Consider the following 113533-nt stretch of genomic DNA (forward strand, 5'->3'; position numbering starts at 1 on the left):
GAGGGGCAGGAAGGGGAGGAGCCGCAGCTGCACTCTCTATTATTGTGTGTGATTTGTGTGTGACGGCGGAGACGAAGCGTGTTATTTGGGAATCACTGTGTCTGTACCTGGTGTTTAAGCGCCTGTCTGCCTGTGAATTGCGTAACACTTTGCTAATAATGCAGATGCGTGCTTGAGAACAGGTGCAGAGGGCTCCAGGGCATGGCCCGGGATAAGTCATGATTTAATCAGGGTACCTGATGGGCCAACACAGCATAAGGCCTGGTAAAATTTGCCTTTCAGTGGGTGTTATTGTAAATAGTTTCTCCTGTGTATTAGTTTATTCATAGGGCCAGCGCAATACACAGCGCTCTATAATTCATAAGCAAGCAGTATAATTCCATTTATATAGCGCCTACAGATGGTGTAGCGCTGTTAGAATAGGGGCAGTGAAAATAACATTAGGACACGCTGGTACAGAAGGAGAAGAAGGCCCTGTTCATGCAACTGTATAATATAGTTGGTTGGCAGGGCTAACAGACTCAATTCTATATAATTGACCAGGCCGGATCTGGCACGCCAGGAGAAAGCCCATCGGGCCGCTGCCTGACATCGCACCGGCAATAATCTGCCGATACAGACACCGGTACATGAGCATAGAAACGTAGTGCGCAGCCGCGCATGTCCAGGCGCTATTGGCTATAATGTAGCACAAGTTAATTAAAGTTGTGAGAATGTAAAATCTATGTACCGTAATACGGCCAGAGGACTTCTCTTGTTGACCCGATTGTATTGCTTATTTTACTTCTTATGCTGGCACTTTGATCTGTGTAATATCCCAGGACGAGTGCTATTATTAAGATTTACCGATTTATATAGCACCATCATATTCCACAGCTCTGTACTAATGGCAGGGGCTTATCCACTAAATGGTGAGCTGATGTTACATCAAAGATTCTGTCTCGTCATCTCAACTATGTCTTATGAAGAGCCAATAGCAACGAGTTATAACTGCATGAAGGACCGTGGCGCCTCCTTATAACACACAGTTAAGCGTAATAAGATTTTTTTTATGGCCAAAGGAAGAGGTGGCTTAAAGTGAACTAAGGAGACTTTACCAAGAGATCTTATGTGAGATTGGGATCTATTGGTAGCTATTATTAATACATATACAGAATAATCCTTTTTATTTTCCCAAATATATAAAAATATTGATCTTTATATACACAATAGCTGCTGAATACAGCTTTATAACATACGCTAATACCCACCAAACATTTCCAGCTCCAGGAAAAGGGACAGTTGGAAGGTACGGTTGGGTCAGTGAAATGAATGTTTTAAGATTGATCCCTGCTGTAGGCAGGGTTGGGGCTTCATGATGTATAACTGGCTCAGTGAGCCAACATGATCTTACCTTCTGTTTAATAAATAACCCCCCAGGCTGTTTATGCGGCTGATCTATATATGCCATGCATTAAAATGTACTCGGAACTCGGACTCCCCTAACCGGGCTCCCCTGCGCCCTCTGTCAGTGTCCGATCACCCAGGCTGCAAGCTCTCGTGATTTTCCATCGTGATTTTAATTGTGGCAGCAGGTCCCCAATTATCTTTTCCTTAACCATACGCATAAGGAAGTTTTATGTGACAGGGTGGAACAGCCACTCAGCAAGAGCAGAGGCTGAGGAATAAGGTCTGAGTCTTTATATTAGGGATCTGGGCTACTTCTTTTCTGCCATCAAATTCCATGTTTCCATGTTAATAAATGCTGCTGTCGCCTATAACTCAAAATGCTGAGCAAATAAAATGAGTACTTAGAACTTGCATTTAAAAAACAAGAACTTTCACCTATATGTACAATAGCTATTCGGTGCCCTTTGTGCCTGGTAAATGATTGGTTTTTCTTAATGTATACAGGGAGCTTATTCGTGACTCCCAACTGTCCAGTCCTGATTTTGACCCCCTGCTTTTTCGGGACAGGGGTAGAGCTTGCTAGGATTCAGGTCCGCAGTCCGATGGTCCCGATTGGGACAAAGGAGAATGAATACTGTGCATTGGTACAAGTCGGGAGGTATGGTTCCGTTATTGAATAGGAAAGCCAGGCACATATGTGCAGAGAAACACGGTTTTCCTAAGAACCTGATCTCTGATTGCAATTGTCAGTGGTACAGAAGCCCTCGGGCCTTTTGGTTGGTTATATTCGGAACTCATCATCATTTCAGTATCAGGTCTGACAGGTTTTGCTGATCATAACACATTTGAAAAACAATGTGCCTTGCGTTTGCCTTGCGAGACTGTGTAAGAAAAGAACTGTGAGAAAAAGGGTACCCTGAATCTAAGACCAAGGACCGAGTTAGACCTGAGTCTCTACATCAGGAAAAATGGGCAGACTAGACGGGCCGAATGGTTCTTATCAGCTATCAAAATGTTTCTACGCGATCCAGGTTAATTTGAAGTATTTATTAACATGTAACAGGGTTTCTCCATGGATGTACATATAATGGGATGTCGATCCTACTTGATCCTTGACTCTGATATATTACACAGTTGTGTAATATACAACGTAACAGACATTGAAAAAATATGGTTTTCTACCGATTGACTTTCATGTTCAGGAAACAGTTGGACACCATTTAATTTATTGTTGGTGCTAGCTTTATATAGTGTTTATATAAAAATGATAAAGTAAGCCTTGCTTGTTCCAAGTATCTAGAATTAGATAGAAATTAGATTGGAAATTCAAACACATTTCTTTTGAATTCATCATGGGGGTTATCCTAGTGCAGCGTTTGGGGGGGGGGTGACCTTGTCACCATAGCAATATAGTGATAGGACAAATGATGAAAGTTGTAGGGCTGGCTTTATATAGGTGACCTCTGTGACAGCCCTGAGCGAGAGGGGGACCCCACTGCCATGTCTCATCCAGCGTTGTAATTACAGAGCGATTTCACTCATGACCTCATCAGCAGCACTTTACATTTTTAACCGTATTAACTCATGATGATGGCATTCTCAGACTGTTAGTCCCTGATTGGTTTGGCATGTTCCTCCTGCATGTCCATACTTGGAAATTAGAACAATTAATTCTGTCACCAGCCTTTCTGTGAATACAAATACCTAGGTATCTAGACTTTTTGTGCTTCTAATAGTTTAAGTATCAGGATATTTTTGCTTTTTGTTGTATGTTATTGTTGGCATTCCACCTAAAAATCCCACCATACCTGGGAACTTGGTAGGTTTCACCCAGTGTCTTTTGGTGATAATCTGCATTGTTGGAGCTCCGGGTTCATATCTGCAATCTTTTGTTGAGAGGTTCCTTGGTATGACTATTGTTGCCCATGAACCTGGCACATGCATTCTGTGACCTTGACTCTTTATGACTGATGATGTTAGGTTGTGACAGAGTTGCAGTTTAAATTATTTTACCTTTAAAACTCTTAACCATATAAAAAAAAGTACATATAACAGTAATGGAAAACCCAAACTATCACCAAAAATACTTAATCTCTCCGGCAGGGTTTTTGGTTCCTTTCTAAATCTAGAAAATATTGTTATAAGATATTTATAGAATAAAGTGTTGAAGAGTAGGTTGGAAAACATGGTCATCATCATCATCCCGCCAGTCTTTGTCCATCTCTTATGTATGTGTTGTGTCTGTCTGAACCTGTCTGAAACTATATGGTAAAACTCACGTGTACAACACTTGGGAGAGGCCCAGTTGAACAGACGGAGTCTTAATTATAGAGATAGAAGAAAAAAATAAATATGGTTTCCCTATAATGTGACCAGATGGATGAATACAGGAAGGAGCTTATTCACTCCAAAACAGGATAATGTTATCAAGCATGGCGAGCATATAGATAGCTTAGTGTGAAATTGAGTATAAAAATACAATATATCGAACAAATTGTTCTCAAAAGAAAGGAAATCAGCCAATTCAATGGTCATCCCTCATCCTTGTGTCATTTGCTTGGCTTTCAATATTCATAACTGATTTTGTGCTGACCTCTCACTCAAGACAAATGGATACAATGAGGACTGATACAATAACCACAATATTCTATATGATATAAAATGTAGTATATGAAAACAATAAATATCAGGATGAAAAAAAATTATAAAATTCAAAACAATGATAAAAAGGACCAATAAACTAGAAAAACAAACCTCTTTCGCTGGTGTTGTCAACCTGGCTGAGATAAACGGACATAAATAAGGGACGTCTCACAGTTATATATATATATATATATATAATATATATATCAAATATTATTTAATTGAACTTCACCTTACCCACAACTGAATGTCACCTAGTTCAGTGTCCGCTTGACATTATCCATTTTTCTACTTCTGTGTAGCATGACGTTCTTCTCAACAGGCATCCTACCCTTAGAACTGCTCTGACGGAGCGCCATCTGCTGACTAGTTGAATGTCCAAGTTCTGGAGCGATTTTTGATTCATATATTTCATACTTCATAAATATTCATATCTCATCCATTTGTGCCCAAATCTGTCTTCTATTCCTCCGATTCTAAACAATGGCTGTGCCATTTCATGAAAACATAGAATTTGACAACTAATAAGAACCATTCGGCCCATCTAGTCTACCAAATATAAAGACTCAAATTAGTCTTTGGTCTCATCTTAGATTCAGAATAGCTGTATGTCGATCACAATCATGTCCTTCTTCCCATCAACAGTAGTGGGCTCAGTTGTGGTGAAATTATGATGGGGTAACTCTTTTGAGCTGAGATCCCACTGGACACACTCATTTGCCACCAACGAAAAAAATCCAATTGAAAGTCTATATTAAGACTAGGGTTAATAATAACTGAAATACATAAACTAGAATAAATAGTTTTACCATTTTTATTGTTTAATTTTAAAAATAATTACCTCATCAATATACTCTACAAGGCTTTTCTCTAATACCATCACACCTACCTGGCATCTATGCAAGTGGCACATACTGGGTGCCGTTGGTCCTCGGCCTGAAGTAATGCGGTATGCATTAGGAGCGTGAGCATGCGCAGCGACCCACCACTGCTGACTACGAAATACTGCTTATATTTCAGTGGTATTGCTTCACTGATCCATTAAAAACTGTAGCTACACATACTTCCATTCATTTATCTTTTCTATAGACACGAGGAAGGTAATGTACAGAATTAAATCATGCTAAACCAAACACTTCAGGTTTTAAATGTTTCTCAATGTTCTGATTTTGTGAAAGTCAAATCAAAACGCTTTATATTGGTGAAAATATTGCATTTTAATCATCGTTACATACAAAATATACATATATTGCATGTACATAAATTGTTTTAAATTTGCATGAAATGCGTTATTTGTAGGTTACAGTATCTGACATATGTTGTAAAAATATATATACAATGAACGTAATCGACACTAATATTAAATGTGCAAAGGAAAACTTTTAAGTAGTTATAGTTACAGATAGTAGTAGTGATTTCTATTAAAAAAGTTACCAGGTCATCTTCTTCAGCATTTTTACAGTTAACTATGAAAACTAGACCAAAAGTCTAGGTCATCAACCTGCTATGATCCCACTGAAAATCGCCACTAGTCCTATACTGTGTCTACACTGTATTCAGTGTCTCATCTAGAGACTGTATCCATCCGAACCATAGATTGAATGAATCTGATCAATCATAATGTGTGTATATATATATATATATATATATATATATATATATATATATATATACACACACACACACGCATGCCTCTTCATTTAAGTATATCCCTGGTAGCTGAATTCAAGAACTGTCAGGGAATAAATCAAAACTAAACCATAAGTTTTCAATTTCTTTAAGGATGGCTTTTATTGGGTCAAAATAATAAAAAAAAAGATGTAAAGTCAATAAGCTTGAAAGTTTATATGACTACAACTTTTCTACATTGGCCCAATTAAAGAGTTCCATTTTCTCTTTGGTATCAAATCTTTTTTCCGCACTGCTATTTATTGAGAATGATTTACATTCTAGCGTGTACATGTAAGTTCTAGCTCTCTTTATGATGGCTGCAGGCTGTTCGCCAAAAGCCCCTGTTTAATTTTCTATATACTATTTGTATTATATATTTTAAAGGGGGGACATGATGTGACTGGGCTACAATAAATAGCCTGATTAAAAAAAAGTTTTGCATATTATTGCATATTACTTTATTCTGTCCCTTATTTGATATCACTGATGAGCCAGGTAGCTTGCAGAATGGTGCCACTCTGCTACCACCCGTCAGAGAGACAAGTATGATCTATGCCAGGGGAAAGGAGGGTATATATATATATATATATATATATATATACAGATAATGGTAATTTCAGCAAAACCCCGAAATATGTATTTCCATGCTTGGATAACTGCTCTATGGGCCAGTTGGGGAGATTGGAGGTCTCCATTATAACTGGCCCATATAAATTATGGAGAACTGTATCTAGTCGGAACAGCCTCTATAGTGAACTGCCTGTATATGAAATTATATCCTGGTGCTTAGCATAGAGGACGGTGGACGCAGAGGTAAGTGGTGAGGGTAGGTTGTGCTTCCCTTTGTATTTTTTTTATTATATTAGTCTGTTCTAACGCTACTAACCCTTTTAATGAAATTAAATAAGAAAAACCATAGAAGATATAAAATCAGGGATAAAATGCTTAATTTTATAATTTTACCTAAATAGATTTAATACTAGGTTTCAAAGCTACTTTTCGGTAATTGTAAGTAGCTCTTTTAAAGGACATGTTGGAGACCAGTTCTATATGATATGAGAATCACTTAAGTTTCATAAAATAAAATGCCATTTGCCTGTTTTCGTCATACAATGTGGACCACTTGTAATTGAAAATCAACCTTTCAACAAAAAAAATGTTCTTTAATTCCAGATGAACTGCAGATAACTCATGTATAACAAGGATCTTGTATGTGTAAAAATAATAATAACGCTAAGTAGAAAATGAGTACATGTAATATTTTGCATTATTTGTATTGGGCAATCACATGTCCTATAGGTAATTCTGAAATATTTGTCATGTTATTAGAGCTCGCTTAGGTTTTACTTTCCTTATGAATAGTGAAGGAGCTGAAGCTTGAAAAGCCCTTGAAAAGTATTCAATCGACTTATAAAAATGACCAATATGCCCCTTACAAGGGCAGAAAAAACTATAGCCCTTTACATACTGCTCTAAAGAAGATAATCAGTTCCAGCAGCTCAAGCTTTTGACGGGTCCAGTATATGGAGATGTTTTTTTGCTATCCTTTGTACTGGCACCACTGCCATCATTGTCCTTTTTTATTCTTTGACTATTAAACTTGGCAACACATTACTGAAGAGCAGTGTTAGGGATTTTTTCAGTAATAAATATGTAAGAATCACTTTAGAAGGAAGCTTAATGTTTAATCTGTAGAGCATCAACATATTTTTCTGTTTCAAAAAAGTCTCAGCCATGTTTGATTGTGACTTTAGTAATAACACGACATCATGTTTTGTAAAATTACTTTTTTAACAGTACCCCTGTTTTGGATTCTGCCATAGATGATATGGGAATAACCCTTAGGAATAAAAAAATATTTCTGACAGTTCTACCAGTCCCTGTAGCTCATCCTAAAATCATTTCCCCCATGCCCTTTATTTCTCTCCTCCACCAGTATGCCACCAACTGGTTATTACTGGAATTACTATCTATCAATTGCTAATGTCTCTTGAGTCATGGAACATTGAAGGACCAATCGTCTATATTTTTTTTACATGGCCCATAAATTGTGCCCCAGCCTGTAGCCATGCACCTTGCATGGACGGGTCACAGCAGGGTTCAACCTGCACTCTGCTACAAGAAGAGAATGCAGCAAGGCTGCGTTAAATAAGGGGCAGACTCCAAGAGCTGGTTGTGGATCCGCAACCTAAATATTAATACTAAAATTCTTCCACTAGATTAAATTGTCTACTGTTGTCATGTTCAACACACGTTCCACAGGCTTGGGTATGACTGCATTTCGGCATACTGTTCCATTTAACTAAACAGACAGGTGCCAAGAGTGTCATGTCTTCCAAGAGGCAGAAGGGGAGGTGTTTCGAGTTCCATGCCCCTTCCTACATATGCTTCGCCCACTTCAACTACCTCACCTTTTTGGCCCTTTTGTCCAGCCTATGTCACATCTTTGCCCTTCCAAAGTCTCTGATAGGTTGTCAGTGATATTTGAGCCAGAGACACCATCCTCCACGAGTACAAACATTGACTTATATATATATATAAATGTCCTCTTTAACACAGGTTACACATTTCTTTAAAGTGGATATTTAATATTTGTAGATGATAATGATGCTCCTAATGTTTAAAATGTATGTGGAATAAGCTAAAGGCATTGGTGATTCAATATTTACTCACTGTGAAGAAAATGGACATTGATGGATGGATTTAACTGTAATACCTTTTATAACAATATTGAATTGGCCATTATTTGGAGTATGCATTCAACCTCTCTTTATTTCACAAGGCCCTACGAGCATCTGGCATTTACCAACCAACTAGCTTAGTTATATATTTATCCAAAATACATTCGGCAGACAACTCAGTGATCGTCTACTATCCACTCTGGTCCATCACACATTCACCATAAATGAAACCATAGAAAACCCAAGTAGGAACCAGCCATTCTGTAAACACTGTCCGGAGCCCTTGCTTCACACCTTGGTGGCTTCATGTGGAATCAAAAGTAAAAACACACAAAAACAAAATCGAAAACAGTCTAGAAGGACGCTACCCCCTGCCTCTCTTGCCAGTCTACTCCTGATCTTTAAGAGGTCAGGTTACATGGATATAACGATATTAAGTGTATACTGGGATTCATCTATAGCACCGAACAGAACTAGAATTCAAACTAAAAACACTTATTGTTGAGGTAGTTGAATTTTTTGGTCAGTTTTATGTTTTGTTATGAAAGAAGTGAAAATAACTAGAAACCCACTTGTGATTCTTTTTAAATTGTTCATTTTTACAATATAGAACACAATTTTTTTAACGCTCGTACAGCAGGATTGCATCTACATAGCAGCGCTTCATAGATCCATATTGATGCATATTTCCTGGTGATTTATCCATGGCTTTAAAACATCAGCTAAGCAGTAGGACATCTGCTTAAGCTGATAGCACCGTGAAGCTCAGAGATTTTACTGAAGGAGATCACTTTCTTATTCATTTTCAAGTTCTTCAGACAGCCCACGAAAGAAGTCCTCACAGGGATCCATTGTGTTTTCAAGGACGCTGCAAGAAATAACCAACTGGTGTTAAATCTATGGTTGACAATTATTAACATGCGATTATCATGAAACACAGGGTTTCTAGTTATTTTCACTTCCTTCATAACAAAAAATTCAACTACCTCAGCAATAATTGTTTTTAGTTTGAATTCAAACTATAAACTTAGTGCTAGCTCCATTGCTAGCAAAGCTACCCAGAATGCATTGTATGATGGCCACTAATGGATTATAGGTAAGGGTAATTTACAGCCAATCACAGGACAGCAAAAAAATATGAAATAGGAATATTTCTTAATGTTTTCCAGAAATTAAACAGAATTAGGAATTTTTCTGCTAATTTGTAAATGGCAGGTACCCTCTAGCAATAATTATGTATAAAATGTGCATAATTATTTTAACTATATTTTTGCTATGCATGCTCTCGAAAATGGTAAACTGACCTATTTATTTATGATTCAAATAGTTTTACTTTTTTACATGTCCCTACAGAAGGAGGTGGAAACTGAGTTAAAAAAATATGTATTGAGTGCAATATTGCCAAAAACTGGCTTATGGTACACAGACATGGGTCTGCTTACTCACGGTTAAATATTATGTACTTATGTCTACGCTATATGAACTAATCCTAATGATCTACTGTTGTATACCTGGCTGTTAGCTTTTGTACTGTTGTGAATCTATGTATGCACTGATCTATGTTTTTACTTGTGTTAAAAATGGCATTGTCTGCACACACCAGACTAAAGGTGTACATTTTAAATGGGGGGTAGTTCACCTATCCTTTTTGTGACACTTTGAGACCTATTGCTAGTTGAGTGTATTTTTTTTATACTAGGGACTGTCTCTCCTGAAGAGGGACATGTAAGTGGTATGGCATAGCAATAAACCCTAGGGTTACCTGGGACTCCTCCAAGATATAACGGTGCCTTGGTGCTGGTAAACAGAGCAGAATTTGACCCAGTTGCTTGTTCCGACACCTCGTCTATGTCCAACGCCACTATATTTCTCTTTGTGGTTACTGCAAACAGATTAATTTTGCATATAAGACATATTATCATATCGCTTGTTTTTATGGAAACACATGCTATAATGTGTGTGTAAACATATAAAAAAGCATTAACACACATGAACATGTGACGTTTTAGGAATTTCCATTAAACAGGTTAATCTCAAAATTATTAAAAAACATTTTATACCCAAGATTAAATTAATAAAAAATATGCAGATTCAAAGCAGATGATGCATCTAAGCTTCCTTGACCTCCAAAACTGCTTCCTTTGACCTCCAAAACTGACAATCACTGTTCCTATTACCTGTTACTGTATGCCACTCTCCATCACACAATGATTTTTGAGACGTCACAGAAACCCAGGATTCTCCGGGACCTTCGTTCACTGAAAGAGTCAGCTGCAAAACAACAACACAGATTTACACATGAGCAGATCGTGTCCTATATAAGATGACAATTAATTTCCTTACTTAAACACTTTTTATAACTTAATCAGAAGCATCCCATGACAGAAACGCGTCGACAGTAAAACACACTCTATCCAGAGAAAAAAATGCACAAATCATCTATTTAGATGGGTTTGTATTTCTGAGAATGTAAATAAAAAAAATCAAAAGAATATTTAAAAATAATGCTTCCAGCTGTTTATTTTCCAATTAGAATGTGTATATTGATTGTCACAAATGTTCTCCTTTTGGGATGTTTTATCATTTTATTATAACCTTTACCGTATTTAGCCATCAGAATCTTACCTTTCCAGAATCCATATACAGAATGAATCTATTTGCAATATGTAGTAAGACACCTGTCGGGGTTTGTGGTCGGATGTCTAAAACCATTTCAAATTCTGGTCCCAAAACAAAAGCTTTTTCTAAAATGTAAAGAAATCGTAGGTGATTACTTCAAAATAGGCATACCCCAATAATCGTTGCCAGGTAGTTAACGAGAACACTACATACCTACAATAATGTGTCCTCCGTCATGAGCAAAGTATACCCCTGTTTCAAAGGCTCCCTCGTAACATGGGACAACTCCCGAGGACAGAGAAAGTCTTTCCAAAGGAATACCGTTCACTTGCACATTTCTCAAACATCCTGTGAAGCTCTTCCTTGAAATGCCCTTTAAAAGATATATGTTAAGTAGCATAAATATTAAGATTTAAGAGTTAGGGGTAATGTGAGAAATGTATACAAAAAGGGTAAACGTTATTCAAAAAGTGAAAACTAGATTAGCTAGTTGGTTCTTTTTTTGCCATCATTATCACTTGCCATTTTCTACTGTAAAAAATAAGCATGTGAATGGTTTGGCAAGAGGGGGCGATGTTTTTGAAATGCACAGTTTCATAACCAGTAGGCCTCACGTTTCGTGTGTAACACCTGCCCAAACTGTCCAAACTTTTCTTCTCTGTGTAACTGTGTAGATGAGTACCTGTAATTTTAGTGATAGGAGGCCCCCAAGATGGACGGAGGACATTCCTTCCAGACTGACTCGTCTTGTCAGGCTACCCTTGCGGGATTTCAGACCATCAACCACAAGACGGCCATTGAACCCATCCCAGCTAAACACAACCTGCAGAAAACAAAAAAAACTTCAGTAAAGGCTACGGAGACATTTTTTATGAACGTAGTTGGGATTTATTTCTCCATCAATGATATGACCTCTGGGTAGCTCATGCCCCCGTGCACAAACTAAGGAGCACAATACTCATATATATGTAACAGTGATGCTACATCACCACAGATCTGTTTCAGGCTTCTATTTTCTTTTTCTGTTAAAGATTATAGCAATGAGGGCCATAAGAAGCCCTTTAAGACCAAAACTAATTTTAAATAGAATTAAATGAACTGGTGAACATAATAGATATTGCATACAGATAGACTGTAAACATATTGTGGACCTTTAACAAACATGTGTAAAGTATCATACACAAGACATTAATACGTACCGTATGCCACTTTCCATCATTGTATTTGTCTTGGCTTCTAATTTTGATTTTGTTTCCTTTGGTGGCCAAAGAAAACACAAAACGCCCTTTAGAAATATGAAGAGTCAGGTGACTTGTCTCGTAGGAGTCACTCATCATGAAAACCAAGCCAGATGGTTCATCTGTGCGCACTTCCAATGAGAAATGGGACCTGGAACGCACAAAGACCACATCACTTATGGGTAAAAAAATATGTCACTGATAGAATTGAACATATCTACTGTTACTTCAAAGTAGGATTAAAGACCTAATCGTATTAATGATGCTAGAGTTTAAGTTCCATACCTGTCCTGCGAAAGTGGTTTATTCAGATCATAGGTAATGTGACTCGCAGGAGACTCTCCAAACCGATAGGCTCCACTAGGTATTGTGAAGTTGGAAGAACCGCCACAGTTTTGCGGTACCTTCTGTACATTTTTATTCATTGCATTTGTCATCACATCTACATAACTCTGTCAAAGGAAGGTTTTAAACAGTGAACAACAGTAAACGGTTACCATTATACACACAAATAGCACAATGTGCTTAACACGGTTAACAGACACCAGAAACAGAATTGATCTATACACAGTTAACAGAAGTATGCAGAGGGAATTTACGCCACTACTCATGAAAATTATGACAGATAGTCTACTACTTTCAGAAACAGACAAATACATGCTTGATAAGTAATTACCAGCTCATTATCGTTTAGGATGAAAGGATAAGGACTTCGAAGTTCATTCAGAATTAAAGACAAAGGAGGTTCCTCAACCATACAAGTTCCAAGCGAGACCTTTTGCTTTTCTTTATTATCAAAAAGGTTTTCCACTCTAGGGTCTTGTGCTGACCTGTTGAAAACAAACAAATAGAAGCTCATGGCTTGTATACTTTGCCAATTGTATTGATAACATAACGTGGACAGCCACCTGGTCCTGTAGGTGGGTTATGGGTTTTATGAACACAAGTCTATCTAGCTCATCATATGGGCCCTCATTCTTTCGATGACTCAATAATTTCTTATGATCAAAAACACCATATCCTTCTTTCGTTGGTTCTATAGTTTTGGTTTTGGTTGTGCAGGAATATGCAATGTGTCCATGCAATGCTTTTGCACCTATGAAGCATTTACTGAAATGTCAGCCATGATGTTTTCTGGCATATTGCCGACTACTTGCCTTAGCTTGAAGCTATGGACTTAGACTATTGCTGTGTTCCAATCTTCAGAAACAAACATACCTCTGGATGAAAACATTAGTGACACAACCCTCAAAATTATTTCCACCGAGGTATATGTTTCTTGGCGAATCTCTCGAGGATACTGAAGACCCAATGTTTTTGGTCACCTGCTCATCATCGATTAAGAGTTTGAGTCTGAAACAAAACACATTTTTTTTTATATAAACATTTCTCTTCCTATGCTCCTTTAAAACAGAAAGCATGAAATGTAAACATTCAAAAAGTAGGGCCCATCTTGTTAAATAGCATGTTTTCTTGACATTAAAACTGTGTAAATCTTATATATGTCTTGGTTAATGGCTAGGTGCGCCCTATTATCCAGTAAAATACGGCCGCATGGCAACCTAGAGGCAACTGCCTAGGGCCTCTAGCAATCTTTGGATTATGTCACAGGCCAAAGAACTTCATAGCACACTTACTGGGGTTTCCCTTGGGCACAGATTACATGGATGAGGAGTCTTACCAAATGGCCTTCTAATGTATCTCTGCGTGCGTGTTTTATGTTGGACTTTAGGTGATGTGGATACTGTTCCAACATGGCAATCAGCGGCATATAGAGATTCCGTGCACACTCCAGTTCTTGGACTGGGTGCACTTATATCAGTTAAGAGTTCTTGAGTGCTTAGAAGAGTGTCATTAGCGAATGTTAGACTACAACTAATAGTACAATGGTTAACGTGTATGCCTTTTCACACACTACAGCACACCACTTTGGAATATGAATTTAGAGAAAAGCTGTTAATCATTCTACAAATAAGCACAATTTTGACATAATATAATTACTTTATTCAGGTACAAATCCATGCCCAGTTTGCTTTTTTTCAGTACAAGCTAACGCGGTATACTGCACACATACTGTACCTGGTTGACACTCCCTGACACTTAAAGAAACATAGCACTCCATACAATCACTCAGTATTTAGTGTATACTCACTGGTCATCTTGTCTTATCACAGACACATAATGGTTCTTTCCATCTGCGTATCTCTCCATTGACTGCAGTTCATCAGTTTTTGTTTTAACTGTTACTGTTCCATCTTTTAAAGCAATGTGTAATTCTTCAGACTGTTGGCAAATAATGTGAAATCACTTAGGGATTCTCAGTAAGATCTCTCTATCTTAGCATATTAAAATTTCATTGTCAGAATGCCTTTTACATTTTTGTCTTTTCAGCAACCCTGTACATGTTGAAATTGCCAAAATTGTATTAGATTGTACAGTGGGGTATAGAAAATGCAGTAATAATTATGGTGGGGAGACTACAAATTTCTCATACACACACATATTTATATACACAGCAACTTACTAACAGACTTACATACGAACACACATCAAATGACATCATATCCCAATAATACAAACACACATCAAATGACATCATATCCCAATACATACAAACACACATCAAATGACATCATATCCCAATACATACAAACACACATCAAATGACATCATATCCCAATACATACAAACACACATCAAATGACATCATATCCCAATGCACACGGAGTGTGGCTCTCCGGCACAGCGGTATACACAGCCCGTGTGAGTGGAGGGGTTTGGTGGGGATGCACTGGCATTGGGGGGCCCACTGGACAGGTCCCCCTGCAATGTGGGAGTTGCGCTGGTCCCCATTATGACAGTGAGCTTCTGTTTCTGTAAATTCAAACTGTTTAGGTGATGCACTGCTTGTTATGTTGTACCTATTATACAGCAGTGTGGTATATGGTGGTATTAATGTATACTTGTTAATTAATATTTTTAAAATGTCCGGTAGAGAAGATGCGCAAGCATTACAACTCCAAAAATGAGTGAGGCGAGCAGAACTGAATATATACTACAAGTTTTAACTATTCTATAAGGTGGATGGCGTTACAAGTATGACCATACAACGCTTTACCTCCGTGTAATGATTAAACAACATGGCACTAGTCTGTGAAGTCTGAAATCCAAAAGATGCCTGGAAGTCACTAGGGAACCGGAATCCGTCTGGTTTCAGTCCAAGAGTCCCACCACGGGAAAACTCTGCTGTGCGGATAGTCTACAAAAAGCAAGAGAACTGCAGCATGTAATAATTCTATTTGGAAAATAAAACATTTGCATTTGGTAAAATCATAAAAATGGACACTTATCCTAAAGAGTTAAGTGAGTTAATAAAGTAAAGCTCTACAAGGTAAGTAAAGTCAAAGAGGCTGCTGGAAGTTCCTCCCCGCCATTGGCGCTGGACTACTGACCACCATAGCTGCCCTCCTTATTTTCTTTTCTGGAGGGGGCCTTGGAAAGAGTGGCACTGGACGGGGTGGTATTTTTGTTTGTGGAGGTGTTTGGGGAAAGGGTATGCCCGGATCATGGGGTATATATTTCTTTTTATGAACAGCCTTTTACTGAATTGATAGCCTTTTACATTACATTTTTGTATTATTTTCTTGTTTGTCATTTGATTTGACGTTTTATTTGGTCCCAAATGACAGGTTCACAGGGTTTTAGGGGTTCATGAGTGTGTGTAGGTCATAGCATTCAAAAAAACATTTTTAGGGAAAACATTTTGGGCATAGTCTTGTGCCATAGAATTTCTAAAACATTACAAGAAAATCATTTGGGGAAACTCTCGCTCTCTAAGGTTTTAGTGTATCAGTAGTGAAGAAGTCCGACCTATCCCTCCATCTCTACCATATCTTTGAGAGGATATAAAATACCAAAAGCATTCTCAAAAGCAAAAATATAGTAACTACAAGGAATAATCTCCCATGAAGTGACAGAATGCAGGTACTTAGAGCATATTGTGCCATCAGCCTCCATCTAGTTATTCCGTTATTGCATAGACTGAAGTGCAAAGGCCCTGAACACCCAGAGCCATGGACCTAGTGCTCACAGCAGAGGACCGGCAACTTAGAAATGTATTTTTTGTAATATAATTTTAAACACACACACACTCATGAAACTATATACATTTACTTACACTCCAACCATCAAAGCATCTCCGACTGACACCATAGGTTTCCTGAAATGATGCAGAACTGACCGGGTTCTTCACATTTTTAACACAACCACGGAAAGAAGGGGTTTTGATATCGAATCTGGTGGCAAATAAAAGTAATATTAAATATTTCCATACAGATTTTTTTTCGTTCATCAATAATTAAACAATAATAGACTCCCAGTCGCAGTAACATTTCTGTTTTAATGTCCTATCGTCCAATCTGGTCACATGTGAGGGATTCACTCAACAATATCTTGACTGGTTCACATGCACACGGCCCTTTTTTTCTATTCTCTAACGACTTTTTCCACTTTTATTGCCTGGTCTGTCTCTCCTGACTTATTTTACCAGGTATACATCCTACTTCCCTTTTACATTTTACACTCAACTTAATTATCATGTATATAATTTGATAAAGTCCCATACACTAGTGCACATACAGAATGTGAGTGACCCATGTGGACAATATGATTATCTGATTCAGATCTGATTTGGATCATTTGATAGTTTGTGATTAACTCACTTTTCTCTAATTGATGTTGGGACTCCACCCAAGTAGTATGTGTCAAAACTAAAGATGTCCACTTCACTGAGTAATATTGCAACTTGAGAATGAGAAATACGGATCATTCTGTCCCTGGCTGAAATCCTCATTACGATCTGCGGGAGGGAAGATATCATAATGTTTGCAAGTAATAACGTTGCTTGGTAGTGGAACACTGAAGGCAAGAGGTCTGACATCTCTCAAGGGCTTTTGTTTTTCCAGAAGCAGAAATGATTCACTCTGGGTTATATGGCTCCCCTCGCTGACCATCTAGTCACCCGAGATAACCTTCTCCGTTTGAGATACAGAGAAAGAGAATGCCCGATGAGACTAGGCGCTCACTAAACGCAAACTAAAATGGAAACAAAGTGAAACCTTGCAGAGATGGAATACATGGAAGACACAATTTGATAATATATTGAATTTTAGATTACATTTTAGAAGGCATACCACATGTGTAATAACCACAAACTCACCAAAATTATTACTCCATACATTGATGTTTTTATGTGCTGTGCACAATACCCTATAATACTCATTAACTATTTAATGAGTTTGATTCTGAAATTCCAAAATACTTAGCTTCCATTATTGTGGGTATAGTATTACACATACAGTAGAGTATATTATTTACCAGATATTCGTTCCCATCATTGATACGGCCAAGAGTACTTTTTGCTTCTTTCACCGTGTCTGAGTTTAGTTTGTACCTAAGCATCAGGAAGCCATCTTCAATATTAAGACTTATGTAATTGTCCTGAAAGAAAAGTAAAAAGTTTGCACTAGTTATCCAAGAGGTCACCAACTGAGGAGAGATTGAATTGTTTTAGCTCATCGTCAATCTCTTGCTTTGTGGCAAGTAAACTAGACAGAATAGCTCAAGAATATCATTCTTTTAAATGTCATATTTAATGGATGGCAGTGGTGTACACCCTAGGTCCCGTGGATCACACGCTGGGTTTTCAGCATAATACCACGCTGCTTTTTAACACACAATGTCACATATGCTATTTGGGTGGAGAAAACCTAAAACTCAAGTTAGGGCTCCAAATGTGTTTCATACTGCTCCCATTGGTCTCCGTAAGTGTAAAAAACTCTTAAATATATATATATATATATATATATATATATATATATTCTTTTTCTTGGAGATGTATATAGGGATTTTCCAGGGAAACTAGACACATAATCTGCGTTGCTCCAGAGTGAATTAAATGAGTTATATTTTGGGGATTTGCAGATCACAACCAATAAAGGTTCTACTAATTGCCAAGGTTCTAAGTAATTTTATTTGGAATATTCTTGACTAGCCTGCGTACGTATTCACAAGGCTAGGTTATATTACATGTGATACATCCGGCCTCAATGCCGTAGGGTCGTGGAATAACATCCTGAAAATCTACTGTAGGTTTGAAATAGAGAAATACAAAGATAAGATACCTCCTTTTCTGCAAAGAACAACAAGCCAAGATCTGCTGTGGTCTGGATAGTTTGTTCATAGGTCAAAATTCTGATACTGGGTAGTCTGTACTTTATGATTGCATATCCAAAGCCTTCAAAGTAACTTCTCTCCGACTCCTCTTTGTATCTGAAATGATAAAGTATACAGCATAACATTGGAAACATGACTTACTTACTTAAAAGGCTACCTGAAACAACTTACTCCTTATCAAGACTCAAAATGTAACTGATCTTATCTTAGCTTCAGGATAACCATATGCCTATCCCATGCATATTCAGGTGATCCCACCATATTAACTTCCTCTGCTGGAAGAGTCAAAAGCTATTTTCTTAAAAAGGCCACTATTTTCTAGGAGCTCAGAAAATCAGCCATTTCCAGCGAAATAATCGGAAATGCCTACACTGTATTTCGGATATATTTGATGTTTTTTTTTAACGGACAAACTTTGGTTTCTTTAAAAAACAAGAACATTTCTAAATGAGCCCAAACCTTTTAAACGGTAGTGTATATACTGTAATGACATTAGCGGGAGAGTACCTGCTGCATGGTTCCACTTCGGTAGTGTTAAGGTTGAATGTTCTCTTGAAATTATATAGGCTGACTCCAATCTGGTTGAGAAACTCAAATTCGATGCATCCCCTGAAGTTGCCATAGTTCAAACTTTGTGGTGGCTTAAAAATAATAAAATTTTGTATAAATCTTAATCATCAATTCATAAAGTAGTGGCACACAAATGGGCTTAGAGAACTAGCACTATTCACATTAAACTTTTGCAGCAAATTAAACAAAAAAAAAAGTTTCCTGGTGGGTATATATATATATATATATATATATATATATATATATATTTAAATGCCTTTTTGTGTTTCTGAACTAACCCTTAAGTTTTCTTTTACCAGTCTGGCACATACCCATCCCTGATTATTCAGTTTCAGTATTGTTTATAGGAAGAGGATGCCGATAACAGAGATCATCTCAAGCATTGACCCTTTATGTTTTAATCCTAAGCATCGGTTGATAATTGTTCTTGTAGTTGTAGAACCACACACATTGTAAATGACTTACTCTGAAGTCTGCAGGGTAGCCTCCAACATAAAAGACAACATCGTTGGGATCGAGGTTCAGAAGGGTGTACCCGTCCGCTTCGGTTTTGTAATTATCAACAGGATCTGGTTTAGTAGATGTATATGATTTTGTATATTGCAGGGTTGCATACTGATATATTCTGTCAATTAAAAAACACAGACATGATCATGACAAACGTTATTTAAGAGGTCTGCAGCATAGTTTCTCAACCTGCTGTATATTTATGCCTCAGAGTAGGTCTAATAGGTCCAGCAGATAATCCCACACTTTTTGGTTTAGTTTTATAAATTTATTGTATTAGGAAGTATGTAGGTTCTGTTACAGGTAAATATATAGAATATAGGAAGCCTGTAAAAATTGTTTGACCCACCTGGTCATAGGTACTGGATGAACCAATATTGGGGGGATAGAAAATCCTGATACTTGGAAAAAGGTTGGGAAACTGTGATCTAGTACACCACTTTGAAAGTGATCTTCCTAGAGGCAAATGGATGGGGGTAGTCTGAGCTTACATAGTTCTAACCAAGCTCTTAGTGTGGTACCTAAAATACAGTGTCTACTCGCGATATAATCACAGAGGTACAGTATATGTTTGTACCAATGTTAAAAATGAGTGTTTTACCTTTCCAAAACGACTCGATCCATAATAGCTTCTTGTGGGTTATTGTCTGATACATAAGGGGCCACGTGTATTTTTGCTTCATTGCCTCCCAAATTAAGAACATAAATAAGTCTGTCGTCATCAATAGCAAATCCCATGTAATCCCTGGTGGCCTACAGAGAACATAGAAGCAATGATTAGTATTCCAGTGAATTACCTACAATACCCTAGGTAATGTATCCACACTCTAATAGTCAGTTACATATACATCTCAGATCAACGTAACAGAAATTACTGGACTTGTCTAAGATGTTTGGACAATCATAGTTTACGAGTCCTGCTGAATCTTTTGCTCATTTGCATGATGCAGACCCTGTTCCCTCTCTATGTATATATGACACCATGAGTCTGCTTTTAGCCTCCTAACAGTAACATGATCTGTCTATCCAAGTGCCTCCTCTACATCCAATCATTCTAACAAAATCTAAATAATCTAAAATAAGCATCTAAAATTTGTTATTAACATTTGTTTCTATTCAGTGAAGTATTAAAGTATTAATAAAAATAGTGAAATCAAAGATTGTATTTTCGTTTTAGTAATACATACATCCTTACTGCCCAGGTACATCACAAACATATTTGGTGGAAGTTGGCGCTTCCGGCGGTCTGTCCTGGATGCTGGTCTTTGAAGATAAAATGAAAGTGACGTGTAGGCTTTTAAATCTTCCAGGTTGCTTGGAGGATGAACTTCTACTCCAGAAGTACCATTAAACCGCATTGGAACAGCAACCTGATAACCAATATTGATAACAAATTAATATGATAAATGAATATGATTTGGGTAATATTTTTAAGCACAAAACTAATAAAATGTGTGCATATTTATGAACCAAAAGAGGGTTTTAGAGGTTTTTTTTACACAGAATCTTCACCAGAGAAACAAGGGATAAATTCTCTTTAACTTGAATCTTTAATTTCAATTTTGATTGACTTACATATGCGGAAAACATATATAATCCATATTTAAGATGGAATCTGCACTACCACTGGATGTATGAAGAACATGCGTAGTCAATCATTACTAATGGCTTAATGTGCCAATGGGGTGGACAGCACAATGCTTTTCAAAGCCCTCTGACACATCAAGAGGCAAATTACAGATTGTTTTGCTGTAATTTGTATTGCTAATACACAGGGATGATGTCAGAACAAGCCTTTGGCATTTTAAAATATATTTTTTTTATTTCAGTATCATAAAAGATTCCTAAGCCGTCTGTTGGTTGAAATAGGCAGAAACATTGCAGTATCCAAGGCACCAAGTTGAAAAGGTACCAAGATAAAGTTCATGAATTATTAATGCATTTACATATCCAGTATTTAGCTACTGGAGTATGGCTTGTGATGCGTATGCTATGATTCAGTGTTGGACTGGGAACATTAACAGAACAAATAATTATCTTATAAGGTTACAATCACAGATCAGCTAAATTAAACTATTCATCAATAATTACATGTCTGATCATTGAGTCATTCCTGGGTGCTTTCTACACAAAGCCAATAATTTGATGTCATTCTGTAGTAAATTGACCATCCTGTTTTTTTTTTTATGTTAAAGCAGAACCAACCTTGTTTGCAGCGTCACGCGCTTGCTGAATGAGCTCTCTTATGCGGCTCACGTCCTCAGAAATGTTTCCTAATGGCATCAGATCGTTAATACGATTCATAGCTTCAAAGAGGCCCGGAAGGCTTCCTGTTAGGTTCTTCACTGAGGTTTGAGGAAAGCAAAAGTAAATTGTTAAAAAGCGTGTACAGTAATTTATCATTAAATCTAGATAAAGGCATACTGAGTGGCACTTCTAAAGTCCTAAGAAGACTTTTTAAACCTACAAAATTCTTACATACTACTGAGTAGTGCATACACTGATCTTTCATGTTAAACCTTTAAAGGAACAATCAACCACACGCTTCTATGGTTTTACTAAACATTTCACATTAAATCATTGCCTTGCGCCCCCCCCCCAAAGTGTTTCCTATATGCCAACTGTAAATGTGTGTATGTTGTGTTAACTAGTGGTTCTAAGTGGCTGGGTTAGTTTACCGAATGCTTGACTTCAGGAGCCTGAATTGATGTACAACAACAAGCAGCATTTTACCATTAAATGGACTTATAAATTAAAGGCTAACATTTACAAGTACTTACCTGAATTGCTTGCCTCTGCCAAAGCCTCATTGAAAGTTGAGCTTTGTGTGTCTCCAATAGATCGATTTAAATTCTTCACATCAACATCAATGGGCTTTAATTCTTCTAGGACATTATTGGTAATTTGGTTGGCATTTGTAACTAAATCCTTGGCGTTGTTGATCATTTTATCAATGTCATCTAAAGACAAAGATATATGAATGCATTTGGTAAACTGTGGTTATCAGAAAATATTCATAAAATAAATTTCATGGGGACGTGAACCTCATCATTCAACATACATGTGTGTATGAATGAGCACCAAAGTTCTCACGCACATGCTCACAACTCAAGCACCACAAGGAACATACAAACACAATTGATGTGCTTACCAGGCATGGATGCTGAGCACAGAGACTAAAGAACAGCCAGGCAGTATATTGTGTTTTTCAAACTAAGTAGCCTAGTACCTGATGTCATTTGATTTAACCGATTTCCTCTTGGAAACAAGAAAACAATTTAGAAAGTATCTGAAGCACAGAAGCCTCTTACCTCTTTTGATTTCATTAATACTCGTTTGCAGAGCAGTCAAGTCACCAGACAATCGGTTCTTCTTATCCTTGGCCTCTACTAACCTGTCTTTTATATCTTCAAGTTCTGGATTGATATCTGATAATAAGAAGAAAATAATTCACAGGATGGACAATAAGGTCATAATAGATAAATAGTTTCCTTAAGTATATTCCAGGCCTCTTTAGACACAAATCATTCATTTCTCAGGACAGCACAACATTAGAACTTATTTATATATATTTTACTATTTCAACCATACCTCGCAATGATTTTTGGGTATTCTTGGCCTGATTCAACAATGCTTCTGAATCTTCCTTTGATTGCTTAGCCTTTCCTGGAAGGTCTTCGTTTTGTACTTTCTATAAGAAAAGCAGTATAGTCAAAAAAAGCCGTTAAAAAGGCAGATGTTGCACGGATAAGACTATATGACCAAAAGTGTGTGGACACCTGACCAACACACCTATATGAGCTTGTTGGACATCCCATTCCAAAACCATGGGCATTAATATGGAGTTGCAACAATATTGTGTGGCAACAATAGTCTCCACTCCTCTGGGATGGCTTTTCACAAGATTTTCCAGTCTGTGGGAATGTTTTGTCCATTCAACCAAAAGAGCATTTAAGTCAGTTACTGATTTTGAACAAGAAGGCCTGGCTTGCAATCGGTGTTTCAATTCATCCCAAAAGTGTTCAGTGGGGTTTAGGTCAGGGCTCTGTGCGGGCCACTTGAGTTCTTCAGGGCCAAACTCATCAAACCATGTCTTTATGGACCTACTTTGTGGTAATGGTGGACCCTATGACAGTGCCACATTTAAAGTCACTGAGCAATTAAGTACATCTGATTCTATTTCCAGTGTTTGTCTATGGAGAGGGTTGCCTATGTACTTGATTTTATACACCTGATAGCAATGTATGTGTCTGAAACACTTGATGTGCTCACATTTGTGCCACTTTTTTAGAGTGGCTTTGTCTTCTTTAATAAATTATGTTTACTTAATGTTGGAAATAGTAAGCCTGGACTAGATATAGTGCATATTGTGCTTGTTATCACATGGCTCATGACATTGTGAGCTTTATATGACAATATCAACTAGTGTATATTATAATCATGAAGACTGTAAGTCACCATATGTACCGAAATGTTTTGTGTCCTGCTTCTGATTCCATACCACAATCATTCACATAGTTCAAGTCAAGACAAGTCTGCATGTCAGTAGAAGTATACTACTAGTTTGATTTGAAGAGGTAACACAATAGTATGTACCAGTATTATATCAGCATAGTAACATGATAGTACTTACTTTTAGTGCAGAATCAGCTGCCCCATTTGCCTTCTTTGAGGCCTCATCTGCCTCCTTCACAGCTTTTATGATGTCTTCATAGGCATTTGCTGCATCCACGGCACACTGCACTAGCTCCTCACTACTAATGTTCCTCTTAATCCTGTACATGTACAAACATTCAGTTATTAGATGCACTTTTTTCTGCTTCCAGCACTTAACGTGTAGTAACTTAAATCAAACCGCAAACATCTGCTATTTGGAAACTTGGAAAATAAATTGGCCAGCTATCTGAAAAATCTTTCAACAGCTGGTTTCATAATGGGAGTGTCACACAAAAATATGTCTTTTGTTTTACAGATATTTATTCAAAGAAATAAAATCCCCAGAATTTGTAGGAAACACCAACAATGGAGTACTCACTCAGCCAACTGATTGGCTAGATCCTGTAATGACTGGGCATGCTTTTCTGCCATTATCACCAGAGGCTCCTTACTGGCTGCTTTAGAAAGAGTGGACACCTTTTCATTAAGCTCCTGCTTAGCACCGTCCAGTTGGGCAGCAAGCTTTTCATACTCCTGTTGTATGTGGAAGAAACGGACACATTAAAAATGCTATTTGCTTCAACTTAAGTTCATTTACAAGAAAGTACATATACAATTCTGGACCTTACAAAAATGTCAGGTTTACTACCCTGTGCAAAAGTTTACCCCAGGGCAAGTTATACATGCCTTATCAGGCAGGTACATTTAAAGAGATAAATGGTGCAATAAGTGACATATTTTTTTGTTTTTTTATATTAGTTTCTACGAGATCTTAGAATTCAGTCATCAATGTTGTGTTATTGACATGTTATCCTAATTATTAGTGGATTTGGGGTTAAGCATTTTGGAGGTCCCATATGTTGCAAATCCTACTGCTCCCTCTAACTATGAAAAAAACCCATTAAGCATAGACAATTCCCTCTGGTCAGTTGCAACCCATTCTTCCTTCTGCTCCTGTAGTTGTAACACAGCAGTTACTTTTGACACAGCGACATAAATTGATGAGATTTGTAGAATACCTCTTTGCTCTTCTGGAGCAACCGTAACATGCTGCTTGTCTGTCCCAGGCTAGTTTCTGCAGCATTGAGATGACTGGAAGCCTCTTTTTGTTGTCTGCTTAGATCTTTAACCCTTTTCTAGAGCCAACAGAAACAAAAATCACTTCAGAATACAGCATTAGACTGTTGACATGTTGCATTAAGTAGAAAGACATTAGGTTATCCGTTAGCATTCTAAGCGATCTGACCTTACAGATTTTTAAATATTAACACTTGGCTATGGTACATATCTAATTTCAATAATAATAGGACTGGGCTTTTATAAAAATGTAACTAGGTAATCTGTACTAATCTAAGGAGTGTTTAAAGTCTATAAACCTGAGAATGTGTATCTTTACCTTGAGATGGGAGCAAGCTGTTCCATGGTATACATATTAAAATCTGTACCTTCTCTAAAAGTGAGTCATTCACTAAATGTTTTAATGTCTCAAATAAAACAAGAGTTTTCATAATAAAACTGAAGCTCAAGATACAGTATGTAATCTACCCTAAACTAGCAACACTAATTTACATATTACACACACTTGTTGAGCTCAGTTGCCAAGTTGTATATTCACCTTAATTTCTTCTAGCATGATTTCATTATCTCTGTTTTGGCTATTAGCTTGCTTAGTTTGTCCAGACGCTTCATCCATTGCCTCCCGGAGGTCATTTAACTTAGCTTCATACTCGTTAATAGACCTAGTGATTTCTCTTATAAGGTCCTTGTGCTGGTCCTGGTGCTTCTGAAACTCATTCCTTACACGAGTAAGTACTAATGTAAAACACAAGACAGCGTTAGATGAGAATGGAATAGGCTACAGTCATTGTAGTACCTGAAAGGGAATTATGATGCAGAGAGGTTAATAGCTAGTGTGATGAAGATATACTAGGCTTTTGAATTTATATGCCTAAAAACATATGTATTTTTGTATGTGGTCAGACAATAAAAAGATATACCGTACTTATTACACTCTAGCTCTTGTATAAGTATGTATACAAACAGCCTAATACACGCTCTAATGGATCCCTAAAAGTATCACTGATGGAAGAGTATTTGTTCCTTGGGAGTTGCTTTGCAGCTGACTTGCATAACAAACGAAGGGACTAGACAGCTTTGGCAGATAGAAACACCTCCAATACAAATAAAATAGAAACATTTTAACATATAACATAAAAGTAATATAAATCATAGATGGACTTACAAGCTTTAGCTTCCTCTTTCTCATTTTCTGCTTCTCTTTTCTGTGTACCAAAGTTGCGTTTTCGCATTTCGTTTAACATGCGCTGAACCTCAGCCATATTCTTGGTGATGTCCCCAGAAGGTGAAGTGTTTCCCTGAATGCTAGTAAAATCCTTGACCAGGACTGAAAAGAAAGGGTTCTATTATGGACATTACAGAGGTGAAAACATGTCTGCATACTGAAGACAGAGTACTATGGTATTAGGCTGAAAGTTATACTGATCGTAGACCCACAAAGATACAACAAAATACATTTTTTGATGGATTAACCTACTGTTTATGTTCTTCAGGAGTAGATCTATGGTCAAAAGCAGGTGGCTGGCATTTCGAAAGGTGTCCTCTGCATTCATTGATAGCGTTTCATACTTCCTAACATTCAGTGCAGCCTAAAACAGAAAAGTGGTGTAAAACAAACATGTTTACCCTTGCTGATTTGTTATGTGAAGATTTTTTTTTTTTTTAGATTTTATGAGACTTACCTTTTCTAACAAAGCAGTTATCTCTTTCTTGAGGCCATTAGTATCTGTCTCCAGCTGGTCCACCCTTAATTTCTGATTTATAATCTTATTGTTGTAGCTTTCATACTGAGACTACAAAGAAAACCATACAAAGTGCCACGTTATCAGAAAGTATTATTCAATGCAAACTGCCCCTTTCCTTCAGCCTCAGTTTCCAAACGTGCATACAGGCACAGCAAGCATCTTATGAATAAAATAAACATATAGAACACAAAAAGAAGTTGTTCAGTCTCTGGTCATTGAGGGCATAGTCTTTTTACGTGGAATGCCCTTTCTGGCCACTGGATAAAAGTATCGGCATATCGTTTCTATTTCTATCTAATGTATAATAGCTATGGCTGACAGTACCAGAAAGATCTGGGAAAAATAATATGATTATCTGTAATGAGCAGAATTCATTATATGAATTGAGTTGCTACACTGATGTCGTTCTGGAGCTCATCCATATTCCCAAGTGCAATAAATCAAAGCTACGCATTGATATTTTACCTGTACTTCTCTGATGCGTGCCTCCAATGCTTTCATCTGATCTAATGCCTGGCTGCTTGCACCTATGTTCTGAAGCTTGGCCTTAATTAGATTGAGTTCATCTCTCATGGTGGACAGATCCAAGAGAAGCGTGTTTACACAGCTGTCACATGCTGGAATTAGAGATTTGTACAAGCAGACAGGTCATGACTAGTAGGCTTCGATCAACATTTCCCAAGCTCCCATTAAGGATTAAGAAATTCAATTATGCCATGTAACGCAATAAAGATTCACTGTAAACCCTCAAGTACAAAGTGCTTATAATTGTGCTACTTCAGTTTGTTGTTCGATAAAGACAACTGAGTGAATATCGCAGAACCTCCAGCAGAATCCGAGAAAGACAAAATGACTGCTTTATAATTCCACCCATATGTTATTTTTTAGATTAACATTTTCTTTAATTCTATAGTATTAATAACACCAGCCAGTTCCACAAATAAACAACTGGATGGTTGGGTTTTCATTAAACATTCCATTTGCTTTAAGCATAAAAAAAAATAATAGTATAATACTGTTTTCCCCGTCACAAGGCTAACCCACTGTGACTGCCCAATGGACGGGCAGCACCTTGTTAGCTTCTCTCAAGAGGCTGGTAGTTCTTTGCAGATTCTCCAAATACTTACACTCATCTTCACCATCTGTGTCTTTTGGATCCTCGTCAAGGCACTCTACAGAAATATGCAAATTAGAAGGTTTGTAACGCAGTGCCTATTTATTTGGGGGTTTCACATAGATACTGCAATATAATTGATTAATGCTGTGAATTTAATAGTACCTTTGTTAGCTGTAGTGACATGACTTATGCATGGACCTACATATGAAGTTTGTGAGTTGGTTATTTGGATTTTCTTCTGTGACTTTATACATCCCACATAATATAAGTAAACCAGAAAGGAGTCTTGTCTAGTGTTCTTCTATGACATTTGGTTTCGGTCTCCATCTTATTAAGCAATATTATGCTCCAATGTGTTTATTAATCATTATAAATAAATCCTCCTTTCTATTTTACTATTATTCTTTACTAAGTATACATTTGTACCTCAGTGATCCCAAAAACTCAACTTCCTATTGCTGACTGGCATATCTCACTATAAAGATATTATTTCTGATGTAAAAAATAAACATAACATTTATTCTTCAGCTCTGAAGAAGTGTATATATATATATATGTATATATATTATGCATAGAGTTGATAGTTTTATTAATCATTATTCATTTATTAACTACTTAGTAATACAATATTATTCAATTATCATTTCAGGTATTACCTCCTGTGAGAGGGTCACAACTGCCTAATCGCCCATTGTTTCCACAGTTACATGGTTTACAGCTACTGCCAAACTTTAATGGGTTTCCATAGTAGCCTGAAGCACATCTAAATAAAAAAAGAGATAAATTGGTGGAATTAAATCAATCCACTGTTTTATAAAGAAGATATTGTGATCAGATATTGTGATTTGCGTTTGTGCTTCCTTCAAGCTTTGATATTTCCAAGTACACAATTACCGTAAACTTAATTAAACACCTTATGAAAGTGCGAAATGTTTGTTCCAATATTTAAAAGCAAAAAGTATCAAATTAGACCAAAGTAATTAAAGTATCCTCACCAACAAAGTTCAGTATTGTAATACTCACTGTTCACAGCTTACTCCTGTGTAGCCGGGTTTACAGAAACACTGGACGTTCCTGCCAGCTCCAACACATCCGGTGGCAAAGCTATAGAGAAATCATAAGCTATAATCAATCTCACATTAGGAGTCGTGTGCAATGTACATATACACACAAAGATAGATGGATATATATCGCTATATATATATCTACATATACACTAGCAAGAGAAAGTTGCTGGAGCCTATGTGTAATGTTGGTTATATGTTCGAGAATATATCGCACTATAGATTTCACTTTAAAAATCACGGTTTTGGTACAATCGTCTCTAACATTTCGTATGTACCAGCTTACACGCCTTTAAAATCTCTAGTTTGGCCTTGAAATTAAAATAATGTGTAACAATAATGCTAGGCACAGTGAGGCATACATCTGTAGCTCTGTTACAGTAAAGTTTCAGATTACTGCACATGTGTCATGAGTACAATGTAACATTTTCAACTCATTCTTTTTATAAAATATATTGGAATAACCCTTCAAAAAACATTAACTGATACGATTATATTTAGATAAGAGACTAGTGTGTCTAAATAACTGGAATAACTGAAATCCAGTCCACACCCGCCCCAGAAGGTATGTATTGTCCTGGTGTTTAATATTAACAGACTTTATGCGTTCTTTAGAAATCAGAATGTTCCTCGGCTATACTCCCTTCTTTATGATGAATGTCTGGTTAAATAATACATAGTGTAGAAACATTAATGCCTTGGGCATAATATGATAAGCATGTTTAAGCCTGTTCTCTTATACTATAGTACTGATTATGTCTTTAAAAATACATTGGGAGACTAATTTTCACACGATTAGCATTCCTGCTCTGTTGAGTTACGAAAGAGATAGATGTTAATGTAGCTTCTTAATAGAACTGTATTTAAAATATAAAATAACAATGAAATAACAGACAATACCTGTTTGAAGGCACAGACAGAGGGCAAGGACATAACTGACATGTCCCAAGCGTAGCGTTTCCAGCGTAGCCTTCTTTACAGAATTCACAGTTGTCACCGGCAGTGTTATGCTGGCAGTTCTACACAAAGACAGATATAGCTCTGTTAAAGTGGAGCATGATGTCGACTGAATGCGAAAAGCAAATTTATTTGTGACGGAACTACATTGCTGGGCCAGACACATCTCATTAGCCAATATGTGCAGCAGGAAGGAAAGTACATTTCCATTATGAATGCTACAAAGACAACATAAAACACCTAACTCATTGGGTAAGATTGTCTAACTCGAGATAACAAATGTATATTTTCTTTTGAAATTCTAGTGGCTAGGATCCCATTATTCAAATGTATTTTTGCAGGTTTCATACAAGCCCCTACGTCACATTGGGCCCCTGCACCTCCATCTCGGTTTCCCTGCCATTTGTATACTTCATCCAGCTTATTTAGCATGGCAACCGGTAATTTAAACAAACATACAGAATGTTTTATGTGACATATCTGAACCACAGAACCACTGCATCTAATGTACCTGTGTCCGAAGTTGGGATATTTGAAAGTTACTCCAACTCATATAATTACAGAATTCTACAGGGATTTATAAAGTAACGTTTTATATGCAAGAAGAAACCCTTTCCATTGCAACTTCTCTTAAGAAAAATGTCACCTGCCAAAACATGTTACAGTTTATAAGGCCTCACTGCTCATCCCTGGAATTGTATGATGTCATGGAAATGGCAGTAATTAGAGGGAGTAGCCTAAAACGATGATGGGTGAAAATAGATTTTTATTGTTTTTGGTGTTTCCAAGGCTACAGTAGACGTGGCTAGAGGACACCACTGGCATTTATATAATAAAGCTAGTAGGAGAGTTATGGTTTTCTTTCAGTGTACTGATTATGCATAATAAAGAGCCATCGCTGGCAAACTTCTCAGTGAGAAGAATTGATCTGGCGCCGCATAATCCCTAATTCAATCAGTGAGCTGAATTTCAAGAAATCTCATCTTGATCTATTCTTGCAACAAAAGCCCATTGGGGTTGGTACTTCATAACATAAAGTTAAATCTGCCAGATCAAAGTGCAAACTCTCCTTCCAATTCCCTCATCAATGAATAAACCCCACTGTCTTTGCATCAGCTCCGTCCAACCTGGAATATATAGGACATCAATGACATCACAAAAATCAATGTGTAACCTTTTTACCCTCTCTTTTTTTTATAAAGGGATTATCAGACACTTACAATATATTAAGTACATTTATATTTTGCTTGGCAAGTTAGATTTCCTCTATAATTGCATGTTTTTGTAATTGCCTTAACATAAAGCTAATTGCAATGTGTCCAGACATGACAGTGATAGTGTAGACATGATGAAATAGAGTTTTTTTTTCTTTTATTGTAAGTGATATGACTATACTAGCAGTCTGATATAAAATATTCTGGCTCTGCACTTAGTCCTGTAATGGCTTGTCTTGTCTGTACAACGAACCACATTCTGAGACACTCCCTGAAAAGTGCTGAAAGGAGCGGTGTACTATACTGAAGAGTGTACCGGAGTTTAAGGTTTCTTAATGTTTGAAAGAAATGCGACACATTCAGTTTGCTTTCTACGTTTGGTTTCCCATACAATACTTTACTAAAGAATACCAACTTCCTATTAGCACTGTTGTTAAACACGGCACAAAACACAAAAGCATGCAAATTCTTTTCGCTGAGGAACAGTGATATATGTCATTTTGTAGGTTTGTTACTTAAGATATCATCAATTAAAAAAAAATGTTCATGCCATTTATTAAATGATAGGCACGTCTCTTTCTGTATGCCTTTATATTGTCCACCAAAAAAGAAATTTAGGTGAAAGGGCGAGTGTATGCACTCCTCAGCCAGCAGCAGGTGGAAGCACTTTATCACTAAACGTTATCTTTACAATCATAATCATACTGTACATCTAACTTTAAAACTAGATATATACAATGCTGTTGATTTCAATATGACCTTTTCCGTTTTCTAGTATTATAAACATCTCATAAAGCACTCTTGATGTAGAATATTCTACGTTCAAAATGATTCCTGACTTTATTGATATGAGTAGTTGCAGCAGCACATTGAAATGAAATCAGTAAAGTTGCTGGTGGCAAAATGCTCTTCTTTCTAGCCAGCGATACAGAAAAACATCTGAACATAAAAAGATTTAACAATAGCCCTTGTATCAAACGTTACAAAGTCTAGAAAATCAAAATGACTCTTTTCCGCCTCTGTACCTTGGTATTTTTTAAATAAAAAATAGCAACATTTAAAAAACCATAAAGTCACTATAATAGACTGCTTACACTAGTAACAAGTAACAATACTAACTATCCAATAATGACCCCTATTAAGTAACCTAATAATATCTGGAATTAGGAAGGATCTAAAACACCTCCGGAAACAGTGCTATTTTACTTAGATTAAAATATTTCTGTGAATTGAGAATCTCTGGCACAGCTTTCCATAAATCAAGTCAATTCTGGTCCTTTATTTTGGGGAAAAAAAATCTAGATTGAAAGAAAATATTAATACTTACAATGCATATTCCCGAACCATCCTGACATCTGGTCGAATGTCCATTACATCTGCATGGAACACACTTTCCCAAGGAAAGACCCTTGTTGTCCCTATAGTATCCCGGAGCACATTCCTGCACAAGACAATTCAATAAAGTTTTGAATGTTTTGAAAACGTGGCAGCAATATAGTCATTAGCCTCGGCAAACCCTAATGTTGTTGTTTCACTAATAAAGATAAAATGGTTAAACATTACCAAACTTTCAGTGCTAAAAGGTTGTTTTCCAGGAGCAAAACCCAACGTATACATTTAACAGGTCATTCTGGGATTTGTATCAAAAGTAACTCTAGTGGTCTTATCACTATAGCAACCAAGAGTGGCCCAATCAGCAAAGAGTTTTTGTCTTCGTATCAGAATCAATTATTATAAATAGCCCCAAATTAGGTTACCTAACAAAAAATAGTTCAAACATGTTAAAATGCGTGAGATATTTCACAAAATTGACATAAATACTAGAACGCCTCCTCCATCAGTAGAAAACCATTAATGCTGAAACTGTTAACAGTCCACTTATTTCTTAAAGACTACATTCATTGAACTTGCTGAAATCCATAATTTACAATTATTTTTGCCCTGAAGCACTTTGACTTATTCTTCAGACATAGGTACAAATGTTTAACTGGCTGTGGTAATGTTTTAACATGTCATGTTTCCAGAATAATTTTAGAAGTGCAAGAATGCAGAAAGACATAAATCTGGTTATATATAGCTATATATATATATATATATATATATATATATATATATATATATATAGAGAGAGAGAGAGAGAGAGAGAGAGAGAGTACAAGTACGTATGTATATATACAGTATATGTGTATATGTAATTATTGTGATTACACTGATCAATTCATTTCAGTTTTAAAAATTGACATATGCATTACATGATGTCAGCAGTTGACATTAAATGTGACATCTATACAATAGTGTAAAAGTTATATTAACTACTCAACAGGAACTCTGGAATGAATAAATAATAAATATATAGAATAGTGTGGATTTTGTGAAAGGATCCTAGTACAGCATTACCTTTAAGAAGGGTGACCAACAGGTGATTCTAAGACAGAATGTGGCCTGCTAACGGGCTACTTATGGATGCTTGGAGTTAAATTGTACTTTTAAGCTATCAGTGTATCAGTATCAGAAAGAGTATTTAGAAGACATAAGATAACAACTCAGCTAGACCTGCATAATGCATTGTCGATGTTGAAGTTATTGAATGTCATAGATTTAACAATTTATTATACAGAGCCAGACCAGCTTGCTCCTTGTTTCAGGAGAAGCTCACAGATGTTCTTGCTTCACAGAGGAACCCTGAAATGTTCAACTGACCAACAGACTCTGGGGTTTAGTAAATATACCCCAGTAAAACTGCCCAGGCCAGGCATTGCTATGTTACAAAATACCAAGTTTAAAACATATACTTGAATTACTGGAACCTGTAATGAAAATTATAATACTATTTTAAGTATTACCCAGAGGCACTTTAGATTCTTTAATTGTGATAAGCTTCCAACTGAATTCCAACTGAGAAAGCTGTTTCTGGGAATATCCAAAGAAGACTATTCAAGACCCATCTCGTGTGAGTTTGAAATTGTCATCTTTAGATATTATCCATAAATGACTTGGTCTCTTCTTTTCGGATAGATATTAGCAATAATAACTGGATTCATTCACATGCACTTACATGCTCTCCTGAGCTATAGTCGTAGCCGGCAGGCTAATTTACAGAATGTGAAGCTGGAATGAGGAATTTCATTGAACTATAACTGCAGATGTAACTGTGCCAAACAATGTATAAAAGGTAACAAAGTGTAAACTCTGAAACTGTAATTAAGCAAAAGTTTATCAGTGACCTGTTTACACTGTGATTTGCTGACAAAGCATTAAACCTCCTGTTATTATTGCACCTTCTTGTAACCGTAAACCAGATAATCTTAAGAAAGGGTGGTAGCGTAATTCCCTGATACGCCACGGGCACTTAAAGAGTTAATGCGGTTGCATGCAAACTGTACGAAGCTAAGAAAAATGTAGCTACTGTATTTTGATGTGCTATAAACACATTCTGATATCCCGCATGCTTACCCGATGAGATTGCCCATCAAGATCATGTTGCTGTTGATTGATTCTGCTGGGCATCTGTAGGAACTCTACCCTCTGCTGAGTGCCACGAGCCCCACATAGACCCCAAACCATCGAGAGGTATAGGAGACTTAACATTTTTTCCTTGTTTTGTGCTCGTAAATTGTTTCTTGACCCAAATGTGTGATAATTCCTGGATATTGTTTTTCTGTTCTTCTTAGTGAAGTTCCTCTTTTCACTCAGTTTTCACCCATTCTGACCTCTGTAAGCTTGCAAAACTGTCATTCACCGTGCAGCCCGTCCTTCTTATACTCGCAGTTCTCCTGACTCAGAGATGCAGGCTTGCCGCACGGTGCTGCACTACGCTCCACCTTCCTAGCCCAACGCATGAGTCATATTGTGTAATAAATGTATGTGGCCCTGAGGGGTGACAGACAGCTTAGTGGAAGGTAGCGTATCTAAGGTGTGTCTGATAACACATTGCCTCCACCCCATGAGAGTCAGATGTCTCTAAACCGTTGGGACTGTAAATCATAGCCTGAGTAATATTGCAGACAAATAAGAACGGTTTGGGATGGATCAGTCAGAGGTGCAAGAGCTTCCTCTGGGCTACATATTTTCAGCATAGCACAGCTTCTCATAGACAGGCTTTGGCATATTTAGCACAAGCCTTTACACGTGTGAAAGTAGGATATTTTTCATTGAATGTATTAGGGCTGGTAATTGCATTATTAACTAATAAACCAACGGAGGTAAGATAAGCACATAAATATTAGCATTCAAACCCTATTCCAGTTACATTGGAGGCATATTGAAGGGACAGTACAGCCATCATATGCACCTTAATACTTACGATGCATGGTCCCTTTAAATGCTCATGGTGTACATTGCAAATGCATGAGGTATTCTGCATAACCCCCCTATGTGAATTTGTCCCTTTGCCCCAAGCTATTTTACATGCAGGAGATATGTTCTGCTAGTCACATCTCCTTCCATGTGATAGACTTATCGCCAGTCAGTTCCAGAGCTGGCTCGCCAAACACGGTATATAGGGCTCTATTCAGACCCCTAGTTAGTAGGGCTGTCAGGGACTTTTCTGGAGAGTCAGAAGATACTTGGATAAAATTTTACCCCTAAGTTAGTAGGGCTGTCAGGGACTTTTCTGGAGAGTCAGAAGTTCCTTGGATAGAATTTGACAGCAGTTAAAAACCTACATCCGGCCCATGATTTTGCCTTTTGTTCAGGGTAGCAGTATGCATGTTTAATTCTCTTTACTATATTAGCCTCCTTCTGGTTTTCTTGGTAAGTTCTGGCATGTATTCACCACCCAGATAACAACTGAAATGTCTGTTTTAATATAAGCGACAATTCAATTTTGGTTGAATCACTACAATGGACTCTTTGTGATGAGCCACTAAATGGTTTAAAACACCACCTGGTCAGCTCATTTATGAAATTCGAAAGCACCGTGCATAACTATAACCCAGCATTTGCATGATTAATCAAACCTGGTAAATATAGGCAGGCTACTGTGCTAGAAGCTGAAGTTATCATATAAATCACTTAGAAAACTGCATATACAGACATAGAGAAGACAAGTGTCAAAATAAGTTGTTAAATAAGTCTGAGTGATATATTAAGCAGCACATTATAGAATGTTGTAAAATCCCATGGCTTTGTAAAGGTGTAATGATATAATAATAATAATAATAATAATAATAGTAAAATAATATCCAGTGGTATCAACTGCTGCCTTTGTTTAGATGCAGATCTAGACACAATAGTAAGGAAATGATATAATGAGACTGGCTAAATAAATCATACCTGGCATGAGTCACCTGTGTATTCAGGCGGGCAGGAACAGATCTCAACACTGTAGGCAACCTTCCCACCTCTTGAAGAAGTGATGTCTTCTAAGCCCACTTCTGCTAGGGTTAGGCGCTGGGTCTCTCTGAAGTACAGTGCTCGAATCTGCAGGCTGTCTAATTTGGACAGGACCGTCATCAACTCTTCTCGAGAAACCATGCTATTACTGTTCACATGCCTGAAATTTGACTACATCATAAGAACAAAACATTAACATGTCACCCTAAGATACACTCGATAACATCACAACACTTCCACTTCCTCGAAACATCACAACACTTCCATTTCCCAAGATACAGTTAGTGGCTGTAGAAGCGGGAATCCCTTGCAGTAATTCACTCATGCATGAAGTCTCGGGACACTAAATGTGTGCACTAACCTATTCTATCCCCTGCCTTTCATGAATAATTGGGCTTCATGTCCTGTCTACGGGTTAAGGATCTCCTACTATGTTTCATGTTCGCTGAGGTGAGCTCACAATAAAGAAGTGATAGCCAGTCTGTGGTAACATTAAGTTTGCAGTACCAAAGGGTTAAATTCAAGGTTACGCCAGGCTGTGATATCATATGTGGCCGGGAGAGATGCTAAGAGAGGAATCCAGACAAGCAACAGAGGAAAACTGCACACAAGAACAGAGGAAAGTGGCTCAAGCAACAGGCAATGTAGGACTGGAGAACGAGGCTTTTATGGGGTAGGCATCATCCAATATGGTGCATGCAGCATGTGAACTTAAATGCATATGTCATGTATGTTTGTGACCAATATAATGTAGGCATGATCAGTATAAAATAAATGTGTAAATATACGCTATTCTGCTTTAAAATTATCTGCTTAGTTATGTATAGTCTGCTTAGTCAGCTATCAATAGGTCACAAAATCATGCAAGTTTGCAAGTTAATAGTGCAATCAACACACTAAAGCGCATTGCAATGTGGACTCCCCAGACAGTAGAAAATAAAATTTACTTTGCATCTCCAAATTTGTCTGTAAGCGGCTTTTATTGCTCCACTAAAACAGGCAACACATATCCATCCAGGGTATTTTTCATGATCAATACAAACAGCTGACTGGGAATTAACTTATTACCAGAACTACAGAAAACAGGTTAGAGCCTCCCACAACTTTAGTGTGTCCTTTAGTATGTGGCTACCTGCTAAAGTCTAAGAGTGTAATGTGTATATCCAGCAGCCACTTGTCATTTATTGACGAACCAGGTTTATAGCTTACAAATGATAAACATATCTTTCTCTTGATCGGTAGTGGCAGAAAAATGCTAAGTGTTCAACGGAATGTGATTTTTTAACATGTTACTATATGTTACTATGTCAATGAAACAAAAAAAGGCACTGGGATAGAATGAGCTGACAAATTCTATACTTAATCCTAAAGGAAATAGAAAATAAAACAGCAAACATCAGAATGTATTTCCATGGCATTAATGAAAAGTCTGTACAAGTGCTATTCATGGTGGTTTTCCCAGCCTGGCATCTTTTTAGCACATTAATTAAACAGCATGGAATCGATTTCAAAAGCCATTTCAAAACACTCCCATATTTAAAAAGCCACCCGCTGAGAAGGGATTTATGCTTGAGTACTAAAACATAATTCCAGCTATGTACTCTTCACAAACTGTGCTTAGATATTTAATTGATTCTTTAACATGGGAATATAGCGTGCTTGGTGTCTTCTAGCCCTGTTTTAGAAGTTAGCCAAGGTTCACCAAAACAGCTTATGTATTATAGCTAGATGATTTCTGTACTCTTTTCACATGCTTTCTATAAATCTTTGTGTAAATATGTGTTGGACAGGACTGAATAGTGCATATTCCATGTGTACTCTGAGATATCTGTTTGGGCTTATTTCTCACTAGGCCATCGGGCGCATCTGTCACACAAGTAATGTTACCAGCCCTTCTGGGGCTATGGAGTAGGACCTTATATATGATCCATTAACTCATACAGTTTTTCTCACTCCGTGGCACATATAGCTCTTTCTGATGGCTCCAAGGTCTACTTCAAATCCTGGTTCATTGACAAGTTAATACCAAGAGTACTTAGGTGAGGACAACAAGGTACCAGTTACACTTGGTTGGAAGACGGTTGCAAAACATGGGTTTAAATAGACACTGAAGTTGTTCTTTGAGCTGTAATTTAAAAGAAAGTGAACGGGACAACTGGATAAGAAACATCTGGATAGGCAACTGTTCCCTTGCTTGTTATATCATATTAGCTCTGATGAGGTATTAGTAAATCGACTTTAATAATGCACATGGTAGATCTTACCTCCACTAGTTGGACACGTCCATAATACTGTCTGTCTGGTGACGGATCATTCGGATCCACGTAAACAATGGTCATTTGTCTACCCTGGTAAAACAGATATTTTATGATGATATTTGTTACCATACATATCTACCGCTTGGCATAGTATTGAATTATACACCGCACTGTATTAAATATTGTTAGAGAGAGATAGAGGGTGCAGCAGCTTGGTATTAAAAAGGAATGTGAACAGGATTAACATGTGTCTGTGAAATTCTATAACAGTATGCATATAAATCATGGAAACAGGAGCTGTATACAGCTCATATAATGTTTTCTTTCATGAAAAAAGTTAAAAGCACCCCTTATGAGACATGAATGAGGCAAGGCAACATTGACCGTATATTGTTCCTAGGACAACCGCATTGCATGGCATTACTTCAGTGCAATAGTGAAAACTAGCAGTATGTATCGAACGAAATATGGTTCTGGTTTAGAGATAAAACATAGTCTAAAATGAGCAGAAAATCTATAGAAACTTTCGCCATTACTATGTCAGACTGATTGTTCTAAATAAACACTAACTTCAAGATCCAGAATTTTGTGGGACTTTCTGGATTTTTATATCACGAAATTACCTTGCAATGGAGCAAATATTTAATATTTAATTATTTCACAGAGTTCTTCTTGTTCTAAGAAAAATTTCTATATTCTCCAAAAAAGACATTTGAAATACCCTTTTCTGGACATCATCAGTTTTGTATATGTTCAATCGTGGCTAACTCCGATTCATAAAACAATAAACAATATTTTATTGCAAGTCATACATCTACTTACTGTTAACATAACATCTGGCTGTTTGTCTAGAAGAGACATTCCTTCACTTGGCAGGCCAAAGGACTTTAGATGGTACGTCAGAAACCCACCATAAGCCGACAGCTAAACAAGATAAAAATACGATAGAATGCTATAGAAGGGACTTTTATGAAATGTAATGTAGGAACCGATACTAGAAAGAACAGTATATTACACTAGCCAACAAGTGGAAAAACTATTGTTGCCAATATTAGCATTATATTAATTTATATTAGCATATTAACATTACAAATGGTTTATCACAGTAATTCAAATTATAATTAAAACGTTAAATAAAGCACATAGACTTTTGCTGATTCTTACCTTCTCCCTGAGGTATGGTCTTGGTGCTACCCAGTACAAGCTATGAACTGATGGAGGTAGTTCTTGGATATCGGCTACAACACTATTACTGCCTGGATTGAAAGTGAGAGCCACCTGACTCTGATCTTGAGTCTCAAGATTCCAGAACCTCATGTCTACAAACTTAGCAAAGAAAGCAGGGAATAAGATTTGTCATAAATCTGTCACATGAGGAACCAAAGCTTAATTCATAAAATAGCAAAATAATTTAGAAAAGTCTTGTTACTATAGTATACAATTACATATGTTGTGCTAACATAGACCACAGCTCAGCTAGAAGCAGTATTAAAACAAATGAGCACTTTCTAAAAAAGAAAAGCTAGATAATAAGAAATGTAATAGCTGCTCATTCAGTGTCTCCTTTCAAAGGTTAGCTATGCATCGCGAAAGGCAAACCCTGAACATTTCTACTGTTACAATAGCCGTACGAGCCCTGCATAATGAGAAGAAATTGAGATGAGATGAAAGATTTAACTATGCATTATGCATGGCCCACTTGGCCCTTCTAGCATAATTCATAATTATGCATAGTTAACTCAAAGGAAAAAAAAGTTTAGTCATTTATTAACTAATCTTACTGAAATTACACAGTTACATAAAACCTACATAACAAACAATCATGTGTCAGTTAAACGTGTAACACAGCCTATCGGAAAGAATGCTCAACAGACAGAATAAGCCAGGCTCAGTTGTATGTAAGTATTTAACTAATAAGAGTTTTAATAGATGAGATGGACAGCATGCTACTTTTAAAGCAGGCATTTCAAGGATTCCTGGGGACGTAGGTTTAGTAATTTGGGCTTGTAATTTGTTTTTGTTTTTTATTTAAACACAAGGGTGTGATTGTTGTGTCTGTTGCTCACAACAGTGTGAGTTATTAGCAGGAACCTCTTGATAAACATTGATAAAGATGGATGATTCACCCCCATGTTTCTTAATACCTTCAGGCCGCATAGTGTAAGAGTCATGGAACAAGGTGAATTGCAAACCACAAGAAGTGAGCCACTACTATGTGTAAACCTAACTTCCTGTCCTTGTGGCAGATTTTGGTTTGGAAAATTATATTATTATATATAAGTGGCACGGTGCATCACATTAGTGATTGTTTAGGGATCCGTAAACATTTTCTTCATAGTGGTTGTACAGTAGTGATTAATCCTATGTACATGGAATTTCCAGATATTATCCAGTAATGTGGTGTGGGGGGGCGGAGGGTGCACGGCGGTGCTGTATCATACCTCCTGTGGACCCTAGTCCTGATCTGACTGGGAAGGAAAAAGATCTTCAGGAGAGACATAGTTCAAATCCATCAGTAGATTGTTATAGAGAGTAGGGTATGCACAAGTTGTTTTAGGGGGGTTTGAGAAGAACCCTGAAGAAGCAAGCCACAAATGACAGAAAAACACCACATTTGTGCGTTACCAAGATGTTTTTGCTACTTTGAGACCCGTAGATAGCTATTGGATGCAATATATACTATGACTATATCCAATCCCTATCCTACGCAGCCCCTTTCTGTGAATTTACATGGGAAACGACTGTATGCTGAGTGTTTAGGCACAAAATTGGTTCTGATGCCCTGTATTTATGGGTCTTCAGCTGGGATTGCACCACAGGCACAATGATGCCAGGCATTTCCTTGGCATGAGATTAAGAAATTATATTTCACACGTGACATTTACATCTGCTATATAATTTTGCTTACCTTCTTTCTGTGTTTGTTGGATGAGTGACATATATCAGTTGCTCCAAAACAAAAACATTTTGTGCACCCCTTTGGGTTGGTGGGGTCAAAATAAAATGATCCTCTTTTGCAAACATCACACTTGAGGCCATAAACATTTTCCTGGATGTAAAGAAGAAATATATTTATACAAATTGTGTTATTTTATAAAATTAGATTTCAACTGTCAAACAGCTTAGCAGGCCCATGTCCAATGATAAATATGTGTTATTTTAAAAGCTAGGTCAATAACTCAATAAGAAAAATCATACAAGTCGCTTCTTAAATCTAAAAGAAAAAGATAAGATGCTGAAGAAATTACTAACTAAAGATTTACCACTATAATCTAGTGATTTACAATAAGATTATAAAAGATTGCGATATCTACACTAACTAGTAAATAACATAAGGTGGTAACCTGTCAAGACATCAAGCTGATAGATATACCAGTGGATTTAAAACTAAAGGGGACTCGTGCCTTCACCTCTCTTCCACCATTAGAGAGGACATGCGAATTGGGTTCCAAAAGGAGCAATCCCCAGAATCAAGAACTAACCTGACAAAGTTGTCAGTTAAAACATAAACACAGGGGCAAATGCTGACCCAGACAATGGCCTCATTAGGGGCCAAGGATTGCCTGAAGCCAGGAGCAGAAGCTAAAAACAGGAGACTCCACCCACTAGTGATGTGGCAGTACTCCATTGGTCACGCTTCCACCATACCCCCTAATCCATGGTTGGAGTTACGAGACAGGTTTATTAAGATCCTTTAACCCCTTCGTGACAAAGGCTGATTTTACTTTTTGTACCCTTCGTGACAATGGCCGTTTTAACATTTCTGCGCTGCTCGTGTTTAGCTGTAATTTTCTTCTTTCCCGTTTACTGAACCCACACACATTAGATATTGTTTTTTTCAGGACAAGAAGGGCTTTCTTTAGATGACATTGTTTTGATTGTATCGTATTATTTACTATTAAAAAAAGTATAAAATATGGTGAAAAATTTAGAAAAAAATGACTGTTTCTAACTTTTAGTTGAAAAATCTTTTACTCATCTATAAAAGGTAATAAAAAAACCTGCTAAATAGATTCTACTATTTGTCCTGAGTTTAGAAATACCCAATGTTTTTATGTTTTTTTGCTTTTTTCTGCACGTTATGGAGCAATAAGTACAGGTACCGTTTTGCTATTTCAAAGCCATTTTTTCCAAATCTGGTAATTCTTCCCCCCATGTGCCATTTCGGGTATCTGTGAAGCCGGCCAATGCAATTTACCCCATCAAGTCATATATTTTTGAAAACTAGACAGCCCAGGGTATTCCAAATGCTGGTATTTTAACCCTTTCCAAGCACTTATTCTACCATCAGCCTTTGTCAAACTTTATGGTAGTAATTTTTTTGCATTTGTTTTTTCACACACATTTTACTTTAGGTATAAATAAACAGGTTCTGGTATACGTCACTATCAAAAAACACCCCAATATGTGTTTAGCAACATCTCCTGAGTACAGCGATACCTCACATGAATGATTTTGCCTGGCTGTTTGGGGGCAAAAGGGCCACATTTGGGGCATGCACATTTTTCAATGTTGCACTTTGGCATTTGGGGATCCACTGCCCATGCCCTATTTGGTACATCTTTGAGCCGGGCCATTTCAGTGTGCCCAATAAAGCTATATATTTTTGAAAACTAGACACCCCAGGGTATTTCAAATGCTAGTATTTTAACTCTTTCCATGCACCATATCTACCACCAGTCTTTGTCAAACTTTGTGATAGTCATTTTTTTCCATTTGTTTTGTCACACACATTTTACTTCAGGTATGAATTAAAAAGTTCTCGTATATGTCACTATCACAAAACACCCCAATATGTGTTCAGCAACATCTCCTGAGCGCAGTGATACCCCACATGAATGATTTTGCCTGGCTGTTCGGGGGCAAAAGAGCCACATTTGGGGCATGCACATTTTTCAATGTTGAACTTTGGCATTTGGGGATCCACTGCCCGTGCCCTATTTGGTACATCTTTGAGCCGGGCCATTTCAGTATGCCCAACAAAACCATATATTTTTGAAAACTAGACACCCCAGGGTATTTTAAATGCTGGTATTTTAACTCTTTGCATGCACACATTTTACCACCAGCATTTTTTTAAAGTTTGCAGTAGTATTTTTGTGTGTGTATTTTTCCCACACACACCTACTTTATGTATGAATTTACAGCTCCTGGTATATGCCGCTGTCACACGACACCCCAATATGTGTTCAGCAACATCTCCTGAGTACAGTGATACCCCACATGCATGGGTTTGTCATTTTTGGGGGGAACTAAAAGGCCACATTTGGTACGTGTGCATTTTTCTAATTGGAAATTAGATGTGTGGCCATCCTTCCCCCCGTGTTAATTGGGACCTTGTTGAACCCGGCCAATTCAATTTACCCCATCAAATCATACATTTTTTAAAAGTAGACACCCCATGGGCATTTAATATGCCAGTATTTTAACTCTTTCCATGCGAGAATTGTTTTAAGCTAATATGCTAATTTTAGGACTTGCTCACAAAAATATATTTTTTATATATATATTTATTTTTTTGCCTTTTTTTTATTTTTTTAACATTTTTTTTCAACTTGAAGGTTCCCCTGATAGTGACATCAGTGGGAAATTATTTTTACATTTTACTGTTTTTTTACTATTTTTTTTCTAATTATTATTAATTTTATTTTATTTTTAATTTATTTTTTCTAATCACACTGTGATTAGAAAGCTGAGCTCCATTGACTTGCATGGTTGAATGCAGTACCTATATTCAACCTGCAAGTGGAGCCAGAGTTCTCTAGAGGGTCTGGAGACCGTCTAGCGAACTTTTTAGACTTTATTGTTTCTTTATTGAATTTTCCCGGACCGCCGCCATCTTGCAGATGGCGAAGATCACCGGCAGCTGCGGCTGTGACCGCTCTCCGGAGCGGTCACAGCCCATCCAAAGGTAAGTGTTTGGTGTCGCTGGATGCCTCCTGATCGAGGCATTCCAGCGACACCATTTAAGTTTAGGAGGCGATCGTTGATCGCCTCCTAAACGCTTTTAAGAGATGGCCCCTTTGTGCCGATAATGGCGTTGCTGAATGCCTCGAGGTCGAGGCATTACAGCAACGCTGTTTCGGTGCAGAAAGCGAAAATAGATCGCTTTCTGCACCCGTTTAATGACGTGCCGGTCCTGGCACGTCATTTGTCGTTATCGACATGAATTTCCGTGACGTGCCCGGACCGGCAATTGTCATCAAGGGGTTAAACACCTGATCCTAATAGTCCCCTCTATTGTGTTGAGCTTACTGGAGGTCCAATAACTTCTTCGCACCTGGAGACTACATGTTTTCCCTAGCACATCAAACAAACGAAAAAGGCACCACACTTTGGACTCATTTGTAGTCAGAGACACCCTCTATATATTACTACAACCTACAGAATGATTTGACCAAAAATTTTAAGCATTTTCAACAATTCAGAAAATCAGAAAATCCCTTTTATAATTCCGTCTATCTCCCTACCTCATCTCTCTCTCTCGTCAACCACCACCTCACCCTAAGTGTCATAACATGACAAGGCTACATTATGTATATACATACATACACACCAGATTTCCTACTAGTTACTTGATCGCATTCTTTAATACCTTTTGCATTGTATTTGCATTGCGAGGCTATCATCGTACAGGTTGTTTTAACTTATCATTCTGTTAGGTAGACAATACACATTGTATACAGAAGCAAGATAGCAATACTGGCTGCTTGCACCAAGCTACAGATATCTAGACACACAATAGTGAATTAGATTATAACACAGCTATCACAGATTATACTTAGTGTTGTGTTGCCAAATTATGTCAGTATTCCATAACACCTATGTTCTACGCAGTTACATTAATTGTGTAACCTAGACAACATTGTGACATTTATTAAGATAATTCTACAAAATCTACAAACTCACCAGCTAAACGGTAAGGAATGTAGATAGGACGAGAGCCTTAAAACACTTGCCTAGAGTCCTACATTTTATGGGAAGAGAAACTGGTGTGGCTACATGCAGCGCTTTCCATTTATACACCACAAAGCTTTTTTAATTAATATAATTAATTCAGATTCCTTTATTAATAGTTGTACCAGTAACATCTGTGTTGATACCCATTAAAGTAAAACCACAGCTGCAGATATAAATGGCCAGTCACACCTCATCCAGCTTCTGCACAATGATATCTGAAGTAAATGGGCGAAGACATTAGTGGGGTATGAGCAGGGCCGGCCCGACAATGGAGCCAAGTGGGGCAACCGCTCCAGGCAAGCCCTTTTTTTTTTTTTAAAAAGCGAAAGAGAGAAAGGCGCCCCTCTCTCTCTCGGCGCCCCTCTCTCTCTCCTCTGCGGCGAGTCTCCCTGTTCGGTCTCGGTACCGGCTTGTAATGCTGAGTGCCGGAAGATTTCCGGCGCTCAGCATTACAAGCCGGCACCGAGACCGAACAGGGAAACTCGCCGCAGGACTGCTGAAAGGGAAGTACAAGGGGGGAGGGGCACGGAGGGAGAGGAAGGGTAGATAATGGGGGGGGCGGCAGGGACGGAGGGAGAGGAAGGGTAGATAAGGGGGAAAGCGGCATTTTAAAATTCGCCCCAGGCGGCATTTTGCCTTGGGCCGGCCCTGGGTATGAGCAGAATTTGGTGTGACATCCTTGAAAATAGTTGAAGGATTAGCATAGACCACAAACAGGAGCCTTCCCTCTGCCCCATAAATCAAAACAATAATGAAACTTCAGCACTTTTAAAGACATCCAGAAGTGTTTAAGAAACCAGAAATGGTAATATGGGAATGAATCCAATAACACGCCTTCACTAATGCTTAATCATAAGCTAAATTCCACTGTGCAAAACTGTGCAAATAAATAACAAACGCACTTGATTCATCAGAAATTATTCAGTATTTTGTTAAGGAAACAATCATTTTAAAAATAAGAATAGATCATTTAAGTACTTAAAAGAAAAAAAAAGAAAAAAAACTTCTGTGTTGATATATAAATATATATCTTCTAGCGAACTAGATATATGCCCAAGAGGGAGCACCCCTGAAAAAAATGGTCCTCTAGGCAAATGCCTACTAGTCTACCTTATATAAAGAAACATTCTATACAGAAAGTTAGCTTCTTGTCTAATCCAGTCTTCAAGGAAATCCCTCCAAAGTAGGTTTACGTGTATAAGGTATCCTATACGCCTTACTTATTAGTAAAATCTGCTGGAAGGTTTCAGCAACATAATCCCTGTGGGTACAATGGAGGGAAGCCGCAAATAATTATGATCTCTATGTTTGGAATAGCATGCGAGTGCTTATTAGTACAAGCTCATCGTACACCATCCCGTGCTCCACATCTATTGATTCCTTTAATACGTTTCACATGTAGGAATTCTAACACTAATATAATCAGAAAGAACAAAGCAGCCATTTTGTAGTCAGGATTTCCTGCTAAATGACCCCCTAATGTTTAACCTCACATACTGCATACGATACCTTTATTACTATTAATAATAATAATAATAATAATATATAGCGGCAACAACTTACAATGAAGCAGTTCTTACAATAAATATATTCAAATGGAATGACAAAACTAGAACTGACTGGAATGACAAAACTAGACGAAGACAAACAGATACATTAGGTAAAGAAGGACCCAACTTCTTCACAAATCATACCGTGTATGGTGTAAAATGCTATAAGGTAGACAAACAATATCTAACTGGATTTTTTTACTTATTTTTTTTAATACAAACAAAAGCATCATACAGCCTGGTGCAAATAAAACTGTACATTTTGGCATTAAGCCCGTTCTATAACCAGATAAGGGTAATTAAGTCACAGCGATTTGCAGTTGAGTCGTCTATATGAACTCTTAAGAAGCCTATACTTCTTAATATAGTTTCATCAGGTATGCAGAGTGCTTCCTGTGCAAAATTAACAGAGGCATGCGAGTTTTTCACAGCTTGTAGCTATAACAGATATTTTTACATTCCCATGACAAGTTAAAGTTCATATGGATAAATAACGTCAGCCTGTGTCAACTTTCCCAAATCTGTAATTACCAAACAACCTATAACATCCCATGTTCATCAATAGATGTTCATCAATAGTTTTAGTAAAGTTGACATACAGAAGAAGTGGAAGCAGACAAAAAAAAGCACTGCAGCGCCATCTACTGGAAGCACGCAAGTGGTTCTAGCCATGTACTTCCAACCTACAATTCTTGATCGTAGTATATAACCAGTTTAATAGGTAGTCCTCACATCCATCCTCATAGAACACAGAAGTTTTGATTTCTGGATTACCCAATTATGTTAAAAAATATCTGTAAACATTTCTAAGTGTTTCAACGCCAGACTCTTATTCATCTTATTGTGTTGAGATGCAAATTTCAATGCAGAGATTACATATAAATATTCTGTAAATATTTAATTTATTATGTGTATACTGTCGTGTGAAAAAGAAAGTACACCCACTTTGAATTCTATGGTTTTACATATCAGGACATAATAACAAGCATCTGTTCCTTAGCAGGTCTAGAAATTAGGTAAATACAACCTCAGATGAACAACACATGGCATATTACTCAGTGTCATGATTTAATCAACAAAAATAGAAACAAAATGGAGAAGCCATGTGTGCAAAACGAACTACAACTTATGTAGAACCACCTTTCGCAGCAATAACTAGAAGTTATTGTTTTCTGTATGTTTATCAGTCTCTCACATCATTGTGGAGGAATTTTGTCCCACTCTTCTTTACAACCTTGCATCAATTCATTGAGGTTTATGGGCATTTTTTCATGCACAGCTCTCTTAAGTTCCTGCCACAACATTCCAATCAGGTTGAGGTCTGGACTTTGACTGGGCCATTGCAACCCATTGCACCTTGATTCTTTTCTTTTTCAGACATTCTGTTGTAGATTAGCTGGTGTGCTTGGGATCATTGTCCTGTTGCATGATCCAATTTACGACAAGCTTTAGCTTTCGGACAGATGGCCTCACATTTGACTCTAAAATACTTTGGTATACAGTGGAGACTCAATGACTGCAAGGTTCCCAGGTCCCAAGGCTGCAAAACAAGCCCAACTCATCACCCTTCCACCACTGTGCTTGACAGTTGTTATGAGATGTTTGTGCCGATATGTTGAGTTTGGTTTTGCCCAAATGTGGCGCTGTGCTTTATGTCCAAACATCTCCACTTGTCCAAACAACATTGTTGTGGTCACACTTGCTGATGATCAATTAATCAAGGGCTTTTGATTAGCAGCATGTCTGCTACTTAGCATCTAAATTGCTATGGAAGCAATTATTTTTGTTGAATTGATCATGTCGCGTTGTAGTATGTCATGTGTTGTTGTTTATCTGAGGTTGTATTTACCTAATTTTTAGACCTGCTAAGGAACAGATAATTGTTATTATGTCCTGATATGTAAAACCATAGAACTCAAAGGGGGTGTACTTTCTTTTTCACACAACTGTATTTCTCCAGCCACATTCTATACATGCCTTTGGCTGGATACTCAATATTGTTGCATATAAATAGTATTGGACTGCTATTCCCCAGGCTAATTTTAGTGGGACTATAAACCCATGTTGGCCTTTTACAATGTTCTCAGCCTTTTTGCGTAGTTCCAGAGATCATTCTCTGCAGATGGTATCTGATTTGGAGAGTTTTTAAGACCATTGAATTTCACTGATCAGAAATCTTGACTTTAAGTGTTGGCCAAACATACCTATTAATTAGCAAAGCAAATCGCACAAGTATTACTCTCGTTATGGGAGCAGATATACAGTGTTCCAAAGACAACTAAAAATGCACATACCTTGCACAGACAAACCCCTGTTAGAGGATCGCATATATGAGGTTGAGTCCCCTCAGAGTTACAGTTACAAGGAATGCAGTCAGGAAAGTGAAAGTAACCAGGAAAACAGCGATCGCACTGTCTGCCGGAGATTCTTGGCTTACATCTAAAATACAAAATGATAGATAATATAGCTAATAGGTGTTTCTACATTTATAAAAAAAGCTTTATGACAATAATAAATATGAAAACGTTTAAGTTATATAGGTTACATCTCACTGGCCTGCTGTATATGTATGCAGAGCCAGCCCTGTTCTCCTTGCAAGAGAATTGTCCGAGATCAGCCCTTTATAATGCATTGTAAAGTTGGTCAGTTGTTAATGCAACTTTCTGCAGACTCCCACTTTAGTGAATAAACCCCATTGAAACAATATTAAAAATACTCTTTAAAACATGAACCTGCTTTTGCTATGCTAGTCACAGTTCCAAACAGGGCAGGCCTGGTTCCTGACTGTTCGTTGACTTACATGCATTGTCCACTAATTCCATCGCACTTTGCCGGTGCTGGCTGCACTACTCCAGTGGTTGAGCAATTACATTGTTCACAGCCCACAACTGGATGGAAACTGAAGGACTGATGGTCACACACTTCACATTTAGGCTTTACTGTCTGAGGCGGACAGATGCATTTGCCAGTCACTTCATCACACAGACGATGGCCACAGCTGCATGCTTAGTTAAGAAGCAAAGATACATTTTTAATTAGTAATTGCTAAAATAAAACTACAAATAAGTTCAAATCATCTTATACAACAGCAATGCTGAAAAGAACAAATACTGTACATTGCATGAATAAACTAGCAGGCCTTTGTACATTGCCAAATCCTACAGGAGCACTCCAGTCCTATTTTCAATTTAAATACATGTCATTGCAGGCAATCTTTAATTTACTGGAGTTAGAAAATGAGATTTTTGTCTTATTTAACCTCTCCTTCAGCTGCCTCTACTGAAAGCAGGGAGCATTCTATGGTATGCTTCATGCACATGCTCATTAGAACCCCCATTGTTGTCAAAGGGAGTAACGGCAGCCGACCACATGTAGGCTCTGACGTGTTGCTAACATATATGTTATATGCTTTGATGATGTCAATTGGAGCTCTACTGAGCATGAGTAGCAAGTTCTCTGTTTTTGTCCGTCAAGCTAAGCTTTTACTGACAGCCACACATATCTCGGCTGTTGCTGTCCTAGCAAACATACTGTTTATTGGCTGCCATGTTGGGCGTGCCTAGTACCCACATCAGGCAATGTCCATGCAAAAAAGGAGTGGAGATGGGGTGGAGTGTGGTGCTCACCTCTCACACATGCTCATAGTATCATAGCACAGGACCCTTCAAAGTTAGTAAGCATGAGTTTAAATATTATCATCATCTACTCACATCTACAGTACGGAAATCCATAATACCCAGTAGCACACCGACTGCAACGTCGCCCAATAACATTGGGTCTGCAGCTGCACTGTCCTCCAGAAGGGTTGCAGGATGGGCTTGTTGAGCCCTCCATATTGCAGTTGCACGGAAGTGCTCCATTATTGTACGAAGCTGCCAATGATTTTGCTGAATTTCTACAAAATTCTGTTGATGTAACTGGGCTGAAATATAAAAGAAACATATGGTTAACTAAAATTAGCACAGTTATAGGCCAAAAAATCTGTAAAAATGTAATTGGTTTAAATAAATGTATGTGTGCGCACATTTAAGCGACATGTCTTAACCAAAAGCACATATTAGGCTTTCTTTTCTTTTTTTGGACCCACCTAGATTTGTCTGGTCGGGGATTTAAAAAAAAGTCACCAATGAATTCCACAAACTCGAGGGTCTCTTAAACTCTCAGGAAGTACATAAAAATGTTACAGAATTGTAGCAAACTAATGGATTGCCTAGAGGTAGAAGAGTATGGCCATATACCTAAACTCAGTAAGATTACTTTTATAATTAAATTCAGAATAGAAGATAAAGGAGCATAAACTACAATCTTTTGGAAAAAAAATCTGTTGAATTAGGTTATTGACATTAATATTTTACTGGTTTAAGTTCTAAAATATATTGCAATTGCGAGTACTGGGACATTTAATCTCAAATATTCTTATACTACTTTACGTAATTTGAATTTTTATAGGTACAGAGTTTATTCTTACTCAATGTGAAAGCTGTTTTCGCCACAGATGTTGATGAAGTCAAATGATTTGTCCAATGGTTTTTCCTGTAGTATGTCATTTGTGTAACTGTCTGCTGGGACGAGTAATATATACTTCTAAAAAAAGGAAAACCAAATTCTCATCAAGGACCAGTAACAGTAGGCATAGTAGCTGTTCCAGTAATTAACATTCATACCTCCAAGGGAAACAATGAGCAACGTATACTTCCTAGAATTGTATAGGGTGGAAAAAGTCCAGAGACTGTCAAATCCATAAGTAGTTTGTTAAAGAAGGCAACTTCCAGCTAGATTGGAACATTAATGCAGTATCAGATGAAAACATAAAGTGTGAATTTTGTAAAAAAACAAAAAAACAAACACTGTGTTATAACCATACCTGGGGACTTTATCAATGAGCTGACCCTGAGACTTTTAAAATATTAACCCTTTATTGGCCCATTGTGATGATTCTCTGTAGTGACTCATCACATGTGTTACCCAAACGGCTTTAATATTGGTCATCATGGAAAACTGGACATGTAATTATATATAAGTTACACTATATCGAGTCATCTCCATTCAGGCAGGGATAATAACCATGATATATTGGTAGCAAAAGCACCAACTGGCAGTCTTAATGTGATCAAAATGGTGGTGAATAGGAAGGAGTCCGTTCCACAATGTATGACGCCGAGAATCAGGTAAAACCCTGAGAGTTCCCAGGTATGGTTATAACAAGATAGAACTGCTCATTAAAAGGCACAGAACATCAAAAAGAATTAAATATAGATATACCACAATCCTAGGTAATTTAGAAGCCTATTAAGAATGATGCGAACGACACTTTGTGTAATCTTTATTAGCACTTAATCCCGAACCACTGATCTCAGTGCATGTATTTATATGCTGCTTATACCTTTACCTTGCGTGACACTTCTAATTTAATGAGGTCCTACAGGTGAACAAATGTGTAATTTCACATTGTATGGTATAGACCAGAATCAGTGATGCTTAAAAAAAACCAAAAAGCTTTGTGGTATGGGGTGAAGTATGTTATTAATGAGATTTGTGTTTGGTAAGAGGCCACTGTATACATAACCTAATTTGTATTTTGTAGTGTGTGGCTTGAGTTTTCATAACTAAAAATGATTTTTTTTTCTTAAATAAAGAATTATAAAAAATAGACTATGTTTTACCAAAAACAGCAGAATCAACAATGTAACTCACAGACACTGACCAAGCTGTATTAAACCGTGCTGCTCATATAAAATAAAAGTGCAAGTCTTGGTGTCACAGCATAACCAAACATGTTTATTAAAATACGTATTTATTATTTTACAATAAGTGCAACCATGCCACTAGTGGTTAGTTGGCACTACTAGGTGTCAAAACTAGGACATCTGCTTAATCCCGAGTTCTCGTTCTTCTAACGCGACCCTTACAACAATAGTCAGATCCTGAAAACATTATGTTAAGGTAGCTGCCCAATAATGTATATATAAGGAATGTTTCTTTGTTGAATAGTAAAATTTGGGGAATGTGACAGATCTGTCACTGGCATTAATGTGGGCCATGACCTAATGCTGAATTTACAAGGATAAGTAGACACTTTTTGTCGAGCTCAGTTGCTTTTAATGTACGTTTGATGGTGAGAATTTGTGTAGTCAAGTCTTAATGTAACGTATCGAAAAATAAGAATAAAGCCCAACGCAATATTAAGAAGCTGCTACATAATAGAGTTTTACAATAGTAATCAGACATGATGGTTATCGACTGTAGAAAAATGCTAAAGACAGGATATATCGTTTTTTTTCTTAACTTACCAAAACTAATGACTTCTCTTGTGGAACCTCCAAAGTAACAAAGAGTTCTGGACTGGTGACATCAAGAGCTATGCGATTATCTGCAATAACCAAGTCTCGACAGCCCATCAAGTTAGGGCAAAAGGAAGCATTGAAGACACCTGATGAAGACGCCATTGCATGTTATTAATAAGTGATTGATAAAAGAGGATATTGTGTAGCTGACATGTTTTCTCACTACCTGACCACAGTATCCCTCCATTCACAAGGACAACCACTGGAAATGTAGGAGCCTCTGTCTGGCGATAGTGAATGATAAACACATATCTCCCCATGTGGGGTATTCTTCTCCCCAAGGTAACACGGTTCTGTGTACATGATAACAAGCAACAAGCATAACAAGCAACGTGTTAGAAAACTGTAAGAACATTTTACCTGTTACTTGTGTTCCTTAAGCCTATAAACTTTCTTCCCAATGTTAAGAAAACAAACTTTTAACAAGGAATAAAATGACGACCAAAAATATACTATGACTAAAAAAAACCAGGAAAAACAGAAATAGGCTTCTGTAATAGCCCTTTGTCCAGACTTAATTAAGTTATGTACACTCTCTATATAGAAATACATATAAACACACATATACACAACACACAAATGACAAAATCTCTAGAATCCTTTTAGATTGTAAATTCTTTTGATCTGAACTCTAGGCTCCCACCGCATCTGTTATATTTTACTGCATTAATCATAGTATAATGTATGCAACGTATGTTTGTAAAATATCATATACTAATGTATATGCAGTACTTACAAAAGAGCAAAACCAATTATAATTTGAAACAAATAACAAAGACTTACTAGCCTTTTAACGTAGGTTGCGTAAACACATTTCAACTTACATTGAAATCACAAGTTAATGAATCTCCAAGTTGCTTGCTTTTTTGTCAACTCAAAGTAACTTACTATCTTACTCAAATTAACTTACTCAAACTGACTCTCTTACAGGCAAGTGCATGCAAGTTGTGGGTGATTTTTTTGCAAGAGTGCAATAGTGAATTTGCGAGTTTTGCGGACTTTCCAACTTGTACATGTTCGCAGCTGCAAACTTTTTTTTTAGCCAACTCACAAGCAGTCAAAGTTTTGTATATAGACCCCAATGTTCATAACATGCACTCTATATCCACCTGATTCATACTAAACAAATTCCTGTATGTTAACAACAACCATTTATAAAGATTACCATTTTTTCACATGTTAAATAAGGATGGTGGTAATATTAGTTTGTAACTTTTGCCAGTTAATGTATAAAAATTAACCTGAGGGGCCTGCATCACAATCCCATTTGTCAGATGTCCAGAAAGCCCAGGGCTATGGGCAGATTGATGGTCCACATTCCTTTCAGTACTGTGGCTTTCAGAATCTTTTGTTGAGTCCAGGAGCAATGCCAAATGTGGAATTTCATATACTGAAGGCTCAATACAGGTCACGCTGCCAAAAATAAAATACACTGTTAATTCTGGGAAGGATACCAAGATGTTCTGTTTTGGAATATCCTAGTTTTTCTACCCATCTAGAGTGAAAAATGAGTAAAATCAACAGAACTGTAATACCAACATTGATGCAAGTCCACAAGTTCAGTAATCCCCTGGCTGGTCATAGTTAAAACTCAAACAAGGTTTTAAGAGCTTCAGCAACACATCACTCCTGAGGAAGAACCAGGATTTACATCATAAAGAAACCCTGTCTCCCATAGATAGAGATGCGGGTCAAATGCTTTTTAGGTAGAAACGGTAGAATGTATTTTTTTATAAGAAAATTCTTGTGTTTGATTCAAAGTCACTGAACTACTGCAAAAAGTGCACCTGAGACCAGCTGTACATATGCAATGGATGACAATTACCTCTGATTAAAAGATGCTCCATAAGCAGCAATACATTTGACTTTTGGCTCCGCATATTCAACTGAGAACTGGTCCACAGGAACAATGCATATCTTGTGCTAAAATATGAATGTAAAAAGAGATTGTTTGAACACAAAGGAAATGGTCATGCTTCCCTGCACACTCCATTTAAAAAATCTTATTTTATAGATAAAGCATCAAAATGTAAGCAAGTTTGTCTTTCACAGGCGTCCTAAATGCATGCGATCAAGACTAATAATATCTGTTACCCAGATTTTCATTGGGCTGCTTCTTCTACCTATAATACTATATTTCTATAGTATAACAAATGATATGAGTTACTATGCTTCACGCACACTACCTTTCAATGGAAAACAAGGAAACTTCTAACTTTATAACATTAATATCTGACCCCCCACACTTTGTAAAAACTACTGCCTTCTTCCCAAAAGCAGAAAACCAGAACCAAAAATATAAAAAGGTAGGCAAGGGAAGTACAGTATGTAAGGGATTTAAAATAAAACGGGAAATCAGGTTTATGTATTTAAACTATGTTCATTAAGGAGTGGTAATGTTCCTAGATGCCTCCAAACTCATGCACCCTTGCAGCTAGCAGACGCATAGATTGCGGTCAGTGGCAAGTCCGGGCACACATTTGCAAAATCGGTACTATGAAGCTTTATCTATAGTAACCCAGATGTAGTTTTTTTCCTCTAAATTTCTTACAAAAGAACGGTATAAAATTTCAAATGCTTAAAGTGCTTTATAAAGGCATTTTTGATATTTTGAAAAATAGAAATATTCTACCATTTCCAAACATACAATAAAGCTACCATTTTGCTTTAATAAAGCTGTTCTATTTTAACATCCTGCTAACACTTGGCAAATTAACAGTGAATTCACAATTGTTATTATAGGAAACAGTTACTTAAATACAAGAAAATCCCATAAGAGTTATAAATTGTAAACAATGGTATGAATTTCTCCAGATAACAATGTCAGGCTAAAGTGTCTTTGTCTCTCCTCCATGTGTCTGTACATGTAGCAATACTGTATGTGCTATTTATATCAAACCTCTCAAATAAAATGTTCATATCCATTTGTTTTTAAAACAATTGGATTCAAAATATTAACCAAGATAGAAATTGATCGATCTATCTTTTGTATCTATCACAAAAATGTACATTGATCAACCATAACATTATGATCATCTGTCTAATATTGTCACCAAACCAGCCCTGACCTGTCGACGCATGGACTCCACTAGACCTCTGAAGGTGTGCTGTGGTATCTGCACCGAGATGTTTGCAACAGATCCTGTAAATTGTGAGCTTAGGCCTCCATGGATGCATCCTGGTGCCATATGTTCTCCAGGTAAGAGACACACACGCACCCGGCCATCTACATGATGTAAACAAAAATGTGCATCAATGTGCCTTGGCTGCCCATGACCCTGTTGCTGTTTCACCGCTCTTCCTTCCTTGGACCACCTTTGATAGGTACTGACCACTGCAGACTGGGAACTCCCCACAAGAGCTGAGTTGCTCGGATCTGTATGCTTGCCCATTTTTTCTGCTTCTAGCACATCAACTTTGAGGATTAAATGTTCACTTGGTGACTAAGATATCCCACCTACTTACAGGTACCATGATAACAAGATCATCACTTCACCTGTCAGTGGTCATAATGGTATGGCTGATCAGTGTATATATTCAGAAATGGGATCTATTCAGAAAAAAACCTCAACAATAACTAAACATATTGTGGGAGCTTACCAGGAGAAAATTGACAGATGATCCTGAGATATAAATTTCTGTATCAGAGTGTAACTCAAACACAGCAATTCTATTCATGTTGTCTAATACAACACTGCGACAGAGGAAACTGCCAACGAAAAAAAAGATAATACATAAAAAGAAATCAGTTAATAGATCAATTAATTCTTTAGTCCACAAAGCTGGTGCTATATGCATATAAGGAAAACGTAACCAAATTGAACCACTTATTCTTCCACAAGCCAGTTTCTATAAATAAGATCTGGCTCGCATGAGCTTCTTAATAAAGTTAAAAGACCTTCTTAACCATGATGACTTGTGCTTTCCAAGGTACTCCATGGGCTCCTTAGTGCAACCTGCAGTAAATTCCCCTGGAGCTTATCTACTTCTAGGAGTATTCAGTACACTTTGCAAAGGAAGCTGCAGAGTTCATCTAGATACTGTAGACAAGTAAGACTTTAGCTAACTTTAGTAATATTAGTTAATTGAGAAATTATATTTAACCTCCATCTCACTGGACACTGAAATGGGGGGTTGGGGGGGGGCGCGCACAAGTAGGGCAAATGATTATGCCTCCATCCCCTGCACATACAGTTAAAAAGGAAAGAACTTTAAAATTACTTTATTTTTCATTCATTGGCTATTGTTTTTAGCTTTAAAATGACAATAAGCATTATTTTCTGTACCTGTACTTGCAACTGTAGAGATGCACTCTGGCTTCAAGAGAAGGATTACTGATTATTTTCAAGTTTGCGATGTAGAGCTGAGTGTCCTCATTAGCATATTCGACGATAAGCACATAGAAGCCCCTGCGAGGTATCTTTAGCCGCAAGTGTAACTCCACCTAGAGCCACGGGTTAGGAAGTCATTTGGATATAGTTAGTACCATCCTTCATTTATCAAGCCCTAACAACAATGTTGTAGACTTCTCCAGAGCCGTTTTCAGATAGGCTTGAGATGTAGTAAGATAGCTTCTCAGTTCTAAGGTAAGTAAGCTGATTTATTGGGGTTTTCCAGTCATTTCGTACAGATATAAAGACTCATTAACACATAAAAAAGTCCCTATGCATATTGTGATAGTCCTTTTTTGGGGGAATTCTGCTTACAATAACTCCATACAGTTTTTCCGGTATGACAATGAAGACATAGGAAGTTTTCCCTTACTAGTTTAGCACTTACTCTATGGTGTTTCTCTTTGCCCATTTTAGATGTTTCACGAAACATGGACACTTCACTTCACTAATACAGTTTAACTTCTTCCCCCTATGTTAAGTACCTAGAAGTTCAAAAGTACCGGTGCTATGTAAAGCAATTTAGGAAACACTACTGCATTATGGCCAAATCATAGTCTATAGTCCGTTCTATTTTTGTTCCCTACAATTTAAGTAACTAGAAATTATTTTAATTTAATTTTAACATGATCCTATAATTAATTCACACATCAATACATTTACAAGCATAGGACACCTCAACTTAAGTTTAAAAATGCAGACCTTAATCACTAATAATTAGAATGCCCGTTTGTTTGATTAATTCAATTTGGGATGTTATGTGTTCATAACCTAATTAGCACAGTATAACCCCTGTTGTTTGTTTACACATTTTCCAGTTATTAATTAGTATTAAACTGGGAAATCTCTGATATTGCTATTGTCGGGAAAGTTACATTATTCTAGGCTGTGATGGTGCAGTAACAGCACCACTTAGCAGTGGATGCATTAAACACATATCAAGAATGTGGATTTAAAATGATAGATCTGTTTATAGATATAAAACTGTATTAAAACTGTGTTAAAAGTGGAGCAATTCTTGGACAGTTGTTTAAATATTATATTACAAATTATTTATTAATAAGGGCTTTCAAAATGTCTTTGCGGTAAAATTCCAAACTAAAAAGCTAACAATAACTTACCTGTCTACCTATGACTTCTGCCATCACTGGGTGTCCAGGAGTTGGCTGTCGGATAACTATAGGTCTGTGTATTCCATTTTGCTTGAAATATTCTCCATTTTTGCAGAGGACGCAAGAAAATGTGTCCATTGGCAAATGCTGGTACACTAGACAACTTAGACACAAGGAAACAGTTTAAGTAAAGTCTCAAACTCTAAAATATAATGTAATACAATTATTTCATTTTACTGGATTGGGCCCTTGCTTGGAACATAATTGTAACTGGGCCTCTTTAATATAAAATGTGGATCCAAAACAACAATTGGAGCCGCTCTGCCATCCAAAAAAAGGCAAAATAAATGCAAGCTACACACAGAAGAGGACTGGCACCTTCTGGCCTGGGTAGCAGGACGAGCCAAGAGCACCACTGTAATCTAAATCACACCTCACTCCCTGTACCCTATGTTACCCATTGTCTTTCTTTATAGCTGCTTGCGTACGGTGCAAGCACTTGCGTTATTATCATGGGGTCATGTAACATCCCATTGTGTTCTCTCCTCCACAAGTGGGCCAATCCAATTTGGACTGTCTTTGTTTGAAGAAATTAGACCTGTTCAGGGGGCAATCGTCCAGTACCCTGGGGCCAGCCCCTGCCTGGGTAAACACAATAAAGTACTTGCATCTGGATTAGTTGTAATTCATTTGCAATTAAAACAAAATATAGGAGGATCACATTCTCTTTACTTACTTATAACCAACAAGTCCATAATAGGCGCACGGCTGAGTGACTCTCAGCTGCAATACCGATGCCTCATAGTAATCACTAGGCAACAGCACCAGATAATCCTAATATAAAACATAAGAAAATGGTGAGCATAAAATCCCATTATGTATTTAAATGTTTTTCCATTTGCCAGGAAGCAAGTAAAATGGATAAATCATATGTATTCCAAAATAACTTATCATCACTGTTTTTAACTTCTTACCAATAGCACTCCTTCCACTGCAATGTTAATTATCCAGTTTCCAGGAGCCATGGAAAATTGATCAGCGAAGCCATTCCCCGGAACGGTGATAAAAGCTGGCTCCTTACTTGGTGGGAACACAATGTCCTTAACATCGAAATTGCCTAAACAATAGCAGGACAGATAATGATTAAAATACAAAGCAAATGTCTGTGCACGGAAAGTAAAACGCCAAATCGTGTGCCTTGTTCTGTAATACACCGTTGGCGCTAACTAGTGTTACTACTGTTCCTCAGTTTTATCCCTGGAATAAAACATTGCCAAAGAAAACTGAGCCATGCCATGGCCCCATGTTCTTGCTTATTTTACTGAAAAGCAAGACCATGAGGGAAGATTAACTGGCTACAGAGATACGCAAAATAATGGTTAACAATTTACTTTACATATCAAGCTCTTTCGTGTTTATTAAAATACATAGGGACTTCGCAGGATTGTGACCAGGGGACAGGAAGAAGGCAGGAAAGTAGGTAGAAACAGTTTGCCCAGAGATTACAGATTTTAACCCAGAGCTGTGGGGAAGCATCGCTTCACCGAGAGATGCCAGGTGAAACCTGGACAGTTATCACATATGCTTATCAAGCACATCTAGCAACTAATGTTATCCTTCTACATGTCATCAACTGAAAGGGCTTACCTTTGCTCAAACGGGGTGGGTGGGCAGCAATACGCCCAGATATTGTGCGCGATTCTGGATTTAGGTATTTGAGAATTATACGAAACAAGCCGAGATTAGATTTTTCCACAGTCACTGGGATCCTCACTTCATTCTGTCAAAAGATATTCACAAAAATATATATATTCACTTGATGTTTTATTATAAAAGTACGTAATGGTTTCAGAAAACACTTAACTAGAATCTTAAAGGTTTATTCAAAAGATGTGTATTTTCAACTGGCCATGTCCACATCAAGAGGTTTAGTAGACACGGAAGAATACAGTAATTACGAATTCCTTTGTGAAGTGCAGGTAACTTGAAGTCACATTTAGTTTAATGATCATCCAACCCCACAGCCAGTTTTCTAAAACAAAAGTTTCCAAATAATTCAATGTTTGTGCATCAAAGTCTGATGCATGTAGAGGCGGACATCTAAAACTCCAACTGTGTTGCAGGGAGAGGTTAGAATGTTCTTCAATGAGATACTTTGCTAGATTGTACCTCAAGAAAACTAAGGTGTCCTTTTGTGTTATCTTGCGGAAATTTAGCCCTGTCCACCCTAACTCCCTGTTTTGTACTGAGGAGAACTTTGAGCAATTTAGTAAATAAATTAGTAAATAACACACAATACATTTAGAACCATGTAAACAACTTTGGAGTTGTAGAAGGTTTAAACAATGGAAGTTAAGGAGAAATAATTAACTTACAAATGCTGTTTCTTGAAAAAATTCCTTCCGTTTCAAGTATTTACATAGCAGAGAAGAATATGAAAGAGTTAAAAGAATAGGCAGAGGTATACAGAGCCATTTCTGGTTGGAAAACAACAAAAGAATATGAATATATTTGTAGCCATTTAGATTGCACCAAGGTAGTACTAGCATATTAATGTATCTTCAGTTATTTTTACAAATTCATACTTGTATGGAAGTCATCTGTGCATAGCCACGCCAACTAAACCCTGGAAATTCAGAAGGATCGTATCCAAACCGGACGGCTCTCCCAGTGGTGGTCGTGCCATCTTCAATTTCATATTTCAGTTGATGGAGATCGGGGAAATAATGGTTGGTCTTTGGTCTGATAAAAGTGTATTGCAAAACATAAGTCTACTCATAAGAACTCCAATAATTAAAAGAACAATGTCCTTAGGTTTCCCTTGGTAAAGTGAAAACTATTTATTTAGTTGTCAATTACATCTAACCAAAAAGGAAGAAATCTGTCTAGTCTTCAGCATGTTCTTAGTAGTATCTAACAAGTTTTTATTAAATCCCACATCTCCAGTTTTTGCCATTTTCCCTTTTATTTTACTCAAAGTGAGTAAAATTTCCTTGGGTCTATTGGGAAAGGAAGTGAGTGGGGGTCCATAATTCCCTGAAGTCTATTGGGAAAGGAAGGAAGCAAGGGGAATCCTGAATTTCCCAGAGTCTATTGGGAAAAGAAGGACATGAGTTGGGATCCAATAATTCCCGTGGGTCTTTTGGGAACGGAAAGTAAAGGGAGGATCCAAAATTCCCTTGGGTCTACTGGGAAAGGAAGGAAGCAAGGGAGGTCCATAAATCCCTGAAGTCTATTGGGAAAGAGGTGTGAGATTTGCACCCGACAGAGTGTCTGTGAAAAAATAAAACATCTTGGTAATTCAAAATAAGCAAAAAAGTTAGTAGCTTACTGGTTGCAGTTCTTGCCCTCTACGTTATTCCTGCAAACACATGTTCCCGAGGATTCCGAGCAGATATGGCTGATTGCCCCTCCCGCGTCACATTGACAGCCTGTCATGGAAACATTGCAGAATTATTCAACAAAAGCACAATGCTCAGCTGTCATTATAAGGCTAGGTTTCCACTTGGGTTTTTGTCCTGCGTTTTTTTTCTTGATGAAAAACGCCAAGAAAACTGCCACTGCATTTTCCTGCGTTTTGGCGTTTTTTTCTGGAGTTTTTTCTGGCGTTTTAGCCTTTCTGTGGAAATTGCTTTTTTTGACCTTAGGCAGTTTTTCCAGCCTTTACAAGTTAGAAGTTTCACCCAGCTAAAAGGGATTAGGATAAATGGCAAGTATCTGCCCCCTGATGTCATTTACTTGGTAGAGTTCTACTTAAACGCCCCGGCGGACCCTTTTGTCACTTTTCTGTGGTTTGTAAGGCATGCTTTATTCCGAATGTCTGCTCCTCTAGGAAGATTGGCCCCAAATGATGGTGCAAATTGTTTGCTGTTGCTTTTGGCACGCAGGATCCAGTTGATGCGTCGCGTATGTTTGTTTGTAATGGCATGTTTGTTCCAAATGGTGTAGAATTCAATATGAACTTTGTTTTGTGTGAAACTGTTTGTTTCCAGCCTATTTCTCGTAGGACACACAGATACTGGGTCCATCCTCTGCATTGTAACTGTGGAAAAAACGCCATAAAAAACGCCAAGGCAATAAACCCACATGGCTTTTTCATGGCGTTTTTTCTCTCCCATAGACTTCTATTGGAGAAAAACGCCAAGATTTCCTTGCAAAAAACGCCAGAGTGTCAACATGCTGCGATTTTGAAAAACTGCCACAGAGCCCAAAAAAGCAGAAAAACGCCAAAGAGGACTGAAAAAACGCCAAACAAAAAAACGCCAAGTGGATATGGCATTCTCCGATTTCCTATTGAAGAACAGCTAACATCTGGCTGCTGCGTTTTTTCACTAAAAAAACGCCAGGTGGCGCTATTGGCGTTTTTATGGGCGTTTTTAGCTAAAAAAAACCAAGGGGAAACCTAGCCTAAAGATGTTAGCTCTCGTTTTAAACATACAAGGGTTTGGTTATTTGAGTCTTGTCTGTAAGCAAATCAAATCATTCGTTTTAAAAATACCCAGACAAGTCCTAGCAAGAACAATTAAACTTCAAGTATAACAAAAATTAAATTCTCACATTTCTTCAAAGGTAGCATCTTTAACAAGCTTTGCTAACAGAAAATTGAATTAAATGTGAATTCATGTTAGTTTTGCATCATCATATCCCCGTTAGTGTTATTTATATGCTGTTGCTATAGTGAAGAAGTGATATTTATATGCTACGGCAACACCTTACAGAGTCATAGATATGCTTGGCCGGTTTAAATGTAATATTCTAGTTCTTGGCAATAAAGCATCTTCTTAACATAATTAAGTTTCAAACTTGAGTCAGTGACAAACCTGTTAACCCCTTCGCGACCTTTGCCGGTTCAGGACCGTCATAACAAGAAGGTCACTAAATGACCTTTGACGGTCCTGAACCGTCAAAAAATTAAATAAGCTTAGAAAGTGATCAAGGATCACTTTCTTCGCTTAAACGGCCTTGCTGCAATGCCTCGATGTCGAGGCATTCAGCAAGGCCGAGATCGGCATCGGGGGCCATGTCTGGCCCCTCCCCGGGGCGTCAACAGCCGCCATACATTGTATGGCGGCGGACGCCCGTTTTAAAAGCGTTTAGGAGGCGATCAACGATCGCCTCCTAAACTTAAATGGTGTCGCTGGAATGCCTCGATCAGGAGGCATCCAGCGACACCAAACACTTACCTCTGGGTGGGCTGTGGCCGCTCCGGAGAGCGGTCACAGCCGCCGCTGCCGGTGATCTTCGCCATCAAGCAAGATGGCGGCGGCCCGGGAAATAAAACAATAAAGACGAAAAAGTTCGCTAGAGGGTCTCCAGACCCTCTAGAGAACTGGCTCCACTTGCTGGTTGAATACAGGTACTGCATTCAACCATGCAAGTCAATGGAGCCCAGCTTTCTAATCACTATGTGATTAGTAAAATATTCAAAAAAAAATAAAAATAAATAAAAAATGGAAAAAAAAATTAAAAAAAAATGTGCTAACATTTAAAAATAATTATGCAGTGATGTCACTAGATGAACCATCCAGTACCAGCAAAATGTGTAAAAAAAAATATAAAAAAGTATTAAAAAAATAAAATTAAATTAAAAAATAAAGTTTATTATTTTGAGCAAGTGCTAAAATTTCTCAAAAATCTCAACAAAGAGTTAAAATAAAAGCACTTCAAATACCCAAGGGGTGTCTAATATATAAAAAAAATGGCTGATGGGGTAAATTGGAGTGGCCTAGCTCAAAGATAGGGCATAGGTACAGACTGACCAAAATGGATAAAAAAAGCGCACTTCCCAAATGTGGCATTTTAAATCTGAAACAACCCGACAAACCCATGCATGTCGGGTATCACTGCACTCAGGAGATGTTCCTGAACACACATTGGGGTGTTGTTTGACAGTGGCATATACCAGGACCTGTATATCTATAACTAAAGTACAATTTGTGTGAAAAAAAAATAAAAAAAATTACTATTACAAAGTTTGACAAAGTGTAGTTCTATAATTGGTGCATGGAAAGGGTTAAAATAACAGCATTTGGAATACCCTGGGGTGTCTAGTTTTCAAAAATATATGGTTTGAATGGGTTAAATTGAGTTAACCGGCTTCAAAGATATTCCAAAGAGGAGAGGGAGGCACAATGACCAAATGACCACCTGAATTACGCATGCCCCAAAAGTAGCCTTTTACCAGCCAAACAATCTGACAAACCCATGCATGTCGGGTATCGCTGTACTCAGGAGATGTTGCTGAACACATATTGGGGTGTTGTTTGACAGTGACATATACCAGCACCTGTATATCTATAACTAAAGTACAATTTGTGTGGGAAAAAAAATAAAAAAAATGACTATTACAAAGTTTGACAAAGTGTAGTTGTATAATTGGTGCATGGAAAGGGTTAAAATAACAGCATTTGGAATACCCTGGGGTGTCTAGTTTTCAAAAATATATGGTTTGAATGGGTTAAATTTAGTTAACCGGCTTCAAAGATGTTCCAAAGAGGAGATGGAGGCAGACTGACCAGATTTGTTAAAAAAGATTTGGAAATCATAAAACGCTGCTTGTACTTATTGCCCTATAACTTACAAAAAACAGCAAAAAAACATAAAAACATTGGGTATTTCTAAACTCAGGACAAGTAGTAGAATCTATTTAGCTAGTTTTTTTACTTGCTTTTTTAGGTGAGTAAAAGATTTTTCAAATAAAAGTCATAAAATTTGGGTTTTTTTCAATTTTTCACCATGTTTTTTTTATTTTTTTTATAGTAAATAAGATGATACGATCAAAATAATGGTATCTGAAGAAAGCCCATCTTGTCCTGAAAAAAACAATATATAACTTATGTGGGTACACTAAATGGGTGAGGAGAAAATTACAGCTGAACACAAGCACCACAAAAGTGTCAAAACAGCCTCGGTCCCACAGGGTACAAAACGAAAAATGAGCCCGGTCCTTAAGGGGTTAATCAGAGTCCCAAATAGGTTTGTTTGCAATGGTTGGCACAGGACTGGACTGGAAATTATAAGCGGCCAAGATGCTTTTAGGCCAGTGGGCGATACACGATCTAGGTGTGGCTGCTGGCTGGATATATGCAGCACACGCTACTCGTTTTTGCAGCTGTGTGAATCCAGCCAGTGGCCACGCACATAAGAACACGGTTTAAGCGGAAGTGAAGGCATATGGAGGACGCCATCCGGCACTGGCACACCGGGTGGTTTATCAAATGGCCAGGCCCAGACTGGTTTTCACTAACCATCATGAAAGAGGCATTAAGTGATCAAAAAAGTCCTATTTAGGATCGGGTTAAATTGTCTTGAGGGCAAAATTTGAGAACCAGTGTCCTCGATGAAAATAACCTTGACCACCATTGTGATTCTCGAGTCTAGAAATCACAACAGAGCGCCATCCGATTTCTCTACACATCCCATCTGAAGATGATATTTTTACACATTCGGGTGGCTTGCAGTAAAATGTTATACGCACAGCTCAACAATGGAAGAGATAATAAGCAAGATGTAATGCTTTGTGTAAGCATCCACGCACCTGTACAGCCAAAGTAATTTCTGTTTTCCAGGAAATAATAACCGTCTTTGCAAGTATCACAGGATGTGCTACAAACATGTGCTTTACAATGGCAATCCCCTTCCAGCTGAAAAAATGACCACAATTAAAAAATGTTTTTAAAGTATGCCTTCAATATTTCAGCAGATTTAAAATACAACACTTTGAAAATTCTTGGAATTGTTTGGTTTTTGTAATTTATATGCATTGTTTTTCACAAGGATGGTGAGATATACACATTTGGTGGACTGAACCCCAATACAGTCCTCTGTACACGTTACGGATGAAACAATACAAAGGATGATACTAATGATGCCACAATACTTTAAGCATGGATTTTATCTATAATAAAATCATAGTGTTACCTTATCACACTCTCCAATTCCACTTAATGTCCCTATAACTTCACAATTGCATTCTGCAATCAAGGAACAAAAGCACAATTTAACACATGACCAATGTATGATTTTATAAAATATTAAGGGCTTTGGCTACCCTTGATCAAGTGTAGTGCTATGGAATAGGAACACAACAACAGTCAGACTGGGTTGAGAGAAGACAGAGAGAAAGGCTTAGATTAGGAGTGCTAATAGAACTATCAGGGAGATCAGAGGTAAAAGAAGCCATTGGATAGCAGACCAAAAATTTCAGCTTTGGAAGAGGGGAGAGAGAATTGCTGGAGGAAGAGACACGGATGAACATAATTATCATAAACACATGATGAGAGATGTATCTGATTATACTAGGGGTTGTATAATAACAGCTTGTGTTCTGTAATAACGTGACACATGACTACCACAGAAAAAAAGCCTTACCCATACAGCCATTAGGGTTTTCTCTAGCCAAGTTCCAATACAGTGGTCTGCAACGATTACAAGTTAAACCCTCAACGGTTGGCAAGCATTGACAGTAGCCCTAAAGACAAAAGAACAATATGGGCTGTTACAAGAATGTTACCAGAATGTTATATGTTGAATTATGTTTTTTCATAGACAGCCATCATCCAATCTTCTAGAAAACTGTATAGTTAATAAATGTAAAAGAGATGATTCCTTCTTGTCTGAGTGTATGGATTCCCCTGTGTGAACTTTCAATCAAGCAATGGTTTGGACATGGAGGCTACTTAAGAATTTTACATCAATAGGAGAAACTATATTTTTGTCCTGCAATTTAATTTGTTACTGAAGAAATCTATTAAAACATTGAGCGTTATTGTAACTCATTATAATAAGTGGATGCATTTTCTAATAATACCATCACTGTAAACAGAATTTCGAGCATGCTTCTATAAACAGTGACACCCATAGGTGATAATGTAACCTGTAGGTTATCTGCACTTGGACCGATGTACAGCATGTGCTCACTGAGTGACTCCAGCAAGCATTTAACAACCGTAAAAGACATTGGAATATCCAGGCCCACATTGAATAACCCAGCAGCAGCTGGCACTAGCTACCACTGCTCAGACTAGTACACTTTTTCATCCATGGAAAGACCTATCACTGATCTACTTAAAATATTTTAATGTCTGTTTATAAATTATGTATATCATTTTCAATAGTATTGTGGTACGATTATCTCTGTAATTCTTCTTCCCAAGCATGGCACTTCAGGGTGTCACACAGCTCTTACTGCATACAGCAGGACCGCCACCAAGCGGTATAGCCGGTACTGCTGTAACGGGGCCCGGCTGCCCTGCTCTCTCACCTGAGAGAGATCAGGGAGGCCTCTGCAGGGGCCCCCTTGCTTGGCGAAGCACCATATCCCCCTGCTGGACATAACACTAGACCTCCAGGGGCCCCTACCACCAGCTGCCCCTGACAACCCGCTAGTATGTTGCTGTTTGTGTGTATGTTAGTATGTGTGCGTGTAAGGGTGTTGGTGTGTTTAAGTATGCTACTGTATGTGTGTGTGTATGTTAGGGTGTGTATGCATGTCACTATGTTACTGTGTGTGTGTGTGTGTGTAAGTATGTTAGTTTGTGTGTGTTAGTATGTGTATGTTTGTATATTACTGTGAGTGTGTAAGTGTATTACTGTGTATATATTTATGTTAGTATATTACCGTGTAGGAGGAGCTTGGGGATCTTAACTGTATGTCTCACAGGGAACCCAGTGTAAGTGTGTTAGAGTATGGTGTCAACAAGAGTGTATGTGTGTGTGTTGTTGTTAGCATGTGTGTGTATGATGTTACCTTGAGCTTGTGTGTCAGCATATGGTGTTGGGGGTGTCGAGGATGAGTATAATGTTAGTGGCACATGGGAGGATCCCAAGGTAGAGTGATGGATGGACCAATGGGTAGGAGAGTGGGATGGACATAGGGCTGGTGGATGGGAGGGAAATGGGGGCCCAGGCATTAAGCATCTACTGGGCCCCAAGATTTGTGATGGCGGCTCTCACTGCAGATATCAGTTACAATAGCCCAAGTCCCAAGGCCAAACTAAATCATTAATCCCCATAATTCAACAAACCCAAGTGTTACTTACACCACTGGAGTCCACCGTTCCTGCAGAGTCACATTCACCATTGAAACCTTTAGTTGAAAAAAGTAAAATACTTTAAATGTTAAACAGCATGTTTGCCAAAATACAAACAGCGAGCACTGAGCACCCTGGGTAACACGCTGAGCACCAGTGACATCACATATCGGCACTCAGTGGCACTCAGCGCTAGCTTGACTCTAGAGATTGTCATTGTGTGTCCCCTCATGAAAACACCCAGCTAGTAAGCAAGTCCTGGGGGTCTAGAAAGGGATGGAAAGTACTGGGATAAAGTTACAAATTTGTGCAATAAATATTCTTGCAAACATTACATTTTTTGTGGGCTATTTTACATTTGAAAGTGGGGGTTCCAATTATAAGCGCTGCTTGGGGTGCCAAATACTCTAGGTGCTAGAGCCTAGAGTGCTAGAGCAGGGTGCCAAATACTCTAGGTGCTAGAGCTTAGAGATGCTAGGGCAGGGTACCAAATACTCTAGGTGCTAGAGCTTAGAGATGCTAGGGCAGGGTGCCAAATACTCTAGCCTGCTAGGTAAATTCACCAATCATAACTTATATCCTGCACCTTGTGACTTGGAGCGAGCGCATTCTCTATATAACTGAATTCACAAGGACAATTTCTGTTATACTCAGCCTCCTTTAGCCCAATGCATGTCCATTCACGAGACTTCAGTACAAATTCTAGAATATCTTAGTCTATCTAAAGAAACTAAATATAACCTCTTTTAGAATTAGGACATCTCTTCTTGAGCTAAGAGACATAATGTTAATGCGGCATTAATAATACTTAAGATTTATGTGTTGTTAGAAAACGTTGCCAGAGCTGGCAAATAAAACAATTATTTATCGCTTTGTTGGTTCTCATGGGATTATGTAATTTCTACAGGAACATAATAAAAAGGCCAGGCTTTCTTCCGTTACAAAGCTTGAGAAAGAAGAAAACGTAACTGTTTGCTAGTATAAGGACTGGACCTGAGCCCAGATGTCTGCAGTCTCGGTGACAATAAGCCAAATAAACATTTTTGAGGGCAGTCGATAGCGGAGCCTAGAGAAGTGTGTGTGACGGGAAGAGTATAACTAGAAACAAATGTTGTATACACATCAAAATGGTTAAAAACAAATAACTCCATAAAAGGCAATTTGAAAAGCTAATCATTGCAACAACTATAGAGCACAAGCAGTGTCGGTAAATATTTATGGGGACTATTTTTTTATGCAATGTATAGAAAGTGTGCACTAATTTGAACTTTAATATATTGTGTATAGTATTAAAGTTAGAATTAGTCCACACTTTCTATAAATTACATAAAAATAATAGCCCATAAATATTTACTGAATGAGTGTGAACTAAGGTGAGCCTCATATACAGTGGGGAAAAAAAGTATTTAGTCAGCCACCAATTGTGCAAGTTCTCCCACTTACAAAGATGAGAGAGGCCTGTAATTTTCACCATAGGTACACTTCAACTGTGAGAGACAGAATGGGGGGAAAGAATTCAGGAAATCACATTGTAGAATTTCTAATGAATTCATTGGTAAATTCCTCGGTAAAATAAGTATTTGGTCACCTACAAACAAGCAAGATATCTGGCTCTCACAGACCTGTAACATCTTCTTTAAGAGTCTCCTCTGTCCCCCGCTCGTTACCTGTATTAATGGCACCTGTTTGAACTTGTTATCAGTATAAAAGACACCTGTCCACAACCTCAAACAGTCACACTCCAAACCCCACTATGGCCAAGACCAAATAGCTGTCGAAGGACACCAGAAACAAAATTGTAGACCTGCACCAGGCTGGGAAGACTGAATCTGCAATAGGCAAGCAGCTTGGTGTGAAGAAATCAACTGTGGGAGCCATTATTCGAAAAGGGAAGACATACAGGACCACTGATAATCTCCCTCAATCTGGGGCTCCACGCAAGATCTCACCCCGTGGTGTCAAAATGAGCACAAGAACGGTGATCAAAAATCCCAGAACCACACGGGGGGACCTAGTGAATGATCTGCAGACCAAAGTAACAAAGGCTACCATCACTAACACACTACGCCGCCAGACGTGTCCCCCTGCTTAAGCCAGTACATGTCCAGGCCCGTCTGAAGTTTGCTAGAGAGCATTTGGATGATCCAGAAGAGGATTGGGCGAATGTCATATGGTCAGATGAAAGCAAGGTAGAACTTTTTGGTAGAAACTCAACTCGTCGTGTTTGGAGGAGAAAGAATGCTGAGTTGCATCCAAAGAACACCATACCTACGGTGAAGCATGGGGTGTAAACATTATGCTTTGGGGCTGTTTTTCTGCAAAGGGACCAGGACAACCGATCCATGTAAAGGAAAGAATGAATGGGGCCATGTATCGTGAGATTTTGAGTGAAAACCTCCTTCCATCAGCAAGGGCATTGAAGATGAAACGTGGCTGGGTCTTTCAGCATGACAATGATCCCAAACACACCGCCCGGGCAACGAAGGAGTGGCTTCGTAAGAAAAGAAGCATTTCAAGGTCCTGGAGTGGCCTAGCCATAGAAAACCTTTGGAGGGAGTTGAAAGTCCGTGTTGCCCAGCGACAGCCCCAAAACATCACTGCTCTAGAGGAGATCTGCATGGAGGAATGGTCCAAAATACCAGCAACAGTGTGTGAAAACCTTGTGAAGACTTACAGAAAACGTTTGACCTCTGTCATTGCCAACAAAGGGTATATAAAAAAGTATTGATATGAACTTTTGTTATTGACCAAATACTTATTTTTCACCATAATTTGCAAAAAAAAATTCTTTCAAAATCAGACAATGTGATTTATGGACTTTGTTGTCTCATTCTGTCTCTCATAGTTGAAGTGTACCTATGGTGAAAATTACAGGTCTCTCTCATGTTTGTAAGTGGGAGAACTTGCACAATTGGTGGCTGACTAAATACTTTTTTACCCCACTGTATTGTACGGTTATAGGTATTTCATATAAAACAATTGTCCACTTTAGAACATGAAAGAGAGGATTTGCTATGTAACAATATTTGGATATGTAGAGAAATAGCCTACCACACATCATAGAAATACCGATACAATAATCTTTGAGACATTTAAAACATATAATATTATCATAGTATATGATACATATGACACACCATTTGTTGTCCCTATAAATGGAATATTCTTGCCCATCGAGAACATCAAGAAACAAATGTCTTCCCATGTCTCATTTCAGTAGCACTCAATTTATATATATATATATATATAAACAAATTATAAGTTAGTATTTGACAGAGATGGTTATGGATGTGTTTTAGATTTAATGTCAGTCAAGACAGTATCAAGTATTTGGTTACAGTAACTAGATCAGATACCTTGACAGTGTGGAAAGTCATCTGACCCAGAGGAACATCTGTCACATCTTTGCCCGATTACTCCTGGCCGACAGTCACACTGCCCTGTGACTGGATCACATCTGCCCTGATATGTCCCATGGTGTGAGCACAGGCAAGCTAAACAAGATCAATTAGGATACATTAAATATACTTCTACCTTTTATCTATAAGTCATTCTGCTAATTTGCTATAATGAAAAGGGGTCGCATTGCATTGAAAGCCCTTATGATGACCTCAAACATTTATCCAATGAATATGACTAGGGTCTAAATGCATTTTAACAGGGAGAATTTTAGTAAGAACATATTATTCCTTAATACAAAAACTTGTTGAAGATTGTAGTACCTTGACCCTCCAAGTGACCTATATAATGCTTACCAATATATACTCAACCACCAGTACTGGAACAATTGACTCATTGAAAAAATACACAACTATTAATGGAAATTGATTTTATGAATGGGTTTCTTTATATAAAAAAAATAATGGTAACTACCGTATTTGCTCGATTATAAGACGACCCTGATTATAAGATGACCCCCCAAATCTGAATATTAATTTAGGAAAAAAAGAAAAAGCCTGAATATAAGACAACCCTATAGGAAAAAAGTAAATGAAGTTAATTCATCTAAACTATTTTTTTTAATAAAAGCTATGATTGAGAAAAATATTTTGGTTTTATTTCCTTCTATTTTCCAACCTGCCCCCCAGTTATGCACATCTGCCCCAGAAATGCCTTATACCCCCTATATGCCACTGTGCCCCATGATATGCCTTTTAACCCTCTAAATGCCACTGTGCCCCATGATATGCCTTTTAACCCTATATGCCACTGTGCCCCATGATATGCCTTTTAACCCTATGTGCCACTCTGGCATTTAGAGGGTTAAAAGGCATATTATGGGGAAGAGTGGCATATAGGGAGGTTTAAGACACTCAGGAGGCAGAGTGGCATATAGAGGGTTAAAAAAGGCAATTCTGGAGGCAGAATGGCATTAAGGGGGTTAAAAGGCATTTCACAGAGAACTCTGCCTCCAGAAATGCCTTATGCCCCCCATTTAACACTCCCCCGCCCCCCCAAAACTTACCGGTGCTTCTGACTTCCCTGTCATGTAGCCGGGGCAGCGTGTAGATCCCACGCACTTACGCTGCAGCCGGAAGGAGGCGTGGCTAGCAGCGGGGGTTGTCTGCGTCCATCGCGCAGACCTTCTCCGACTGTCAGAGATCAGAGTTCCCCGCACCGGAATCACGTAGACATCTACACGCTGCCCCAGCTACACACCGGGGACTCAGAAGTACCGGTAAGAGGGGCGGGGGGGGGCGGGGGAGACAGGAGGATCCAGGTCCCCTGCAGCTGCGGGGGATCTGGATCTTAGTCGTCTCATAGTCAGACCTATTTGAGGTCTGATTATAAGACGACCCCGATTATAAGATGAGGGGTATTTTTCAGAGCATTTGCTCTGAAAAAAACCTCGTCTTATAATCGAGCAAATACGGTATTTTTGGTTATATGCTAATGCAGGGGTAGTTCTAGGTTGTTGGGTCCTAAGAAATACTTATTGGAGCCCCATCTTTGACAGTACTAATAAGTACAATGATTCTGAACAAAATAAGGAAGACAATAGTAACCTCAAATGTAAGAAAAGAACATTGCAGTGATATAACTGTAGTAGGAATCCATGCTCTACTCTTTATCCAGCATAGTATTATATATATATATATATTTTTTTTCGATATTTGGCACTTTAATCTAGTTATAATAGATTTCAACCTGTATGAATGTTTTCAAATGTATTATGCTATGGAATTTATGGAATCTATGCTACCAATGGCTTCATGCCACAGTTCTATGATTTAAAATAATGGGTATTGAGCAGGAAATATCTGCACCTATGTATAAAAGTATGTGATCTAATACCTAGTTATATCATAAAAGGTCATAAATGCACAGTACTTTTTAAATCACTTTGTTGAAATCTCTGACAATCTATCCCTGTCATTATCGGTAACGTTAATTCAAACATTTAATTGTGAGAGAAATGTATAAAGCCCATTCTAATAACATACAGAAAAAGATGGAAAAAAAGATTTTTCAATCTACAACCCCTTTTGTTTTTTTTGTTATGTAAAATAGCAATAAAATAGTATTATGGCACTTACGTGTGCAACTGGGAAAACTGTAGTAACCAGGAGCACACTGGTCGCATGTCATGCCGGCGTAGTTTGGATAGCATTGGCATTGTCCGCTGGAATCACAAGCAGGGTTTGCAGCACCAGATGTATCACAATTGCATTCTGTAGCAAGAAAGCCACAATTGTTTTAATAACGGTCTTAGAGCAACCCTCTCTTTGTTCATTTTTCCATCTGTAATGTTGTAACTCACAAGTGGTGTACTCACTTAAGTGAGTTTCTGCTGGACCTGACTTTCTTGTGCATTAACCCCAGTAATCTAACCCTGCAAGAACATCAATCACTGAGATGATCTTCAAGAAACCTCCCCACATTAACTATGCATTATATTGGGCAAAGTTTGCTCTTCTTTCAGGATAATTGCACTCCGGTTGGCCTTGTACAATGTATAAGCAGAAATGTTCAACCTACCTGAATCCACTCATTTACACAAAGTTGTATAAAAGTGGCAATAACCATAAAAAACTAAACTGATTTGTTTAACATGGGCTCTACTGTTCTAGACACACCTGAGTAATACCTAAATCCTAGATTGTTAGGTTTGCCTTGGGGAGAGGGTTGAGGAGCACTGTTCTAGGGTTCATCTATTGTCCTAACAAAGAGCCTTGGACATGCTTAAAATCCCTCCTCTGGTCCATCCAACTGCCTGCTTAAAGAGCCAGAGCCCCTGGTATTATAAAGTATAGCATATTGTAGTGTTAAACCTAAACCTGTCAGAAATGTGTTGGGTCTAATTTTGTACCCTACTTTATGCAGATCATTTTGGGCCACCTGAAAACTGATTTTGTAGGGTTATGGTCTGGTACCATCTAATAGCAACAAAAGGAGCCATTGTGAGCTCCTCATATGATTTGGTTTTGGCAGCTCCTTTTTGGTCAATTGACACATGGATTATAATACAATCCTAAAACATGACAGAACAGAGCAAGCATTTAATATGTTGACTGAAGACCGAAGCGGTGAAGATTTTAGCTTTTTATGTATATCCACAAACTGTGACACATTCACTTTTCAATTGATAGGGTTATTACAACTATAGTACTTTCTGAATTTGGTTCATGTTTCTGGCGCCTATTCATGGAATGCCGCCTTTAATAATGTATCCAAAAGGATTCCGTCGCAGCTCAGGAATGAGTGGTGGCCTGGTATGTACTAATCATAACATTCCCCTTCAGCCATGAATTGGGAACGGCATTTGCCAACAGGATGCATACCACAGGGAGCACCAGCAAGGTGGCAATCACATTCTGCACAATCAGAGGAAATGCCAGTGACTTGCCACATGGATTGAGGCATTGTACACACAGAATAAAAACTATTTAACCGGAAAACAGCATTACGCATAAGGAATATATATTTCAGGCTGTATATGTGAGGGCTAATATGACTAAGCTAACTAAACTCACCGCAAATATAAGAATGCATTGTGGGCTTCAATTTTACTAATACGAAATAGAAGGTGCAAATAATCATTATTAATTACCAACAACTTCCCAACAAGGATAATAACTAAGAAAGTACCTTATCTGAAATGGTAAGTAATAACTTTCCACAGGTGAGCCATATTTCCTGTGGAACTAATGGAGATTAAGGCTCTCTTTTAAGCCATAATTACTCCCACAAGCCTTCCTATCTACAATATCTGTCTGGTAAAGGTTGTCCTCAGGGTATGATCTGTTCTGGTTGTCATTTTAGCACCATGAAAGCCGCTTTACAAGTTTTTAATACTTACCTTGGAACAAACGTTTTTTTAGAAATGTTATTTGTTTTATATCACTGTATGTGTGTTCTAATCTGAAAAGATGCGGGTATATGGAGCCTTGTGTAATTGAATAAATACTGAATTAACAGTTTATCTATTAAGGAAGAATTTAAATTAATTTTACATGTTTATTTTGAGCAAAGTCAAATAATGTTGATATCCTGTCATGTCATACAGTAGTTAGTTGATTAAGATCAACGTAAAGCAACAAGGCATATTTTTTCCACGGCAGAATATCACGTACACTGCTACAGATTAATAGAAAGAGCCACTTCCATAGGGAGCTAAAGTGAAAGAGGGGTTAACAAGCAAGAAAAAATCCTTAGGACAGTTTTTGGCCATGATCTACAGTATCTACTAGGTTTGACAACACTGACCATTTTCCCAGGACACGCATTTCCCATGTTTCTGAAATGTATAACTAAGTAACTGATCCTCTTGTTTGAACTTATTTATATCACACTTACTGACGGACAGCACTTTACATGTGAAATCTGTAGGTGTCCTGGGAAACAAAATGGCTGAGGTGGTCATTCTGACCAATACCTATTTTCATAAGCCTAGAATCTTTACCCATTGAATTATAAAAACACTTTTTTTCACTACAGAATGACTATGTATTTTGCAATTTGCAATAGTAAGCCTTGTGGAGATTATATATATATATATATATATATTTTTTATGTTACAAAAAAAAAAATACCAGCCTTACTTTTAACCGTTTTTTTAGTAAAATTCCTTCCATATTTTAAGAATTTTTATCATTAAACATAGTAACACAAAAAGGAGGACAAGTTATTGTGCAGCAACATGACAAGATAAGACCAGGAGACAATCATGTTGTTCTTACTTTGGCAGAACGGATAAAGAAAAAATCCCACAGCACATCGGTCACAAGCGGTTCCATGGAATTCCGGGCGGCAAAGGCAGCGGCCTGTCAGTCTGTCACAGTCATTGCTTAAAACTCCAGGTCCCGTGCATTTGCAATCTGACACAAACAGAAAATCATAGACTTCTTTAAAACATTGGATTTTGTTATATTACCCAACAGAAATCATTATAAGAGTAATACTATAAGATGATGACCAAGGTCCCGCCATAAACTTGATGAAACAAATCTCAAATATTAATGTATGTTTTAGCTTTTATTATATACATAATCTGTATCTAATGTTTTGCAAAATAAGTTAATATATATAACCTGAGAGAGAGAGAGAGAGAGAGAGAGAGAGAGAGACAGTTATATTAGTAATCCAAAAATCACACAGCACCCGCTGTGATATTTGCTACCTTTAATGTCTCCGGCCTCAGGTTCATCAGGGGGAGTCGTGGGAACTGGATAGTATGGAATGCCTAAAAATATATATGTATAAAAAAAAATCACATACAGCAACGTCTAATTGATAAAAAATGAACCGTCTATGCTGGTCTACACCTAGTGCCCTTTAGTGCATATAATCTTATAAGTTAACTACCTCTACGTAGATTTAAATACGAAAGTGTATATGTACTTGACAAAAACATGTTCCACACATTTAAGGTGTTTGGATGCAAAGTCTAAAAAATAAGCAAAGCATGATGATAAATACATTAGATACTTAGTGTACACTACCACCAAAATATGTGAATACCTGACTATGACACCTATATGAGCTTGTTGGACATCACATTTCAAAACCGAGGGCATTAATATGTAGTTGCCCCGCTTTGTAGCTAAAACAGCCTGAACTCTTCTGGGAAGGCTTTCCAAAGGATTTTGAATGGTTTCTGTGGGAATTTGTGCCCATTAAGCCAAAAGATTATTTAGGTCAGGCACTGATGTTGGACGAGAAAGCATACAATTGTCCAAAATGCCTTTGTATGCGTTAACGTTATCCTTTACTGGAACTAAGCGGTCTACCTCAAACCCTGAAAAACAGCCCAGACCATTATTCCTCAACCAAACTTCAAATGAGGAGATGGTAGGATGAGGAGTTTAAAATGAGAGTGTTAGATACTTAGAGGTAATGTTTAAGAATATTTTTTAACCGAGGTGGTGGTGGACAAATGTAGCAACCTTCTAGTAGATATAGTAGAGCTTAATAAATAGAGCAAATTTAAATTATAGACATAATTGGTCCATGATTATGTTAAGGATAGCTTTAAGGTCTGAGGTCTTGGAATAGATGGGAAAAGGGCAGAATAGGATGGTGAAATAGCTGTTATCTAGCATGAAATGTTGTTCAAAAGATTTATTTCACAGTAGAGAGCAAATATACCATTTACTAATTGGTCTGCCGGGTAGATTACTATCCCCCGGTTAGTACAATACTGTTTCTGGCAGGGCATTTCAATAGCAATTATGTATGGTGGTCAATATAAATTACACCCATATTGCTTCTTTCTTTCTCCTTGTACTGCCCCCAAAACAACCCCCTAATCTGACAAGACAAGCTCCCATTAAATTTGGAAAAGTCCCATAGCTCAGTTTTTATGATCAGTAAAAAGTGCCAAAGTTTGTTTGTCTAGCCAGTGATTCACACAGTGATTCTCCTCCCTCAGATAAAACACGGCGTCATCTACCTAATCTATATTTATAACAGGTTTTGGTTTCAATTATTTGGTTCTGGACTGCCCTTGGGGCAGGATCAAACGCATATGTTGATTTTTCCTCTGTAATGGCAAATATGTAATTCACATGCTTACTACATGCTTATTGTTTTCAATACCTACATGGACCCTAAAGAGCTTTGCTGACTTAAGTCTAAATCACACCTTGCCACCTACCAGAAAAGAACACTCTTTCCCTGATCGATATATATTAATATACTCATAAACGAGGGTTCCTGATCTAACCCATCGTTTTCGAGGTATTAAAATTCTGCAGACTTCATTAAGTCAAGTTTAAGGGCTAGAAAAAACCCCATGATGACATCAAAAAATTACAGGAGATATGTTTATAGGCCATGAATACCTCTGTATCTTTACTAGAGAACCAGTTAGGGGTATTTTAAATGTATAATTTAAATATAATTGCTAATATATTACTTTTTCAGGCAAAACTTTTTTGATTTGCGATCACTTAGATGACTTTATACCTCAAGGATTTCTCCTTCTACCAGACAGTGCCTTTTATGATGTCCTGGTGACATCGCTGAGGTTTAATTATTTATTTTCAATTAGTTTTTTTGTTTTTTTTCTCCACTTCTATCTTATATCGTTATTACTTATACATTTAATTTTTGGAAGAGTTAGAAACTCTGTTTCTCCTTGTTTTCCCTTTGATTCCCACTGCAATTCTATATCCCTACATTGCTAAATACAGTACCATTGATGATCTGATCACTGATGATCATTGTTTTTGGTGTTTTCAGCTCTTACACAGCTGGCAGAAAATGCCCAAATGGAAGTTTGGATGTTCACCCTTATTTAAGCTATTATACTTACACTTTAAGCACTAAGCCAGCAATTCTGGCTCCTGCTGACAGATTGACATACTATTACGTCCTTGTGTCATTTGTATATACACTTATTTTCTGTATCAAACTGAAAAATTTAACTTTTGAGAAAGTAACAGATTTACTTACAGGGTATAACATGGCTAGTAAATATACATCTAGGCCCAAAGAAACAAAATACATTTTTAGTAGACACTCATAATGGTCCTAGACATCAATCGTTGACTTTAACAAGTAGCGCTGAGTTCCAACATGTTGGAAAGGGAGTCAGTCTCATTTTTTTCAATGCATCTGGCTTGCTCCCCTACAGAGGGGGAATAGTTTGTACCAAACAGAACAAAAGTCATAGTGGTATGAATTGTCTTTAAGTATTTATTTTTCCAAAGCTGAAGTTTCCTTTCGTCACGTATTTCATGCATCACTAATGGTGTCTGCCTTTTAAACTACTTGGTTTGTGAGATCTGCAAACATTTACAAACAAATACCGTTCAATTAAACATTTTGCCTTTGAGGTTTCAGCTTCAAACCTTTTAAATCATCACTGAAACGGGCCTTTAATAATATACACAACTTGATTAGGTTTGATCTGTTTGTACTCATTTTCTAAACAAAATCTAAATTCTAATTTTCAACAAAATCTACCAGTTTGTACGTGGATTAGTATCATTAAATCATACTTATTTTTAGCATATATTTTTATTATACTGTCACATTACTATATGTTATTCACATTTACCTGTGGAACATGTGTGTGTACAGTATAGAGAACTGTGAATCTTCAAATTATACCATAAATGAACTGCCAGCTTATTCTATATATTAGTTAATATTATGTGTTAATAATAGCCTACTCATCCATACAGATCAAATATTATATTCCAGTATAACACACCCAGAAATATAGAATTTGACACCATAATCTGTTCTCATTGTTGTTTTAGAGTTAAGAGAGACATAAGCATACATCATGCATGTTTAAATTCCCTCACTGTATTACCCTCTACCACTGGGAGGCTGTTCAACTTATATACCATGTTCTCAGTAAAGTAAAACTTCTTTAGGTTACATTGAAGCTTCTTACCCTGTAGTTCCTGATGATGGCTTCTTGTTCTAACATTTCTCCTCTTTGATGAGTTTTACTAACATGCAAAAATAGGCCTGTCTGTTTGGAAACCCTCAGACATGATTCATAACATGAGATCTGTTTGCTACTCACGGAGACAATCCGGAAAGTTGTAGTAGCCTTCTGCACACTTCTCACAATTTCTCCCACTAAAGTTTATCTTGCAGTAGCATCTACCTGATCCTTCCTCGCAGCCATCGGACTGGTCTGGGTTACAACTACAAGCTAAGAAACAAAATATATTAGTGAATGGTCTTCTGAGTTCTTGTGAAATAGCATGCTGTGCCTACTGTCCTTCTGATAAGAGTGCCAGGCTATGATGTCATCAGTGAAGACACCAAAGGCGTAAGTGGACTGTGGCAGTGTCCTGGGTGGGTCCTAGGGCAATTCTCAACATACATGCATCACTAAGTAGTGTAAATATCCAATGTAAATTGTGTTTCAATCTTGTTTTATAAACCATATTGACGTAGAAGAAACATAAGTCCAAAAGAAACAACGTACGTATGCAGCCATCTGGAGCTTCTTTAGGTACACCATAGGGCCGATAATATCCCACAGCACACTTCTCACAGTTCACACCATCCGTGTTATGCTTTGTTTTATAAAGAAAAAAAACGTTACACATTATAGATAAGGGATGACAGAATGAGGTATGTGTTTATCATATATATACATACACATATATATGTCACTACGATACAGAAAAAAAGTGGAGCTGTTTAACTTGAGTGGAAGCTCCTAGTTTAGTAGGTAAGTCTATTGCGATGTGTCCTAAATGTCACAATATTTCGCCTTTTTATGAACATTGTACTCAAAAATACAGTAGCTATCAATAGGTAACAGAGTAAAATAAAAATGTTTTAGTGAATTTCTGCTACAAAGCAACAATAGAGGTACCCCATCACCAATGTAAGTGTCTTTTTAAGTGAAACATATGGCTTTAGTGGCTTTTTTCCGCGAATTGCATTATTAAAAACTCAGATTTCATTAATTCACCCAAGGAAACCATTTTAAGGATAGCTAAGCATGGGTGGGAAAGCTAAGACCTTATCCATATCTGTTTACAGGGAGGCCAGCCAAATGTGATATCTGTTGGTAGGGGTGTAGAGTATGGAGTGTGGCTCAGGGCTGGATTGGAGAACTGGGCCTGGGGCTCTAAGGCCAGCAGACAATAAATGACGTACATACTCTGAAGAACCTGATCTGCCGCACAAGTGGCAGTAAATATAAAAAAGTGTTGCTATTTGGCACCGTTCCATGTGTGTTCTGATCTCCTTACTGTAAAAGATCCATGTTAGACCTATAAAATGTTTCATAAAGTATACAAAAAGAACAAAAAATAGAGACATTTCCCCAAAGCACACAGCAGCAAGTCCAATTGGACTAAAATGTAAATAACTACTTATAAAATATGCTTAAACTGGATTATAAAAATGTGATAGTTTCCCTTTAATAGTTTTCTGCTCCCGGTTATAATGATGTTATTGAACCATACCAAGTTATAGTCATAATATCATCAAATAAATACCTGGCAATTAATGCAGACTCCTCCTCCGCTGTATCGTCCGTAACTGTCTAGACTTGCTTTTCTGTTATCAACATCAGCATTGTAATAGCAGTCAGAAGCATGCCCATGACAGTTACACGCTATTCAAAGGAAAAATCACATTTTAAGGAATGTTGCTATTGAGACAGTACAATACATTTTTATTTCATTATTTGCAAGTGAGCAACATATGGTGAAGACTCTTAAACTGTGCTAGTAATGATTGAAAATATTCTTCATTAGTCCACCTTAAACTTGGAAGTTTAAAAATTCATAATCCGGAAGGCCATTGACAGACCCTAGAATATGCAATGTAAGGTTTTGTGACACTTTGATATCAGTGCTTTATTTGGTCCACTGTAAGGTTCTTTTACACCCTAAGACAGCATAGATACCGCCCTTCTAGGGCATCTAAAGTTAATTCAATAATAGCCTGAAGTTTGGTAGGGCTATTTTTGTCTATGGTACAATGCAGACCTGAAGAACATAGTGGGAGCTGTAAACATGCAGGGCCCTCTACTTGTGGGTCCCCAAAACCCTCATGGGTTCTTCAAGCAGCACCACCTCCATCTCTGTACCTTTTCCCTTATCCTACATTCATTTTAGATTTCCCTTCTATTCTTTGACAGGCAGTTTTCCCTAGGGGAGTAAGATAAAACAGCTGCTTGTCACATTGGTAACCCAATACTCATGACTTGGACTTTATATATACCTTAAAACCATTAACATTTTATGAAGACACATTTCAACTTAATATGCATTTTCATGCTCCATTGATTTGAACAGGTCCTACTCAAGTCTATGGACTCCCTGCAGAAGTGTTGCTGACCTGTAAATACCTGACTATACAGCTACATCTCCTGTAGGCTTAGACAGGGAGAGTACAAATAATCTGCAGATCTGGCTAGTCCTCTGACATCTTGAAGTTGGCTAGTGGTAGCAGTCAACAGAAACAGAATCTGCGAGGCAGAGGGTAAGTTAGAGGTCAGCAACAGGTTTGCAGTAAAAAATAATAATAATAAAGATTCATGAGGCAGAGTCACCAGGTAAAGTGGGAGTCAACAACAGGTAAGCAGTCCAGATAGGATAGCCAGAAGGCAAAAGGTTGCAAAGACTCTTTTGAAGAATAGGCTCTTAAATAATAATAAACAAAAATTCCCCACAAGCTCTACCCTTTTTAATATTCATTAACTTTATTGTAATCCTAATCCTAATGGGGTATACATCGTCACAAGCAGACTGAGAGGGATTGAGGCATGGCATGGGACCTGTGTTTCCCATTTCTAATATTAACCCCTGTCCCCCTGAGTAGTTAATCCATAAACCCTGAAAAAAATTGTTTCATTACACAAGAGGTAGAGGAAAGGGGAGGTGATTGTCAGCCCCTGGGTATTTACTGGTTTTTTTATTTATTTTTTTTTATTTAATTTTATTTAAATTGCAAGAGTGATGTTTATTTTACTAAGTTTTTCAAGTTTTAGATGAGAAACTTCAAGTTGTCAATTCAAACTCTCATCCGAAACTCATAACATTTTATTTTACAATGACTAGCAACTTGTTAGTTAATGTATACGCAAGTTGTTTTGCAAGTGTTAGCATTTAAGGGCATGTAAGCTCAGTCAAGTCTGGTCGGTCAAAATAACCCTTGACTACCCACTTGACACGAGGGATCATAGCCATGGAAAAAAGGCACGGAACCTCTCTCTTCAGTGTGCAACTTTAAGAACATACACCATGTAACACTAGATGATAATATCAGCAGCCCTCCGGTAATTTTGATTTGACTTCATTCCTTTCCTACTGTGAAAACGAGGACCACAAAAATCTTTATAAATATACCACAACAATTCTATTATGTGAGACAGCGATCTGGCTCTGTTCAAACGCCACCTGAGGGAAAAACTGATCACACGGAGATTAGCAATACACAATTCGCTGAGTTCAAAGCCAAGCACCTGCAGCCGCAGTTCATGTGCTATTTCCAATGAACATTTAACAGAAGAAACACAAAGAACACAAACAAAACCCTTTTGTGTGTCTCTAAAGGCCCCTTACCATTTTAACTTAACATCTCATAAATCTCAAGTAAATATAACTGGTGGGGCAGTTATGTTTGAGTTTATATTTCTGAAAATTCACTTTTGCTTTCATGAGAATAGATGTGAACAACGACAGATTGCATTAAGGCTAAAGTAAGAAAGTTCTAATTTTACTATTTATTTGGTAACATCAACATATTCCACGTTTTGGGCACTTGATAAAAGCCAAATACAAACAATTAATAACAGTATTGGTTTAGAAACAGATTTGCATGCTGGTAAGAACCAATGATCTCAGCTTTTGGTGAACTATGTCTCCAGAGAACCCCCCTGCATCATGCAGTCCAGTGCCATAGATAATCTTTAGGGTTGACTATATGGTGAGGCCAGCCCCGAATCTGTAAAGCTGTACACTTACGTTCACATTCATTGGCTGTGTCAACACTTGCTGGCATCCAAGGCTTCTGGTTGTATCCCGGACAGCACCGGTCACAGATTTCGCCACACGTGTTGTGTTGGCATTGACACTGATACCTTGCAACAGAGTGCAAATATCCACATCAGGAATCAGTGAGACATTTTCTGAGTATTTTTTAGCTTTGTAACAATTGCAAGGCACACTGATGTCATTAGAAACATATGTTTTGGAGCAAAGTACAAGTAAAGTTGAGATTTGTTATAAAACAGCTAAATTTCTAACTCTAATTTCTAACATTTTAAAATCAATCCTAACAATGAATAGTTACGTTAAATTTAATTTCTACCCAGTTTCCATTCTATTCTTAAACAATGCTAATGGATAGGACGAATATAGGGCATGTCAAACAATTTACAATTTTCCAATTTACCAAGATTGTTCAGTAAAGATTGTGATGGAATTACAAAGTAGACTTCAGCCATCATATGCATATTCATGCATATACCGTAATACCTGAGTTGCTTTCCATAAAACACATGACCAACTAAGGAATGCCATGCATAGGCTACTCTCCGCCAGCCGATTCCAACGCTGACTAGATGCTCCTGCACATGCACTGAAAGCGCTCCCACTTATTTCATTGAGACTGCTTTCCTGCCAGTGATGGCCGCTTCAAGCAGCCAAATCTGGAGAGAGGCAGGCAGCGGAGTAGATGGTACAAGACAGCTCTGGCTTTGTTTTGACAGACTGTGGACAAATCTCTAGCAAATCCATCATGAGCTTCTCTATAAAGCTATTATCACATATATCTTTGTGCCCATGGCAGTAAAATTATGAGGCGGAAAGCTTTCATACATAACACATCAGAAAATACCATAGTTTACTTAAATTTCTTATTAAAACCAAGAAAAGTATGTTGTTTATAGATCAAGGAATTAGGATCAGGAATAATGTTATCAAGGTGCACATAGGAATTAGACACTTTCGTTTCTGATTAGATACAATGTCTTGTCAGTCCATGAGACACATACTTACAAATTCTGATTCCCACTATTTATTAAGCCACAAGAATCTGCATGTCCGTGACACACACAGCGTCCTCCAATACTGATGTCTTTAATACTGTAATAATACTAAAGAGAAATATCTAGAATTATTAGGGTCTCTCCTAATTTACACTTTTGATTCACACAATTTCACATCCAGGTCATGTGAGTAATCTGTCAATACACAAAAGTGGAGGAATAGTGTGATTATGGCAAATCTGGAAGTCTGTCGTCCTTTCTTCATACAAATCGTGCCATAATCTCCGACAGCCTTCAGTTGGATGAGACAGAAATATCGCATGGCAACCCGGTATTGTGGAGCACCAGGTGGACAACTAAAGTATGTAGTAAAAATTCTTAACACGTTTCATTTCTTCACAATACAAAATATTACTCTACCTTACTGTCTATGCTCTTATTGCCATGATACAGCACAACATATTTAAATATTAAAGCTGTGAAGCACACCTTTGTTCCTTTTGTTCTGATTATTACTTATAACTATTATATTGTTTTGAGTATTATTTTTTCATCCTTGCTAGTTCATTCTATGACACGCACGGTTCACATGCTCCCCACTTAGTAAAAAAGAATTATATCTTTTTTATTTTATTTTTCAGTCTATTTTACTTTTTTATCTACTTTGTAGATATTACTATCATGGAGAGGCGTGTCTTTAAAGGGACATTTTGCACAGACATAAAAAATAATTTGTAGCTGAAAATGGTGCGCTGTTCTCAGTGGCGTCGGCAGGGGGGGCCAGAGGGGGCCATGGCCCCCCCTACATAATGCTGTGCCCCCCAGTTGAAACGCCGGTGGGCCGGATGGACGGCCGGCAGACGATCATTCAACGCAGCCGCAAAGTTAAAACTAAGCGGCTGCGATCGGGATTGAATGCGGCCATCGTGCCAGTAGCGTACCTGGTGGGTGGGCGGTCCGCCCCGGCTGCCGCTCATCTGAGGGGTGCCACCACGCCGGCACGCCTCCAGAAACGATGCGCGCGGCAACTGTGGCTGTGCGTCGGGACTTGATGTCAAATCCCGGCGCACAACACTGAAGCCACGCCCACCGTCTACCGCGCTCAGTACACCGGAAGGACGGGGCACAGAAGAAGAACGAAGAGGAGGAGGAAAAGTGACAGTGACAGAGGAAAGGTAGGGCAAGATTCAGGGAGAGTGGATTGGTGAGTGTGTGAGAGTGATGGGTGTTATGCTGAATGTTTGTGAATGAGGGTTTCAGATAGCATGGATGTGTAAGTGTGGGGGGATAGCATGGCATAGGGAGGCTGTAATCACATTCCTTTCATGCCCAGATTCCAGCATGTAGTGGCTGCCTAGGCATGATAGGAGTGTGATTGCTGTCATCAATTATTTTTTTGTCCAACTTTTGTGTGTTAACACTTTTATTGGACAGAATAATTCAATAACAGTATTAATATATATATATATAATTTCAAACAGCAATCACACTCCTATCATGCTAAGTCAGCCAGCACATGCTAGAACCTGAGCATGATAGGATTGTGATTGTTGATATATATATATATGAATATATATATATATATATTAATATTGTTAATGATTTTTTTGTCTAATTTTGGTGACAATTATGCTGTACCCCTGTCAATGTTTGCCTAACCATAGAAACTATGCAGTTTTAAAGTGTGTGTGTGGGGGGGGGATGCCACATACAGGATCTGCCACAGGTGCCAAATACTCAAGGTACGCCCCTGCATCGTGCGGCAGTCAGACCCAATGGCTGTGCTCTTCGTCCCACGTCTTAAAAGGGGTGGGATGAAGAGCTGAGGCACGGCCATTGGGCGGCGCGGTGCGTGCACGCCGGACGATTTAATTTCATTAGGCACTGGTGGAGTGACTGCCGCACGGCGGCCGCTTTCAATGTCGCTCGCAGCCGCTTTGATGGCGCAATGGGCCAGTTGACTAGACTTGCCCCCCAGGCCTTAGGCTGCCAGCCCTCCCCTGCCCTTAGTGCAGGTCATACAAACTCTAAATTCTAAGAAGTAAACTCTAAATTCCCTAGAAAGGGAGTGAGAGGGGGTAGATAGGGAGGGAGAGGGGATAGATAGGGAGAAGGGAGGATGGCAAGAATATTGAAATAAATAGTCAGAATGGGAGAGAGAATGAATGGATTAATGTATGGATGCATTAATGAATATGTGTAAAATATTTGTGTGAAAGAATAAATGATTGAATGAAAGTGAATTAGTGAGTGACTGTAAAAGTGTTTGTGTGAATCATAGGTGTATTATTGATTTGTCAAAAAAGCAAAGATGGTATAAGCAGGGTGTTTAAGCACTGGGGACAAAGATGGCACAGGTAGTGTGTTTATGGGACAAACATGGCCTACATTCAGCTGTTTGGGGACAATGTTGACTCATGCTGGGCTGTTTGGCGACAAAGATGGCACGTCCTATGTATGTGTAATTTAGGTGCTGGTCAGGTTCTATGTGGGCAATGTGGACGCCAGGGTTGGCTTTGGGGAGTGCGACCAGTGATCTATGCTTGTAATTTAGGGGGGTTTATACCTTTTAATTCAGAGTTTATATGTAATTTCCAATTGATATATACCTGCAAAGCTGGGTTTTGTGTTATTCTGTTGATCTGTATCGGCTATGTTTCCATACATTATTTATGTTTGCCTGCAAATATAGGATTTTTATGTCTTATTCAGTTGATCAATACCTGGAGTGCTGTTTCCATGTGTTGTTTATTTGATCTATACCTTCAGTGCTGAGTGTACATGTGATTTCCAGTTGATCTATACCTGCAATGCTGGGTTTGTGTGTTCTGTTGTTTATACCTGCAATGCTATGTTTCCATACATTATTTATGTAAACCTGCAAATACAAGTTTTTTTTAATCTTATTCAGTTGCATGTGCTGTTTCCATGTGTTGTTTATTTGATCTATACCTGAACTACAGGGTGTAAGTAAAAGAGAGGTATGGTTTAGTGAATGAGGGGACAAAGGGACTCTGGGGATGATTACAGGGGAGAGGACCTCTCGGTGCAGGACTGACTCTCACAGTCTTCCCCTGATCTGCAGTCAGTGTGGCAAATTTTTTTTGGTGTGGTAGCGGAGGGAGTGATTGCATGCAAGGGAGCGTTGAGCGGGGCCCAAGGAAATGCTTGGGTAGGGTCTTTTTTTTCCACTATAAAATATATTGGCAACAGGGTCTAATATTTATATATATTGGCAGCAGGGGCAAATATTTATATATGTTTTGGCAGCAGGGGCTAATATTTATTTATATATTGGCAGCAGGGTCTAATATTAATCTATATCAGCAGCAGGTGATAATATTAATATATATCGGCAGCAGGGGCTAATATATATATATATTGGCAGCAGGAGCTAATATTAACATATATTGGCAGCAGGGGCTAATAACATTTATTGGCATCAGGGTCTAGTATTTATATTCATATTGGCAGCAGGGGCTAATATTTATATATATATATCGGCAGCCGGGGCTAATATTAATATATATCGGCAGCAGGATATAATTTTTATGTATATCGGCAGCAGGGTATAATATAAGTATATATCCGCAGCAGGGGTTAATATTAATATATATCGGAAGCAGGGTGTAATATTTTGTATATATCGGCAGCAGGGTCTAATATTTATATATATATATATATTGTCAGCACGGGCTAATAATAAAGAATGAAAAATAACTAAGTACGTCTAACGTGCATTTTTATATATATATAGTGTATATATATATATATAGTGTATATGTACCGTTTTATAATCGGCCCCCCTACTTTGGTCCCTGGCCCCCATGTGCCCCCCCTAAATATGAAAGCTGGAGACGCCACTGGCTGTTCTCCGTCATCAAATGATGGAGACAAAAAAGATACTTACTCTTCGAGTTACTGTTGGGTCCTTTTGAGCTTTGGATATGAGATGTCCAAGAAGTGTGTTTGTTCTGAGGAAACGCAGACGAATGTTTGTTGCCTTAGTGAAATCTCTTAATACAGGAGAGTCCATAAAATGTTTGGCTCCTGGTCGTCCGTTCACCAGGGATACAACAATCTAATAACAGAGATGTAAACAGGTTTACATCATTCCATGTAACCTGAATTGCTTATTAATTGAAATTTGACTGGTCAAGTCCAGCTTGATCAGGTCAGTACACAAATATTTCATTTTTAATTAAATATTAAAACCAAAAAAAGTCAAGAAAATAATAGTAAAAATTGGCAAGGAGTAAACCTGAAAACAATGTGCTTTTGTGACATGTAACAGTCTGTGTGTACCATACTACTTCTTACGGCACACTTATGGACAGAGCCACAAATCCTACAGAGACCCAGGTATTCACACAGGTACACAAGTCTTCAAACAAGTACACAGACAGGTATTAAAGCTAAACTGCACACATGACTCAAACGAAATAATAGCAATTCAGATCGATGGGGAACAAACTGCACTTTTCCTATATTTTCATTATTATTCTTCACAGCAGCAAACTCTCTTTACAATGCTGTCAGAACTTGCCCTCACTTTATTCATTTGATCTTACCAGAGCATTCAGATATACAACTTATGCTTTACTTTTAAGTGATTACCGTCTACTTAGTAAGTTGACCTTTACTGATCTCACCCATAAAATAGGCAGAGCACAAAAAAATACAAAAAAGGAATGCACAACCTAAACATGTATAAGAGGCATAAACCTTCTGATTCCTGAGTAGCTTCCAGAATAATGACGAAAAAAACATAAAACAATGCAAGAATTCAGCCCATAACTAGTGAATAAAAAAAAACACCTAAGGCATAACTGTTGGGGATTCATCACACTATATGGACATATATTGCTTAGCCTGCTAAGATATCACAGTACCCCAAACCTGACGAGTCCTATCTAATTCTGCATGTCTATATTGCTTACCAAGCAGCTGAACCTATGGGACTGCTTTGCACTCAAAAGAGACTCTCAAGCAATTTAAATCCTTCTCTGGAAACCATTAATGAGGTACCTGTGTTTGGGGGGGGGCTGCTCAATACCTAATGTTTGGTCAAAGCCTGCAAATATGCACTGCAAACCTGCAAATAGAGCTTGAGAGTCACTTTTGGGATAAAATGTAATGCAATCACACTGATTCAGCTCCATGAGTCTGGGTTTGGCGGATGCCAGGAGAACGTTACCTGCCTGACTGCATTGGGCCAACTGTAAAGTTTGATGGAGGAGGGATAATGGTATGGAGCTGTTTGTCAGGAATTGTGCTAGATTCCTTTACTTATTGAAGGGAGATATTAATGCTCCAGCATACCAAGACATTTTGGACAATGCTATGCTTCCATCCTTGTGGGAACAGTTTGGGAAAGGCCTATTCCAGCATGACTGTGCCCCGGTGCACAAAGCAAGGTCTATAAAGACATGGTTGGATGAGTTTGGTGTGAAAGAACTTTACTGGCCCGCACAGCCCTGACCTCAGCCCCATTGAAAATGCTTTCAACTTTGTGGGAACAGTTAAGGGAGGGTTTCTGAGCCAGGCATTCTCATCCATCATCAGTGCCTGACCTCACAAATGATCTACTGGATAAATGGGTGGAAATACCAACAGAAACACTCCAAAATCTTGTGGAACGCCTTCATAGAAAAGTGGAAGCTGTTGTAGCTGCAAAGGGGGACCAACTACATATTAATGTCTTTTATAAGAAATAAAATATTTTAGTCTCAAGGTCACTCACCTCTCCATTTTCCAGAGGAATAATGCGAGAATTCTCTGTTGTACAAATTACATCATCATCTCTGGTAATGGGTTGCTTGACTTCCTTTCCAAAACGGCTTAGACAGTCAAATTTTGAATCTATAAAGTAAGTTTATAATCAGCATCAGGCATTATTAGCAAACTTTGCTTTAGTGGCCTTCAGTTTTGCAAAGGATTTATTTTCACAATACTGTCCAAGTGATAGGCACTTATGGCCAAGGAGAACTTAGGATCAGAGATAAAATATAGAGCATGTCTTTTTAGTAATATTGTTAGCGTGGTCCTACAGCAATTAATAACTCCAGAATTTGCATATGTGATAGAATATTAGTTTTGCCTATTTTATCTAATTAATATCCCCTAACATTGCGTCCCTCGAAGTTTTATCAAAAACCCATGTATTTTGCAGCACTCTGGGATATATCAGTCTTTATAGAAACATACATTTATGATTCTTCATTTTATCCATATCTGTATATATTTGAAAGCTATTTAATGTAAAACCTCTTTAGAGTGTATTATGGAAATGATAAAAATAATGATATTGGGCCTTGTATAAATTAGACATGAACAGAAATCACTTAAACTGCGTATTCTTTAAATGACAAAACAGCTTTGTGACAACTAATTTAATTAACATACAGTCTATGTGTTTTGTTAACTTTTTCTAAATGGATCCCCAGTTTTAATATATGCTGTAATCGTAGATCTCTATCTACTAGTCTCCTATACATTATACTTGTGGCATTGAGAAGATTTGATTACCTTACTTCAGCCTCTACTGAATAATAAACAAGTTTTAAGTGCTAGTAATCATTACAGAATTATGTCTTATGATATACAAGTAAATGATATACAAAAAATATTTTTAAAATCTTTACCTACACCGAACAGATTTTTTTTGTTATAGTTATTAATGAAAACATTAAGAAACAAAAAAGGGCACATAAAGGGGTACACAGCCCTAATCAGACCTGGACAGATTCAGTCCTTTAATGTGCGGCCGTGGGCTAGATACAATTGTAATAGAATCTAGAAATAACACATTCATACAGGAATATTGTACAGTATGTCTTTTATCTGCTACCAAGGAATGCCATACCATGTAGGTTACATATGACATTCAGCTGGTGGGAGACGCCACCACTCGATTCTCATCATCATTAGCATGAAAATGCATGCAGGATGGGGAAACAAAAAACCTGACAAAAGAACGGCTTCGAGCTGGCTTGGCACTAGTTAATACTGCTCTCTACTTTTCTAAATTTTTCTGTCAATGATTTTACACATACCTGAATGAGCATTTAAAGGCCATTAGCATGCTGTATGATAAAATTGACAGAAAAAGAGAGGTCCGAGCCTAGTGGACCACATAGGTTTCGCATGTCCAATGCAGGAAATCTGTCTGTATGGGTGAAACCATACAGAAGATGAAATATGGTCATACCTGGGAACTTCCCAGGGCTGGCCATCCAGGGCGCTCCCTCTCATTCTTCATATTGGAAACAGAAGAAGGTTGGTGTCTTATTTAAAGAAGCAGGGCAGACCACACAATGCTGCTGGCAGGGGCGTAACTAGACGCCTCAGGGCCCGGGTGCGAGAATCTGTTAACACATCCATCCAGTAAATGCTGGAACCTAGGCATGATGGGACTGTGATTGCTGTTAGCAATCACACTCCTATTATGCCAAGTCAGCCAATACACGCTGGTACAGGGTGGCTGTAAGTGATGTGCAGACCCCATACTGCTGGCAGCATCAATACACAAGGGGGGCAGCTAGCCAGGTTTCAGCATGTACTGGCTGACTTGGCATGATAGGAGTGTGATTGCTAACAGCAATCACAGTCCCATCATGCCTAGGTTCCAGCACTTACACATCCATCCAGTAAATGCTGGAACCTAGGCATTATGGGACTGTGATTGCTGTTAGCAATCACACTCCTATCATGCCAAGTCAGCCATTACATGCTGGTATAGGGTGGCTGTAAGTGCAGACCCCATACTGCTGGCAGCATCACTACACAAGGGGGGCAGCTGGCCAGGTTTCAGCATGTACTGGCTGACTTGGCATGATAGGAGTGTGATTGCTAACAGCAATCACAGTCCCATCATGCCTAGGTTCCAGCACTTACACATCCATGCTATCACACACACACACACACACTCATTTATTCATATAATCATTCATTCACAGATTCATTCCCTCAATCACACACACTCATTCAAACACCCTCCCCTCCCCCTTACCTGCACTGCAGCTCCTCGATGCCGCTCACAGACTTCAGCAGGGGGCGCGGCCTCCCTCTGCCTTCTCTGCTAAAGCACAGAGGAAGTAGGATGTCACGTGAACTCCGCTTCCTCTGTGCAGCCCAGAAGACCCTCCCACAAGTAAGTAGCAGGGCTTGAGGTGCGGCTCGCGTAAGATCGGTTGCCCTGGCTGCCGATCTTACGCGGGCCGCACCTCGAGGTCTCGCGGGCGCATTTGGCCCGCGGGCCGCATGTTGGACGCCCCTGCCTTATTTTTTAAAAAAAAAACGGAAAAAAGATTTCGGCCGGCCCCTTGGCTTGGGCCCCCCTGCCGCCTGGGCCCGGTCGCAGTCGCGACCCCTGCGATCCCGGTAGTTCCGCCACTGGCTGCTGGGATAGCCCTCAAGTGAATTCAGAATGGTAGAGAGTGGGCAGGTAAACAGGAGAGTCAAATGCCCCTACAAGACATTAAACACACTGACACTGGGGCACAGTAATCATTTTTGATTTTCAGACCCTCTAGGAGAAACCCAGGTTTGTTGTACATTAAATACCAGGCCCCATTTGATTTCAATATGCGTAAGGAAATCTATTTTACATATTAGCTAAAAAGTGTCCAGTGTTATTAACAACTGGACATTTAGCTAAAGTAATCGTCACCAACTGCATGTGTCAGGACTACCCGTACAATGGCACTTATCGCAGGAGTTATTCTGCCCAGTCCCCTGATACAAAGGGAGAAGCCCCAAGTAACAGAGAACCAGGACTTAGAGGATCCCAACCGGGAACCGAGGGATTGAGAACCCACCAGAGCCGGGTGCCGGGTTATCGGGCGCTCGACATCTGCGAGCGGCGGTCCGCCCGCCAACGCCGGGAGTCGGATCAGTGACAGCATGATTTTCTGTTTGCGCTGCATAATATCAGAAGGCTTGGAATCCTGATATTTACATCCGAACAAAAGGAATAATTCATCAGATAACTGTGACAGCATTTCCACGTGTTATACAACAGAATTTCAGTGAAATTTCTTTCTCCCAATAAACTTCTACTTCTGTTTCGCATTCTTTTCAAAACTAACCAGAGGAGATACTATTTCTCTAAAAATTTATACAAACACTGCCCTTCTGTTGTATGAGGAAACCATGAATCATTCTTATCTAGATCGCTGATTAAAGATACCTTCTGTAACGTACAGGATATATATATTTGCACGATCAACACAATGGGTACACCAAAAAACACTGACTTTTGACAGAACACAAAGTCCCATAACACAGGCTGAACGTTTGGCATTCCAAATATAATAGAGAAGCCAATAAAGACCAGGAAGGGTATGTCAGTAACAATCTCTGACCATGCCAAGAAATTCCAGCCGGATTACTAGGGAAGGTTCGGCCACTTTGTGTCACACAAGCTTTTCAAAGAATCAACAAACAAGCCTGAGCTCCATATTCTGCTATTCTGTGGCTTACACATACAGTGCAAGCTGCAATTACGACAGGTCTCTGCATGAAGTAAGAGGGACAGAGAGCTTTTTGAGCTGCACTGATAATGGGAGAGAGAGAGCGTGTGTGTATGTATATGTATGTATATTAATATGTGTAAGTACACAGTGTTAGAGTCAATGTGTTAGTGGTGTTGGACAGTATGTATGCTTGTGTATTAGTGTGTGGTGTTAGAGTGTGTTACAGTAAGATGTTGAGGAACATGTGTATATGTAAGTGTATGGTATTATAGTGAGTGTGTGTTAGCATTTGGTGTTAGAGTGTCAGGGGTGGTTTAGTGCCAAATGGGAAAGGGAGTGTGTGTATGTCTGTGTAATTGTATGGTGTTAGAGGGGGTAGGTATTAGAGAACGTTTAGGTGTCAGTATGTGTGCGTGTGTTAGTAAAGGGGGCACTGAAGTCTGCACCTACGCGCCAATCTCAGAATCATATCACCAGAGATAAGAGACTAATGATCCATTAGATCAGGGCAGGTGGCACACATAAACACCAGTCGAATGTCAGGGTCACAGCCAACATCGGCAGGGTCCAGAAGCAAGCAGACATTAAACACAGAAATCAGGCAGTGGTCGGGAACACCAGATAAACTCAACAGGAGCAGAATAACCAAGCACTGACAAACCAATATGACAGTCTTAAGCTGAAACTTTGACACCACACAAGGATACACCACATATGTGCATTGCTAAAGCATGAACAAGATGCAGGTGTGTATCAAACATGAATTATTTAATGGATGCACTGGACACAGGTTGACTTCCAAGAAAGGCCCAATTAAGCCACTACTTGCATGCTAGAACAAAATGTCAGGTGCAGTCAGACACCAGTTAGCCAGCAGTAGGAAAGGGGAACAGAAGTTGCCATCCCCAATCCCAAAAAAACGATGGTCACTAATCAACCTACAGTGACCCTAATGCAGTTGGAACGACATACAGTGTGAGAAGTGTTATCGCAGGTGGTCCTGGTTTCAAAGTCAGTATTTAAACCACTAATTTGGGGACAATTAGTTATGACATAATAGGGTGTCTTTTTGCTCTAAGTCGGTGCAGGGCAATGCTAAGTGGAACCTAGTGGTAATACCAAACTTGATCTTCCTGTAAATTAAAAGCAATATTGATTGCCAGGGGGTCATGAAGATATGGGACAGACAACACCTAGCCGTTACAGAGTCACATATGATACCTCCAGCCAGAAGACAGACCAGGGACTTTAAGCCTGCTGGATACACGTGGCTGCAAACTACACTATCCAGCAAATGGTTGCATGCATCCACCTGTCAGAATCTTCAAAGCCCCAGTCTGGCAAACAAAAAAGCCTTATGGGTGACCAAGGATTCCAGTAGACTACTGGAGTTTGAATAAACAAGTGTCTGGTAAACTGGTAATCTACCTTTAAAGGTAGTACAAGCTCAAATAATAAATTGTCAAGCAAAGAATACTTTGGAAGTGTGGGTGAAAGTATCTATCAATTTAAAAAAGGAACATGGCAGGAAACTATGGCAATAGCAACTGTATCATCTATTGGAGTATAGGGAGAAACACCTTCTTGAACTTATACATCCCCTTTGACACCAACTAAGACTAATCAAACTTCTGGAATGAAGAATTGCTATGTATCAATAATACTAGCAATAACAAGGTGGCCATTCAAAATAATAATATCAATATGGCAATGTGGTAGCAACAGTAATAATATTACATAAAAAATGAATATCACTGATGTTAAAAGGTTGATGTACGCCCAAAAGCCCGCTCATTCTTCTCAGAGGGATGTATTTTATCTGTGATCCATAGGAATACATGCGGTCCATCTAAAGCCAGAATAGATTATGTTGGCTAGGATAAGTGTATGGAGTAGGATATGCTTTACAACACGTAGATTATCTAAGACATGTATTAGATGAAGAGTTTTATCACACAACAGAAGCTATTATACATTTACCGGTGGATCAAATACACATAGGGCAGATGGTTGCACCATAGCATACTTGCATTAAAAAACATCTACCTTTATAATCGTTTTAAGTTTTCATACGCTGTAAACACGACATAAAACATACTTACGTGCAAAATATTGCCAAGGCGTATATGTTTTTCCAAAGTCAACAGATCGTTCCAACACCCAAAGGTCAGGCCGAGGGGAATTGGCAAACTTGATGATGACATACGCAACATGGAACAGCTAGAGACAGAAATGCAAGAACACGTGAATAAAAAAAAGTATACACATTGTTTAAAGAAGCCCCACAAATACTTAACATAGATGTAAATGTCAGCGGCAACAACTGTTATTTTTTCAATGTCTGAATATTTCGGTAAACCCACCAGCAATTCACTTACAAACACTGTGTTCTCTTTGCTGATAAATGCAAGCGATTTAGTGTGGCACACCCAGCCAAAGGATCTCCTTTGTTTCTTGATGAATTGCTAGCCAAACCAGGGGCCTTAGTAGCCATGCGAGTTTCTTTGGGAAAGTGAGACAATATTTTTTTTTCTTTCTTAAAAATTAAAATTGACTTCTATGTTTCTTATCAACATTATACGGTAGTGTCAGAGACAATATTCAAATAACGATTTTAGGGCAGATCAATTTGCAGCTCTCTGGATTTTGTGGAGGAAATATCTTGCTGCTTGCCAGTATCTTAATTAACTGTTTGATGGTTTTGTGCTTGATGAAGGCTCGATACACCCAAGATGTGGTTTTGGCAGTAATGGTGCAAGCAAAAATGGTTGTCACACATCTTGCGTGTCAGATCACCTTTTTAGTTGTATCTCCATTACGTCACCTCACCATGCGCACCTGCTCCATTATATACAATATCCTTAAATAGCCTGTTTTATCACCTTGCTCCATTTAACATGATCATGGGTAATTCAGTTTGATTTCACCGCATTCACGTGTTCTTCTGTTTTCATGGTAATTATAAGACCCACAGCAATTAGCGCAGATATTTGCTGGTTTGCATCGATTCCACTATAAAGAAAGCAACTGTTTCATACTAATACAAATGAGGTACTTGTATGAACAACAGAGAAAACTGATTCATTGGGTAATGTGGCATTCAGCAGTCATGTCAAAAAGTGACATTAGAACGCTGCTATACCCAGGAGCATTCTGCTTGGAAGTGCGATGGCATTGAGCCAAAACCATAAAAGCAAAATGTCCCAGTTAGGATTCTTGTTCTTACTTGAGCTTTGCTTTTATAAGAAGACAAGCAACAATCACACAGTTCCTATACTTCAAGCTGGCTCCTGCTGCCAGACCGTAAATCCTTTACAACTGCTGAAGATGCATTTACTACACTCCTACGAGGTGAGATTTGGTCAGCGCACACAAATGCTCTGAGTGTTCATTGTAAAACGCCTGAAAATAAAAAGACTCTTGAGCCGCCTTAGCAACATGACACTTACAGGGTTTTTATTGATATTTATAATTGTTATTATATATTATATATATATATATATATACACATATATCTATATATATATGTATATACACTCACTGGCCACTTTATTAGGTTCACCTGTTCAATTGCTCGTTAACAAAAATAGCTAATCAGCCAATCACATGGCAGCAACTCAATGCATTTAGGCATGTAGATGTGGTCAAGACAACTTGCTTAAGTTCAAACCGAGCATCAGAATGTGGAAGAAAGGGGATTTAAGTGATTTTGAACGTGGCATGGTTGTTGGTGTCAGACAGGTTGGTCTGAGTATTTCAGAAGCTGCTGACCTACTAGGATTTTCACGCACAACCATCTCTAGTTTTTACAGAGAAAAAGAGAAAATATCCAGTAAGCAGCAGTTGTGTGGACGAGGTCACAGGAGAATAGGCAGACTGGTTTGAGATAACAGAAAGGCAACAGTAACTCAAATAACCACTCGATACACCCAAGGTATGCAGAATATCATCTCTGAAATCACAACACATCAAATCTTGAAGGGTCAGACTTTGGCGTCAACAACATGAAAGCATGGATCCATCCTGCCTTTTATCAACAGTTCAGGCTGGTGGTGGTACAATCTGAGTATTGCTGCTGACCGTGTCCATCCATTTATGATCACAGTGTATCCATCTTCTAATGGCTACTTCCAACAGGATAATGCACCATGTCACAAAGCCCCCATCATCTCAAACTGGTTTCTTGAACATGACAATGAGTTCGCTGTACTCCAATGGCCTCCACAGTCACCAGACCTAAATACAATAGAGCACCTTTGGGATGTGGTGGAACGGGAGATTCGCATCATGGATGTGCAGCCGACAAATCTGCAGCAACTGCGTGATGCCATCATGTCTGTACGGACCAAAATCTCTGAGGAATGTTTCCAGCGCCTTGTAGAAAGTATGCCACGAAGGCAAAAGGGGGTCCAACCTGGTACTAGCAAAGTGGCCAGTGAGTGTATATATATATATATATATATAATTTTGACCTTGACATCTAACAACTGTTTCTTCTCTGTTCTTCATAAATATGCAGAGAAGGGAAGTTTTGTTTTATATGAGCATTTGTTTCTCTTTTGGATCAATCAGCATAGAAACAAATGTAGGAGAAATTCTTTAGAATCCCCCTATGCATTTGCAAATGGGACTACACACCTTTCATATGCATTAAAGTACATATGATGGCTGGAGTGCCCCTTTAACTAAACAGGTAGCTGAGATAGTTAAAATTACCATAAAGTCGATCGATGTTAGGCTCTTTCCGACCATAAAGACGGAGATTATATAGAACTGTTACAGTTTTAGTTAGAGTCTGAAATTTATGCCAAGTCTTCCAAGAAGCAGATGTGTGGAATTTGATAAAGGCTTGAGGAAAATGTCACTAAAATGATACATTTGATTTATGGCAGAACAAGAGTAAGCTGTAAATCCATATTTAAAGATCAAAAGAAATTCAAGAGGCAGATGGAGGCAATGCACTTACACCTTTAAAGGGCCATCCCATTACCCCATACAGCCCAATGAACCCAGAATACATATTAAAGTATTTAGGAAGTACTTTCATATGCATTCTCTACCTGAAAAAGCACTTTCCTTTAGAAGGATCTGCAGCTCCAGGGTTACAGCATGTTACTGTCTCTACTGTGCGCATTTAGTGCAAAAACCATCACTGGCAGTAAAGTGACCCTATTGAAATAAATAGGAGTGCTTTCTGCACAAGCACACTGGGGGTCTCATTAGACCCCCTGAAACTCTCAATCTAGCTAGTGCTGGAGCTGGCTGGAGGTGAGTGTTATGTACTTTCACCCAGGGCAAATGCATGAGGGGGTCTGCTAAATCCCTCCATGCATTTGCAAGAGAAAAACCAAAGTTAATTTAAAGAGAACACTCAGTGTGTATGATGCCAGGAGTGCCCCTTTAAACAAAAGATACCACTCTAGATTTACAAAGTGAGCTAGCAGGCAGCACAAAAACAATGTCCTACAACAACACCAGACCAAATTAATACAGAAAAGTCACTAAAAGCACAGTCCAGACAGGCAATATTCACACAATAGTTAATATTGAGCCTCAGGGATTCAAATTGATCTTTGTCATAGGTTACTGTAAGGATTTATAATTACACAACCAAATCTTAATCTAAACACCCACCATAGCTTTTGGCTTCTCTTGAAGAAACCAGTTATTTTCACAGTGCGCCCAGTTTGTGTGAAAGTAGCTTGCACTTTATAAGTTACAGGCTGTTTTCTAAGGGGACATCAGAACTGTCTACTCACAGGCTGTCATTCTGTTCTGCCGACATTCGCTCATTGTTCCTGCAGCGAGTGATGAGATTTTACCAATATCTCTACAGGAGATCTTAAGTGGATTTATTGCTTTGAAAGGGCGAGAGAAGATTGTTCTTTTGACATTGGAATATTCTTGTTGATTGCACCGATTTTACCACTTTGAACTAGACTGGCTTTATTAATGTAACATTTGGAAAAAATCATAATCCAATCCAATTTAATTTCGTTTTACGGTATTTGGTACATACTAAGTATGTTTTTGCCTCTTTCATATCTGTTCTGTTTATCTACTACCCTCTCAGTAAAGTAAAAATGTGTTACATTACGTCTAATCTGATCCATCAGTTACTTCGTGCTTTGTGCACATTCACATAAATAGTAGTTGTGCTACAAAGCAGTAAAAGAGCAATATTTGAAAATGCTCATTCCACTAGTTTGCCTAGTATGACTATTGTGAACCCGAAGCTATCTAGCTCCGAAAAAGATGGGATTGCATCGCACGAACACTCCAGTCAACAATCATACATTCTTTAAAGCCTGACCACATAAACCATCTGCGGATCTGGCTCACCCTACATAAACGCAAAATAATTCTAATGACTTCTAGATCTATTAGATAAGTATGGCATCCGCATTGTTTGTCTTAGTCATACATATCTATAATTCATGCAATAAAAACTGAAAACTGTACTAAGTTCATTTACTTCACTGCCTAACTGCATTGGCATGCATATAAAACTTATCTATGCGGCACGGTGTACTAAGTACTAAGTACTAGGGTCAATAAATAGCTTCACAAAGCTCCAACATTAAAGAATGAAACATAGCAAAGAAAAAGCACAGCCTAGCAACCAATACACAGTCATAAACAATAACAAAAATGTGCGGTTGTGACTATGTTAGTGTTGAAGGCAATTTTCAAGTGTATAGCTAACTTTTTATGGGTGAGATGACAGTGATGAATGTTCTTAGGTAAAGTGCAGTGGCACTCAATCAATAAATGGATTTCCACAATGCATGCAGAACAGTCATAATCAGCCTGTATTCCACAGACCGGGTGGTGCCCACAACATTTTGGGTGTCAAGATGAGTGTTCCTTAACCCCTTAAGGGCAATGGGCAGTCCCTAAACCCATTGAAAACAATGCATTTTGAGCCGTACATATACGGGCTTTGTCATTAAGGGGTTAAGAAAGAACTCCAGCCCTGAAGTGCAAATAGATACAGCCATTTTTTAGTTATTAAAGTTATTTTTTAAACCAGAGAGAATACTGCAGTATGCTTCCTGCATATGCACAGCAAAACTTCCATTCTAGTCAATGACAGCAGAGCAGAAATCTATTGGAGTAGCACAGTCACACATTTATGCTGAAAGGTTTACATAGTAATGCTTCCCGGTTACAGCAGAGGCAGCCCAGATGAGGAGGAAAATGAGACAAAACTCCAGTAACCACAGAAGGCATAATACTCAAATTGTCTATAGTAAAATACATTGGATTAGATCATTTGTATTACATTAAAGCTCATACATCTGAATGGTGAGCTGGAGTTATTTTATTTTTTTATTTTTTTTTGTTACATTTCTTTCTAATAATGCACCAGGGATTCCAATGTACTCTAAATCGGGACTGGACTGGCAATCACAAGGAATTCCCAGGACTTAAAGTCCAGTGGCCTCGTGAAGATATAGGTGCGACCGACGGCTAGATACTTGCAGCTACATGCTATGTTTTTATGCTCACACAGCATGTGGCAGGGCATATCCATCTGTTGGCCGTTGGGCATATTCATCTGTTGGCTGCCATGGCCTGGTGTGCCAGATGGGCCTGCTCTAAATATAAAAGATATAAAGGTGGTCTGCCAATACAATGCTTCCATTCCAGTAAATGGTGAAGGACATGAAGATCCTACAATCAGAGGTTCATCCTGAATTTCACAAACTCCAGGTTGAAAACTTCCAACTATCAGCCACTTATGCTCAGATATATGATATATTTTCTTATTTGAATGTTTTTGTAAATTGGGAAAAGGCCTGATTATAGGTCACGCAGGTAAATTTGGGGTGCAGGTACTCCAACTCACTTCAATGGTAGGGCTGCAGTGAATGTGTGAGAAGCATACTTAAGAATTTTCTGCTCTGAAGTAGATACTTACAGGCATGGAGAGGATAAAAATGAGACAGAAACATCACCTTCTTACTCAAATAACTATGCAGTAAACTGCAAATCCAATATGAATTTTACATGAACCCATTTGTAAAGACTGGCATTAACACCAGTAGTGTATCCATTATCCACATACTCACCTGCCCAAGATCAACAGTAACGTTAACTTCATTGTAATGTAAGCCCAATGATAATGGAGGACTTTGCCACCACTTCTCTGTTCCATCAATGGCATTAGAAATCGGATGAGCTTTATTGGGATCTGCTGAATTGCAATGATCGCAAAACTGCCCCTGGCGAGAAAAGAAAATAAAGAAATGTAAAAGTGAGTGCCTGAAGAAAAAAAACAAAAAACAATATTCTTCAAAGATAATGCAGAGAATACAAATATCCAGGGAAGTATGTAATCAAGTATGTTTGCATAGTTATTAAGACCTAATAAAACAGGCCTGAATATCATAATCATCATACCTTCCAGGTATAATTGAAGGTGAGGGAACTTATCTCTAAACCCTACCATGATGAAAAATTGGCATTTTACTTAGTTTTCCACTCTAGCAGAAAAGGACATGTGTCTGTGTTAAGCGTAATAAGATTACTGAGTGTTAGGGTTTAGACACTTCAAGCAAACAATGACAAATAAGTAATTACACCTGCATTACTCAATTTATTTATCTAGTGACTCTGCGAGGGTGGCTGTATTTCAAAAGGAAATCCGAAATAACTTAAAGGGGAATGTTCCCATTATAGCATAACTAAATGAATTAATTAAAACTACCTATAGCTTGGGCATTCTGTTTAGTGATCCTTGTAACTGTTGAAGAAACTTAGTTTCAGTGGTCCCTAGTTTGGAAAATGGGCTTAGGGGAGATTGGTAGGGGGTCTGTCGGAAAGACTACATAAACTTAATGCTGTCAATAGTCGTTGTGTCCAAATTTACACATGCACAGAGTTCTTTGTGGGACTCCAAATTATATCTAAGGGAATAATTAATGCCAATGTAGACCTGGAATACGTAACAGCAATATATTTACCATTATCACAATGTAATGATCGTGTTTAATTTGCTATTTGCATAACTATTCTCTTTAAATAGAGTATCTATTTAATTTGTTTTGACAAATATGGTCCAATAACTTTATAAATGTTGTAATGTGTAGAAAAAAAAAAAGAGTCAAACTTTGCCAGGAATCTGGGATAACTATGTCACTAAATAATACATGTTAAAACAAGCTTCAATCTTTTGGAAAATATGTTTTACATTGCTAAGTTATTTTAATTCAATCGGTTTTTGAAATCTATAAATTTTGGAAAGTTGATGTATTGAGCAATATTCATTTTAGATTTGCTACGCCAGACTGATGTAATTATCATGATTATTCAAAGAATACTTTCATTAGAGGTAGTATTGCTACCCCTTAGAGTAGGTGATTGCCTCTACCTTGTATACTTCTCCAGACATTACTCCCTATGCTTATATGGGGTAGAGCTGATTAGCTCTCGTATAATAAAACAAGTAACTAAACCTAGTGGCTGAACCACCTTCTTCATATGACAAAGATCTTCCTTCGATAAATCCATCAATTCCCAATCCAGCTCCCGATTAAAGATATTCACATATGTTCCACCTACAGCAAAATATACCCGTTGGGCTACATGGGCCATTGGCAGAACCCTTGCATATACCATCAAGTCAGTACCATGGACAGGGCCAGTGCATGGAGGGCTTGGTTTCCCTGCCATTTGTAGGTTGGTGGCCCTTAATGCTCTATGGCCTAAATTCCCTTGCGTTGTATGTGTGCAACCACAAATACAGGAAGGACATGCACTATAACGTGCAAATGAACATGTACATCATTTTTCTTAACCATATAAGTGATCCATTCCATGTTTTCTAACATTGATGCCCTTGACCCTGCAGGGAATATAATATAAATTAGGGGTCTGCAGGATTAAACTCATGGGTTACTGATAGGGTTACATTGTTAGAGAATGACAGTTTTATGAGCCTGTTGAGCACCACTAATCCCCAGAAAGAAATACAACTTAAAACAATAAAATGATATATATATATATATATATATATATATATATATTTAATTAGTAAAAGCATTGGAAGAAACTCTGAGCTACTCGCATGTTAATTGAAATAATATAAATGAAATAAACTTTGTAATTTATTCAACGTAGAAAAATATTTCAATCAAAAATCAATTCATGTAATTCAATTGTCTCGTGGTGAAACTCATATATTTGTTGACTTTTATTTTAAGAATTATATGGAAGTCCTGATTAACTTTCTAGACAATTAAATTATGTGAATTGACTCTTCAGTGATGATGGGTTTTAATAAAAATATTGTGGTACGTTGAGAATAATTCAACGTAGTACCTTTCTAATACCCGATAATTCTACGTATAGATATAGATTATTTAATTTTAATAGGTGAGTAGCTCAAGAGTTTCTTAAGTATTAGTAATTTTCATATAGTGGGGTTTGTCTAAGCTAGCTCTTTAATTCCTTCAAAATTGTTCATTAATTACAAATAGCTTTTCATTAAAAGACCCTTATTATAAACACATTGTTGTATGTGATGTGTAAGTTTGCAGCGTTACATGGAGTAAGGTTGTGAAACACAAGTGAGAAATAGCTTTTCCTCCTTAATCTCTCTCTTTTTTCAGAGGAGGACCTGGCATTCTGTATTTCTGTGATCAGAGAAATAATACCATTCTTTAACATATTTTTACAATGTACAAATACTACCACTTTTACAGTTGTTTTTTTTTACTTTTCCAGTAACTGAATATATTTATTAAGGCTGATTTGTTTAGGTAGCTAAAAAAATATTCACTGCCAACACATTAAAAGTCTTGCAATAAACTAAATGTGAAATACAGAGCACTGGAACAGGCTGTGTGACAAAAAATGGAATGGAAATCCTGGACAGGTTTCACGGTTCTGGCACTAAAACGTGAACACGTGCACCATTTTTAATGCTAAGAGGGGCCTGGCAGGGGCATTCACTAAAGCAGTAGTTTGCAGGCAAGTTACTGTTTCAACTAACTGACCTCACTATGAATTAAAGGGTCAGTCAAGAATGCGTATTAAAGTACTTTGTGATATTCTTTGTTTTAATGAAAGTACTTATGTATAGGAGAAGCAGGTCTTCCAAAGCATGTTCTAAGCAGTCCCTGCTACTGATCTGCTTGAAGCAGCTAATCAGTGGCAGTAAAAAATTGCTTCCGCCGAAATCAATGGGAGCACTTTCTGTGCATCCGGACAGGGGTTCTCGAAAGTCCTCCTACAACTCTGGCCAAGCCAGTTCTAGAGTTGAATGATGGGGAGTATACCACATGGGTGCATAATGCATAGTTAAATCAATAAGATGTATTCAAAGTCTCCTTACTGTACATACTGATTTACACATAATACTGCGGGAGAAACTTGCCAGCATCAGCCCTTCATAATGAATAATGAAGTGAGGAAGTTGAAACCACAACTCTCCCTTTAGTGAAAGTACTGCCTTTAGTACAGCCAGCTCTTGTTATCTTGTAAGGCCAGTGCAGAAGAGGGTAACGCATAATTAGAGGCAATTACTAAGAATACAGTGGCGATATGTGGATTGTAATCTACTGTGTTTGTCTACTGGCTTCCTGGTCATGGTACCAAGTAAAATTTCATCAGTGTAGCATCCCCAACAAAAAAGCATCCTGCCTGCCTAGACTTCTGCTTACACAAGCTGGTCCAGATCTTCTCGCAATCACACTTTGGGTTCACCCCTATTTCTCCTCCTTCTGTTCTTTCCAATAATGATATGGCTTTTCCCCAAATGTTCTCTCACTCATGATCCTCCACCATTTTCATTCTAAACCTCATCCCTGTCCCATCACTATGCCCCAGTGACAAAGCAAGGTCCATAAAGACATCCACTTAGCCCTGACCTCAACCCCCTCGAACACCTTTGGGATGTACTGGAACAGGGATTGCGACCCAGGCCTTTTTGTCCAACATCAGCGCCTGACGTCACAAATTCTCTACTGGATGAAAATTCCAACCAGCTCATATAGGTGTGATAGTCAGGTGTCCAAGTACTTTTGGTCACATAGACAGATAGCAGATAGACACCATATTTAAGTGATGTTTTCTGTCTTCAGATAACATCACTGGGCAAAGAGAGGTTTATGCTATTTTCAGTAAAAGTTCCTGTCTCCAAACATATTTCCATAGGGGTTAGACAGACAGATAGATAATGTAGTATATGCAGGCACTATTCATAAAGCACATATGATAGATGTATTGGAAATAAACCGGTATATCATTTGTCTACTTTTATGACTACAGCAGAAAATTCTATAAGGTCTATAGGAAGACGTATAAATAGTAAGCACATGTCATAAAGCGCTGTACTAGGTGAACAAATGACAGAAATTCTGTGTTCCTTGCAGTTTTATGAGCATATATCAGTGAGCCGGTTGACAGGACAAGAGTCCTCCAGGAGCGGTTTAGGACACAAGTTGCTCGCCGAGCATCATGCTAAAGGAATGTCAGGGTCCTGGGTGGCCGCTTTACGTACCTGGATAGTGTGCCCCGAGTCGGTGAAGACAGCGGGTCCTCCCACCAGCTTACAGTACAGATCCGTTCTGGGCTGGGAAATCCCCGGCCGGGGGCCCCTCTCCTCCTCTCCGCAGGTTGCCGTAGCCTGGATCTTGGCTCCTTGGGCCAGGTTAAAGTAAGGGGGGTGAAGACTGAATCCTGTGCCTGCACCTGCCCATTCCTGGCCGCAGACCCCATCCGGCGTGAAAGCCAAAACCACAAAAGCCCAAAGCGCCGCGGAGCGCAGGGAGCAGACACGCTTCAGCCCCCCTGAGCTCCTCCTAGAGCTCCACGCTGTGCCCAGCGGGCTTCTGACCGGCTGCGCCATCCTCAGAGAAGAGGTGGCCCCCGCAAGGTTCTCGCTCAGACTCTCTCTCCCCGAGACCCACGATCCATACACTCGGCTCCCCTCCGTTTCCCCGGGGCTGCTGGAAAACAAAGCTGCAGCCAGCTCCTGGCCCCGTGCCTCTGTACTGAGGGAGCGCACTGGGGATGACACACCCCCTCCGCTGCAGCCTGACCCGGTCACCCCAGTGCTGGGGACGCGCTCGCCCGGCAGCCCATAGGCATAGAACTGCACTCACAGAATGAACGGGATAGTGAACCGTGCGCGGTCTGAAAGCCCAATGCACACGCAGCGTGACTCTAAACGATCACTAAAGTTCTGGACAGTGGATAGGCGTGAGGCTTGGGGCAAAGAATGTATTAAATGCCCCAAAGGTACCCATAGGCAAGATTATTTCCTCCTTCAGACATTGCTGCATGTAATCTGACCGCTGGCCAGCCCATGATTATTTTTATTTATTATTATTTATTGTTTTATATAGCGCCATCATATTCCGCTGCGCTGTTCAATGGGTAGACAGGATATAACAAGTAGTATATAACAATTTGACTTACAGAAACAACAGGTGAGGAGAGCCCTTGCTCAAGAGCTTACAATCTAGAGGGAGTTAAGGTGTGTTACACAAGAGGTAAAAGTGCAGCTGTTAGGGACGGAGCAGCCAGCCACACTAGTATCGCAGGACAGGGACTAGGAAAGGTGAGCTAAAGGACTATGAGAGGGTGTTAATGTTTAATGCCTAGGTTGGTGGAAATGTAACTGCAACATGTAGCAATATGTATATTTATAGATATTACTAAGATGTGTTTTTTAACCAGAAAAATAATATGCGATAAACATATTACAGCTTTAGTATGTATCCTTTTAGTCTATCTTGAGATCGTCTTGAAAATTGCTGGAGGATTTGCAGTGAATTTCACTCCTTTCTAGCATCCAGAGGGTTAAAAGAATTGTGATAATGTATACAACTCAATTTCACAATCTTTTCTATACCTTTCCACCCTCCTTACACTCAGGTTGGGTTGTCTGGCTTTGTGCCAAGAAGCAAGTGCGAAAGTATTTTATAGTCATTTTGCAATTCTTCAAGAAAAAAAATCCATCACAGAATACACAAACAATAAATATAATTTAGTACTCATAATAATCTGCTTTTTTTTTTTAAATATATTTTTCTGTTGAGCAAAAAAGTTAAACATTTGAAGAAAAATGTTACAACTTCTTTGCAGAACACAAGGACTAAATGGTGAAGCGCCCCCTACTGGATGTTCTTATGTTTACTTCTAACATGACATCATTACAGAAAAAAATTAGACACAGAACGTCACATGCTGTCACTCATGCAGGTCCATTTGTTCCACCTTGTACATTGTTCCCTATTACTCCAGTGCCCTCAGTTGTGCGATATGACACAGGAAATAGGTCCCACATATATGATTTGTTTTTGTTTATGAACAGGCATAGCAAGAGTTAATATGTTACTTGGATTTACATCACACATCTGTGTGTTTGTGCTGTTGGACAAGTGGCAGCATTACATGGATCATGGTGGCTCGGTATAATAGGTCACATAAGATTCTTGACTTAACACCAGATATTTAATACATATATACAAGCTTTAATGTCAGTCCTGAGTCACCTTCCATCATTCTGGGTCTTTGTCGGCTGAATGAACAAATGATCTTTTTTTCATACATGTGTGGCTTCCAGTATCTTTCCTGGAACTTTTTCATAAAGAAATAGCTACTTATTAAAACAAAAACTTTTTATTTTTTTCCACCAGTCTCATCAGTCTATACAGGGAGAAAGAGTCTATTGAATCGATTGTGAGTGATTGCAAAACTTACTAGCCAATTGACATTTCTAATTGCCCCATGTCTGATCAGTACCAATATATATTGTTTTCTTTAAATGTGTGGGGGCAGTCTGCCTCTGCCCCAAAGACACAGCAGTCAACCAAAAGTAGAGGTCCGAGGCACATATGTATATACCGTATTTGCCCGGGACATGCGTATCAAGACCCTGCTCCCCCGACCCGCAGGATTCAGGTCTTGACCCGGAGAACCCTAGAAGCTTCACCCGGCAATCTCCAGGCAAACCCGGGGAGGTCCCAGGTATGCCAATAGGTATGAATATATTAATTAAGGCAGTACCTGCCCCATACAGTCTAAGACAAGCGAGCCTTTGTAGATGCTTGACTCCACGTCATAGGGCATGATATTTACCCACGTTATATTTATTGCCCATAATACATACTTTTGTGCTTAGTTAAATAGGATGACATCTGGAATTATAATTATTATTTATTGTTTTATATATTACCGTGATATTCCGTAGCGCTGTACAGGACATAAATCGTATATAACATAATAATTTGACTTATAGAAACAACAGATGAGGATGGCCTGGATCAAAAAAGCTTACAATCATGTGCAGAAGGGAAATAGAAATGTACCATCATTCCAACTATCATTCAGTATACTCAGTTTTATTTAGAGTTTTTTCAACCCCTGGGCATATAAAACTTTGTTTTCATTTTATATTGTTTTTGAAAAAATATAAAATGTAGCACAAATGCTTTAGTTAATGAGTGCCTATACAGTCAACTGACCAAGCAAATTAAATTATTTTAATGTGTAACATGGCTTTCATTATGGTAGACAGGAGTATGATAATTTCCTGGACATTAAAAGAATAATACATTGATTAAATAAAAATATATAGCAATATAATACATTTAAAAAACACATCCACTTACTTTCAGGTGTTTTTTTTTTCCTACTTTGCTTTAAAGGTTTTAATGAAGAGGGAAAAATAATACTTTTTTTTTCTCTGCATGCTATTTTTCATTGTGAAGCATTTTGATCATGTACATGATCAAACTTGAAATATAATTTCCAGTATATAGTCAAAAAGAAAAGAACCCAGTCTAGCTCTCCAAACAGAAACCTAAGCCCTGAGATGAATGTACAGATTAGTGCTAAAAATCCAGGTTGGTTCAATAGTTCACCTTTAGGGCTTAACTGAAATTTAATTCTAAAGCACTATAGGACATATTACATTAAAATATACGGTATTTATTAAACAACATAAATAATACTTTTTTAAGCCACCATTACACTGGGTCTGAAAATATATTACAAATTTATATTAGGGGGAAAAATTATTTATTTATTTTAAGGATAAAGTTTGCCTCCTTTACTTTGCTTTGCATTATGACAGCCCAACCCTAGTGAGCTTATCTTGCAAGTGTGTGCATGCCGGCAATATACATGGGCGGCATGCATCCTTGTATATAGGGCAGCTGCAAGTACGTCATTTATTGGCAGCCGGCCTTAAAGTACCAGGGCCAATTTTAATCCCCAGTGTGGCCCTATGAGGCTTTAAGCAGCATATTGAATTGTAATAATAAAAACAGATATAGCTCAAGAGAAAATGGACCCTTTAGTCTAAATTGATACCTTTTATTGGGTTAACATATTTAAAGGAGCTTTCAGGACCTCCGATGTCTCAGATGGAATAGCAGGCTCATATCTGTAAAATTAAATATTTGGAAAGAATGACAAAGCTGCTTTAATGGAGGAAACATGTCTGGTATATATAAGAAGGTCTTATTGTAAAATAACCAATAATGGAACCTAAGAACTGAATGTACCTTCCATGGAGACATATAACCATCTTGATTTGTGCTTTAAATGATACATGCAAATGCAGGATTCAATGGGAATTAAGTGCATCGGCACACTGAGTATGTCTTTTGGGAGCAATGTAAGAATGCAAAAAACCAGAATGTTGCAGAATCTTGTAATACCTTTTTTATTGGACTAACAGTATTTAAAATAATAGACGAGCTTTCGGGAGTCCTCCCTTTATCAAGTCAAAAGCATTTCTGACCAAGCAAGTGAAAAACACAGTTTAAAACTGACCAGTACATGTTCTGATACAGGGTTAAAACAGGGGTTAAAACAACATGGTAGAGAATTTGCAGACAAAAAACTAAGAGGGTCGTAAATAGTAAATAGTGGCATATACTGCACAGATAAGGCTAGAGGGGGAGCAGGGGTGAGCATGTAGGAGAGAGAGAAGAAGAGAGAAAAAAAAAAAACACAGGTTATAGGAAGTTTTGATAGTGTGCTAAGAAGCTCAAATCCACATTAAGTCCTCTGTTTTTACAATCATAAAAATGTATCATTTTGGCTTCAAATGTCTTTCTTTCTTGGGTGTTTTTGAAATGACCTCTCAGTGTTTTGATTTTAAGGTCATGTATGGAGTGACCGGTTTGGGTGAAGTGGTGCCCAACTGGAGTGCAAAGGTTTTCTTCATCATGATGATTGATGGAGTATCTGTGCAGATTCATCCTTTTATTGAGTTGCTGGCAGGTTTCACCGATGTAACACCCTATAGTACATTTGGTGCATTGAATCATGTATACAACATTTTGTGAAGTGCATGAGTATGATCCTGTAATCTTGTATGTCTTGTTGTTGTGGGTGGCTGTGTTGCTGGTACAGATGTGTTGGCAAAGTTTGCATCTGGCGTTGTTGCATGGTTTGCTTCCATTATCTGTGTGTGTAGTTTCAGTATGTAGTTTGCTACTCACCAGCTTTTGTTTGAGATTAGCTGGTTGTCTGAAGGCCAAGATGGGGGGTTCAGGGAAAATTTCTTTTAACACCACATCCTCCGCTAGCATTGGCTGCAGATCCTTGATGATTTTTCGGATTTCTTCTAGGGCAGGATTGTATGTGGCTACTAGAGGTATGCGTGAGGATGTTTGTTTGTCTGTGTATTGCAACAGGTGTTCACGTGGTGTTTGTAGAGCAGAGTTAATTTTCTTATTGATGATCCTAGGTTTGTATCCCTTTTGTTTGAGTGTCTCAGACAGTGTTTTTAGATGCATGTCTCTGTC

General features: G+C 38.2%; 1 protein-coding gene across 1 annotated transcript; it reads right to left on the reverse strand.

Moving 5' to 3' along the window:
- Positions 1 to 9106: 9106 nt before the first annotated feature.
- LOC149287820 (laminin subunit alpha-3-like) lies at positions 9107 to 108615 on the reverse strand. Its single transcript, XM_089492423.1, has 75 exons — positions 108268 to 108615; positions 103835 to 103987; positions 97862 to 97979; positions 92027 to 92145; positions 90194 to 90364; positions 86294 to 86391; positions 85259 to 85374; positions 82784 to 82902; positions 81757 to 81847; positions 81346 to 81477; positions 77983 to 78045; positions 74900 to 75034; positions 72719 to 72856; positions 69372 to 69418; positions 67702 to 67801; positions 67252 to 67304; positions 66869 to 66974; positions 62663 to 62762; positions 61917 to 62073; positions 60979 to 61111; positions 60306 to 60448; positions 60068 to 60165; positions 59341 to 59494; positions 58115 to 58272; positions 57429 to 57537; positions 55654 to 55751; positions 55070 to 55241; positions 53995 to 54121; positions 53775 to 53914; positions 51953 to 52068; positions 51195 to 51406; positions 50285 to 50489; positions 49779 to 49923; positions 41883 to 42023; positions 40139 to 40300; positions 39797 to 39898; positions 38981 to 39064; positions 36657 to 36887; positions 32710 to 32823; positions 30112 to 30230; positions 29171 to 29251; positions 28804 to 28910; positions 28071 to 28202; positions 27496 to 27647; positions 26968 to 27078; positions 26763 to 26874; positions 26451 to 26612; positions 25824 to 26020; positions 25228 to 25344; positions 24588 to 24742; positions 24186 to 24327; positions 23144 to 23243; positions 22864 to 22980; positions 22333 to 22512; positions 21758 to 21897; positions 20740 to 20922; positions 20154 to 20305; positions 19511 to 19670; positions 18983 to 19116; positions 18424 to 18571; positions 17618 to 17740; positions 16963 to 17099; positions 16419 to 16536; positions 15360 to 15500; positions 14394 to 14524; positions 13460 to 13594; positions 12918 to 13071; positions 12527 to 12693; positions 12203 to 12392; positions 11686 to 11826; positions 11217 to 11376; positions 11010 to 11128; positions 10562 to 10655; positions 10147 to 10266; positions 9107 to 9252 (listed from the first exon to the last, which is right to left on the reverse strand). The coding sequence occupies exons 1-75, from the start codon at positions 108613 to 108615 to the stop codon at positions 9107 to 9109; spliced, it is 10185 nt and encodes a 3394-aa protein (XP_089348549.1).
- Positions 108616 to 113533: the final 4918 nt, after the last annotated feature.

This window comes from Sceloporus occidentalis, unplaced genomic scaffold (assembly GCF_023333645.1).
Source record: "Sceloporus occidentalis isolate IW3139 unplaced genomic scaffold, rSceOcc1.0.p SCAF_56, whole genome shotgun sequence".
NCBI classification, from domain to species: domain Eukaryota; kingdom Metazoa; phylum Chordata; class Lepidosauria; order Squamata; family Phrynosomatidae; genus Sceloporus; species Sceloporus occidentalis.

Excerpts from the sequence above, each read along its gene's own strand:
- LOC149287820 (XM_089492423.1), bottom strand. The coding sequence starts at position 108,615 with ATGGCGCAGCCGGTCAGAAGCCCGCTGGGCACAGCGTGGAGCTCTAGG. Across the intron at positions 51,407-51,952 it reads GAAAACAGCTTTCACATTGA|CCCAGTTACATCAACAGAAT; the intron begins GTAAGAATAAAC and ends TTTATATTTCAG. Across the intron at positions 24,328-24,587 it reads CTAGCCAATCAGTTGGCTGA|GATTAAGAGGAACATTAGTA; the intron begins GTGAGTACTCCA and ends GTACATGTACAG.